General features: G+C 40.2%; 3 protein-coding genes, 1 long non-coding RNA gene and 1 pseudogene across 4 annotated transcripts in view; 1 reads left to right on the forward strand and 4 right to left on the reverse strand.

The window, feature by feature from the left end:
* The window catches only part of LOC137050704 (uncharacterized), a 1,576-nt gene extending 533 nt beyond the window's left edge, over positions 1 to 1,043 (forward strand). The window contains exons 1-2 of the long non-coding RNA XR_010899908.1: positions 1 to 23; positions 143 to 1,043. The exon at positions 1 to 23 is cut by the window's left edge and continues 533 nt beyond it. This is a non-coding gene — a long non-coding RNA (uncharacterized lncRNA). The remainder of the gene's footprint in view (positions 24 to 142) is intronic.
* Positions 1,044 to 2,058: 1,015 nt separating this feature from the next.
* LOC137089443 (cytochrome P450 2K6-like) lies at positions 2,059 to 4,990 on the reverse strand (annotated as a pseudogene).
* An 11,284-nt stretch (positions 4,991 to 16,274) lies between these two features.
* Positions 16,275 to 24,296, reverse strand: LOC137092232 (cytochrome P450 2K6-like). The gene is made up of 9 exons (XM_067456498.1): positions 24,053 to 24,296; positions 23,522 to 23,684; positions 20,460 to 20,609; positions 19,029 to 19,189; positions 18,670 to 18,849; positions 18,438 to 18,579; positions 16,829 to 17,013; positions 16,604 to 16,745; positions 16,275 to 16,519 (listed from the first exon to the last, which is right to left on the reverse strand). The coding sequence occupies exons 1-9, from the start codon at positions 24,254 to 24,256 to the stop codon at positions 16,332 to 16,334; spliced, it is 1,515 nt and encodes a 504-aa protein (XP_067312599.1). The 5' UTR covers positions 24,257 to 24,296; the 3' UTR covers positions 16,275 to 16,331.
* Positions 24,297 to 48,342: 24,046 nt separating this feature from the next.
* Positions 48,343 to 70,324, reverse strand: LOC137092213 (cytochrome P450 2K6-like). The gene is made up of 9 exons (XM_067456477.1): positions 69,925 to 70,324; positions 67,826 to 67,988; positions 65,988 to 66,137; positions 65,745 to 65,905; positions 65,455 to 65,634; positions 65,226 to 65,367; positions 49,281 to 49,465; positions 49,056 to 49,197; positions 48,343 to 48,974 (listed from the first exon to the last, which is right to left on the reverse strand). Exons 1-9 carry the CDS (start codon positions 70,132 to 70,134, stop codon positions 48,787 to 48,789), a joined length of 1,521 nt encoding a protein of 506 aa, XP_067312578.1. The 5' UTR covers positions 70,135 to 70,324; the 3' UTR covers positions 48,343 to 48,786.
* A 5,836-nt stretch (positions 70,325 to 76,160) lies between these two features.
* LOC137092239 (cytochrome P450 2K6-like) lies at positions 76,161 to 93,922 on the reverse strand. Its single transcript, XM_067456509.1, has 9 exons — positions 93,669 to 93,922; positions 92,900 to 93,062; positions 92,535 to 92,684; positions 92,289 to 92,449; positions 91,999 to 92,178; positions 88,625 to 88,766; positions 76,957 to 77,141; positions 76,732 to 76,873; positions 76,161 to 76,650 (listed from the first exon to the last, which is right to left on the reverse strand). Exons 1-9 carry the CDS (start codon positions 93,864 to 93,866, stop codon positions 76,463 to 76,465), a joined length of 1,509 nt encoding a protein of 502 aa, XP_067312610.1. The 5' UTR covers positions 93,867 to 93,922; the 3' UTR covers positions 76,161 to 76,462.
* Positions 93,923 to 123,683: the final 29,761 nt, after the last annotated feature.

A 123,683-nucleotide genomic window follows, 5' to 3' on the forward strand; every position in this document is an offset into this window, starting at 1 on the left:
GCAAGCATGAAAACACTAGCCAGGTAAGCCCTGTCATGTTTTTGCACTTGAGGTCATCTTCTTTTACTGCTTTGACACTAAGGCGTTGTCTTGAAAAAATTTCCTGAGCAGTGTCTCTCTTGTCGTTCTCTCTCCTTAACAGATCAATCTCTGCCATCATCTGAGCCATTTCACTCTCCTAAGGGTCTTTCAAATCCAACCGGCAAGGCATCAGGCTGACCTGCAGAGTTCTCTTCATCATCACTGCTAGACTGTTCACATAATGCCGTTGGCGCATCACACTCTGTTGAATGTAATGCTTGTTTTATTGTACTATGAAAGCGACTTGATTGTATTGCAACTGACACAGCCTGTCTTCGGTGGGGGAAACTCAGCTAACAGAAACCCTTCAAATCCCAACAGAACATTAAACATGTCAGCAAGGGTGCAGACATACAAAAAGAGGAACGAAGACGATGATGATTTAAAACAGAGTTTAACAAAAATCACAGTAATTTCCACAGAATGTTTAGAAATTAAGCAATTTACACATGCTTATCCCTCTGTTATGGTACTATTTGAAAGAGGTTGGAAAAAGTGACAGGTAAGAAGTTTGCACAATATACGTTGTGCACATGTAGGATTTACTCTGTATTAGACACACTAGTTTAGGAGCGAGTTCCACTCTTTGTATTTATGCGTTTGAGTAGTTACTAGGCGTCTGAGATGCAAATTTGTTTTATACTTCCTTTTGGTAGTTAGGTTTGAGACTGGGCCATATGTTAGTGTAGAGTTTTCTTTTGTTTATTTCTATCATTTTGAAGCTGGAAGCTACCCACATTCCTTCTCCTAATTACTCGTTGTATCTTTTTGTGATTTTTCTTGGTTGCCAATTGTTCCTTTGTTTTGTTTCCTCTTCTGTATATGTATATTATTATTCTCAGTATTATTATTGTTATTTGTATTATTATAATTATTATTATTATTATTATTATTATTATTATTATTGTAAGAATTATTACGTAACTTCATTTCTTTTGTAAATAAACACTTTTGGCAATTTCGCTTAGTGTTGTCTCCGTGCCTTTACACCTCATTTAGCTTCGTTATGCCTGCAGACATGGAACTCTCTTATGTTAATGTTACTCCCCTTTACCTTTTTATTTGACCACCTTAACAATAAACACTGGACAAACACTGAGTGAAGATGAGAAACTACTAGATTAACTAAAGTTCCGAAAAGTTCCCGAAAGTTCCTTAACTTTGAAAAAGTGCTACCTTGTGAGCAGGGCCGTTCTGAGGGGGAAATGTTTACCCAGAACTTCATTTAGACCTTGGTTTCTGCAGTCAAAACAACAGAGTACACCACCCCCAAGTTCCTAGTTCCTGGGGAAAGGAAACGTGGAAATGTGGCTTAATGGAAACCGATGAGTAGCAAGAAACTGAAACGAAGGACCACTTTCTGAAAACAATCTAAAAGTCCATGAAAATGAAACTAACAATTGCAACTGATTTAGTGTAACAACACTAACAGATTTCTTCTATATCCATATGTGGAAAAAATACACTTAATTTTTAGCATAAATAAAACTTAATTTCAGCATTTACTGTTGTTTTATTGAGTTCACATAACTTTGTTTGTACTAAGTGCAATATCAGAGTGAAATTAACTTAAATCTGACTTTTTGGTTTCATGGTACATTGCTTTTTTTACGGTAAAATGCTGGTTACAGTGTTTTTCTACAATTTGCTTGCTGTGAATTTTGCAGGTGTATATTTTTATCTTACACTTGTAAACCTTTCAACCCCACATGAAAACCTGTAGTGTCCATACTACAAATAGTAAAAAAATAAACATTGATTATGTTTCTATCTATGTGAATGTATGAATATCTTTACATACTACACATATTCTTATATATTCTTCTTACATAAGAAGAGCAAAGGTACTATGCTATCTAAAAGGAAGCATCTAATAAACATTGAATGTGACACACACACACACACACACACACACACACACACACACACACACACACACACACACACACACACACACTGACAGTGTCAGTCCAATAAAAGTTAATATGTAACAGTGCATATTACTTCAAGACCACTTTACTGAACAAAGTTTGTGGGGGGTCGGGTTCAGGGTGAAGCCCACAACTGGTGTGAGATCCAGATCATCTTCAGACACTCCAGGAGGAGGAGTGAAGCGGAAATGCTGAAGGAGGGAAGTGAAGAACAGGAAGAGCTCCATCCTGGCCAAACTCTCTCCAGGACAAACCCTGCGGCCTGAAAAAATAAAATAATAATAATAATAATAATAAGCAAAGGATTAACAAACATCACCTCTTAGGGCATAATATAATTGGTGATATTGAAGTCCACTGCACCTGCAGAGAAGGGCATGAAGGCGTCATTTTTGACAAACTCTCCCCGCTTATTTAGGAAGTGTCTTGGGTTGAAGCTGTCAGGAGTTTCCCACTCACTTTCATCCCTCAGTACAGATACCAGTAGTGCGATCACACTGGTTCCCTGCACAAAACAACACAACTGATCAATAATAAATGGTGCAAACACATAATCAAGAACACAGCATGCTCTTATTGGAGCCAGACCTTCTTGATGAGGTATCCGTTCAGGTGAACGTCACAGGTGGTCTGATGGGGGGTACCAAGGGGTACTATGTTTGCAAATCTCTGTTTCGTGGATCACAGCATCTGTTTATGGTAAGTTCTTTCTGTCTTCTGCCACTGGCTGACGTCCACCGATCATGTGGTCAATCAAGTCTTGGACCTCGTTTTAAATTCACAAGAAAGACCACTGTATGAAAGTTTGTAACAGCATTACTGAATACTTGACGATGGTTATAGTTTGCTTGTAATAATAAATAGTTTTATTTCAGCATTTTTTCAGCATGAAGATTGATCAATATCTTTAAATTCAAATACATATCTACGTGTAGATTGAACTCCTGAGATTTATCTTTGAAAGCTGTGACATAAGATGAGTGATGTAAGATGAGTGATCTGTACGAACATAAATACTCTTATCTCGCTGAAATCTTGACAGATTTACAAATGGTTTGGTTTGTTTCGATAAACAACTTAATCGTGCAGCTTGTGTATCGCGGCTAACTTACATGCACGTTATCAAGGGGGCTGAGACCACAATCGAGCTGTTCTATTATATAGGTTTTATTGACACCAATAACGATTTTATGACAACCAATCTTTTGTCTAGTTAAAATAAACTTAGTTTGCATGTTTTTTTTAATTTATTATAATTAATATTTTATTATAACAATAGTGATATTCTTATTATAACAGTGTGTATGTATGTATATATATATATATATATATATATATATATATATATATATATATATATATATATATATATATATATATATATATATTAACTATAGCTAGCTCTGGAAAAAAAATTAGAGCTGTATATGTGTATAAATATATATAATTTCTCATGTTGCCATTCGGGACACAGTTTTACTGGTCTATATATTGATTTAACATAAATACCTTGTGTGTATGTATATTCATTGCACATATCTGTTCTGTTCAATGTTACTTTCATATTGAAGTCCATGCTTATAATTTTTTATAAGTATGTAGTGTCATAACTACACCGGTGGGTTACGGCCAATCCTGGACCTTCGCGTCCTGAACCGATCCCTTCACAGGCTTCCGTTCAGAATGTTGACTGTGAAACGCCTTTTCGAAAGCGTTCGTCCATGTGATTGGTTTGCAGCGATCGACCTGAAGGATGCGTACTTCCATGTGTCCATCCTTCCGCGACACAGACCGTTCCTGCTGTTTGCGTTCGAAGGAAGGGCATAATAGTATGCTGTACTCCCATTTGAGCTAGCTCTGTCCCCTCGCGTCTTCACGAAGATTGTCGAGGCAGCCCTTGCGCCACTCAGGCAGCAAGGGGTTCGCGTCCTGAACTATCTTGACGACTGGCTCATACTGGGCCACTCTCGGGAGTGGGTGTGCGAACACAGAGACAGAACACAGATGATTCCACTATGGGTTGGGGTGCCATGTGCAATGGACATCCGGCCGCGGGCTCCTGGATGTCAATTGCCTCGAATTGCTGGCAGTACGGTTCGCCCTGCAATGCTTTCTAGCGTTGCTGAAGGGTCAACATGTACGAGTCAGGTCGGACAACACGGTCGTTGTAGCATACATCAACCACCAGGGTGGTCTACGCTCCCGCTGCATGTCTCAACTCGCCCGCCATCTTGTGTTATGGAGTCAGAAGCGCCTGAGGTCCCTTCGTCCTGTCTATATCCCGGGGATCCTGAACCGTGCAGCCGACGAGCTCTCACGGATTCAGGGGTGCGAGGAGACTACATTCTCCTCGTGCTCCTCTCGTACCCTCTTGGGACATTTCAGTAGTTCTAAGTGAACTGCAGAGGGCCCCATTTGAGCCTTTGCGGTGAGTAGATGTTAAGTTCTTGTCGATGAATACAGCACTCCTGACCGTACTGGCCTCCATCAGGAGGGTAGGGGACCTGCAGGCATTTTCTGTTGACGTGATCCTGAGACCCCGGCCTGGATATGTGCCCAAGGTTCCCACCACTCCGTTCAGAGACCAGGTGGTGAACCTGCAAGCGCTGCCTTTGGAGGAGCCAGACCCAGCCTTGGCACTGCTCTGTCCAGTATGCGCCCTCCGCGCTTACGTAGACAGGATGCAGTGTTTCAGGACCTCAGACCAGCTCTTTGTCTGTTATGGTGGGAAGCTGAAAGGGAAGGCTCTCTCAAAGCAAAGGTTGTCTCACTGGGTAGTGGACACCATTGTTTTGGCTTACCAGCAGCAGGGGCGCCCATGCCCCCTTGGGGTCAGGGCACACTCCACTCTGAGTATTTCCACCGTAAGCCTCCCTGAGCGGGTGTCTTCCCTTGGCATGCTTGCGACCCCCTGGGGTTAAAAATCCACCTGCGGCTTGTACCCCAGTGTCCTTCCGTATGCAGCCCCCTCGGGTCATACGTGTATTCTTAAATCCTCCCTACGGGTAGGCATTTTGGCGCATATCTCCACCTGGAAATACCTCCCAGTGTACCTTGGTACTCCTGCGTTAAGTGGAGGCCTTTGACCGTCCTATCTTGCATCAGGGCACTCACGCTTGCGCAGGGCACTGGAAGACAGCCGAGTGGCATGATTACATTGGGACCCCCATTCGTCAGTCACTGACATTGCGTCGGAGTGACTGAACGAAAGGGAATGTCTCGGTTACGTATGTAACCCTCGTTCCCTGAGGAGGGAACGGAGACGTGTCCTGCTGCCACATCTGCTGTACCGCTGGAACGGAGTTCAACTTGGCTCCTCAGCTGGTAAAACATAATGTGACTATGACAGCTACTTCCTTATATACCCACGTGGGTAGGCGGAGTTACGCATGCAAACCACGCATGCCCATGGCATTGGCACTGCCACTGGGCGTTTCCTAGTCCCGGAGATGATAGGCCTCTAAGAGAAACCCCCATTCGTCAATCACTGACGTTACGTCTCCGTTCCCTTCTCAGGGAACAAGGGTTACATACGTAACAGAGACATTTTTTAACAGCATTTGCCAAGAAAAGCATTCTTCCACAATGCACTTTGGACACCAACCTACATTTCTAGGACAATGACAAGATAGTTTAGATATTAACAGCGCTACGTGCATCGAATTTGTTATGACAGTATATATGTTTCAATAGAACAAGTTGTCCATCATGTCCTACATTTTGAAACCGCTTTTGTATGACCTGCTTATCTTAGAATACATGTTAATTATGAAGTCCCTGCTGAAGAAAAAAATGCATATTTGATTTGCTGTGTGCAGAAGTATCACCTTTGATCTGATCTGTTATTGTGGTTTAAACTTATGCAATATGATCAGTCCAACAAAAAAAAAAAAAATCCTCTTATCTCAGTCTGGTCTGGTGAGTGTTTTGGATACTTTTCAGCTGGTCAGGGGTGCTTTTTCCATACAATGGCCTAACATACTGCTTAATGGGTATCATCGTACGATGCATTGTTGATGAAATCAACTATCACAACTGTATCAAGACCGTATTCGCTTTCGCAAATTTGTCGTTTAATCACGTTTGTTAATGATGTCACGCCGGTGGTAGATTAATAACTTATTTTAATGAATCCGTTTGACATTGAATTAATGCTAGATTTGTTTTCCCCTATAAATATACAAGCGTAACAGCGGGTACAATTGACCACAATTGATCACAATAGGAAAGTTGGTTTCTTAAAAGTGTTTAACCGGACATTACACTAATGATATGCACGAACAGGAAAGTGGGCGGGACATGCATCATGGATCATGCGGGCCTTTCCCACCTGCACGCAGCATCCTCCAAGCTACCCAGAGCTCTTTATTATTGCCGTTGTAATGGGTAATATCCCGATTCAAGATTGATAATGTACTCTAATTTTAACGCATCATTGGACGAATAGTTGATAAAGTGTTAAATATTAATTTTGAATAATTTAATATGTATTACGGTTCCTTTCACTTTAATTCAATACCCTTTTGTTATTTGATCGAATCAATTCCTTACATCAGATATGAATGACAATATGTAGTGATTTCATTGACATTGTTTCGAAAGAAATTAATTCTAATGATTTCAAAACCTTTAAGAGAAAAGTTAGGAACAGTAACTATGGGACAAGCTACAACATTTTCCCACGTTCCAAGGATATTCTATATAACAGCGAACACAACCTTTTTTATTTAAAAATAGTTGTCATTCTAAATTTTAAAAGGATGTACCAATAATGTTGTTCTAAGAACATATTTGTGCTAACCTTTTGAGATCATTATTAAAGACCAGATAACATTGAACAAACACTATTAATATTACTGGAATAATGTTTTGTTCATAACTTTAAGAGAACTTTGGCAGAAAGTTACCTAAACTTATGAGAACATTCCCTGTTAGATGGTTAACCATTTTAGAAATAGTATGATTTGGTGTATCGCAATAGCATGATATATAAAACAAATACAGTATCGTATGTCAAAAACATTGCTTTTGTGTATTTCTCATGCTGAGACTGAAAAAGTGAGGTGTTGACCTAAATATAATAACCTTCAGCATTGTCAGGAGCCAGCAGGTTTTGTTGCACTATTTTTGTTTTTGTCATAAAGTCTCCTGTTACACCTTGCCTTGCCTTGCCTTGCCTTGCCTTGCCTTGCCTTGCCTTGCCTTGCCTTGCCACTTACCAACACTGGGTTACACATTCAATTAATATCAGACAAAGACTATGGTAACATGAGGGCTTAAATACACAAGTGCTAATGACAAGACAAGGAACACCTGTGAACAATGATCAATCCATAAACCATGTAGTGTGTTCGACATCGGCTGGATGCATGCGATCGGCAAGATTAGCTGCGTGCAGGCGGGGAGGAGCTGCAAACGGAGACGTGAAGTCGGACACTTTCTGCTTCCCGCAGTGACGCTTGTGCTGTGTTTGCAAACATTATCACAGCTGAAGTTAAATAAATGCAATATTTCTAAAATGTACAGATGTTTGAGATGACATTTTCATTCAATACGTGATGTCCTGTTTAATAAAGCGTCTGTTTGGACAAGAATAAAGTTCAACAAATAAACCTATAACATCGAGTATGTACTCTTTTTGTGAAGAAAAAGTACATACTTTTGAGTGTGTAGCAGAAAAGTATGCAAGCTTTGGGACGTACTACTTCTTTAACCGTCTCTGTCGCTTAGTTTTGTGCATTGCCCTATACAATCATCATCAGATCCGTCGCAGTTCAAATTCTCCACATTCAGTTTAAATTCCTACCGTATCGGCCACACGTTGATTTGCCATGTGTGGGTCTTTAATGCAGAGACTCTCCTTGTGTGTTTGCAGTTTAAATATAATGATGCTTTTAAAAGTTAATGTCCAAACGTGTCATTACAAAAGTTGCACCCATGTTGTTTTGACAGCTGCAAGAGAGAAAAGATCAAGACAAGCCATAAATGGCTATTGCATCAATCAATCAATTAACCAACCAATTTGGAATCAGCTTATCTGTTGACTCTCTTTTTGTGCATTTGCCCTCTAGCATGATTTCCCGGGCAAACATTAGTGTGTGTGAGAACTAGGTGACCTACTTTTGTCAACTTTAAACATAATAAGCTTGCCAGTGAATAGTGATGGCCAAATGAGGCTTCCTGAACCACTGAGGCTTTCCAGCCCATTGCTTCACCAAAAGGTTCATTTTCCTGAAGCCTCGTGAAACAGTGTGCTCCCTAGTGACACCTGCTGTGCAAAGCAATGCATCGCACACAAATCTATTCATCCTCAGCAACCAAATTGTCATAGTGTGGGCACACCCTTTTTCTATTGCCTGTGTATTAATAAAGTATTTTACTCTGCTTATAACCTATGCACACACAACTCACACAAACACACAACTTTGTGTTCAACTATTCAGTAGTTCTTTGGGTTAGTGATGACAGTGAATGCCCAGAATGATTGTAAATAAATTATTGTGAGTGCAGTGCTTATGGGACTGGAATTGTGGAACAGCAAACTGCAACAGGGATGGGAAAAGCTTTCCCTAATACAGTCTAGTCGTATAATGATATTATTAATAATAATGATAATAATAATAGCAATAATATATATAATAATAACACTAGGCCTACTACTAATATATATGAGGGGCCGTACAAGCCATAATTCATCCTGGTACTCTCACACACATACATTCTCCTTTCACATACATAAATATACAGTCTGCTCTCACACACATACAATATAGGCTATATATATATATATATATATATATATATATATATATATATATATATATATATATATATATTATAATTACGTAGTATAGGTACTACAACTAGATATATGCTAATTTACTCTAATAATCTACTAAACTAAGTATAATGTAATATAATATATAATACAAGCTATGATATATAATGATATCGCTACTACATACAACCAACACCTCAACACCAATGCAAACGCCTACTGCAAACCTCCACAAGAGGCGCGAGGTTTCGAACCACTTTTATCCGAAAGCAATACTCCGAATGAAGCAACGACGTATTCAACAGAAAACGAGGCCTCGTTTGTCATTGTCACGTGATTTTCACGGAAACGATACAAGCCTCGAATCGGGGCTTCATCTGGAACGCCCCTTTTTGCTCGACACAAGCTCCAGAGCCTCGCTTTAGATGTCCCATCACTACCAGTGAATGTCTTCTTGGCACATCTATCTATCTATGATGCCAACTTGATCACATAAATTATAGTTGATGAAAGTGTTTTTAAAACACCTGCTATAAAACAGAAATTGAAGAAAAAAGACAATTGTAGGGGAAAAAAATAACTAGGAAATTTACTGGAGATGAAATGCTAGGAAAAGGTGTTAAATCCTGGGATTCAGATCGAATCAGATATGAGCAATATTGACGAGACTTCCCCAGAAAGTGGAAGTGAATCGTACAGGTCCGTGAAATCAGTCACAAAAAAATAAATAGATCTGTTTAAGGTGCTTATACACTTGATAAAATCAGAAAATTCAAAGTGAATGAAAGGGGTGAAAGCGGAAGATTATTTCCCAGATTTAGAATTGTATATTGATTCAGATAGAATGTCGATGAATGAGGACGGTGGACATAGTTTTCAATGTTTCAATTTACAGATTTAAGAAAATTGTCTAAACCTGAAATTTAATATATTGAATTTGATATATTTGAAACAGAATGAAATCTTATTTTTTCTTGTGTGGTATTTGTGATTGGTTTGCCTATGCAAATTATACAGTGTATTTAAAAAATTGTTGTAAAGTATGTAAAATTCACTGAACTTTATGCTTAAACAAAAATAATAATAATGATTTGGTGTTGTGGCAGCATACAGCAGGAGTAAAAAAAAAAAATATTTTCCAAAAACAGTTTATTTACAAGCATTATCCAAAGGTCTTAGTCCATACCAGGCAGAGGGTCAAGCACATATAATCAGTCCAAATACACGACATACACTCCATGGAGGGCCCACAGGAACAGGGATTCAAAGACTCAGGCAGAAATCAAACACAAGAAAAACAAGAACTGCTCGAAATGCCAACAGAGAATGTAAACCAAAACCAACCAACAAACAAGATTTCATCCAAAACACAGGGCAAAGACATCGATAAAAGTCCATCTCAATACAGTGGCTCTACAATAATTTTATGAAGTGACGAGAATATATATTTTTTTGTGCACAAAAACTAAATAACGACTTATATAATGATGGGCCGATTTCAAAACAGCTTTGAACCGTTGTGAATCGGTGTATCAAATCAGCGGCTCAGGTCACCAAAGTCACATGATTTCAGCAGTTTGGCGGTTTGACGCGCGATCCAAAACATGAAACGATAGACTGATAGCAGTGAATTGAGTTTGTGGTATACAGCTCTTTTTATGGTGTTATCGGGCATATCATACTTTTTATTTGGTCATTCATCCATCTTAAGTAATCAATTCGCCCTGGTCCTGGGCACTCAGGTGAGAGATTCATTTTCGCTTTTACAAAGACCACACACTGTGCATGCACCACAACTGTCTCCTCATGAAAACAAAGCATGACAGCTTTTAATTAATCAATTTGAAAAGATTAATTTGTGGTGAAATGAAAAATTATGCAGGATCGCAGAAAATGCGACATTTTGCTGATTTTGCGTCTTAGGCCATGTCCACACTAATACGTTTTCATTTGAAAACGTATATTTTTCTCTCCGTTTTGGCCTTCCGTCCACACTGAGACAGCATTTTAAGTCAATGAAAACGTATCGTTTTGAAAAAGCTCTCCAAAGTGGATAAATTTGAAAACGCCGTCTTTGCGTCGTATTGTGGACTGTAAAAAACGGAGGCTTTTTAATACGATGACGCATTTTTAGCCATGTGATGCAGTCATATGACCAATTCACGCCGTATTTATTTTGGCACATCTCCCACTCTACATTTTCACTTGCTTTTAGCACTTTAAATTCATGTGTTACTCGAAGCAACAACTCAGGTTTTTACTCAATCTCACGATACGTGGCCCCATACATTCTTTCCTTTACTTGGCTCAGTCGTCCTGGACCCTTCGCAGAAAAACAGCCCCAAAGCATGATGTTTCCACCCCCATGCTTCACAGTAGGTATGGTGCAACTCGGCATTCTTTCTCCTCCAAACATGACAAGTTAAATTTTTTAACAAAAAGATCTCTTTTGGTTTCATCTGACATTCTCCCAATCCTCTTCTGGATCATCCAAATGCTCTCTAGCAAACTTCAGACGGGCCCGGACATGCACTGGCTTAAGCAGGGAGACACATCTGGCACTGCAGGATTTGAGTCCCTGTCGGCGTTGTGTGTTACTGATGATAGCCTTTGTTACTTTGGTCCCAGCTCTCTACGGGTCATTCACTAGTTTCCCCTGTGTGGTTCTGCTCACTGTTCTTGTGATCATTTTGACCCCATGGTGTGAGATCTTGTATGGAGCTCAAGGGAGATTATCAGTGGTCTTGCATGTCTTCCATGTTCTAATAATTGCTCCCACAGTTGATTTCTTACCTATTGCAGATTCAGTCTTCCCAGCCTGGTGCTGTCTACATATGTTTCTGGTGTCCTTTGACAGCTCTTTGGTCTTTTGGTTGAAAAGCAGAGAACAACATGGACTTTCTGTTCTTCAAAAACACCTTGAGGTGAGTATTTCTGTGTGCATGCTTTCATATTCACTGATGATGTGGTCGTGGAAGATAATAGAAAGTACACAAACATAGCTTGTCATGCAAGGTTGTGCAAGGTTGTAACGTCGTTTTTATATTTAAACCAGTTTAATTGCTGGATAGTCTATATGTGCTGTATTTGTTTTCATCATTTGTTTTGTATTTGTTTTCATCAGTAATAAATGGACTTAACTTATTCTACAGATGAATGATATGACAGGCTTCAGGGAGATGTTATGAGATTTGACTTCAACATTCATGTTTGTTGCCCCTTAAATGCCTTTGCTAATGTTTTAAAAAAATGTGATAAACTCTTTTGGCCTTAACCAATGTATAAACAGGCCAACAAATAATCTAGGCCATACCTGGGATCTTATTATTTCCCTTGGTCTTTCAGTTTCAGTCACAGAAATATTAGAATCAGGTTTTTCAGATCACTTTCCCATTAAATTTGAGATCACTGTTCCACAACCTCCTAAACTTGCACTTTCAGTTTTTAAGCGTTGCTGTTTCACACCCTCTTCAGCAGGAGAGTTTGTTTCGATGTTCTTGGGCTCTCAGTTTTATGCCAAGAATGGTATGGTTCTTCCATCGTCCTCAGATAACAATCTCTCTGCTTTCTATTCAACAGCTGTAGAAATTCTAGACACAGTTGCCCCTTACCGGCTTAAGTCTATTAAACCTAAACCGGACCCCTGGTTAAATGACAATACAAGAGCCAGTAGGCAACATTGCAGACAAGCTGAAAGGAAGTGGAAGAAGGACAAATTGAGAGTTTCTCTGGGAATGTTAAGGGATAGTCTTGTAGAGTATCAGAGGGCAGTAAAGGTGGCAAAGATGGATTATCTTTCATCTGTCATATCTAACAGCTGTCATGTACCTAAGGTCTTATTTAACACTATAAACTCTGTTTTAAATCCACGTACGTTAGCTTTGACAGAGGCTTCAAGTAGTATGTTTGAAAAGTGTTAATGTTACTTTGTTGATAAAATAGCTTTAGTTAGGCAAAATGCCAGTGTTGATCTTAGTGAGTTTGTGCCTGATGATCCTTTGCACTCAGCTGTCTTTGGGGAATTTACACCTATCTCTTTGTTGTTGCTCTCTCGGGTTGTACAACATATGAAACCTACCAGTTGTAGTTTAGATATTGTTCCTGCCTGGTTGCTCAAGGAAGTTTTTAGCACTCTTGGGCCGAGTTTACTCACGTTTTTAAATTTTTGTCTCAGTCCTGGCTCAGTCCCGGATGCATTTAAAACATGCCGTGGTTAGACCCCTGCTTAAAAAAACAAATCTTGATCCTAATGTTTTGTCGAATTTTAGACCAGTCTCACATCTCTCTCTCATTTAGAAGGTGTTAGAAAAGCTTGTTTTTAATCAGCTACAAGCTTTTCTACAACATAATTCTGTGTTTGAGAAGTTTCAATCTGGTTTTGGATCACGTCATAGCACCGAATCGGCACTGCTAAGGGTTCAAAACGATATAGCACTCTCTGTAGATTCAGGGGACCCTACTGTATTAGTGCTCCTGGATTTAACGGCAGCATTTGATACAGTGGACCATTCAATTCTTCTTGCACGTCTTGAGCATTGTGTAGGCATTAAAGGCTCCGCACTTAAATGGTTGAGGTCATATTTAACAAATAGGAGTTTCGCTGTTACAATGGGAGGTTGCTCATCATCGTCCGCCCCCCTCAATTGTGGTGTGCCCCAAGGTTCAATTCTGGGCCCCACCTTGTTTTCTTTATGTTGCCACTAGGGGCTATAATTAACAAGCATAATCTGTCATTTCATTGTTATGCAGTTGATCTGCAGATTTACCTGCCTTTAAAATCAAATGACAGTGTTGCATGAAACCGCTTGCAAAACTGCATTAATCAAATATTCTTCCAACTTCGTCTGCTTAGTAAAGTTAAGCCTTTTCTTACAAGGCACGATTTGGAAAGAGCTTTACATGCCTTTATTAGTTCAAGGCTTTATTATTGCAATGCTCTTTATGTCGGTTTGAGTCAAACATCTCTTTCCCGTCTGCAACTTGTACAAAATGCTGCTGCTCGCTTTTTAACCAGTACTCCTAGAAGAGCACACATTACTCCGGTTTTAGCTACTCTCCACTGGCTTCCAGTGCGATTTAGGATTGATTTTATTGTTTGTTTTTAAAGCTCTAAATGGGCTAGCCCCTGAGTACCTGTCTGAGCTTTTAACTCTGGGTGGACAAAATCTGCGTTTGTCTTCTGATCAATGCACTTTACAGGTCCCAAAGTCGAGGCATAAATAGTGGAGCGATAGGGCCTTCGCTGTTGCTGGCCTTAAGATTTGGAACAAGCTCCCCCCTGATATGTGTACTGAAACAGATTTTGTACTTTTCAAAACCAAACTTAAAACTTATTTGTTTAAATTTGGCATTTGATAAGCAGTAGCGGTGTAACATTATAACATTGTATTTTCTCTAATTTTATTCGAATATTGTATTCAAATGATGTGTTATTTATATCTGATGTGAAGAACTTTGGACACCTTGTGGCTGCTGTAAAGGGCTATAGAAATAAGGTTTGATTTTATCTGATCAATGGAATACAATGAAATTACTGACTGTCAATAAATAAAAAAAACAATTGAACTGGTTTCTGGGTTCTCCTTTTCTTTCTTAGTTATTTGTTCCTTTTTAATTTCTTGTTTTAAAGCTTGATGTATAGTATTACTTCAAGTTTGACACCTAGTTTAATTTCTTTTTTCACCTATTTATCTTTTAGTTTTCTAATTATTTTAACAAATTTTAGGTATTCGGTTTCTTAATTAAAATCTACACTGGTTTAATAACTCTTTTATATTCAGTACTTTGAATAATGATCTTCAAATTCACAATTCAACTCACAGAAATTAAACAAAACAAAAATCACATTTCAATTATTCCACACAATAACCCCTTATCTTCAAAAATAAACCAGTACAGGGCAATAACAATGAATAAATGATAAAGAAATAATTCAAAAGTTCAATGATGAAAAGCTTCAGAAGTGTATTTTCAAATACCAGTCTATGTTTCTGAAGTCAAGGGGGAAAACAATCGTCCATACCAGTGAGACATTAGATGGAATAGTTCAGGCCTACCGTTGGGTTGAACGGAAAAGAACAGAAAATTGTTGAGTGACGCCCGTTTCACACATACTCCGTCTGCAGTGCGTGTGCGTTGCGTTTTTTTTTTCCAGTACCCATGTTAACGGATAAATGCTTTCACACTGCACGCGGATGCTGTCCGTCAGTCCGTTCCAGGAGCGTTGCGTCTGCAGCAGTGCACGGATCGTTTTCGTACCGAGTCTATTTTTTGCTGCGCTGCGTTGCTCCCTTAAAGTGATAGAACATTGTTTGCATTAAAATAAACATGTATTGACGCGAAAATCTAGTAATTTCACCACAGATGCATATAATTTAAAATATACTCTTGTTTCAAAGTCAACACATGGCTTTTTTTTCTCAAGTAAAGCAACAAAACAACACCTTACCTGGCATTTAGGGGGAAAAAAGTGCCATAATGGATAGCATTCATACTTTCTTGGAGGTGAAAAGCAAAGTTCTTTTTGACACGCACTGCAGACGGAGTATGTGTGAAACGGGCATGAGAAGGGAACAGAGTGTGATGTCAGTTCACTCTGCAATCCAGCACAGGCATTTTTCTCCATCCGGGGAAAAATGAGCAGTGAATTTAGGGGAAATCCGTTTCATTTTAATCAAGGTTCGTTGGGAGGCTCGCCATTTTGATCAACACGGTGAAGAATTCAGTCTGCGTCGTCGCCGTGTTCATGATGAAAACACTCAAAAATAACTCAAAATCACTTGTGTCAACAAAATATAGTTAAGTCTAAACAAAATAAAGATCTTTCCAGACGTGCTGTCTAATTAAACTCATAATCACTGTTGTTTTCACTCTAAAAATATCGCTGCCGATCTCTGTGCTTGCATCTCCGTCTCTCCTTCCCCACTTGCTGCTGACATCATCCCCTTCCTTTGTGTTCCCTTTGCCTGATAGGTCGACAGTGAACTCTAACTCACACTCTCTTAAAGGGAACACAACACTCAAATACAGTATACATGTTACATTCACAATATAAGAAAAATAACAGCAAAAAGGAAAACACTTTTTATATAAAATAAAAGTTTTAACTCTGCATTTCCAAATTCAGTTATTTTACTTGTCTCTTCTTTTTAGTAACATCTCTGGCTTACAATATTTTTTCAATCTGGGTTACACTTCCACACGGCCATTAGAGTCCGTCCTTGGGCTGACAGATTGACCGTACACTCATATTTACCCATCTGTGTACAACTATTTCCAAAGTGCTTCCATAGGAGCAATTTAAGTTTTAACTTTTTCCTTGGGTTTAAACATTAATAGCAACATTTGATTCTAATTATTTTAATGTGATAAATACATTTACATATTTAAATTTTTATATATTTTTCTTACATAAGATGAGCAAAGGAACTAAGCTATTTACAATAGAAACCAAAGATAATACATGCAACACACACACACACACACACATTAAATGGCCGTGTCAGTCCAATAAAAGGTAATATTTTACATTGTATATAACTTTAAGACCGCTTTATTGCACACAGTTTGTATGGTTTCGGGTTCAAGGTGAAGCCCACGACTGGAGTGAGATCCAGATCATCTTCAGACACTCCAGGAGGAGGAGTGAAGCGGAAATGCTGAAGGAGGGAAGTGAAGAACAGGAAGAGCTCCACCCGGGCCAAACTCTCTCCAGGACAAAGCCTACGGCCTGAAAAAAAAAACATAAGGAGAGTATTAACAAAAATCACCTCTGATGGCATAATATAATTGGTGATTTAGAAGTCCACTGCACCTGCAGAGAAGGGCATGAAGGCATCATTTTTGACAAACTGTCCCTGCTTATTTAGGAAGTGTCCTGGGTTGAAGCTGTCAGGAGTTTCCCACTCATTTTCATCCTTCAATACAGATACCAGTAGTGCAAACACACTGGTTCCCTGCACAAAACAACACAACTGATCAATGATAAATGGTGCAAACACATAATCAAGAACACAGCATGCTCTTATTAGAGCCAGACCTTCTTGATGAGGTATCCGTTCAGGTGAACGTCACAGGTGGTCTGATGGGGGGCACCAAGGGGTACTATGTTTGCAAATCTCTGTGTTTCATGGATCACAGCGTCTGTGTATGGTAAGTTCTTTCTGTCTTCTGCCACTGGCTGACGTCCACCGATCACTCGCTCAATCTCGCCTTGGACCTCATCTTAGTTAAATTCACAAGAAAGTCCACAGTATGTAAGTATACAGCATTACTGAATACTTGACTGTGGTTGACACTTTTCATGGTTAATAATTATATTTTCAGACTTGTGCAATTCATATAATTGATTTATGACAATTAATGATTTAAAAAAATAGCACAATAATTCTAGTGGCTAGGGAGGTAGGAAATAAAAAATAAAAAAAGATTATGGGAGTATTCTTTATTTCTGTCTGTGGTGTGACAAGCAGTGGGGCGAGGGACCGCGAGAGCAGGCCGGTGATGAGTGTTAATGAGTACCAGCTGCATGACACACCGGTCTCGTCTCGCGGCCATGTGACGGGAGCATAAAAGGAGGAGCAAGGACAGCGGAAGACGAGAGAGGACCAGGCCTGGATTTTATGTTGAGTTTTGTTTAAAGTTTTATTATGTTTGTGTGGGCAGTCGTCTGTGAGGGGCTGCCCATGTTTTATTTTGTGGGTATTTGCGGGCAGTCTAAAAAAAAGTTTTGAAACATTCGCCGGTTCCCGCCTCCTTCCTTCCCATCTACGAACATCGTTACACTGGTGCCAAAACCCGGGAGGAAGGAGGGACATGCTGTCGAAGAGCCCTCGCTGCTGAGGGGGATCGCGGTGCTGAGGAGGTCGGGCAGCGCGGATGAATGAGGACCGCGAGGACTGCCCGAGGCGATGGTGCTGGAGCGAGGAAGGTGGGACAGAGACCTCGCTGCCGTGCCCCTGGGTTGAGGTTGGGTGGCTGCCGTCCGAGAGGGAACGGAGTAGTCGCCGCGCTTGCCGTGCGCTGGAGCCTGCTGCCATCTGCCTGATAGGGGAGGAGCAGAGAGCGCGGGGCTCACTGCCGGGTCCCTCAGAAGGAGGAGTCACCGCCGGCCGCCAGGGAGTGGAGAAGGATCGAGCTGTCCACCAAGCGTCCAAAGCGCAGTCTCGGGAGTACCCCCCGGCCTGCGATGGGGGTATGTGGTGTGACCAGCAGCGGGGCGAGGGACCGCGAAAGCAGGCCGGTAATGAGTGTTAATGAGTGCCAGCTGCATGACACACCGGTCTCGTCTCACAGCCATGTGACGGGAGCATAAAAGAAGGAGCAAGGGCAGCGGAAGATGAGAGAGGACCAGGCCTGGATTTTATATTGAGTTTTGTTCAAGTTTTATTATGTTTGTGTGGGCAGTCGTCCGTGAGGGGCTGCCCGCGGTTTTACTTTCGTTTTGTTTATTTATTTTGAATTAAAGTTTTGAAGCGTTCGCCGGTTCCCGCCTCCTTCCTTCCCATCTACGAACATCGTTACACTTTCCTTGAACTTAAAAAAGTTATGTTCAATTACATGTTTTTTTTATAGCCATTTTTTGTAATTATTTGTGAAATTAAAGTTGTTGCATTGATATGCTTTCAGATGGGCATTTGCAGCCATACCTTGTATTTCAGGATATCTGGCCATGAGCAGAAGACTCCAGCGAAGTGTTGTGGCTGTAGTGTCAGTGCCAGCAGCAAACAGGTTGTTGATTGTGTAATGTAAATTCATTGAATGGTACAAAGAGTCTGTTTTGCCAGATTCCTGCAGAAATCATGACAATGAAAGCCAAAATATTTAAGATGTCAGAATATTAAAAAAGTTTGCCATTTGATTTAAAACTATAAACAGTACCTCGTCCTTCTGCTGTCGTATCAGGAAACAGTCAGCAATTCCTCTGGGCTCCTGAGGGTTCAGAGTCTTCTTCAGACCATTGATTACTTCCTCACTTTGTTTGACTGCTTCTCTGAAGTTATTCACGATACGTTTATGATTCGGCACAAAAGGACGAAGCCAGGGAAACATGTTGTAGAGCTGCAAACGAGCAGAATTGTAAATAATCATAATGTAATAATTGAACACTGTACATACAGCATGACTAACACTCAAAATCATGCATTAAAAATAATAAATATTTATTGTGTTTTGAATAATCAAAAAAATAGCAATCCTTGTATGAATTATTGGTGGATTGTACAGCAATGTCTGGGTACCTGAATGGAAGCTGATCCAGTCATCTTCATATTTTCATAAGTTCGTTTGATCATGTGATGTAACTTAATGTTGGTGTACTCATATCTGGTGCCGAAGGCAATGGCTGAGATGACGTTTGAAACAGCCATGGCAACTGATAGAGTTGTATCAAATGGTTTTCCTGCACATGGGTGAACAAGATGTTAATACTCAAATCAGTTTCAGCAGAGCCAGCCCTAGACCTTTGGGGGCCCTAAGCAAAATTTGGTTGGAGGCCCCTTTGACCTTTTTAAGTAAGGCCTAAAAAAAGCAATGACTACCTTATAACTATATAACTAAAAATGTAGTCTATTAAATTATGCTTTAATTATCTTTAAGAAGACATTGATGACGTGCTTTTCATTTATTTGGCAAAAAAAAGGAAAATGTTTATTGCTATCTCTACAGGAGCTTGTGCCTTTTTAGCACACAGAGATTGAACTGAAAAATTAAGTTGCATTTATCAAACAGCCAACTTCAGTATAGCTTTATGAAGCCTTGTTTATACTCGATGTTGCGTATGTACGAGCGTCAGGGCGCGCGCGGCAAAAATGACGTCAACACGGAGTGCTGATGCTCACGCCTCAGTCTGAGCATCGAGTATAAACGAGGCATGCGCGCAGTCAGCGAGAGAGACATGGAAAACACAAGCATGCAAATGGAAATGATTGCGGCCTGAAAAAATATCCAGAACATTTTTTTTTTTATCGTGCGATTAATTGATTTATTGACTATCGCGACAGACCTAGCAATATATCGGTTTTAAATCAATAAACTCCTTTTTAAATCAGTATTTTGATTCAAATTATTTATTTATTTGGTAGTATCCATGTAATAAGCGGGATAATCTGTGTGGCGGTTGTTATTCGCTATAATTCGGTATATATTATCCTGACACTTACGTAAACAACTGTAGCATAATAAAAGGCAATACAAGCACGATTTAAGCTAATGTTAATATAAGACGTACCTTTATCTTCTTGCTTCTTTTCTTCTTCCAGCCTCTTCTTTTGTCTTTTTTCATGGCCAGAAAGATATTTTTGTTTATTGTCAGACATCGTCGATGTCGGAGTCACTGACTGACTGACAGTCTGACAGACACTGCCCAGGTGACGAGTGACATCATCGGGTCAGTCAGGGTCAAGATTAGTGGGGAACTCGCCATAATAAAGAGCTAAATTAATAACAACTGTGCTTATCATGATGCCTGATAATGAGCGCTGTAGGCCCATTTCTTTTTATTTATTTTATGTTACTTTTGATGATTTTTTTTCACCCACTAGTTAGCAGTGACTCTAGGGGGCCCTCTGCTGGCCACGGGGCCCATTGCAATTGCAAAGGTCGCTTAGTGGCTTGGCCGGCTCTGAGTTTCAGTCACATTATTATCTTGTCCTTGTGGTTTACAATCTTACCTTCAAACTTCTCAAATTCCTCTTTTAAATGTTGTGTTTCTTCAATGATAATCTCTTCACTTCTTTTCTTGCCCATTCCAAAATCTCGCAGGTTCGAGAGAGCAAAGCGTCTCATTTCTCTCCAGTTTTCACCATTGGAAAACAGAATCCCTATAGAGGAATAATGTATCCATTACTCAAATGTGGACCTCACATTTCTAACTAGAATAATGATTAGCAACTATATACAAGACAATTCTCTTTACATCTACAAAAAATAAAAGTTCCTCTAGATTGGATTACTTTATCTTTCTGTACATTGGCCTAGCTCAATCTATGCTGTCTCAGTTACAGATGGTCCAAAATTCAGCAGCCAGGTTTTTAACAGTTATCGCCCTTGTCCTTGTCTCTTTTCGTTGGCTACCATTACAATCAAGAGTCGACTTTAAAATCCTTGATTTCACATAAATGGCACTGCACACTTCGGCCCTGGATTATATTTGTGTGATCTTATTACACCATACATAGCCTCTAAATCCCTCATTCCCGTTGTAAAAAAAGATGTGATGGAGCTGTCTCTGTAGTCAAAGTTTACCTTTGAATATCAGGACCTCTCTATCAGTAGATGCTTTTAAGTCCAGTTTATACCCTCATTGGTAACACTTTACAATAAGGTTGCGTTAGTTAACATTAGTTAATGAATTAGTTAACATGAACTAACCATGGACAACATCTCTGTTCTAATGCTCTGTTCAGCATTAGTTAATATTTGTTAATGCATTAGTTAAAGGGTTAGTTCACCCAAAAATGAAAATTATTTCATTAATTACTCACCCTCATTTTGTTGGACACCCATAACACCTTCGTTCATCTGGAACACAAATGAAGATATTTTTTGTTGAAAGCTGACGGCTGAGAAAGGCTTCAGAAAGGCCTCCATTGGCATTCAGTATATTTCCACTGACCCACTCACAAGACCCATAAAAGGCACTGAAGACGTCGTTACAAAGTCCATCTCACTACAGTGGCTGTACAATAATTTTACGAAGCGACGAGAACAGTTTTTGTGCGCAAAAAAAAATCTAAATAATGACTTTATCCATCAATTTATTGTCTTCCGTGTATGTCTCGGACGTGAACTCACGCGAAACTCGACGCACGCAGGCGTCGAGTTCACTTCAATAACTTAGTGGATAAAGCCGTTATTTTGATTTTTGTGCACATAATAACTATTTCCGTCGCATTGTAAAATTATTGTACAGCCACTGTAGTGAGATGGACTTTGTAACGACGTCTTTAGTGCCTTTTATGGGTCTTGTGAGTGGGTCAGTGGAAATGTACTGAATGCCAATTTGGGCCTTTCTGAAGCCTTTCTCAGCCATCAGCTTTCAACAAAAATATCTTCTTTTGTGTTCCGAAGATGAACGAAGGTCTTACGGGTGTCCAACGACATGAGGGTGAGTAATTAATGAAATCATTTTCATTTTTGGGTGAACTAACCCTTTAACATAAACTAACCATGAACTTACCTCGTTTTAAAAAATGACTGCATTTATATAGCGCTTTCAACAGACCCTATGGCCATCCAAAGCGCTTTACATATCACCTCACATTCACCCATTCATACACCGACGGCGATGTCAGCCATGTAAGGCACCATCCAGCTCGTCGGGAGCAGTTGGGGTTAGGTGTCTTGCTCATGGACACCTCGACACTTGGTCAGATGGAACCGGGGATCGAACCACCAACCTTCTGGTTTGTAGACAATCTACATGAACCACTGAGCCACTGCCGCCCCAATGAGTTTTTAGCATGAGTTAATCTTGTCACATATTTTCATGCATCTATTCACATTAACAGTGGAATTAGTTAACATCAGTTAATGCATTAGTTAACATGAACTAACCATGAACAATGCCTGTAGCTTTATTTTACTGTACATATTTACATTAGCAAATTAGTAGTAGCAGTTAACACACACTAAGGATGAACATTTTTAACTCACCATTTGACTCTAAGGTCATTTGACCATTTGCTTTTGTGTAGCTTATTAACATTATTTAATAAGCCATTGATTTGGGACTGTCGGTAAACAATTATACAGTGGAAACCATCTGAACATAAACAGATAGGTTGTTAACTTCAACATAACCTGATGTGTAACTAACATTTGTAGACTCTTTATTATAATGACTTACCATTAACAAAGGATTTATTAAATGTATTAGTGGTTTTTGAGAACCTTATTGAACCTTATTGTAAAGTTTACACTATTTCACAATTACCTGACCACATCAGTTATTGTTGAAATAGTGTACACTTGATAATAAGGTTTTCAAAAACCATTAATACATGCTTTGTATAATAATGCTGATAAGCTACACAAACACATTTTTACTTTTAGAGTCAGATGTTGAGTTAGAAATGTTCGTCATTCGTGTGTGTCAACTGCTACATAAACTAATGTAAAAAGTTACGGTTAGACAGTGGTGGGCTGTCAGGGCCATCAGGGCCTTCTCTGCTAGCCCTGTCAAAATCATATATATATATATATATATATATATATATATATATATATATATATATATATATATATATATATATATATATATATATATATATATATATAAAATGTTACAATTATATTTCCAGAAAGAATGTATTTATTTTTTGTGAGGCTGAGCTGTATTTTCCATATGTTATAATAAGACACCCGTCCATCATATGCAGCGTCTTTTACTATACAGAAGCCTAACCCTTTAAGAATCTGAAATCGGATTGGAAAAGTAGTGCAAGTAAACATATCTATTGAGATGCATTTCTTAGTGGGCTGCATATGTTGGACAAGTGTCTTATTTAACACAGCTGTATTAACTCATCAGCTGATTAGTTTAGTACTCCATGACCTGAGCTGGGTGTGTCCAATAAGGGAGATATCCAAAATGTGCATTGCTGGGGAGGCTCCAGGAATGATTTGAAACCCCCTGTTGTAAAGCACTGTGGATCAACTTTGGTTGTGGTAAATTTGTGCTCTATAAATAAAACTTGACTAAACTTGACGACAAAATATGTAAAACAATTACCATATCCCTGGTTGAAATCATGGAATATGGGTGTAATATCTCTGTCTCCAAACTCCTCTGAAAGGTTCACCAGTGCCTGTTTGACGGTCTTGTATCCTGATAATATTACCACTTTTTTGGGGCCCAAGTGCACTGTGTAAACTGAACCATATCTTTTTGACAGCTGCAAGAAATAAAAGATTAAGAAAAGCCATTAATGACTATTATATCTATCTATCTATCTATCTATCTTAGAACATAACAATCATGAAGTCAAAGGAAATTCAACAGATTTGATTAACTATAAATACTCAGAAAAGCACTGAATATATGCAAATCAAACAATACATTAACAAGAACAGACCGAGAACTGAACAGAATACATATGCGGTAAGAAAATAGTTCATTTAGACACATGTAATGATAATGAAACAAACTGGAACTCACTAGGAAACTAGGTCAACCTACAATTTCAGGGAACAGAACTAAAACACAATGAATCTAAACCCAAAAAGAAGCAATTCAATAGTTAAAATAGTTTGATTTGCTCACCTCCCACAAGCTCATGTAGGATTTCTTGAGGTCGAGCGTGTGCAGGTTTCCCAGCAGAGGCAGTGGTTTGGGTCCTGGAGGATATTTTCCCTCATCCTGGGAGCTGGAGTTGATGAAGAAGAGAAAAATAACCAAAAACAACAGCAGGACAAGTATGGCACCTGTGCTGGAGCTCTGTGAGAGTAACGCATCTATTAAAGCCATAGTCAGAGAGATCTTTAAGTTATGTTGGCTATAGTCTTGCTCTTATGTACCCTGGAGGTAAAGTATAGGAGGGGCCAGAAGAGATGGTAACCTTTACTCAAAACCAAAGGAATCTGAGATCAGAGTCAAATGAGGGAAACATACATTAAAGTCTCAGATAAGATCATTAACAAATAAGCTAACCCTAATTGTAATTGCAAATAGTGCTGCTTTCTTGAATTTGTATCAATGAATCCAGACCCAGAAAAGGTTGTTTTACCAGTCTTTCTACCAGTCACTTATGACAATAAGTTGTTTAGCAGCATTTGTCAAGAAAAGCATTCTTCCAGAATGCACTTTGAACTCCAAACTGCATTTCTGGGGCAACTACAAGATACAAGAGAGTTTAGATATTAACAGCGCTACATGCATTGAATTTCTGTTATGGCAGTATATATGTAACATATATGTTTCAATAGAACAACTTGTCCGTCATGTCCTACATTTTGACACCGCTTTTGCATTACCTGTTTATCTCAGTATAAAGTCCCTGCTCAAAAAATGCCTAATTTGATTTGCTGTGTGCAGAAGTATCACCTTTGATCTTATGTGTTATTGTTGTTCAAACTCATGCAACCAGATCAGCCCAACTGAAAAAAAGCTTGTTTGGCTGGCCTCTTATCTCAGTCTGGACTGCTGAGTGTTTTGGGCACTTTTCAGCTGATCAGGGGTGCTTTTTCCATACAATGGTGTAATCTATTGCTTAACGTGTGCCAATGACATTTTGCAATCAAAGCTGACGTAATGACGCAATTGGTCATGAGACACATGACACCCAATGCTGTCAAAGCTGACGTGACGTTTCATCCGGTGGCAAATTCTGAAATATGTTGATCTTCGGCCGGTGGATGGACTCGACGCTGCTGGTCGCTTTTGGGGATTTACTTCACACAAACCAATCATTTGGCCTCGGGACACTTGGAATGTTACACAAACGGTTATGTTTAGGGAAGGGATTGGGTTATGTGACAAATAGGAGGTAAATGCTTACAGTAATTAGATGAATTAACGTTACACGAGGCCAAAGTTTGCTATAGGCGATCTAGGTGGTTGGTTGCCTAGGGCGGCAATTGTGTTTGGGGCGCAGGCACCCTCTTGTGTCGCCCTTAGGCACACGTTCCATTAATCATAGAATTAGAAAAAGATATATAAAACATAATGTTATTAAATATGATCATCCTAGGGTGCCCTACTCACCTGATTATTAGATTGAATTGATGGTGATTATTTCAGGCGTTAGGTCAGGCAAGTGCTCATCACTGGCATGTTCATCAAAAAAAAAAAAAGAAAGAAAAAAAAAGGGCTGCGGAAGCCACATCATGGAGCAAACCTCACCTCACTCACATTCTCATGTTGGCTCGCTGTTCAACAGGACCAAATTTGCATCACACTTCTAAACCTTCCTCACCATGTTTGGAGTATGATTTACACATAGCCACAGCTAAATGCACACACAAAGTCAAATCTACCTCTGCCTCACATAAATTCTTTACATCTAGACTGTATTGTAACTGTCAATTTCTTCCAGTTATTGTTTGTTTTGTTTTTCTTTAGATTTACTAATTCAGTTAGATATTATTTGTCCCACCAAGTTAAATATCAACATTTACATTAGTATTTCTCATTCTCATTCTAAGTGCAAACATTTATTTTATCATTGTATTGTAACAATGCATTATTTTAATTTCTGATTATTTGTAATTTTGTCCATTTGACTTGGAACAATGTTTTAGGACATCCATTCAATTGAATCTCTGTATTTGGTTACATGGAATACTTTGTTGATATTCTTCATGAAAAGGGGGACTTAAAACCTGCAGTGATTGCTGTTTTGTTATAATGCAATTTATTTTCAATGTTTCCAGGTGTTCTTTTATTCTCAACCTTGACCACTTTATTAAGTACATTGATTTAAGAGCTTATTGCCATAGACCATTTTAATCTGACCATATCAAACTTCTGACCATTGACAAATGACTTATGCTTTTGCTCTTTGTGGTGCTATATGTTCTTTTATTCCCATCCTGTATCCAAGTTCCAAGACAAGTTCCCATCCTGTGTCCTCAGAAAGAGGGACAAGAGGTTGCTCTATCCTTCAGTGACTGTTTTGAGGTGTGAGGTATTCAGTGGACGTTTTGCATATCAAGGAATGATGCAACACCATTTGATAGAGCCTTCCCATGCAGGAATGCAATGAGAACAAAGACTGAACTGTCAAACTGCTTTTGCAACATTTCTGGACCACTAGTCTGAAGATGACATCAACTGGAAGAATGTCTTGGTGGACTGGGTCACCTCTGGACACTTTGATACTGACACTGAAATAATTGAAAATAATCAAAGATATTTGATTTTTTTTTTAATTGAACAAAGACATTGGTTTTACTGTTTCCAACCCCCTCTTTAGTACCAGCAAGACCATTTGGAATTACTAAATACAAAGAGATACTGTCGGCAAAATGGGTGCCACACCTGTAGTACAGTGGGGGAAGTTTGGTCTGATTGGTCAGTTTGAATGTATCAGGGTTTCAGTCACATGGTCGAGGAACAGAAGATTAGAACTGTTGCTCTGGCTCTCTTATTCTCTGGCTGTCTCTTCTAGGGGCATTCTCCTTGGCTCTTCTCGTTGCTCTCTTCTCTCTCTCTCTCTCTCTCTCTCTCTTTATCTCTCTCTCTCTTTATCTCTCTATCTATCAGGTAACATTCTATACATGCTGGGTACGATTAATGGTATAAGTTTTTATCATCACATTCATCTATTTTGTAAATATTTTAAGGGTAACCATGACCCGATTTTGTCATTATATTCTTTCAGTTATAAATTATTTGCTAACTAGTTATGATTTGGTATTGACTTTGAAGTGCTACCTATTGCAATACAATATAGTCACATTAAAGCAATGCTCTCCCACATATTTTGCTATTGTAACTGCGATTATTTCCGTTGGTATAAGTTGCAGTGGGTGGTTATAGACAAGAAATGTACAGTTTTCTAGCATCTTGCTGATAATATTTCTTTAGTCGTTCGACAACCCTGCAGTCAGAACCACTGTAGGCGATCCACCCTTACAAGAGCAAAGTGAAGTTTCATATATTTCTATGGCCCATTTAAGAAATTCTACTATAGTGCAATACACTAAAACTTTTTACTGTAAATTTGCAGCAGTTAACTGGCAGCAGCTTTATATGCAAAGTATTTTTAGTGTAAAGACTGTCCTGTAAATTAACTATAAAATATTGTCAGCACAGTTGCACTAAATATATATTTTTTAATTAACCCATATTTATAGTGGGCTATACAAAAGATAATGTGTTTGTTAAAAGACTATCTAAAGATGAAAGCTTATCTCTTTCTCCAAACCCCCTCTGAAAGGTTCACTAGTGCCTTTTTGAATGGTCTTGTATCCTGACAATTTTTGAGGGGCTCAAGTGCACCCATATTGTTTTGACAGCTGCAGGAGAGAAAAGATCAGGGTGAGCCATAAATGGCTATTGAATCAATTAAAAACCAATTTGGCATCAGCTTATCTGTTGACTCTCTTTTTGCCCTCTTGCATAATGTTTGTTTTCCCGGTCAAACATTACTAATGACTCTTACCCTAGTGTGTGTGAGAACTAGGTGACCTACTTTTGTCAACTTTAAACTCAATAAGCTTGCCAGTGAATAAACTTGTTCACAGAAATTATAGATGATGAAAGTGGTTTTAAAACACCTGCAATGAAACAGAAATTGAAGAAAAAAATGCAAATGGAAAAAAAAAAAAAAAAAGGAAAATGACTGGAGATGAAATGTCAGGAAAAGGTTTTGTAAATCCTGGGATTCAGATGGAATCAGATATGAGCTATAATTATGAGACTGTAACACGTTACAATACGGGTGCACTAATATGCATTAATTCATGCTTAATTAATGCACAGATAATCATGAGTTAATGTATTACTAATGGTAAACTAAATCATTTATTAATGATTACTGCATCAGCAACTAATGAAGATAAATTAATGCATATTAGTGCACCCGTATTGTAAAGTGTTACCAATGAGTCTGCCCCAGAAAGTGAATCTTCAGGGTCTGTAAAAATCGGTCAGAAAAAATAAAAAGATCTGTTCAAAAGTGCTTATATACTTGAGAAAATCAGAAAATTCAAACCGAATGAAAGGGGTGAAAGTGGAAGATTACTTCCCAGATCGAGAACTGTTTATTAAAGGGTCATGAAACTCCCTATTTCAGCAGCAGTCAGTTCTCACCACACTTTTGAAAAATGCTATAAAAGTGGGCGTGGTTTAATGTGGGAATGCTGGGGGGTGAGGGGAGACTGACATCACAGCAACGGCTTTTTCTGATTCAAACTGTTTTATTTCGCTCTCATTAAAAGCATCAAAGCTTCCTACAAATGCACGCTGCAAATGACCATTACGTTACAAGCAACACAATACACACAAGGATTTGTAAGCTCACCATTACACTGAAGGGGGGATTTTGAAATCCACTGCCGCTTCAATATACCTGTATATATTTATATCCTAATTAACTTCATAATCAAAACTTTAATCAATATTTATCCTATATTATTATAATGATTCTATCCAGTTATGATTTAGTTTTAGTTTCTTGTTTTCTAAAGTGTGTATTTGGTCTCTGAGGAGTGACTGAGGGTCTGGCCTAGAGATGTGTGATGTGTCACTAAACACTGGCAACAAGGTCATGTGTTTGGATTTTGGAGGTATCACACACCCCTAACATGTCAGGAGTGCAGTAACAGGGTTTACTCACTTAGCCCGGCTTCCAGAGATGAAATATGGATTTGTCTTTCATTTAATTTATTATATTTTCTTCCTTTTATATTTTCTTTTACTGCAACACTAAAGACTCAAGATGAATATTGCCTGTACTATTGTGTGTCCCTCTCACTGAAAGAAAGCACATGTTATCAGTATGTTTTGGTAAGAACTAGTTAGAACTGGAGCTTAATCAGCTCCAACCTTGGAGAGACTGTGTATCTGTGTATGTGCGCAATATTCTATGTTACAGATCAGAATGGTGTTCAATGGGCACCCTAAGAGATGGGTGGACTTGTTGTTCTGGGCAAGCTGGCGCCTGCTCCAGATCTGGAAGGTCACTACGGGCCTAATTCTGGGGGGAAAGCATCAACAAGTGACACGTCAGTGTAAACGTGCATCAGATTAACTGACTCGAGTGGAAATTTACCATGACTGTGCATTGTCTCTGAGCCAATCAGAAGCATCCACATCGCAGTAATGACGGGGATAAGACCTTGAAAACGGTATAACTGTTGGGACAATTGTATGTACGATAGGGCGAGGCAACGAGACGGTGAGAGAGGGAGCGCGGCCTACGAACTCCTTGTGAGACTTGAAGCTGGCTTCTGCTTTTGAAACTGCAAACTATTCTAAGTAAATTTTTCTTTTAATTAATTGCAATCCTGACTCTGTCTTCATTTCTTCACTACTGGTCCTGGGTCATAAGCTGTTAACCCCTAACAGTTTTGGTGGAGGATGCACGGGCAATCATTCCTTGGTGACACCCCTGGCAAAACAACAAATAAGGTAGTAGAAAGCTTTAATTATTTGGATAGGGTTATCTGAATGGAAGAGATGGTAAAGGGGAACGAGAGAGCTTCACTTCGATAGGAGTGAGGAGTTGATTATACTTGTGTGATAGTATAAAGTAAAGTCGCTGATGGCATCGTTACGGTTAACGGTAGAAGGCAGCGCATTGAAGCGTACTCAAGAAAGGGGGCCCCGGTGGGCATTTAGTGCGGTCACTACCCCTACAGGAGTACGTCCCTGGAACGGTGTGTGAGTCCAGTAGGCATCGCAAACCTGCGCTCTCTCTTCCATCTCAGATAAGGGGATCCCCGAACTTAGAGTTTAGAAATTAGTGAATCAGGCAGTCAGGGAATAAAATAAATTACTAGTTAAAACAAATTAGTTATTAGTTAAACAAAATAAAAATTGATTCAGGAGTTGTTTTGCCAGTGATGCATCTGGAACGATCCCGAGTAAAATAAAAATTGTGACCCAAATTGGCACGGACCAGTATGTGTGACGTTTTCGTACAAGTGTCCTTTGCAGTTTCATAACGCAGAAGCCACAGCTGTGTTGGGTAAAGATCGCCGCCTCCATCTCTTGCTGTTTCGGTGAGTATGAACTTTGACTAAAATATGGCTGATAAATTGTGACATGATCAGTAACTTGATCAGTCTTGATAATATGTTGAAATGAAAGAGAGCAAATGCTGTAACTAGCTTTGCTCTGAAGCCCTCACTTAAAAGAAATTTGCAGAACATATTTATAAAAAAAATTAAAACATGGCAGCAAGGTTTTAATTCTGATTGAAAAGTTAAATAGCATCCTGACTGGCTACAAACAAAGAGTATTAATGAATTTGTAGAATGGGTGGGGTTTAACCCCTGAAAGAAAAATCCCAGAAGATTACTGAGGGATGGTATAGTCTAATTGCCAAATGTAATAAATTGTCTGAAATTACTGGAATTGAGGTGTAGTCTGAAAAAGGGCTTGAGATTGTTTTTGAAAAAGCGAAAACACCAAGATGTGTGAGCAGCCAGTCTTATCTGCCCCCTCCCCTCTCGCGCGCTCTTCTCCTCTCTGACTGTCCGAGTGAGTGCCGCTTTTGGCACCGCCTTACAGACTGGGAACTAGACTGAAACATGCCAGTTGCTAAATGACAGAGAGTTTTAATTGTGGTCAGCAGGGCCATTTTGTATGTAACTGTAACTTCCCACCCATAAGGTGTAGAAATGGTGGCAAATCAGCCCATCAGATTCAATTTTGTAGATGAAACAAAGTAAGAAAGTAACAAAGTGAAATATGAATATAAGGTCTTAAGTAATTATTTTTGAAGGAAAGATCTATGATAATTAATTAAAATTATGAGGTAAAATTAAAGACAATGACCGAAAAACATGTGAGGCGAGAAAATATATAAATAGTGACATAGAGGTTTAAATGACAGATTTATGAAAAAGGTGGTTCCTGTTCCTCTAACTCTTGAAAAATTCTAATAATGTTAATTTGCCTCAATGTTGGTAAAAACAGTTTTTATAAGATAAATTGGTGTTAATATGTTAAAAACCCTAGATGCTGAGGTTTTGGTTTCAAAAGATAAGCTGGTGCAGAGCTGTAATAAAACAATTCGCTTATCTGAATCTGGCCCCCACCGTTTCTGGTGCTATGGCCAAAGTTGCTACAGTAACAGAGACCTAATCTGAGAAACGTAAAGTTTCTAAATTAATTGTATGGGCAAAAGACAAATATAAAATTAATTAATTGAAAATGTGATCTCTGTCTAAGGATAGAGTTTAAAGGAAATGTTTGATGTCTTATTTGAAAACAATTTTAATTTCTAGCCAGACCTTATGCTGAGCTAGTGTAAGTAGTATAAAGTTTATGAAAACACAGTGTACCATCCTGAATAACTCAGAGTCTCTCTCTCATTCAAAACCAGCTCAATGCTGTTATCTGAGCCTGTGTCATAGGTGATAAGAGATTTATAGTAAAAGCACAGTGCACCAGTTGAAAATCATAGAGACAGTGATTTGTTAAAAAGAGTGAAAGTGTCATTAGGAGGGCAATAATAAAGGTATCAAATGTTTTTAAATACAGAATTTTAATAAATTAAAATTTTTAAATAAATTATTCCATGACCAGTGACATCATTGTCTAATCTTAGCCGCCACCATGCACAGGACCAATGGATCAGGTCAGAGTCAACATGCAGGACATTAAATTGAGTGGACAGTGGTTATGGCTAAATTCACTGAGTATAATCTACGCATAATGTTGCGGTTTGGAAGATGTAATTGGTATCAGTGATTAAGTGTTATGATTAACCTGTCTCCATGTTCTACTTATAGTAAGCAGACTAAATGGCTCTGGTGACTCTTGAATGCACTTTCCCCAAGGCTCCAGAAAAACATCTGATCCATTTTAAGGGTCAAAGATCTCAAGCGATGACCAATGTGAATGAGGGTGATTCGCCTAAGACGGGTAAGATCCTCTTTTGGCCAGCAGGGGGACAACCTAAGACATGGGGGTCACCGCCATTGGGCACTTCCAAGAAGGGAGGTGTTTTATGTGAGGTGTGTATGAGAGTTGAACCGATGTCTGTGAGGCCAGCAGCATCAGTAAGGGGGGACGCTGTGGTTGTAGGGGCCGAGAGTCCAGACAGGACACAGCATGGCCTGCCCTAATAATGGCTCCTCCATACCGCTCACTCAAATACCGCATTGTTTGTGAATGCCAGGGAAGACCCTGAGTCAAAGTTATGATGGTAAAGGTCATTCAAGAGCCAGCTGAGACCATGAGGTGATTGTCAACAACTTTGTGGAGACCAGAACAAAAATGCATTAACTGAATCAGTAAAACTGTGATATTGAACTAATATTTCCATATCATGAGTTTAATCCTGCAGGTCATTAGATATGGCAGTGGAGAATTTGAAGGCATGGTGGTGTCTAAAGATAAGAACAGCTGTTGAAGTTTAAAGAGGAGGTCTGGAAAACAAAAGGTATTTAACTAAAGTAACTTGAAGAAAAGAATTCAAAGCATAACTTATTTTGAGATGATTATATATCTCTAATTGGAAAGTTAAACATTTAAATTTCTGATACAAATTTATTCTTTAAGGATAAACTTTGTGAAGGTTAAAGGTTAATGAATTTAATAAAAGAGAGAGAGAGAGAGAGAGAGAGAGAGAGAGAGACTGCTTGAGAAGCAGTGATGGTGCTCTGTCTGTTATCGTCCTGCTAAAGCTGAAACAAAACAAAAGCAATGATATCAGAGCCAAAACAACCCAGCTGACTTCTCTAAAAATGAAGGAATAATGAACAGACATGATTTGAAAATTGGTTAAGAAACCATGTAAGAACTGAGTTTAAATATTTTTTAGTTAAACACTAAAAGCAAATTTTGAGAATGAGCAATTCAAAATTATATGTTTAATGTGCGTATGTTTGTTGATGACTGCACTTTATGTTTTGTATGTGTTGGTTTGTGAAACTGTTCTGTCCTGATGGTGTGTATGGGGTCATTAACCCCTGGAATGAGTGTTTATCATTACAGATGGGTTAAGGCAAACGACAACTTTTAAAGAAACTGCTAATTCTGAAGGAATCTGGAAAAGATGATCCAAAACATGGGACGAGCTTTAAGTGGACTGGTATCCAGCTCTGTCTGTTACTGGTAATTATGACTAATTTTGTCATTTATGATGCTGATTTGAATTAATCTCTGGATTAGTTGAAGTGGAATTATAAAGTTAAAGATTGCCGTTTCTTAATGGGTTAAACACCCATCTCTAAATTTAACTGAGGGTTTAAATTGAAATAATGTCAATTGATTAGAAATGGTAAACATGTTAGAAACCTGACGGCAGAGACAAAGTGACAAATTGGCTGAAGTCACTATCTAAATTATCCAGAGATTCCCTCATATTTCTGAAGGCAGAAGGGCGGCCAAAAAGATAACTTCTAAAAGAAAAAGTTTTATTTTTATTTTTATTTTTCATCCCTTAAATGGATGCAGGACATTAGATGTCTAGTAATAATGTCTAATTAATGTTAAAGGAGCAAGTGACTTTAAGTTTTTCGGTGTGACTGGGATTGAAAGATGAATAAAATAATATTTTGGTTTCTGTAGAGCAGTAGAGATAAGACTGAAACAATAATGATCACATGGTGCATCAGCAGCCTGACTTTTTTTTTTTGGTAAAGAATAATGCGACAAGTTAAAACAAGAGAGAAATAGCCCTAAAGATTAATGTTGTGAAAATAAAACTTCTGACAGAATTTATTTTACCTGAAGGCAAATTAAATACATTGAATGATTTTCAAAATACAGATTGTTTTAAAACAGTTTTTAAAAAAATTGATGATGACTACACATTTTTAATACTTTATAAAGTAATATGGGAGATTATGAAAATGTAAAAAAAAAAAAAGTGTAAGTTCTTGGGGAAATTACAACAACTTTGGTGTGAGTGGCAAAGGAAGGCTAGTGAGGATTTGATGAGAAGTATCACTGCCAGATGACATAAATCAACAGGGTTAAGATTTTGGTCATTTGGAGCTTACGCCTAAAGAGTTTTAATGGACAAGACATTGAAAGAAAAATGTTACTTTAAAGGAAACCCTAATTAATAGATTTTGAATGGTTTACTAAATAACATGGGTTTGGAAATTTATTTGGAAAAATAATTGGTATTGAGTATGATTAAGCACAATGTCACAAGATAAAGATGTGAACAAGCTGAATGAATGTAATACAAATGGATAAATATGTCACTTTGATGAAGTTTTCAACATTAACAATTTTATGGTTATGTTAATTTTAAGTTTAAAAAAATGATGTGGGCTATTATGAGTGAAAACTGGATTTGATGGAAAAAGCAAGTGTAACAAAAAGGTTTGAGTATGTGGAAATCTATGTGGAAAAGAAAAAGATGTGTTATGAAAATGGGTTTAACAAGAAGGTTCTTGAGTAAAATCAGGGAAAAGCGATTGAAATGGATGTTATGAACATGTTTGGGAAAGAAATGAATAGGATGTGTAATTAAGATGGTACATGTATGTAGACTGTAAACTGAAGGATGTTTTATGCAGAGACTGAATGTAATTGGATGGATTATTATGCCTATTTATTTTGTTTATTTTTATTTCAGACCACTGTTGTTTTGAAGATGAAAAAGGTCTGTGTTTGAAAGAAGTGTATTTAAAATCCCTCTTTTTAGATGAGATATCTTGGTATTTATAATGGGGTGGTATTTAACATGGGGTGCTAATGTAGTATGTCCTCTTGAGGATATATGTGCTTATTGTAATCAATCAAGCCATTGATAAAACCAAATTGGATAAGATTAATAATGCTTGAAGTTAAATCCCTGAGGGGAAAAGAGATTTTCTTTTTTTCAAAGATTATAAACTAAAAAGTGGGGGGATGGAAGATTATGAAGCGGCCTAAATTGGTAGACCAACTTTAGGGGGTCATTGGGACCCCAAAATTGGCCTTTAGGAGGGAGTGAAGGGGGGATTTTGAAATCCACTGCCGCTTCAATATACCTGTATATATTTATATCCTAATTAACTTCATAATCAAAACTTTAATCAATATTTATCCTATATTATTATAATGATTCTATCCAGTTATGATTTAGTTTTAGTTTCTTGTTTTCTAAAGTGTGTATTTGGTCTCTGAGGAGTGACTGAGGGTCTGGCCTAGAGATGTGTGATGTGTCACTAAACACTGGCAACAAGGTCATGTGTTTGGATTTTGGAGGTATCACACACCCCTAACATGTCAGGAGTGCAGTAACAGGGTTTACTCACTTAGCCCGGCTTCCAGAGATGAAATATGGATTTGTCTTTCATTTAATTTATTATATTTTCTTCCTTTTATATTTTCTTTTACTGCAACACTAAAGACTCAAGATGAATATTGCCTGTACTATTGTGTGTCCCTCTCACTGAAAGAAAGCACATGTTATCAGTATGTTTTGGTAAGAACTAGTTAGAACTGGAGCTTAATCAGCTCCAACCTTGGAGAGACTGTGTATCTGTGTATGTGCGCAATATTCTATGTTACAGATCAGAATGGTGTTCAATGGGCACCCTAAGAGATGGGTGGACTTGTTGTTCTGGGCAAGCTGGCGCCTGCTCCAGATCTGGAAGGTCACTACGGGCCTAATTCTGGGGGGAAAGCATCAACAAGTGACACGTCAGTGTAAACGTGCATCAGATTAACTGACTCGAGTGGAAATTTACCATGACTGTGCATTGTCTCTGAGCCAATCAGAAGCATCCACATCGCAGTAATGACGGGGATAAGACCTTGAAAACGGTATAACTGTTGGGACAATTGTATGTACGATAGGGCGAGGCAACGAGACGGTGAGAGAGGGAGCGCGGCCTACGAACTCCTTGTGAGACTTGAAGCTGGCTTCTGCTTTTGAAACTGCAAACTATTCTAAGTAAATTTTTCTTTTAATTAATTGCAATCCTGACTCTGTCTTCATTTCTTCACTACTGGTCCTGGGTCATAAGCTGTTAACCCCTAACAACACAAATACATATATCATGTGACAACTATAATTCAGTGCACAATTTAATGCACAGCCATTCACAATTTGTTCTCTGCTTTGAAAATATATGTGACCACGCTGTTGTATAACTTTGATAACTTCTGAGGCTTATTTTGTGGAGTTATATGGGCCATTTGGTCAGATAAATATCCGTGAAGAGCAGTTACACTCACAGCGCGGACGAATCGTGTTTGTGTCGTAGACTCAGGATCTATTGAAGAGAACGCAGGCAACGCAGACACTCAATACAAATCGGGACCCACTCGTTTTTGATCCATTAATGCATCTCTCACTTACTGTATTCGATCTTACTGTTAGAAGCGCTGCTGCTTCAGTCAGTGGAAAATGCCTATCAGCGTGCTGTCATGAATAATTAAGGGCATACTGTCATTAATTTAGCAACGCGTCTTCTTATAAGATGAAGACATGCTGTCTCGTGAATAATTATGAGACTTATTATGCTTGTATTGTACCGAAGTTTAAGATATTATTGGGAGATGGTAATTATCCACCAATGTGGAGACAATTCCTTTTTTAGCCTGCCAGAGACGTGACTCCAGTCAAATTATTAACCTGATTGATGTAACATGAATAGGCTGAATCTATTCAACACCTAATCATTTACATTTCATTGATGTGCAACCCAGTGAGAAAGGGGAGGTACAAGTTTTCCATTGTAATAGAACCACAAACATAGTGGAACATTTTTTTGGAAACTCCTCTCTGAGAGTGTCAGATTGCATGGGACCTGATCAGGTTGCCGAAGGAGATTCTGATAAATAGGTTCTGAGGTTCTGCCATGTAGCTGTATAATAGGCCCAACTCCTGCTGCAGAAACATCCCCAAACCCATGCCACTTCCTCCTCCATCTTTCACCGACTTCTTTGGGCACTTTGGGTTCAATCTTTCCCCAGTTTGATGCCGAACATAATGTTTTCCATCAGACACAAATAAATTAAACTTGCATTTATCACTAAAATGAACTTCGGACCAGTTCTCCTCTGTTCACACAACATGCTCCTCAGCAAAGGTTAGTCTAGCCTGTTGATTCTTTCTGCTGAAGAGAGGCTTGGTTTAATTTGTATTTTGAATAATGGGGCTATTGAAAACCTGTGCTTGTCTTGTATTTGTGAGTATTCTAATGTACTAGTGTGCAAATGTATGGGCTAACACTATGCAAAGCAACCTCGAGCTTTGGAAAGGCACTATATAAATAAAACTTCTTCTTCTTGGGAATTTTTTTTGCAGCGCACCTGTCGAATCCGCCCGTTTTTGATTTCGGCTGTGTTGTGGGCGTGTTTGAGCGAGGGTATGGGAAGATGCCTGACGCCAAGGAGGCATTAGTGAGCTGTCTTCCGAGACGGCATCTTCCCTTAAAGCCCCGGTCCTGCCTACCAAGCTGTGCAGGGACACCTCGTCTCTAGTGGGCAGGGCTTATGTGACTTTTCAGAGGTGGTTAATACCGACATCGAAAGATTCCAGGAGATTAAAAAGTAGATGGCGGCCTTTCATCAGTATCTCCTTCGCCGCTCAGCCTCTTCAGGCAGGGCTGCCTTGAGTGGGCAGAACCAGCCTACAGGCAGGTGCAAAAAAAAAAAAAAACAGTGTCGCCACCAGTGCCCTTCCCAAGGGAGCTTGGCAACGAAGACGTGCTGGTGAAGGAGGCCATAGAACGTATCCCTCCACCAGACAGGGAGTCCGGCTTTTACAGCCACTTCTTCATTGTTCCCAAAAAGGATGGAGGGTTATGTCCCGTAATAGATCCGAGGTACTTCAACCGTTCTCTGAGGAGTTTCAGGTTCAAGATGCTCACTATCCCATCTACCGCGTGAAGATGGCCACAGCCACACTGTGAAGCAGGTCTAGAGACTGCTGGGTCTCATGGCAGCAGTGTCCAAAGTGATACCATTCGGCCTGCTTCACAAGAGGACCCTCCAGTTCCAGAGGACCATGGGGTTTTCCTCAAGTGGAAATCCATTCCGCATGATCAGATTATTGCGCAGGTGCCTTCGATCCCTCGTAATGTGGAAAGATCCTTGTAGTAGGGAGGTTAAGCCCAAAAAATAGGCCTTTGACTTCAAGTCATGATGCAAAGGTCCCCTTTGGTATGGAAGTACCTTAGGGTCATACAAATAAATTTATCCTAAGACACAAGTGAGATCACAATTTTTATCAAAAATAAACAGGTTTTTTCAAAAATGGCCGACAATGTGCCGAAAATACTCTAGAGCCCATATCTTTGCTTCTGTTATCGCTATAATGACAAATTTGGTGTCAAAGTGTACATTTTTGGGGTCAGGGAATCCAATAAAATTGGTTTCAGGTTTAAAAAAACAAAATATTTCCCCATACTATGACAACTGGAGGTAAAAATGCACATTTCACATAAAAATGATGTCATCAGAGTGACTTTTAAATTATATTTTCCTTCAAAAACTTTAATTTTGTATTTAAGCAGTGCAGCTACTTCTGTACATTACATTTGTCCTAAGTAGCATGAGATTTCAACCAGTCAGGAGTAGCCTATAGCAAATCAGTTCCTGCAACAACACATCCCATCTGCACCAGGAGCTGTCCCAGCTGTTAAAGGTCAGAGGTGACAGGTTAACACTTTGAGGTTCGAATGACTTTCTTATTAAATAGAAACATGTTTTTAATGTTAGATAACTAATAACTAGCTAGCTAGTAACTAGTTAGCTTCATCATAACTGTATTAATTTTTATTGAAGCAAGCCCATAGCCTACTAGTCCAGGCGTTTAAGGAAAAAAGGGTGAACAAATTGCAACAGAATCAAACTCAACTGATTTTGTATCCTCAATATGTCCTGAGTAAGAAAGAAAAAAAAGCCCAGAAGAATACCATTAGGGGAAATTTCAGAAAAGGACCCAAATATAATATATTCATACGCCTATTCATTATTTTTCTCACATGAATAGGGTAAAACGTTTAACCTTTAGATATCGTCATGAAAATTATTGAATTGATTACTTATATCAAGACAAACAAAAAATGTATTACAAGTTTTTTTTTAATTGTTTGTTAACATGGACAAACATGCATAATCTTATTAGCACATCCTCTAGTTGCTCTGGGGTCAGACAGATCAGACCACAACATCAGAAAGTTACTATGTCTAATTTCGAAGCAATTGACCGTACATTTTTAGAAGAAATGGTACAGCACCTTCAACCTTCAAAAAATCAACCTGCGCCCTTGACACACTCCCCACTTCTTTTTTCAAAAGTGTGTTTAACTGTTTAGAAGCAGATCTCCTAGAAGTGGTGAGCTCCTCACTTCCCTATGGGACTTTTCCAACCGCCCTTCAAACTGCAATAGTTAAGCCTCTTCTGAAAAAGAGAAATCTGGATAACTCCATACTGAGCAACTACAGACCAATCTCAAATCTCCCCTTCATAGGCAAGATCATTGAAAAAGTTGTTTTCAGTCAGCTGAACAAATTCTTAAACTCAAACGGATTCTTTGACAATTTTCAATCTGGTTTCCATCCGCATCACAGTACAGAGACAGCGCTCATAAAGATTATAAATGATATTCGCTTAAATACTGATACAGGCAAAACATCAATTCTGGTTCTACTGGACCTCAGTGCTGCATTCGACACTGTTGACCACAACATACTTCTTGATAGGCTGGAAAACTGGGTTGGGTTTTCTGGGATGGTCCTCAGATGGTTCAGATCATACTTAGAAGGGAGAGGTTATTATGTGAGTATAGGAGACCGTAAGTCTGAGTGGACATCCATGACATGCAGAGTCCAACAAGGGTCAATTCTTGCACCACTCCTGTTTAACCTGTATATGCTGCCACTAAGCCAAATAATAAAAAATAACAATATTGCTTACCACAGCTATGCTGATGACACCCAGCTCTACTTAGCACTATCACCTAATGACTACAGCCCCATTGACTCCCTGTGCAAATGCATTGATGAAGTTAACAACTGGATGTGCCAAAACTATCTTCAGTTAAACAAAGACAAAACCGAAATCACTACATTTGGAAAAAAAGATGAAATTCTCAAGGTGAATGCATATCTTGAGGCGAAAGGCCTGATAACAAAAAATCAAGTCAGGAATCTTGGAGTGATTTTGGAGTCAGACCTGAGTTTTAGTAGTCATGTCAAAGCAATAACTAAATCAGCAAAATATATAGATATAATCATACAGAACGCTGCTGCCAGAATTCTGAGCAGAACCAGAAAATATGACCATATCACACCAGTCCTCAGGTCTTTACACTGGCTTTGGCTTCCAGTTACATCTAGGATCGATTTTAAAGTACTACTACTTGTTTATAAATCACTCAAATGACCTAGGACATCAATACATCGCAGATATGCTGATTAAATACAAACCCAACAGATCACTCAGATCAGCAGGATCAAGTCAGTTAGAAATACCAAGAGTTCACTCAAAGCAAGGAGCGTCTGCCTTTAGCTATTATGCCAGCCGTAGTTGGAACCAGCTTCCTGAACAGATCAGATGTGCTCCAACAGTAGCCACATTCAAATCCAGACTCAAAACACATCTGTTCAGCTGAGCATTTACTGAATGAGCACTGTGCCACTGTACGTCCGACTGATTGCACCCTATCTATGCATCATTTTTTTATTCTTTTATAACTGTTTTAGTTTACCTTTGTTCTTATCTTTGGTCATTGTTATTTTATATATACACTACCCTAAAGGATTATTAGGAACACCTGTTCAATTTCTCATTAATGCAATTATCTAATCAGCCAATCACATGGCAGTTGCTTCAGTACATTTAGGGCTGTGGTGCGGGTCAAGACAATCTCCTGAACTCCAAACTGAATGTCAGAATGGGAAAGAAAGGTGATTTAAGCCGTTTTGAGCGTGGCATGGTTGTTGGTGCCAGACGGGCCGGTCTGAGTATTTCACAATCTGCTCAGTTACTGGGATTTTAAAGCAAAACCATTTCTAGGGTTTACAAAGAATGGTGTGAAAAGGGAAGAGCATCCAGTATGCAGCAGTCCTGTGGGAGAAAATGCCTTGTTGATGCTCGAGGTCAGAGGAGAATGGGCCGACTGATTCACGCTGATAGAAGAGCAACTTTGACTGAAATAACCACTCGTTACTATACTAAAATGGCAGCCACAGTCACCAGATCTTAACCCAATAGAGCATCTTTGGGATGGGGTGGAACGGGAGATTCGTGCCCTAGATGTGCATCCCACATGCTCTCCTATCAATATGGGCCAACATTTCTAAAGAATGCTTTCAGCAGCTTGTTGGCAACGTAGAATTAAGGCAGTTCTGAAGGCGAAAGGGGATCAAACACAGTATTCGTATGGTGTTCCTAATAATCCTTTAGGTGAGTGTATATATCATCATTTTATTCTTTTTAATTCTCTTTGCAACTGGATATTTCTATTTATGCATCGGTTGATTATTATTTTTGGTTAGGGCTGTCTAACTGGAAGAGATTGGAAAAGGAGAGCAGTGTGCTTCGCTTTTTCTGCTTGTGGTAGCAGAGCGTGTAAAGAATCAGACTCAAGAAAGGGGTGGCCCTGCGGGGCATCGGTAACGTCCCCTACAGGAGGCCATCTTGGACCAACTTGTAAGGTCCGGAGACATTGTGAACCTGCTCAATCTCTTCCATCTCAGACAGGGGAACCAGAATTTAGAATAAGGCAGATAGGGATCTGTTTCTCACCATTATATTTTAATTGTATTATTATTATTTTCTCTTTACAACCATATTAATTGTCCTTGTTTTTATTTTATTTTTTTACACATGGTATTCTTATTTCTTATGCATATGTTATCACTATTTTAATTAACTTCTATGTAAAGCACTTTGAATTGCCATTGTGTATGAAATGTGCTATACAAATAAAACTGCCTTGCCTTGTCTACAGATGTGCTAATTTGCATTAATACCCCAACAGATCTAAACATTGGGTACAGCGTTTTTAAAACATTCAAAAAAAAAAAAAAAAAAACTTGTAATACATTTTTTGTTTGTCTTGATATAAGTAATCAATTCAATCATTTTCATGACGATATCTAAAGGTTAAATGTTTTACCCTATTCATGTGAGAAAAATAATGAATAGGCGTATGAATATGTTATATTTGGGTCCTTTTCTGAAATTTCCCCTAATGGGATTCTTCTGGGCTTTTTTTTCTTTCTTACTCAGGACATATTGAGGATACAAAATCAGTTGAGTTTGATTCTGTTGCAATTTGTTCACCCTTTTTTCCTTAAACGCCTGGACTAGTAGGCTATGGGCTTGCTTCAATAAAAATTAATACAGATATGATGAAGCTAACTAGTTACTAGCTAGCTAGTTATTAGTTATCTAACATTAAAAACATGTTTCTATTTAATAAGAAAGTCATTCGAACCTCAAAGTGTTAACCTGTCACCTCTGACCTTTAACAGCTGGGACAGCTCCTGGTGCAGATGGGATGTGTTGTTGCAGGAACTGATTTGCTATAGTCTACTCCTAACTGGTCGAAATCTCATGCTACTTAGGACAAATGTAATGTACAGAAGTAGCTGCACTGCTTAAATACAAAATTAAAGTTTTTGAAGGAAAATATAATTAAAAAGTCACTCTGATGACATCTTTTTTATATGAAATGTGCATTTTTACCTCCAGTTGTCATAATATGGGGAAATATTTTGTTTTTGTAAACCTGAAACCAATTTTATTGGATTCCCTGACCCCAAAAATGTACACTTTGACACCAAATTTGTCATTATAGCGATAACAGAAGCAAAGATATGGGCTCTAGTGTATTTTCCGCACATTGTCGGCCATTTTTGAAAAAACCTGTTTATTTTTGATAAAAATTGTGATCTCACTTGTGTCTTAGGATAAATTTATTTGTATGACCCTAAGGTACTTCCATACCAAAGGGGACCTTTGCATCATGACTTGAAGTCAAAAGTCACTTAACCTCCCTACTATTGGTTCCTGTCTCAGGGTCCAGTGTTGGGATCGGCATGTTGCAGGAAAATCATTTCAACAGTCGTGGTCATGGAAGCCCAGTTCAGGTCTGTGGGAGCATTCTTCCTGGAAAATCAATTGCCTGGAAATGTTGGCAGTCTACAAAGCTCTGAGGAGCTTTTTCCCGGACCTCCGCGGCCACCATGTCCTTATATGATCCGACAATATGTCTGTGGTATTGTATCTGAATCATAAGGGGGGTCTTAGGTCACACCCTCTGGGCAAGTTGCCACATCAGATCCTCCTGTGGTCCCAGGGGAAACTGTCGTCTCTCAGGGCAATGTACGTCCCAGAGGACCAAAATCCACTGGTCACTGCCCGGTCTCGTTTGCCCAAAGCCATGCAACTGCTTACCTTAAGGACTCCCTCGCTATACTTACCTAGGAATCTATTGTGTCCCTGAAGTCCCCCAAAAATATAGTGCTAGATGTGCACTTCTTGGCACTGTTAATTTATTTATGTGTAACATGAAAATCATGTGAGTTTGTTTGTTTGTTTGTTTGTTTGTTTGTTTGTTTGTTTTATCCATACAATATTCAGCGGTAGCTTAACCAAAATGGTTTGGTTGCCAGCATACTTCAAAATATCATATTTTGTGTTTCAAGGGAAGAGAGAAAGTCATACAGGTATGGCACAGCGTGAGGGTGAGTAAATGATGACAGTATTTAAAGCAGTAAATTAACTGTATCCTAGCTTAAAATCAGTGTTTTACTGTCAAATGCATTCCTGTGTGAATACTGCAAAAGTGCAATATTAAGCTTTTTATCAACATTTGCAGTAAATTCGATAATATTCATCATTATTTTTCCATGTCCTACTATTGTTTTTACTCCAATTTAAGGCCCTAAACCCAGCAAAAACATTCACAGGGGACTCATTGGCTAGATGGGCTGGGTTTGTCCAGGGCTGAATTTTAGCCCCAGTCTAGCCCTGGTTGATCATCAGCATTAACTGCCAAGTTCCAACATAATCTAAACCTGCTATTCGGTCTCAGATTATTCTGCCAGAGTATACAAAGCTTTAGAAAACATGGTTAAAGCAGCCAGAGAATAAAACCAACAAAAAACACATTTGAAGTCACTGTTGTGGTAAATAGTTTGTTCCCCAGCACTACTTTAGTGTTAGTTTAACACTTGGTAGTGTGTACTCATATGAACACTGAGCAGTGTTAATGATTTTACTGTGTAACATCCAATCCTAAAGGGTTAGTTCACCCAAAAATGAAATTTATGTCATTAATGACTCATCTTCGGAACACAGTTTAAGATAATTTATATTTAGTCCGACAGCGCATCTAAGTGTATGCACACTATACTGTCCATGTCCAGAAAGGGAATAAAAACATCTTCAAAGCAGTCCATATATGACATCAGATAGTTAATTAGAATCTCTTGAAGCATCAAAAATACATTTTGGTCCAAAAATAACAAAAACTACGACTTTATTCAGCATTGTCTTCTCTTCCGTGTTTGTTTTCAAACCTCAAATAAAGATTCAAACAGTCATTAATCAGCGGATTGATTCATGATTCGGATCGCCAATGTCACGTGATTTCAGCAGTTTGGCAGTTTGACACACATTCCGAATCATGAATCAATAGGCTCATATTTCAGTTTCGGTTCTGCCACTGGCTCTCCAGAGTCCAGTGGTTCCCACATTCTCAATAGTAGGGCAATTTTCCCCCTCCCTCGGTCCCAAAAGGTTCAGGTCGTCAGTGTGTGACACCTCCGGGCCTTGCCACTCACCCACACTCTGCCCCAACCTAGAATACTCAGATAAAACTCCGGGGTGCCTCCGGGCCGGCTTTGAGTGTTCCACCTCCCTGCCTCCAGGCAGCAGAGTGGGCACCGAGGACCCCTTGTTTCTCTGGGCCAGAGTCTCCTTAGAACAGGTGTCCAGGCATGCTCTGTCTTCACGGATGCCTCATCCATGGGCTGGGGGGCCACGTACGAAGGGCACACAGTTTTGGGTCTGTGGACGGGGCCCCAACTGCATTGGCATATCAATTGCCTAGAGTTACTGGCAGTATATCTTGCCCTGGCCCGGTTCAAGAAGTCGATCTGGGGCAAGCACATACTGGTCTGTTCGGACAGCACTGCAGCCGTTGTGTACATCAACCGATAGAGTGGTATACACTCTCGTTGCATGCTCCAGCTCGCCTGCCATCTCCTCCTGTGGAGTCAGAAGTTTGTGAGGTCCCTTCATGCCATTCACATCCCAGGTGCACTGAACCAGACTGCTGACGAGCTCTCTCGTTAGTGTACACCTCCAGGCGAATGGCGACTCCACCCCTGGAGCGTTCAGCTTATATGGCACTGCTTCGGAGCTGTGAAGGTAGACCTGTTTGCCTCTCCGGACACAACCCATTGCCATTGCTACTTCTCCCTGACAGGAGGTACCTTAAGCATAGATGCACTGGTGCATGGCTGGCCCCGGGACCTGTGCAAATATGTGTTTCCCCCAGTGAGCCTTCTAGCACAGACTCTGTGCAAGGTCAGGGAGGAAGAGGAGTAGGTCTTGCTAGTTGCACCCTACTGGCTCAACCGGACCTGGTTCTCCAAACTCACACTCCTCGCAACAGCCCCTCCCTGGCCGATCCCCCTGAGGAAGGACCTGCTTTCTCAGGGGATAGGTACTTTATGGCACCCACGTCCAGACCTCTGGAAACTCCATGTCTTGTCATTGGACGAGACGCGTAGGTTCTAGTTGGCCTGCCACAAACAGTGGTAGACACCATCACTTCCGCTCAGAGCTCACCAGGGTCCTCCATTTGAGTCTTTGCAGTCTATTGAGTTAAAACATCATGTCCATGAAGACAGTCCTCCTGACTGCATTGGCCTCAATCAAGAGGGTAGGGGACCTGCATGCACTTTCGTACAACGAATCGTGCCTAGAATTAGGGCTGGCCAACTCTGGCGTAGTCCTGAGAACCCAGCATGGATACATGCCCAAGGTTCCTACCACTCCCTTTTGGGATCAGGTAGTGAACCTGCATGCGCTGCCTTCAGAAGAGGCAGACCCAGCCCTAGCTTTATGTCCCATCCACGCACATTATGCTTATGTTGACTGGGCTCAAAGCTTTAGGACCTCTTTGTCTGTTACGGAGGCCAGCAGAAGGGAAAGGCTGTCTCCAAGCTGAGGTTAGCCCACTGGATAGTGGATGCTATAGTCTTGGCCTACCAGTTCCAAGACGTGCCTTGCCCGTTCGGGTACAAGTACACTCAACAAGTATCCACCAAACATATATTGTCTCTCATTAGAAATCAAAAGTGTGGCAAAAAATGCTGCACAACGAGAAGAGGTAACTGGACCCTGAGGAAGATTGTGGGGAAGGACCGATTCCAGACTGAGTCTGGAATAGAAACATCCAGAACCACCGTGCACAGGCGTGCATGAAATGGGCTACAGGTGGCGCATTCCCCAGGTCAAGCCACTGTTGGGCTACAGAGAAGCAGCACTGGACTGTTGCTCAGTGGTCCAAAGTACTTTTTTCGGATGAAAGAAAATGTAGCATGTCATTCGGAAATCAAGGTGCCAGAGTCTGGAGGAAGACTGGGGAGAAGGAATGCCAAAATGCCTGAAGTCCAGTGTCAAGTACCCAAAGTCAGTGATGGTCTGGGGTGCCATGTCAGCTGCTGGTGTTGGTCCACTGTGTTTTATCAAGGGCAGGGTCAATGCAGCTAGCTATCAGGAGATTTTGGAGCACTTCATGCTTCCATCTGCTGAAAACCTTTATGGAGATTGTAGCAAAGTTCGTTATGGTCAGGAAGGAAGAAGACAGAGGTCGGCTTTGACTGGGACTCGCTCTCTTTATTCAGTCTTTCAAAAGAAAATAACAAACACACGTTCCGTGTGGTAACTCAGGTTCTCCACGATATGAATCGCTCCTTTGCACATTCAGTCTCTGTATATCACTCAGTTTCTCCAGTATGCGCACGCAAAGTCCCAATCTAACTCTCTCTCCCAACTCTCTCCCGGCCGCGGCTTAAATGCGCTCTCTCCACGCCAATCACTGCAATCAGAAACAGGTGTTCGTCATCTGTGCTTGACCTACTTACCTGCCGCTCCACTCTGAGCACTCTCTCTCCCGCTGCAGACCTCGCAGAACCACGCCCCCTTAGCCACAGAGATGAAGATTTAGTTTTTCAGCACAACCTGGCACCTGCTCACAGTGCCAAAACCACTGGTAAATGGTTTACTGACCATGGTATTACTGTGCTCAATTGGCCTACCACCTCTCCTGACCTGAACCCCATAGAGAATCTGTGGGATATTGTGAAGAGAAAGTTGAGAGACACAAGACCCAACACTTTGGATGAGCTCAAGGCCACTATCGGAGTATCCTGGGCCTCCATAACACCTCAGCAGTGCCACAGGCTGATTGCCTCCATGCCACGCCGCATTGAAGCAGTCATTTCTGCAAAAGGATTCCCGACCAAGTATTGAGTGCATAACAGAACATAATTATTTGAAGGTTGACTTTTTTTGTATTAAAAACACTTTTCTTTTATTGGTCGGATGAAATATGTGAGTATTTAAATACGCGAGTGTAGTTGCGATTACCTCAGCTCTCATCACAAGAGCTCATCAGCTCATTTATCTGACTCCTGTAGTTGTTGGAATTGTAGTCTTCCATCCCCATGAGATAAAATACATTTTCTGTCTTTTCTCAGTCTAGAAGGCACCAAATTCTTTGCCTACAAATTTATACTACATTGATGACCCAGTTTAAATACAGATTAATCTTCCCAGCGCTGAAGTACTCCTTTAAAACAATAAAAGACCTGAAATATTTCGGTTGGTGTGCAATGAATCTAAAATATATGAAAGTTTAATTTTTATCATTACATTATGGAAAATAATTAACTTCATCACAATATGCAAATTTTTTGAGAAGGACCTGTAATATTTCAACACATTCTAGGGCACCTTTAAATCAATGTATTGTTTTATGTGAATGAATGCACAGAGTAATTTTTGTCATTGTCTTGAAGCAATAATTCTAGCCTACGTGATCTAGTTTTCAAAAGTCTTGTGAACAAATTCAGTATGGGTTTTACGGCCTTATTTCAGTGACTTAAAATATTTTTCTTCACACACCACACATAAACATAATTTTCTCAAAACTATAAACTTTTACATACATATTACCACTCACATATTAATGTAGCAGAGTTTATGCTAAATACAGAGTAACCATACTTTAGCCATTAAAATGTTACAAGTAACAGAAATAAGAACAAATGTTAGGGCATGTCAAAACACTTCCAGGTCCCAGAACCAGCTCAGGGTTCAGAGGGTTAATTTTTTATTTTATTTTAATAAATGACATTGTCAGTCCAATAATGGCTAATATTTAATAGCATATCTAACTTTAAGACCGCTTTATTGCACAGAGTTTGTGTGGGGTCGGGTTCAGGGTGAAGCCCACAACTGGAGTGAGATCCAGATCATCTTCAGACACTCCAGGAGGAGGAGTGAAGCGGAAATGTTGAAGGAGAAAAGTGAAGAAAAGGAAGATCTCCATCCGGGCCAAACTCTCTCCAGGACAAAGCCTACGGCCTGAGAAAACAATAAGCAAAGTATTAAAAAAAATCATCTCTGATGGCAAAATATAATTGGTGATATTGAAGTCCACTGCACCTGCAGAGAAGGGCATGAAGGCGTCATTTTTAACAAACTGTCCCTGCTTATTTAGGAAGTGTCTTGGGTTGAAGCTGTCAGGAGTTTCCCACTCATTTTCATCCCTCAGTACAGATACCAGTAGTGTTATCACACTGGTTCCCTGCACAAAACAACACAATTGATCAATGATAAATGGTGCAAACACATAATCAAGAACACAGCATGCTCTTATTGGAGCCAGACCTTCTTGATGAGGTATCCGTTCAGGTGAACGTCACAGGTGGTCTGATGGGGGATGCCAAGGGGTAATACAGTTGTAAATCGCTGTGTTTCATGGATCACAGCATCGGTATATGGTAAGTTCTTTCTGTCTTCCACCACTGGCTGACGTCCACCGATAACTCGGTCAATCTCGCCTTGGACCTCGGCTTAAATTCAAAAGCATGAAACTATAATAGCATTACTGCATATTTGACTCTGGCTAACACTTTGCATCTTTAACAGGGTTAAAAATGTTTATTGTTAATTGTTTTTGTTCGACCTCTGGTATCGACATTAAGTGGGTTATTTGCCTTTAACCTGATATAACCACACCCCTTCCCCTGAGAGAAGGTAAAAATGTGCCCCAACAAAAATAAATTATTTTTGTAACATATGTTTATCTCACAAATAATGTTAAAATGGAAGTTCAGTGATGTTCATTGTGACTGTATATGACTAACTTTGTGAAATGTAGACGTAATTAGCTCACCATGTGACTGACGACAGATATTTTTGACTCACATGCAGGAGAATCCCTTATTTCTTTTTGTTATTTTAGATAGATTCATGTATGTCTAAATAGCCACGGTGTTGCCAGAGGCATTCTTTGTGTAACAGAAATTAAACCCAACGCATGATTGAAACGCAGTTCCTCGTGTACACCTGGTGATTTGAGTGGTTAATTAATAAGTAGATTTGCAGACCGGTAGAAATCAAATTGTTATAAAAGAAGGCAACAGTATTGGTTTTGACTTGATCAAGGACTCTTTATTCACTGTAAACAATATTTTTTTTTCAGTAAATAAAATAATGTTTTATTTAATGTGTTACTTATGGAAGCCCATTTCTGCCACAGATGAGTACAACAAAGTTTTTTTTTCATAATAATGAGAAACATTAGAGACTAATATAGTGTTTCGATTTAGGCCCTGTCCCAAATGGCACCCTAAACCTTCACTCTTCCTCTGAGTCAACACTATCATGATGTATTGCCGTTTTGATTACAGGGTAGAAGTCCTCTGTTTAGCTTGCGAACTTGTGGACTCAGCTGAATTGCGAATCAAGGGCAGATAGCAGCTGCAAATGGGTGCTCACGAGTACCCTTCTTTAAAGGGGTCATGTAATGGTACATGTACTTTTACAAGCTGATTGTATGGAAATGTGTGTTGGCAGTGCCTGTACACAACGACCCTATAAAAAAAAAAAATCCATCAAGTTTTTTTTTTTTTTTTTTAATCTCCTTATATGTTTTCCCCTGTCTCAAATTAAGCTGTTCGTCCATGTGACGTCACACACGCCCCTCCCAAGACAATCTTGTTGATTGACAAGAAGCGTTTCAACTCAGACCCACCCTGAGCGAGCTCTTACATCAGCACAGACCGCCATTGTATAAGTAGAGACGCTGGAGCAGAAGAGCGTCTAAGGGATTGTGGTGTTCTGTTCTTGGGTATAATAACGAACACAGCAGTCATTCTGATGTTCCTAAATCCGAAGCGCTGAATACGCAGTGGCTGAGTTTTGTTTTCATCGATGCTTTTAAGTCTGCACGAACCGCAAAGAATTTCTCACCAGACTGCTTTATAACCGAGGGTTAGTATGAAGCAGGTTTTGCTAAGAAGCTGCTCCTGAATAAATAATTCAGATCTGTACTAGCTATTTGTTTTCCTGCTGCATCCCCAGAAGAAGAGAGTGTAGTTTAAAATACTTGCACGCTTCACGATGAATGCAGCTGAAGTTTAAAGGGTAAGTTAAATTACGGCATTCTTTCTATGTATGAGGTTCTAAATATAATTCATAATCCCAGGTTTATAATGAACAGCGCGTTTTGTGTTATTACAAACTTTGTACCCTGGTTTTAAAGTTAAATTGGATGTGGTAACACTAAGCTTAATTATGTAGATGGTTTATAATGGTGTGTGTTACTGTAAAAAAAAATTATGTTGTTACATTTATTACAATGCATAGATAATGTTACGCATCACTGACAAACCGACATTAACAAAAAAAAAAGTTTTTATTGGCTTAGGTGTAACATCAATCTGTTAATTAACTAATGTATACATCAGTAAACACATAGCTTTCATGCTAAAGTTACCCTATCAGTACATAAAGATAGATTAAAGTGACATTACGTTAACCAACCATTCAGAAACGTCCTATTTAGCCTTAATTGTCGAATTTCTTTGGAGCTGTCGTCTTGTCCTGGTCCGACTCCGGTTCAAATTGATAGAGTTGCACAGATCTTTTTTTAAAGTCTATGATCAGTCCTCAGAGACTCACGTTTCGCCTCTACTTTTGTCAATGGCAACACTCCTCATGCCGCCGCATAGAACCGCATTTTGACATGGTTGAGTCTTCTTGCAATCGTAATGCAATTGACTACAGCCTACATTAAACTTTTAAATAAAAAGGGTTATTTAGCATTTACACAGTCCTAATGCCTACAATAAAAGAGTCTGTAGAACGGAAATAAAGTTAATTTAAAAAATACTGCCTAAGACTTTGTGTCCACCAAAGCGTTTTTAGCCAGCTGAAAACGTTAGGCGCTCAGCTGAAAACGCCTCGCTGTGAGCGCTTGAGAGCGTTTTGGCAGGCACCTTTTTTTTTCTCCTCAGGTGAGACTTGCTTGTTGTTATGATACGAAAATCCGCGGAGGTCTTTCTAATTTCACGGGTAGTTTGTTCCTGTATTGATTCTATATAAAATTGCAGATACAATGTAAAGTATTTGCTCTGGCATTTGTTTTAAATCATTTTGTTCTGTTATTATTGCTTATTGTCATTTGATGACGACACGCAGAATGTAGCGGTTGGTCTGTGTTGTGTTTGTCCCGCCCCTCCTCCACTGTGATTGGACGGGGTGAAAAGTGACAGTGATGAGCGCTGCGTTTTACTCAAAGTTAAACATTCTTCAACTCTCGGCGACCAGTAAAATTAAAAAAGTAATACTCGCTCAACACCTCGGTGCGCTCCAGGTGTTCTAAAAACGTGGCGCTCTCATTGAAAACAGCCAGCAGCTTGTAAAAAACACTTTTGTGGACACATGGCCTAACTCTCCAGAGCATGTACGGAGCTCCACTCATGAAGCGCTAACCAGTGAAACGGTGTCCGCTCAAATCCTGCTCTGACAGGAAGTTTATCTGTAGCCTACTACACTCACCTAAAGGATTATTAGGAACACCATACTAATACTGTGTTTGACCCCCTTTCGCCTTCAGAACTGCCTTAATTCTACGTGGCATTGATTTAACAAGGTGCTGAAAGCATTCTTTAGAAATGTTGGGCCATTTTGATTGGATAGCATCTTGCAGTTGATGGAAATTTGTGGGATGCACATCCAGACCACGAAGCTCCTGTTCCACCACATCCCAAAGATGCTCTATTGGGTAGAGATCTGGTGATTGTGGGGGCCATTTTAGTACAATTAACTCCTTTTCATGTTCAAGAAACCAATTTGAAATGATTCAAGCTTTGTGACATGGTGCATTATCCTGTTGGAAATACCCATCAGAGGATGTATACATGGTGGTCATAAAGGGATGGACATGGTCAGAAACAATGCTCAGGTAGGCCGTGACATTTAAACAATGCCCAATTGGCACTAAGGGGCCTAAAGTGTGCCAAGAAAACATCCCCCACACCATTACACCACCACCACCAGCCTGCACAGTGGTAACAAGGCATGATGTATCCATGTTCTCATTATGTTTTTGCCAAATTCTGACTCTATCATCTGAATGTCTTAACATAAATCAAGACTCATCAGACTTCAATGACTCATCATTCTTCAACCGTCCAATTTTGGTGAGCCTCGTGAAAATTGTAGCCTCTTTTTCCTATTTTTAGTAGAGATGTTGCTGTTGTAGCCCATCCGCCTTAAGGTTGTGCGTGTTGTGCCTTCACAAATGTTTTCCTTCATACCTCGGTTGTAAAGAGTGGTTATTTCAGTCAAAGTCGCTCTTCTATCAGTTTGAATCAGTCTGCCAATTCTCCTCTGACCTCTAGCATCAACAAGGCATTTTCATCCACAGGACAGCTCTATACTGGATGTTTTTTCCCTTTTCACACCACTCTTTGCAACTTGTCTCTTCAGTCCCCAGACGTTTGCAGTCTGTTATAAAAAGAAGAGGGGATGCCACACAGTGGTCTTGTGGCCTTGTAAACATGTAATGGCCTTGTCCCAATTTTTTTTAGATGTGTTGATGCCATGAAATTTAAAATAAACTTGTTCCGCTTTAAATTATACAAATTCTCAGTTTAAACATTTGATGTGCTGTTTTTATTCAAAATTTGTAGTGTCCCAACGTTTTTGGAATCAGGTTTGTAACACCTTCCTATGTGTCAGCTCTTTTAAATGTAAAGTGCTTGCGATCCTCAGACAGTAATACTCCTTCATATTCAAGATCAAGAGTTGCGAGGTGACCGTGCATTTTCAGTGGCCGGTCATAGGATATGGAATAGTCTTCCTTTATCTGTGATGTCTGATTTGTCCATACATGAATCAAAGTTACAGTCTTCTTTAGTCACATGATCTGAGGTGAAATCTGTGAGCGGAATTAATTCCTCTTACTAAATTATGCAATTTTGCACACTGAATTCACAGCTGAATTAGCCTCCAAGCAACACGATAAAGCTGCTGATAATACTGAATGGGCCTTTTATAGTGCATCCAGAAATTATTCACAACGCTTCACTTTTTACACATTTTGTTATGTTACAGCCTTATTCCAAATTGGATTAAATTCATTATTTTCTTTAAAATTCTACAAAAAATGACAACTTGAAATAAGTTGTTTAAAATCTTTGCACATTTCTTAAATAAAATAATAATAATAATAATAATAATAATAATAATAATAATAATAATAATAATAAACAGAAGTATTCAGAGCCTTTGCGCCAGTGTCTCAAGCCAAGAAGGCTGCCACCACACCAGAGCTGTCTGCCCAGATGGCCACCGCCATGCCAGAGCCTATCCCTGAGAGAGAATTTAACTATCCAAGGGGATATAACTATCTCTGGTCAGGACATTCCCTTCTCCACAACTGTCATTAATCTTGGTGTAAGATTTAACCCACAACTCAGCTTTGAAGCCCATATCAAAAACCTCTGCAAGACATCTTTCTATCATCTCAGAAATGTTGCAAAACTCTGTCCAACACTAACCTTAGCGACTATTCTTCTTCTTCTTAGGAATTTCCTTTCCCCGTTCCTGAACCTGACTCAGACCCTGTGTCTGCTCCTGTCAATAAAACACTGACTTTTTTATAGGAACAGGCTTGTTTGTGTGTGTGTTTGTGCGGCACACACCTCGGCTCCAGCCCCTCACCAGTGCCCAGTGATGGCTCCAGGCCATAACCTCATAGCTCAAACTTTTTGGGGGATAGTGGGCTATAGGTTCACTGATAAGGCTCCATGGCCCCGGTCTACCCATGCTTCCAGGCCCGCCATGCCATGATCCATGTCCTGTGCCCTTGCATGAGCCTGTCCTGCCATCCCTCCCCCAAAGAGGGGGAATCTGTAATGTCTAGTGTTTTGGTTTTGTTTCATTTCATGTTTGTTTCCTGGAGTCTGTTCTTTGTACGTCACTATCTCAGTTGATCAGCTTGATCTTGGCTTTTTTGGTTCTTTGAAGCTCATCCTGGACTTGCTGTCATAGTAACAGGTCTGTAAGCTTAAACTTGCTCAGGAGCAGGCTTACTTAATGCAAACAGAATTAGATTGCATCTGATACTTGTAATACAGGGGATACTTAAATATGTCCCAGCCACTGCTACTTTATTACAAGAGTTCATTACTGAACCAGGGGCAATAATAATTTAGAATAATAACAATAGTAATATAAAAGTGTGGTGGAGGGGTGTGGTTTAGTGAGGTCTGCACGACGAGAAGGAGAGTGAGGGTGACTAAGGGTGCGTTCACACTTGTCATGTTTGGTTCGATTAAAACGAACCCTGGTGCGGTTGCTCGTTTAGTGCGGTTCATTTGAACATATGTGAACGCTGCCATCCGAACCCTGGTGCGCACCAAACAAGCGGACCGAGACCGCTAAAATGATGGGTCTCGGTCCGCTTCCAAACGAACTCTGGTGCGGTTCGATTGATATATGAACGCAACACGGACCAAAGACATGTAAACGGACCAAAAACCGGACGTATAATGTCACAAGATGCGACGCATAATGCAGCTGATTTGACGACGCGGAAAGATCGGTGTATCCAAAATGAGTAACTTCGTTAGAGGGCAAACGTGGAGCAACGAGGAAGTGCCTAATCAATATTTGGTCAGACGAGCAAGTTTCGAAAATGCTAGAAAAAACACACAAAAAGCATACCTAGCTCTTGATCATCAAAGTTCCTGTGTTGCCCATTTTTAGCATATACAGACGACAGAACGGCCGTCTCTTTTCTGCACAACGGAGGAAATCCTGCTGCTGTTTTGAACATTTTATGAGCTCTTCATGAGTTCTCAGCGGGTAAAAATAATGCCACATGTACACGCATGAAATGATCGCGTTTAATCCAGCACACAGTGTTGTTTTGAATGTTTTGAGCATTTCATGAGCTCTTCATGAGTTCTCTGGTAAAAATGAATGCCATATGTACACGCATAAAATGCCCGCGCGTGTAATCCGCACACAGCATTGTTTTGAAGGTTCGGTAAGTGAGCTCCTATGTCAAATAAGCTGACCAATCAGGTTGTTACCGTCTCCCTATGCCTTTGGTTCGGTAACTTTAGGTTCGCTGTTAAAAATGCCCATGTGAATGCTAAGCGGACCAGGACTATTATGTTTTGTTTTTGTTTTTTGGTCCGGACCAAACGAACCAAACTAACCGAACTACAAGTGTGAACTTATAACTAAGTAGGTCAAGTGCATAATGATGAACACCTGTATCTGATTGCAGTGATTGGCATGGAGAGCCGGTATTTAAGCCAGCAGTGAACAGGCAGTGGGGAGAGAGAGACAAGCACTACCCTGGGACTCGGAGTGAGGCAGAGATGCAGAGAGGACCTGCTTAAACCGTTGACGAAACTTTTGAGAGTGATATGATTTATGTTTTGTGCGATGTACACACAGTTTTTGCATTTTTTCAAGAAGAACAAAACTGTGCTAACGATTCCCAGACCGCCAACCCCTTGCCTTCTTCCTCTTTGCTAACAAGAACATTTACTACAAAAAAGTTTAATTGAAAATAATTTTATTTTGTCACGTAAAAGGTGTATAATACTATAAATAATTGGGAATCATGTAAAAAAAAAAAAAAAAAAAACCTGGGATCTGTCAAATTATCTCAGATGTATTAAGCGAGGTACGAAGAACGGACCCCTGGTTTGCCATGTGCTGCCATTGTTTGTCATGTGATCCTGCCATGTGCTCCCTTGTTGTATGTCGTTATGTTCCTTTTGGTTCATTGTTTGATTGTTGACAGGTGTCCCTTGTCTCCTTAGTAGTGTGTGTATTTAAGCCCTCATGTTTGCCATGTGTCTTTGTCTAGCTTTGGTTGTGTATACCGCTGTTGGTGAGTTTGTATCTGCTCAAGTCTTTTGTTTATTTTGTATCTGCCCACGTTTTCAAATTAACTACACATGGGTTCACCTTCAAACTTGCCATCAGAGAATCTCTACATTACAGAGAATTAAAATCTCATTATACTTCCTATACTCATAATGAGAAACTTTCTCGTAATTGTCATAATATCTTATTACAATGAGTTATTAATTATGAGAAAATTTATCTTAAAAATGAATTATTGTCTTGTAATAACTTTTTTCATAATGATAAGAAACTTTCTTGTAATATGCACAAAGCAGCAGAGCAGAAGGGTGACCCGCTAGCGACATCTGCTGGTCAAAGAAGTTTAAATGCAAGAACAATATGAGATACTAAGTCATAATTACAAGTAAGTTTCTCATCATTATGACATACTAAGTCATTATTATGAGAAACCTTAAAAATGTAATTATCAGGAGCCAGATGGCAGAGATTAGCCTTGCTGTGCATACAGCCTTGGATGAATACAGGATGGATGGCAGGATGATGTTTTACATTGCTTTGAAGAAAGAAATCTAGACTACAAGATTCATTTCTCAAAAGTATTGTGAAAAAATATTCAGTCTGGGTATATTTCAGTGACTTTTTCCACATCACGCATTTAATGTAATTTTCTCAAAACGTCAACTTTTACATACATGCTGCTTGCATATTACTGTTGAATTAGCCTCTGACCAATGCGACAAAGCTGCTGATAATTCTGAATTGACCTTATATGGTGCATCCAGAAAGCATTCAAAGCACTTCCCTTTTTTACACATTACAGCCTTATCCCAAAATAGATTAAACTCATTATTTTCCTCAAAAAAAAAAAAAAAAAAAAAAAAAAAAAAAACTTTAATGACAATGTGAAAGATCTGCTTATTTCTCAACTCTTTTAGAAGAAAACAAACACAACCCTAAGTATTTATTCGACACAATGGCTAAATTAACAAAAAATAAAGCTTCAACTTCTGACGTTTGTCTGTATGAACTTCTTTACTAGTAAGATTGATAATATTAGGAATAAAATTATAACCATGCAGCCATCTACTACAGTATCACTTCAGACAGAGCATTGTAGTGTCACTGAGGAGAAATTACAGTCATTCACTGCTATAGGAGGAGAAGAATTGGCTAAACTTGTTAAATCATCAAAATCAACAACATGTATGCTTGACCCTATACCGACTAGGCTATTAAAAGAGATGCTTCCAGAGGTCATAGATCCTCTGCTTAATCTTATTAATTCGTCCTTGACATTAGGATATGTACCGAAAACTTTTAAGTTGGCTATAATTAAACCCCTTATTAAAAAAACGCAACTTGATCCTAAAGAATTAGTCATTTACAGGTCAATCTCAAATCTACCGTTTCTATCAAAAATACTTGAAAAGGCCGTGTCTTCACAATTATGTTCCTATTTAGAAAGAAATGGTATATGTGAGGATTTCCAGTGATTTCCAGAAAAGCTCCAAAAGTATTAACCTAGAATACTGTCTAACACTTGATGACTGCTCAGTCAAGCCCTCGTCGTCAGTGAGAAACCTGGGTGTGCTCTTTGATACCAATCTCTCATTTGAAAGCCACGTTTCTAGCATCTATAAAACTGCACTCTACCATCTTACAAATATATCTAAAGGGATGCGCATGCGCAGCGGATGGTGATGGCTGCTTAAAATTGACGCTCTAACTCAGTTGTCTATTTTTCGATTTTATCTATCCCTACTACGTTTTTTGGCCGTATTTCATGTAAATCCCTTGTTTAAGTGGCAATACAGATGACATCCAAACGAGAATTAATCCACTCCCCGGTGAAGAAAAAGCATAAAGACGAAGAGGGTCTTCACGACGCCATTGCTGAAATGCTCGATAAGCAATTGAGCGAATTAAAGCTAAGCATGACGATGATTGTCCGTGAGGATTACAGCACGATTGGATTCGCTGGAAAAGGATGTCAAATCTAATGGCAATAGATGTGACAGCATGCAGGCCACGGTGAAGGATGTTAAAAGGGACTCAATTGCTAACAAGTCCTGCCTAGAGGAGCTCCAGGAGAAACTATCCCTTTATGAAGATAAGTCCAGACAAAATAACCTAAGGTTGGTGGGCCTACGGGAAGGAGCTGAAGGAGGGAATGCAGTTCAGTTTTTGCAGACCCATATTCCCAAGTGGAGTCCGGCTCTACAAGAAAAGACGATCGACATCGAGTGGGCGCCCCGGCTGTACGTGAATGAGGATTCCTCCAGGAATAGAGCGCGCACTTTGATTATCAAGCTTCTTCGCTAGAATGACCGACAGGCGATCCTGCAAGGAGCCAGGAGCACATCACCTCTGAGCAACGAGGGGGGTAATTTGGTTTTTTTTTTTTTCCTGACTTCAGCAAGGGAATGTCCCAAAAAAAGGAAAGCCATGGCTGAAGGGAGGAAACGTCTCCAACTAATATCAAGTCATTTCTGCTTTACCCTGCGTCGGTTAAAGTGTGTAACGGCCAGGAGCACTTGCTTTTCAAAACCCCTGGAGATCTGGAGCGTTTCATCTCGTCTCTGAGCGTCACTACAGAGGTGGACACCGCCGCGCCTACATGGATGTCTGAAGAGTAAACTCCGCCTTCTTGGTTTTGTATTATAGCACTTGAATAAGGATATAGGTTTCATTTTCGCAGTGATGGACACTCAGGTGAGAGATGCTCATGTCTGAGTAACTGTTACCCCTCTGTTAAATTATTATTCATGTGTTCCATGGGGGTGAATTTCTCATTGCATTTGGTTACTATGGTTACCTTTGCCTAACGTTTAATTATAGACTATTATTACAGAATGAGGGACTTTAATGTGATATCGTGGAATGTGAATGGTCTAAACTCTCCCATTAAAAGATCCAAATGTCTAGACTACTGTGGCAGGGGAGGCATGGTTTTGCGGGTTTGGCAGAGGGAGAGAGAATGCGGAGCCGAGCGGGGCGTAAGTGGGTCAAGTGCAAATGAATAACACCTGTCTCATTGCAGTAATTAGCGTGCGTGTTTTGTTTGTGTGTGCGAAAGCAATAAAAGTTACGAGTCCCAGTCACGCCGACCCCGCCTTCTTCCTTTCACCCACGAACCTAACCACACTGGTGCCGAAACCCGGGAGGAAGAAGGGTGCATGCCGCCATGGAAACTCCGTCACGCCACCCACTTGCGGACCTTGTGCAATCGCTCGCGGGCCTCCACCAGGAAACCCACCAGGATCTGTGGGCCGTCGGGGAGGAGCAGCAAAAGAGGTTTGAGGCGCTCCTCCAGGCCCAGCATGAGGACCGCGAGCTGTTCCGTAGCTGGATGGACCGGGAGGTTCAGGCCAGTCTCAGACCCGCCAGCGACTCGGCTGCCACCATCGAGCTCTCGAAGATGAGACCGATGGACGACCCGGAGGCATTCATCGACCTCTTCGAGAGGTCCGCTGCCACTCGGGACTGGCCCAAGGATGACTGGCCAATGCGGCTCCTGCCCCTACTATCGGGAGAAGCACAGGTAGCCGCCCACCAACTGCCAGTCAAGAACCTCCTGGTCTACGACGACCTCAAGCGTGCCATTCTGCAGCGGGTCGGCCGGACACCGGAACAGCACCGCCAGCGGTTCCGGACTCTGGCGCTTGAAGAGTCCGGCCGGCCCTTCATCTTCGCGCACCAGCTCCGGGACTCGTGCCGCAAGGGGCTGATGGCCGGAGATTGTGACGCCGAGGGAATCATCGATTGTATGGTGCTGGAGCAGTTCGTCGCGCGGCTTCCGAGGAAGACCGCGCAGTGGGTCCTGTGCCACCGCCTGGCGTCGCTGGACCAGGCCATCCAGTTGGCGGAGGACCAGATGGTGGCGTGCCACGGGGTCGGCGATCCCTTGCCAGCGGCTTCTCTCTCTCTCTCTTCTCTCTCTCCTCCTTCCCCCGCCCCGTCTCTCTCTAAACCTGTCCCCGCTCCCGCTTACAATGGCATACACATAGAACATTTTTAACTTTCATTATTCAAATCAATTGACTGATTGCTAGGCTGCATTATCTAGGTCAGCCGAAACCCTCAGCGGAAGCAGGTAAGTGCTGCCATGCGCACGCAGACCCCACCACGGGCCGCCTCTGCGCTGTCCGGGTTGGGTCCCTGCATGCCGCTACGCTGCCCCATTGCGGGTACGTCTGTGGTGCCGTTGGTCCCGCTGGTGCAGTCGATGGGGGCCTGGTTAGCACTCCCCAGCCTGTCCCGCTGGCTCATCCGCACCATTAGACTCAGCTATGCGATTCAGTTCGCCTGGCGTCCCCCCAAGTACAGGGGCGTTCACTTCACCTCTGTGTCGAAGGAGGGCGCCCCGGTGCTTCAGGCAGAGATCACAGTCCTACTGGCAAAGGACGATCGAGCCAGTCCCTCCAGCCGATATGAAGATCGGCTTCTACAGCCTGTACTTCATTGTACCCAAGAAGAGCGGCGGTTTACCGCCGATCTTGAATCTGCGGTTCTTGAACCGGTCCCTTTACAGGCTACCGTTCAGAATGCTAACACAGAAACGCATCTTCAGGTGCATCCGTCCCGAAGATTGGTTTGCAGAGATCGACCTGAAGGACGCGTACTTTCATGTCTCGATTCTCCCTCGACACAGGCCGTTTCTACGCTTTGCTTTTGACGGACGAGCATATCAGTACAAGGTTCTACCCTTTGGGCTCTCCCTGTCGCCCCATGTCTTCACGAAAGTCGCGGAGGCAGCCATTGCTCCCATGAGAGAGCGTTGTGTCCGCATTCTCAACTACCTCGACGACTGGCTGATTCTAGCTCAGTCGCAAGAGCAGTTGTGCGAACACAGGGATATGGTGCTCCAGCACCTCAGCCAGTTGGGGCTTCGGGTCAACTGGGAGAAGAGCAAACTCTGCCCAACGCAGAGGATCTCTTTTCTCAGTATGGAGCTGGATTTGGTCACCCTGACAGCATGCCTCACCGAGGAGCGCATCCAGTCGGCGTTGAACTGCTTGAATTCGTTCAATCGCAGGACAGTGGTCCCACTGAAACAATTTCAGAGGCTCCTGGGGCATAAGGCATCTGTAGCTGCGGTTACGTCACTCGGGTCTCTCCATATGAGACCGCTTCAACGCCGGCTACATGACCAAGTTCAGAGGTGGGCGTGGCACAGCGTATCCCTCCATGTCTTAGTCACACCGAGTTGCTGTCAAACCTTCAGCCCGTGGTCGGAACCTGGGTTTCTACGGGCGGGGTTGCCCCTAGAACAGGTCTCCAGCATTGCAATTGTCTCCACAGATGCCTCATCCACCAGCTGGGGTGCCACGTACAATGGGCTTGCAGTTTCAGTTCTGTGTATGGGGCCTCAACTGCAAAGGCACATCAACTGCTAATCTGGGATTGCTTCGGGGCCACACAGGTAGACCTGTTTGCCACCCCGGACACGGCCCACTGCCAGTTGTTTTATTCCCTGACCGAGGGGACCCTCGGCACGGATGCGCTGGCACACAGCTGGCCCTGGGGCCTACGCAAATATGCATTTCCCCCAGTGAGCTTTCTTGCACAGACTCTGTGCAAGGTCAGGGAGGAGGAGCAGGTCCTGTTGGTGGCACTGTACTGGCCCAACATGATGTAGTAAAGGAGAAAGAGAAGGAATTTAAAAATAAGGTTTTTACAGCAAAAATAGATTTTAAGAATAAGGTCGAACAAAGATTCTGTACAGGCAATGCAAGACAAGCATGGGAGGGATTAAACACAATAATGGGCAGGAAAGGAAAAAAAACAACGTGTAAACGTGGCAGATTGTGGTAAATTTGTTAATGATTTAAACATCTTCTATGGAAGATATGATGTGAGTGACCCAAAAATAGGCTGCAGTATTATCTGTGATCAGGTTGGTCGCTATGAACATATACAGCTTTCTGAAGAAGAAGTAGCCAGATGTCTCTCTAAAATTAGACCAAATAAAGCCCAAGGGCCTGATGGCCTCCAAGGAAGTGTGTTAAAGGTATGTTCTCAGCAGCTTAAAGGGGTTCTCACTCAGCTGTTTCAAATTTTGCTGAATTGTGGTGTTTTTCCAAATTCATGGAAGAAATCCACAATAATACCTGTGCCTAAAGTCTCTAGGGCTATAGCCCTTGGAGACTTTAGACCAGTGGCACTCACTCCACTCTTAGCTAAGTGTATGGAAAGAGTGGTCAGCACCCATCTTATGTCTTCTGTTGGGAATCAACTTGACCCCCTTCAATTTGCCTATAGGTCACACTTGTGTTGTATGCAGTGTGGAACTTGTGTTAGGCTGGGTTCCATATGTAGTGACCCCCACGGCGGTCCCATATGTGTATTCTCCACGGTACGGCTCCCTACGGCGAGCCCGTGTCTTTCCCTTGGCAGAGCCGCTCTGCTGTCCCAGTGCGGTGACTGTCCCCCGCCCAACAGGGCCGGGGCCACCCCTGGGACTCCCGTATGTAGCACTGCCTACGGCCAGTCCATACGTGTAATTTCCACATGGAATCCCCTTTCGGGGTAGTGTGGCTTCCGCAGCGGCCTCCAGGGGCACGCTTTCCCAGCGTTATCAAACTGTTTGGGACTTGTGGGATGGCAGTGTGACTCTCCCTGCAGGAAATTCCCCGCCCGCTGAGACGGGGTCCGAGGGACTCTGGCAGGGCGCTGGAAGTGGTAGTAACTGTGGCGTTTTCCATAGGGATCCCAATTCGTCGGTCTAGTCCAACGTACGTCGAATGTGACCGACTGAAAGGGAATGTCTCGGTTACGTATCGTAACCCTCGTTCCTTGAAGGAGGGAACAGAGACGTACGTCCCGTCGCCACAGTAGCTGTACCATCATTGCAGTTCCAGCCACGGGTTCGGCTCCTCACTGAAAAACAACAGTGTGTGGTGATCGCTTCCGCGTTATATCCGCGCAGCGGAGCGGGTTGCGATATGCAAAGCACGCACGCCAATGTATATTGGTCCGTTTTCTATATCTCAAAGATACTGAATGTTTTTTTTGTAAAATGTCATCAAAATATTACTTCTCTGGATCGTCGAGTATATCCTTTTTGGAAGTTAAGCAGCTCCATTTCACTTTCTCACGCTCCAACTCTCGCTCTTTGAGCCGCACTGCTGCTTTAGGCGTCCAGTTATCTCCATGTCGAAAACATGCCAAAGTAGGCTTGAATGTTGATTTTTTTTTCATGTTTAAATATATATATTTTTTTTTTTCATGTGGCTCTGTTCTGCATGCATTTAAATCTGTCCGTTTTTGGTGCATGAAGTTACATCTACGATAGTGTGTGTCTTAATTTATTTATTTATTTATTTAGCAGTATTTCTACTTTAGAATTGTTTTGACTGTACTGTGAATTGTTTCTTTCTTTTCATATGGGTTATTTAATTTGGTACATTTACTTTTAATGTGTTTCTTTGTTTATCTTTATTTAAATATGTTTGGTCATTTACTTTATTTGACTTTCTCTTTAGAAACTGAGGGCTTCCTGGAGCAGGCTGGTTCTCTATAGCACTATAGGCTTTCCCACCATAAAGGGTGTCACTATTGCTGTCATTTTTGCCGTGTCACTGGTTTTGTGTCTTTTGCAGTGAACTTGGTGGGTGTGATTCTGATTTCTGAGGTTTCCATTGCAGACCTGTTACAAAAAATTACTGCAGTTTTTTTAAAGTAATACTGCAGTTTTTGTTACATGTAGAAAAATGCAGTTTTTTGGACACGAAAAAACTGCAATATTGCAGTATACTGCAGTATTACTGCAATACATATGAAGTATTACTACAATAATACTGCAGTATTACTGCAATTACTGCAACACTGCAGTATTACTGCAATACATATGAAGTATTACTGCAATACATATGAAGTATTACTACAATAATACTGCAGTATTACTTCAATGTACTGCAGTTTTACTTCAATGTACTGCAGTTTTACTTCAATATACTGCAGTTTTACTTCAATGTACTGCAGTTTTACTTCAATGTACTGCAGTTTTACTTCAATATACTGCAGTTATCCACGTCTGGTTTTAGATAATTGGTGGCCAACTTTCTTAGCTTTAAATAAAATATGTTCTGCACGGAAAACCCATGGCTCTTGCCATTTCTAAGTGTAACTCACTTGTGTGCTATATGTTTGTTTTTTCCTGTTAATCCAAGGTGGCATAGTCAATACAATTAAGCCATTTGCTACACACGCTTGATTGACTTGACCTGCTAGCAGAGTTGCCAGATCTGTCCAAAAAAAGTAGCCCAATGGTCAGTCAAATGTAGCCTAAAAATACCCCAATGTGATTTTGTGATCAGGCGGCCGACTTCTCCATTGAACTTCTATGTCTGGAGGGTGTTAGGGCACAGGAATCAAATGTACGGGGTGGAAATCTACCTGCAGAATTTTTTTTTTTTTTTCCAGCCATACCTTGTATTTCAGGATATTTGGCCATGAGCAGTAGACTCCAGCGTAGTGTTGAGGTTGTAGTGTCAGTGCCAGCAGCAAACAGGTTGTTGATTGTACAATGTAAATTCACCGAATGGTACAAAGAGTCTGTTTTGCCAGATTCCTGCAGAAATCATGACAATGAAAGCCAAAAAAGTAAGATGGCAGACAGTAATATAAATTTGATTTGATTTAAAACTATAAACAGTACCTCGTCCTTCTGCTGTTGTATCAGGAAACAGTCAGCGATTCCTCTGGGCTCCTGTGGGTTCAGAGTCTTCTTCAGACCATTTATTAGTTCCTCGCTTTGTTTGAATGCTTCTCTGACGTTATTCACGATACGTTTCTGATTCGGCACAAAAGGACGAAGCCAGGGAAACATGTTGTAGAGCTGCAAACAAACAGAATTGCAAATAATTATAAAGTACCATCGAAACACTACATACACGTGACAATTGTTCTGTACAATTACTGGTGTATTGTAAAGAAATATCTGGGTACTTGAACTGAAGCTGATCCAGTCATTGTCATGGTTTCGTAAGCTCGTTTGATCATGTGATGTAACTTAGTGTTGCTGTACTCAAATCTGGTTTTGTAGACTATGGCTAAGATGATGTTCGAAACAGCCATGGCAATTGGCAGAGACGTATCAACTGGTTTTCCTGCACATGGGCGAACAAGATGTTAATACTTCAATCAGTTTCAGTCACATTATTACCTTGTCCTTGTGGTTTACGATCTTACCTTCAAACTTCTCAAATTCCTCTTTTAAATGTTGTGTTTCTTCAATGATAATCTCTTCACTTCTTTTCTTGCCCATTCCAAATTCTCGCAGGTTTGAGAGAGCAAAGCGTCTCATTTCTCTCCAGTTTTCACCATTGGAAAACAGAATCCCTACACAGGAATAATTTGTCCATCATTCCAAAGTGGGCCTCATATTTCGGTATCACTTTATAATAACTACACAAATTGAAGCATTAGTTAAGCATTAGTAAATAGTTTGTTCATAATTTATAAAGCATTAATAGACATTGATAGACAGTTTATAAATACAGATATAAATGCTTTGTTCTTGATTTATAAATATATCTATAATGTGTTTAATAATTGTATTTTCCTACTTTATATATTATCAATTTATCATTCCTAAATTAAGTATTACATTATTTACAGAGCAGTTATTTAGTTGTCAGCAGTGGTTCATATGATCATTTAGAAAGTGTAAGTAAAGGGTTAATAAACTATTTAAATGTACATTTATACATCCTTTTATTTAGACATTTAGTAATAGTTACTCAGTGTGTTAATAAATGCTTTATTAACATGTATTCCTACTGTAGTTCATGATTAATTCAGGTAGTTATAAAACATTTAGTAGTTGTCAGTTAACTATTTCTGTGAACTCTAAAGTGAGGACTATTTATGCCTCGTAAGGCTTTTACAAAGGCTCAGTTCTCTTCTAAACAGAAAAAGGAAACTAACACAACAGAGGAATATAGCACATAGACATTTATTTCAAAATGCAAAAATGGAGACTCTACAACTAGTAACTTAATATCAAATTTAAATTAAACCTCTTCAATATCATAGAAAATATTATTCCTGTAGACACCACTGCAGTCAAATGAAACTAACATCTGCAATCTGATATAAAATACATTTATGTAAAGTGTAAACATTGCTGAATAAAAATGTACCAGTTAATTACACTTGATAACAGGAATGGCAAATACAACAATTATTATAATGAAATAATACAATATTTTGCAGTGTTAAAACAGTACTGACTTAAAAAAATTAGAGAACAGCAGCGCAGAAGAGAACTGAGCCGTTATAAAAGCTTTACGGGGCATAAATACCCCTTACTTTAGATGAGCTCACGGAAATAGTTAACTGACAACTACTAAATGTTTTATAACTACCTGAATTAATCATGAACTACAGTAGGAATACATGTTAATAAAGCATTTTTTTTAACACACTGAGTAACTATTACTATATTTCTAAATAGTAAGATGTATAAATGTACATTTAAATAGATTATTAACCCTTTACTTACACTTTCTAAATGATCATATGAACCTCTGATAACTCATAAATAACGGGTTTGTAAATAATGTAATACTTAATTTTATAAAGTATGAAAATACAATTATTAAACACACACACACACACACACACACACACACACACACACACACACACACACACACACACACACACACATATATATATACACTTATAGATCAATATTTATAAACTGTATTTATATTGTATTTATAAACTGCCTAGTATGTCTATTAATGCTTTATAAATTATGAACTAACTATTTACTAATGCTTTATTAATACTTCATAGCATTAGTTATTATAAAATGTTACCCACATTTCTTACTAGAATACAAACAGGTGATTTTTTTCTTTTCTTTACAAAGCAAATTTATGCACAAATGCTGAAGTAATTTGGCATTTACATCTACTAAATAAATAAATAAATAAATAAATAAATAAATAAATAAATAAATAAATAAATAAATAAATAAATAAATAAATAAATAAATAAATGATGAAGTGAAGCCTTACCATATCCCTGGTTGAAATCATATAATATGGGTGTAATATATCTGTCTCCAAACTCCTCTGAAAGGTTCACCAGTGCCTGTTTGACGGTCTTGTATCCTGATAATATTACCACTTTTTTGGGGCCCAAGTGCACCGTGTAAACTGACCCATATTTTTTTGACAGCTGCAAGAGAGAAAAGGTCAAGAAAAGCTATAAAAGCTTATTTTAAGCGGTTTACAACAAGCGTAAATATCCATCATTATTTTCACTTATTGTAAACTATTTTATTTACTTGGTTTAAAGAGCATCTACCACTATTTTCTTTAAATTATTATTGTAAATTTAAATTAAATGTTTAAAGTCTCTTTATTTTAAAACAAACAATTACATTTGTTTAAACTTGTTATTCATTATTCATTGTAAATAATGTCTTGGTTACATATGTAATCCTCGTTCCCCGAAGGAGGGAACAGAGACGTATGTCGAACGTGACTAATGCTTATGTTATACTACAAGTATAATCCACATAAATTATTCAACTCTTAAACACGCATATATTTGCATTATATTAAAACAAAACATGTAATGCATAATAACTTGGCTATTATTTAAATTTTTTAACAGTTGTAGTTTTTGTTTAATAAAAAAAATATTGTTAAGAATGTGCAAAATATGAAAAAAAAAAAAAAAAAAAAAAAAACGGTAACACTTTATTTTAAGGGTCCAGAATAATGCACTAGTTAAGCATTAATTAATGATTAACTTGTTCACAATTAAGCATTAGTTAAGCACGAACACACAAAAATAGATATATTATTTTTGTGTAGTGATGTAATTATATTTCTGTGCCATTCTGTTAAGTTAACTGAACAATAAACTAGTAGTTATGTTTAATTACTGCTGATCTTGCCATTATAAATGGCTAAAATAGTGTAATAAAGCAAATTTGACCCCCTATTCTAAAGTGAAAGTTTTATCCTCCTCATATATGGCACTTATTGAGTGATATTCAAGTTTACTAATAAATAGAATAAGCCAATAATTAAGCCCAACTACCATTAATACAGTACTAATAAAGGCAATTTGACCCCTTATTCTAAAGTGAAAATTACCTTTATTAGTACTGTATTAATGGTAGTTGGGCTTAATTATTGGCTTATTCTAGTTAGTAAACGTAAATATCTCTCAATAAGTGCCATAATTGAGGAGGATAAAGCTTTCACTTTAGAATAGGGGGTCAAATTGCCTTTATTAGTACTGCATTAATGGTAGTTAGGCATAATTATTGACTTATTCTGGTTAGTAAACTTGAATATCACTCAATAACTGCCATAATTGAGGAGGATAAAGCTTTCACTTTAGTATAGGGGGTCAAATTGCCTTTATTAGTATTGTATTAATGGTAGTTAGGCTTAATTAGTGGTTTATTCTGGTTAGTAAACTTGAATATAACTCAATAAGTGCCATAATTAAGGAGGATACAACTTTCACTTTAGAATATATTCTAAATATATATATCTTATAGGGGGTCAAATTTGCTTTATTACACTATTTTAGCCATTTATAATGGCAAAATCAGCAGTAATTAAATAGAACTACTATCTAATTGTTCAGTTAACTTAACAGAGTGGCACAGAATCATAATTACATCACTACACAAAAATAATATATGGCTTATTAAGTTGTAAATAATGGCTAATATGCCCTTTCTATTATGTTAATTTAATCATTAATTACTATTGTGTCCATGCTTAACTAGTGCATAATTGTGAACAAACAAATAATTAATTACTAGTTTAACTAATGCATAATTAATGTTAAATTAATCATTAATTACGTGTGTGTTCGTGCTTAACAAATGCTTAATTGTGAACAAGTTAATCATTAATTAATGCTTAACTAGTACATTATTCTGGACCCTTAAAATAAAGTGTTACCCAAAAAACATACAAAGAATTTTGATGAAAGCAAATTCCGCTGTGTATCTCAAAGGGGGCAAAAATGTGAATGTTTTCTGATTTTATATAAACGTTAAATATTCCTCTTTGTTCTGTTAGAAATTAGTGCATTTTTACTTCTACTGTGGTGTCTCTAATCATCTGTTTGCTAAAGAGCTCACCTTACAGAGGCTCATGTAGGTTTTCTTTAAGTCAAACATGAGCAGGTTCCCCAGCAGTGGCAGTGGTTTGGGTCCTGGAGGATCTCCTGGAGAGCTGGAGCTGATGGAGAATAGATAGACAGCCAAAAACAACAGCAAAGCAGCAAGTAAAGCTTCCGTGGTGGACACGTGCATGAGAATTGATTCCATTAAAGCCATAGTCAGAGACATTCTCTCCACAACAATCAGCGATCAATCATTAGGTTTGCCATGGGTCGTATAGTTTTGTTCTTAAGTACTTTGCAAGTAGCAGGAGGAGCCATCAGGTAAAGCAGAAAAGCCTTTAGCAAAAATAAGGTCCTCCAGGCTTAGTTACAAAATGTATAAAATGTCAACATGCTTGTTACTAGTTAGACTTTTTAGTACTAGCCAGTACTAAATTAAAATTTCTAATTGTCTAGATGTTTTTTATTTTTTTAATATGGTTAGTACCAACAACACAGTGCCTAGACCCTGGCCACATCTGGGACGTGGATTCCACTTGTACCAGATATAGGCCAGATCTGGGCTGACACTATATTGCAATAATTTATGCATTGCTAAAGAAAGAAAATGTAGAAAAAGCAAAGCAGCACTGCTTTAATAATAGCCAGATTACTTTATTTTAGTGGTTTAAATTACTGCTTGTTCTGATTTGTGATAGAAAGTTCACTGTAATTCATTAACTCTGAGGTCTGAAAAGATGCCAGCAACTTAACCTCACTTTTTTTCTTATCAGTGCGACATAAAATACTTAGTATTTTTTTATATATATATTTAAGTACTTTAATGTAAATAGATAAATACATAGATAGGTAAATAAATAAATAAAAGCTATATATATATATATATATATATATATATATATATATATATATATTTCCATATTCGTCACAGGGTGTTTTGGTATTGGGTTCATGTTTCATGTTTTAAGGTTTTCATGTTCACTGGCCCTGTCCCAAATGGTACCCTAAACCCTCGCGGTCTTCCTCTGAGTCCGCACTTTCACAACGTAATGCCGCTTTGACTGCCAGGTAGAAGTCCTCTGCGTAGCTCGCAAACTTGCGGGCTCAGCTGAATTGATTAATCAGAGATTTTGATCGTACCTTTCAGGAGAACATTCTGGTAACAAAAACACATCACAAGAACATAACATTATGTTCTAAGAACATTATTTGTACACTAACATTTCTAGCTAGGGTGACCTCATATTTGGCCATAGTATGAGCACATAGTGAGTGTGCTGTGAGGTTATACTTTTAGATCACTGTAAACTCACATTGAGACCACATGGTGAGATCACCGTGAGTTCAAAAAGTTGAGAGGTTAGTTTGCTAAGTGCTCCAGTTTCTCAACATTCCTAGCCTGGATGCCAGCCGAACTTAGCCCGAATTAAAAAATTTTGGTCGGGCAATTTGGTCTGGCCTTGCTCCATAGAGGAGTGATTATCCCCGAAAAGAAACTGTTCGAACCAATGAAATCATCAGGGCGGGCTTTAGACGTAACGTAATCATGCACGTCATCAAAGGGGCTTGGATTATATTTGTTTGAATCCTAAACGGAGAGCTTGTTTGTATATGCATTCACCATCACAATTTCTCTCAGAAATGATGATCATGTTGGGTAAGTACTCTGTGTATCATTAAATTATTTTACAACACTGGCAAAGATCGTGTATTCCAGCCTGATTTCAGTGCGCGTGCAGACAGGGTTGCCAAGTCTTTACAAAAAAACGCGGCAACTAATAGGGGGGTTCTCCGGTGAAAAAATGGAGTTTGGGGGGTAAAATCTGTTATTTTGGCAAGGTTGCCTGCTAAAATTCGCACTCCAGGGTCTATATATCACATAATAGTTGCTTCAACCCGCAGACATAGAAAAGAACCAGCGGAAAAAACGCGGACTTGGCAACACAGTGCAGTTGAGCTCTGTTGACATTTGACAAGTAACGTTATGCGTCCCTTCGTTGATCTGATTGATTGTAGGTCTGTCCAATTGATGTCTTTCCTAGTTCGGTTGAAACACGCCTCATCGGTTGAAACACGCCTCACACGCCACAGCACAACGGAGCAGTTTCAGACTCATATTCTGACTAGAATTGAGTATGACCACGTCAGGCTAGAACATTCCCTTAGTAAATGTACGTTTACACAACAACAATTGAGTAAAATTGGAAAAGTTTTCCTTTGCACTGAAACACACTCAAAGTGTTATTTTCCTTCCAAGAAACAAATAAAACAAAATAGTAGAAATAAAAGAAGATTAAAGGAAAATGTCAGAAAGTTCTCCTGGGTTCTTCTCAAAGTCTGCGTGTAGTGTAAAATGTATAAAGGCCTTTTTTTCCTACTACCCGGGTAGTGTGTGTATAAAGTAACAGCTTAGCTGAAATCAAACGAACCCCAAGATGCAAACAGGTCTGAGTTGAAGTCCACAGGACTTCATTTCAGCAACTGAATGGACATGCGGTTGACATATCCCACTAGGACAATGATAAGACCACAGAGCCACAACAACAATTGCTCACGGACACACTCCCAGCTGAGCCCTGCCCACAGAGCTCACCACAGACAGACTGTGAAGGATTAGAACTGCTCCAAGATTCAGCACCCTAGGATGACTTTCTGGAAAATGGACAGCGAAGCCAGGACAATATATTTCAGCTTCCAATAACACCAGAGCACCCCCCCCCCAACCAGACATGTTATTCCTCTCTCCAGCATTCCTGCATCTGAGCTTCTCAGAGAAAAATCATCACAATGACCAAAGCCGATGGGCCCAGCTCGCCCTCCCCCTCCTCCAGTGAGTCTTCTACAGTCACAACGCCAGGCCACACCTTCCTCCATCTGTTGTGGGTGAACCAAAAACAACTGATTCCAGCTATCAGTGATGTGTTTTGTGTTCCTGCTATGATAACAGTGACTTTATCAAATGTTTACAGAACAAGTGGGAACCCAGTGTGCCTGTCTCTGTCCCTGTTCTGTTACATAAAAGAAAGTCTAAGGCCTTTTCAGGCCATTTAACAAATCAATATAATCTGCTGCCAGTTACTTGTCAAACTAGGATTAATGTGGAGAAAATGTATACTGTTAAGTTAACGCTTTTAATCCTACTGGCAGTTTTAGTATCTTATTTCTTAGTAAAAGAAACCTACTGGCAGTTTTATTTTCTTATTTCTTAGTATAATTTCATTAAAATAAACTTTCTAGCCTACGTGATCCAGTTTTCAAGTCTTTTTTATGGCCTTATTTAGTGACTTAATTAATTAACTAATTAATTAATTAATTAATTAATTCTCACAAACTTTGCATAAATATTTTTTTATTTTTTTCTCAAAACGTCTCGGTTACATATGGTAACCCTTTTGGAGACGTACGTCGGACGTCACAGATGAATCAGGATCACTTTTGGGAGCCCCTATCAGCTTCGAGATTAAAGAGAACAGGTAAATGGCCATTGGCGTGCATGTTTTGCATACCCCGCCCCGCAGGTATAAAACGGAAGAGATCCCACGCACCATTGTTTTTCACTGAGGAGCCGAACTAGCGACTCGTTCTGCAGTGATGGTACAGCAACTGTGGCGACGGGACATACATCTCCGTTCCCTCCTTCAGGGAATGAGGGTTACCGTATGTAAACGAGACATTCCCTTTCAGTCAGTCACGTTCGACGGAAATGCATACTTGCATAGATCCCGGGGCCAGCTGAGCTCCAGAGCGTCCGTGCTGAAGGTCCGCATAGTCAGGGAGTAGAACAACTGGCAAAGGGCCGAGTCCGGGGCGGCAAACAGGTATACCTGTGTGGTCCCGAAGATGCTCCATATTAGCTGGACCACCTGGGGATGGAGTCTCCACTCTCCCGGGAGCACCTGCTAACATGAGAGCTCGTCTGCTGCACGATTAATCAGGCCCGAAATGTGAGTGGTGTAAAGCGACCTCAGATGCTTCTGACTCCACAGAAAAAGATGGCAGGTGAGTTGTGAAATGCGACAGGTTGTTGTTGTAGTTTTTGATGTACGCAGCGGCCCCTGGAAGTGGCTGAGTGCAAGACGAACTGCTAAGAACTCGAGGTAATTGATGTGCCATTGCAGTTGGGGTCCCATCCACAGACCCGAAACTGCAAGCCCGTTGTATGTGGCACCCCAGCCGGTGGATGAGGCATACGTGGAGACAACAGCATGCCTGGACACTTGTTCTAGGGGCACTCCTGCCCGTAGAAATGAAGGGTCCAACCATGGGCTGAAGGTTTAGCGACAACTCAGTGTCACTTGGACACAGAGGGAACCGCTGTGCCATGCCCATCTCGGGACTCGATTGCGTAGCCAGTGAAGTGGTCTCATATGAAGCAATCCAAGCAGCATTACCGCGGCTGAAGATGCTATATGCTCCAGGAGCCCCTGAAATTGTTTCAGTGGTACCGCTGTTCAGCGTTTGAGCGAATTCAAGCAGTTCAACACCGACTGGACGCGCTCCTCGGTGAGGCGCGCTGTCTGAGAGACCGAGTCCAGCTCCATCCCGAGAAAAGAGATCCTCTGCATGGGGCAGATTTTGCTCTTCTCCCTGTTGACCCAAAGCCCCAACTGGCTGAGGCACCTGAGCACCATATCACTGTGTTCGCACAACTGCCCTCGCGACTGAGCCAGAATCAGCCAGTCGTCGAGAAGACTCGTGAAGTCTCGGGCGACAGAGCTAGCCCAAAGGTTAAGACCCTCTACTGATATGCTCGTCCGTCTAACGCAAAGCGAATAAAGGGCCTGTTTCGAGGGATAATCGAGACATAGGACCGCAATCTCCACCTGTCGCACCTGGGCATTCTCCTTCGATACGGAGGTGAAGTGAATGCTCCTGAACTTGGGGCGACGCCGGGTGAACTGAATCGCTTAGCCGAGTCTGATGGTGCAAATGAGTCAGCGGGACGGTTTGGGCAGCACTAGCCAGGCTCCCAGGGACCGTACCAGCGGGACTATCGGCACCAAAGTGGTGACGGAATGGGTGCGTTCGATGGCCGCCGGGGCAGGATGTGTTTGATGGCCTCCATCTGCTTCTGGACCACATATGTGACCAGTCACGGAAAGTGGGGACACAAGTCGGTCTGGGGCATTTTGAGTTATTCACATATTCTGAAAGTGTAGTCTCCAAGCTTTCCAACGATGTGTAACACATGGAAATCTGATAATATTTGGAGAAGTTGTGGCAATCTGAATATATGCCTTTAGAAAAGTGTAAACGAGAGAAAACAGCCTCTAAAGTTTTGCAGTTCTCACCTGTTCTCCCCTGATGGGAGTGGCAATAGGGCTCATTTACATCTCATTTAGATAAGCCATACCCCCTGTAAAGCCACACCCCCTGTAAGAATGTTTGGCGAAAAAGTCATGCATTTAAGGGTTAAATATAACTCTGATTGTATTTGTCTGAAAGAAGAATGTCATATACACCTATAATGACTTGAGGGTGAGTAAATCATAGGCTTGGTTTCATTTTTGGGTGAACTAACCCTTTCAGCATTCATTTTCAACATTTAGCAGCAATAGATAAAGGCTTAAAGCAGTTTGGAACTGTTTTTCTTTGTACATTATCCCTTACTTATTATGTCGCTTTCATCCTCGCTTAGATCATCTCTACAGCCGTCCAGAGCGCTGCATAAATTATTAGCCACGCGTCCCTTCAACCTCAAAATATACACTTTTAAATATACAATTAATGCCATCTCAAACACGGAGAGGCTTCTTCATGATTTCAAATAACAGATTCTGCAAAAAAAGCGAAAACTGCATAATTTGAAAAAAAAAACAAAAACGCTTCTTTCTAATTTTGCTCATTAGTAGAGCTGCCGACTTGTGTCCCTGGTTTCTGTGACGGGTCACATATACTATCCGGTGTTTTACCTAAACATGTACAATCTGGCAACCATATACACGCAAGCTCTCTCGCGTGGCGTGGATGATCTGAAAGCACCAATAAACAAGTAAGCTCCATTTTAGCAATCTCCAATTCAGATGTTATGCTTAAAGTGTCTTTCAGTCGGTCTGTGTTCTGTCAGGACTCACAAGCTGCTTCACTGAACAACTGAACTGCTGTGTGCTGTGAGTGGGTAAATAAGCCAATCAGAGCAGAGCTCAACATTAATATTAATGACTCTTCCAAATAAGGAAAAAACAGAGCATTACATCCTGGGGACAATTTATAGGGTTGTAAATGGACCTGTAAAACTGTATCAGTGACTTAAAATATTTTTCTTAACACACCACACATAAACATAATTTTCTCAAAACTATAAACTTTTACATACATGCTGCTCACATTTTATTGTAGCAGAGTTTATGCTGAATACAGAGTAATCATACTTTAGCCATTAAAATGTTACAAGTAACAGAAATAAGAACAAATTTTAGGGCATGTCAAAACACCTCCAGGTCCCAGAACCACCTCAGGGTTCAGAGGGTTAATTTTTATTTTTTATTTATTATTTTTTAAATAAATGACATTGTCAGTCCAATAATGGCTAATATTTAACAGCATATATAACTTTAAGACCGCTTTATTGCACAGAGTTTGTGTGGGTTCGGGTTCAGGGTGAAGCCCACGACTGGAGTGATATCCAGATCATCTTCAGACACTCCAGGAGGAGGAGTGAAGCGGAAATGTTGAAGGAGGGAAGTGAAGAACAGGAAGAGCTCCATCCTGGCCAAACTCTCTCCAGGACAAACCCTGCGGCCTGAGAAAACAATAAGCAAAGTATTAACAAAAATCACCTTTGATGGCATAATATAATTGGTGATTTAGAAGTCCACTGCACCTGCAGAGAAGGGCATGAAGGCGTCATTTTTAACAAACTGTCCCTGCTTATTTAGGAAGTGTCTTGGGTTGAAGCTGTCAGGAGTTTCCCACTCATTTTCATCCCTCAATACAGATACCAGTAGTGCGATCACACTGGTTCCCTGCACAAAACAACACAATTGATCAATGATAAATGGTGCAAACACATAATCAAGAACACAGCATGCTCTTATTGGAGCCAGACCTTCTTGATGAGGTATCCGTTCAGGTGAACGTCAGAGGTGGTCTGATGGGGGACACCAAGGGGTAATAAAGTTGTAAATCGCTGTGTTTCATGGATCACAGCATCGGTATATGGTAAGTTCTTTCTGTCTTCCACCACTGGCTGACGTCCACCGATAACTCGGTCAATCTCGTCTTGGACCTCGGCTTAAATTCACAAGCATTAAAGCATAACAGCATTACTGAATATTTGACTCTGGCTAACACTTTGCATCTATAACAGGGTTAAAAATGTTCCAGTAAATATTATTACTTTCATCAAAATTACAGTTTTGTTTTTGTTTTTTTGTTAATTGTTTTTGCGCGACCTCTGGTATCGAGATTAAGTGGGTTATTTGCCTTTAACCTGTTAAAACCACAACCCTTCCCCTGAGAGAAGGTAAAAATGTGCCCCAGCAAAATTACATTATTTTTGTAACATATGTTTATCTCACAAATAATGTTACAAAATTACATTATTTTTGTAACATGTTTATCTCACAAATAATGTTAAATTGGAAGTTCAGTGATGTTGATTGTGAAGTATATGACTAACTTTGTGAAATGTAGATGTAATTAGCTCACCATGTGACTGACGACATATATTTTTGACTCGCATGCAGGAGAATCCCTTATTTCTTTTTGTTCTTTTGGATAGATTCATGTATGTCTAAATAGCCACTGTGTTGCCAGTGGCATTCTGTGTGTAACAGAAATTAAACCCAACGCATGATTGAAACGCAGTTCCTCATGTACACCTGGTGATTTGATTGGTGATTTGAGTGGTTAATTAATAAGTAGATTTGCAGACCGGTAGAAATCAAATTGTTATAAAATAAGGTAATAATATTGGTTTTGACTTGATCAAGGACTAGTCACCTCCTGATCTACACTCTAAACAACCGACCTCCTGGTCACTCTAAACGACCTCCTGGTCACTCTAAACTATTTTTTTTTTCAGTAAATAAAATAATGTTTTATTTAATGTGTTACTTATGGAAGTTGATTTCTGCTAAATATGAGTTTTTTTTATTTTAAGTCATAATAATGAGAAACATTAGAGACTAATGTAGTGTTTCAATTTAGGTCCTGTCCCAAATGGCACCCTAATCCTTCTCCAGCCCCGTAGATACGTTGTTACTTAGATCCTTCTAGCAAAGCCCCGTACCAGAGTCCAGTGATGGCTCCAGCCCATAACCTCATAGCTCGAACCAAGGACATTTGGGGGATAGTGGGCTATAGGTACACTGATAAGGCTCCACGGCCCCGGTCCACCCATACTCCCAGGCCCGCCATGCCATGATCCATGTCCTGTGCCCTTGCATGAGCATGGCCTGCCATCCCTCCCCCAAAGAGGGGGAATCTGTAATGTCTAGTGTTTTGGTTTTGTTTCATGTCATGTTTGTTTCCTGGAGTCTGTTCTTCGTACCTTGCTATCTCAGTTGGATGGATTTGATTGTCAACAATTTGGCTTGATCTTGGCTTGTTTGGTTCTTTGAAGCTCATCCTAGACTTGCTGTCATAGCAACAGGTCCGTAAGCTTAAACCTGCTCAGGAGCAGGCTTACTTAATGCAAACAGGATTAGATTGCATCTGATACTTGTAATACAGGGGATACTTAAATATGTCTCAGCCACTGCTACTTTATTAAAAGAGTTCATTACTGAACCAGGAGCAATAATAATTTTAAATAATAACTATAGTAATATAAAAGTGTGGTGGAGGGAGTGTGGTTTAGCGAGGTCTGCACGGAGAGAAGGCCTGCGTCCGAAAACCTAGGCAGCTGACTCGTTGCCTCGCTGCCTTGTCAGGCAATGACTTGTAAGGCAGCGTTTTGTGCATGAAGGCACCTCACGAAACTGATTTCGGACAGACTTCTAAGGCAGTGTAACACGTTAATGATCGACAGCAATATAGAGAGAACTTTGGTGAGGACTAAACACATATTTAATTACTACATTAGTCATTTCTCGCTAGAGACAAAAAAACATTTTTTTTCGGACGCCATCTATTTTCCAAGCTCAACTGTCACTGAATGGAAAGCACAGGATTGTGGGATATCACAGGAAGCGAAGGATACATGTATGATGACTTCAAAAATCGATCAGATGAAGGTCTCTCAGCAGACAGGAAGTGAAGCTAACATTAGATTCGGGCATTGCTTGACGCCTTCCTGCCTTCATATGTGTCCTCCGAAGGCAGCATTTTCTAGGTTTCGGACGCAGCCAAGGAGTTCGGGAGAGTGACGTAAGTAAGCCTGCTCAAAACCGTTGATAAAACTTTTGAGAGTGATATGATTTATGTTTTGTGTGATGTACACACCGTTTTTGTATTTATTCAAGAAGAATAAACTGTGCTCACGAGTCCCAGAACGCCGACCCCTTGCCTTCTTCCTCCTTGCTAACAAGAACATTTACTACAAAAAGTTTAATTGAAAATAATATTATATTGTCATGTAAAAGGTGTATAATACTATAAATAATTGGGAATCATGTAAGAAAGAAAAAAAATCTGGGATCTGTCAAATCATCTCAATCATGTATTAAGTGAGGTACGAAGAACGAACCCCTGGTTTGCCATGTGCTACCCTTGTTTGTCATGTGATCCTGCCATGTGCTCCCTTGTTGTATGTCGTAATGTTCCTTTTGGTTCATTGTTTGATTGTTGACAGGGGTCCATTGTCTCCTCAGTAGTGTGTGTATTTAAGCCCTCATGTTTGCCATGTGTCTTTGTATAGCTTTGGTTGTGTATACCGTTGTTGGTGAGTTTGTTTCTGCATCAAGTCTTTTGTTTATTTTGTATCCGCCCGCGTTGTCAAATTAACTGCACATGACTTCACCTTCAAACTTGCCATCAGAGGATCTCTACGTTACAGAGACTTACAATCTCATTATACTTCCTATACTCATAATGAGAAACTTTCTCATAATTGTCATATCGTATTACAATGAGTTATTATTAATTATGAGAAACTTTCTCTTAAAAATGAATTATTTTCTTGTAATAACTTTTTTCATAATAATAAGTAACTTTCTTATGCACAATCACGTAATATGCACAAAGCAGCAGAGCAGAAGGGTGACCCGCTAGCGACATCTGCTGGTCAAAGAAGTTTAAATGCAAGAACAATATGAGATACTAAGTCATAATTACAAGTAAGTTTCTCATCATTATGAAATACTAAGTCATTATTATGAGAAACCTAAAAAATGTAATTATCAGGAGCCAGATGGCAGAGATTAGCCTTGCTGTGCATACAGCCTTGGATGAATACAGGATTGATGGCAGGATGATTTTTTACATTGCTTTGAAGAAAGAAATCTAGACTACAAGATTCAGTACTTGAAAGTATTGTAAAAAAATATGTAACCTGTAAGGTTGCCAGAATAATAATCATACATGGTGTGTTAATAGGCCAGAGGAGAACTGGCACCCCAAGTGAGTCTGGTTTCTCCCAAGGTTTATTTTTCTCCATCACGCCCTGATGGAGTTTTGGTTCCTTGCCACTGTCGCCTTTGGCTTGGATTGCTCAGTTCCGGACACTAAAATTATGATTCAAGTTATTCCACTAAATATACAAATACAATTTATTTATGAGGTCTTATTTAATTCTATAAACTATAATACTGATCTTCCAACATTGTCGCTATATGATAAATTAAAATAAGGTGATAGCATCACTGTTTTCTCCAGAATGACTTTACAGCCAAATCTAATTTTGTTGCAATATTGTCCTGTTTGATACTGTGAGGCTGCTTTGACACATTTGTGATTGTAAAAGCGCTATACAAATAAAGTTGATTGATTAAATGATTGATTGAAAGAAGTTTGTTTGAAATCTACAAACATGATGGATGTGCGAGTCCGACGGTTAAGTAGAACGGTTTAGATAAAGGTTTGAGTGATCAACTATCAATATTTAACCTGACAAAAATATATTTATTCAGTGCTATTCACATTATATTTCACCTGCAGTAGCATTGGGAACTTTTGTAATGACGTTTGGCCATTAACTTTTAAATGCATCTTTTATTTAAACTGCAAACACATGAGGAGAGTCTCTGCATTAAAGACCCACACATGGCAGATCAACATGCGGCTACATTTCTCTCCGATACGGTAGGAAATGAAACTGAATGTGGAGGATTTGAACTGTGAAGATGATTGACAGAGCAGTTTAAACGGTGATGGGATGCACATTACTAAGCGACAGATTCTGTTAAAGATGACGAAGTAGTATGTACCAAAGCTTACATAGTTTTTTGCAACACACTCAAAAATATGTACTTTTTTTCACATAAAGAGTGCATACTTTAAGGATGTAGTATAAGTAGGGAAATCGGGACGCAGCAAAGAACATTCATAGAGTTGTTCTTCTTCTTTTGGTGTTTTATGTAGTTGGCAAACCAGCTAAGTTAAGGTGCATTTACTGCCACCAGCTGGACAATCACAAAGTCGACTCCAATCAAGTTTCAAGTATTAAGGATGATCAGTGGAAAGCTCAATTTTGAGTGTTATAGCAAAGGCTGTGAATACTTATGTACATGTTTTTTTTTTCTAGCTTTTTTTTTAAATAAATTTGCAAAGATTGCATACAAACGTATAAGTAAACATGGATCAGCTGAGAGTCAGCTCACGCAAGTGTAGCAAGGCTTGGTGATGTTTTAGACAAGTACTATCACTTAATACGTAGCCAATGAGCGATTGCTCTATTGGAGTATATAAACCTGTTTATGCCTTTTGGAGTGCGTCATGGTCGAAAGCCTGTCCCTTTGAGTTGTTGCTACAGACTACGGAGTGTGACGTTGGGTAATCATAAAGCTGAGTGTGTGGGGTGGTGTGCTGCTTGCTTTCAGTGTGGTGTAGCCTGACAAGCCAGACCCACATCAAGATGTTTGGTCTGGAAACTCACCATTGGCAGCTCAATCTGAGGGGCGGGATAAACGGTTGACTTTCAAACTCCCTCTGCACGCAATAAGATAGCGCTACAACCAACCAGAGCAATGAAGGTGAAACGGAGCTCATTGATAGATTAAACATTTGCCGTATCCGGTCGGCTAAACTCCGAACACATCTTCCCTTTTTAAAAATGACTTCAGTGCCATTCTTTTCTCAGAGAAAAGCTTAACTCCAAGTCTTGCAGAGTCACGTCTAGATTTCTAGGCTAAGTGCGGTGTGCTTTCAGAGCATAACTTTAATCGGAGCGCCAGCTGTTGCTGTTAACAAAGATATTGAATTATTTTTTTGTAAAATGTCGTCAAAATATTACTTCTCTGGATCATCGAGTATATCCTTTTTTAGAAGTTGAGCAGCTCCCTTTCACTTTCTCACTCTCCAACTCTCGCTCTTTGAGCGCTGCTGCTTTTGGCGTGCAGTTATGTCCATGTCAAAACATGCCTAAGTGGGCTTGAATGTTGATTTTTGTTTTTTCATATATATATTTAAATATCTTATTTATTTATTACTTTTTCTTTTTCGAGTGGCTCTGTTCTGGATGCATTTAAATCTGTCCGTCTTTGGTGCATGAAGTAACATCTAAGACAGTGTGTGTGTATTTTTTAGGGCTGTCCTCGACTAAGGATTTAGATAAAAGAATAAAAGATAAAAGAACATTTTGATAAATAAACCTAAAAAAATACCTGCCTAGAGAGGAAAAGAACACTTTGAGTGCGTTTGTGCCTTGTGCCTAAAGCGGGTGAAGACGTACGCGAAGCTCAGCCCCGCGCCTCAGGATCTCACTCACACCGCCACCTGACGCGCACATTATATACACGCGAGCTCAATTTTGAATTGACTGACAGATGAGCTGCACGAAAGCGCTCTGTGGTGCAGCAGGATTTTAAACAACTTCCTGAGTGGCCGCGGCTGCTTGCGTGATGTAATGAAGCACATGTTAAATCATACCAATAAGGTACGGAGACGTCAGAGGTGGGTGACGTCATGGACCAGGAAGCTATAAAGCCTGCCCATACAAAGCAGCGCTAGCTTCTGTGTCTTTAGTAGCACTCTATGTGTGGTCTGTTCAAAGCGATTTTCAGTGTTTTTTCCTAGTTCAGTAAAATGAATCTAAAAACAAACACTGGCGAATATGCAACGGTTTAAGAGATGTGTGCACCCCTGCCCTCATTTCATTACGGGAGGGGACACACATGTTCTTTTTGTGGCATGTTTGGGAAAGGAGCATGCACAGTCAGCGCTCGAGGGCGCTGGCTGTGGGCACTGCGAAGTGCTTCCCATGCGGACACTCCGATCCCGCCTGGCGTCTTTTTGCGAGGGCACTCAGGCTTGTGTTCCTCAGGGCTCTGGTCCGGCTGCTGCCGAGGCACAGTGGCGATTGCAGTCCTGGGGTTCACAAATGGATCTATCAGCAGGGTTAGAGACGGGCGCTGCCCTATCTCTGCCTTCACCTGATAGATCCAGTGCCTTTTCTCGGGGCTATGAAGCACATGATGCGGTTACTTCTGTCCCAATTGAGGCACCTCTGATGCGGCTCTCTAGTTCTTAGGAGCTGGAGAGTGTCAGTGTCAGAGAAAGTTAGGATTCGCCACCTCTTTCTCATGCATATGATGAACTGGTTGAGGTTGTGACACGGGCTGTTGAATGTTTAAATATTGAGTGGCCAGCAGATCAGCAGTACGTTCGTTCTAAGAGTAAATTAGACAAACGTTTTCTGCCATCCCGATCACGACCTCAGTGCAGGGGCTTACCTTTTTTCCCCGATCTCCACACAGAGGTCGCGAGATCGTGGGAAAAACCGGTTTCATATAAAGTTTACAATGCACAAAAATCCCAGTATTCCTCTATAATGAATTATAAAGACCATGGTTATGAGGAGATGCCTAAGATTGAAGATACACTAGCCAGTTATCTTTCCCCTGAGTCTAAATCTTCCCTAAAATCCCCTGCATTACCCACTAAACCTGTTAGAACCACTTCAGCTTTGGTGGGTAAGGCTTATCCAGCGGCTGGTCAGGTTGCGGCATGTCTCCACACCATGTCGCTGTTATAAGCCTATCAGGCCGAGCTGTTAAGAGATTTTGAAGAGGGCAGGGCTATTTAAAACGAAGAGGTTTGCGAACTGCGTAAGGCCACAGATTTGTCTCTCAAGGCTGCTAAGGAGATGGCTAAACCCATCGGCTGTTCTATGGCAGCCTTGGTAGCCACTGAGAGGCATCTCTGGCTTAATTTGAGTTCAATTAAGGAAAAAGATTAAACAAATTCTTATGAATGCCCCCCTGTCTCCCTTGGGCCTTTTTGGCGACGCCGTTAATTCGGACGTTGATAGGTAACAGGAGGCATCTAAGCAAGCGGTGGCATTCCAGATGCTCCTCCCCTGCCGCTCACATTTCTCCGGGGCTGCTGCTACTGAGCAGCCCCAAACTTCTAAAAATAAAGTGCTCCCCCACAAAAGGGCTGGGGACAGGGGAAGCACAATCTGCTGCAGCCTTCGAGGGGTAAAACGGATCTGAGGACCGTTATTATCTCCAAGAAGGCTGCGGGGAAAAGGTCATGACGGCCGAGGGGTCAGACCTTTGAGGGCATGCCCCCCCAAAGAGAAGCATTACACACCACATTTGTTGGTGCCTGCCTCTCCTCAATGCCCTCAAGGGGCCGTTCTGCCATCCCTGCCACCTCTGGTGTTACAGGCCGCTACAGTGGTGGCTCAGGACCAAAGGGTTTTCCCCGAGGGGCAGCCCTTTTCGCATGATCAGAGTCACGTGGCGTTGCCTACGTGCTATGAATATGTGGAAGAAACCTTGGTTCCTGTCCCAGGGTCCCGTATTGGGGATGTTTGGTTGTCGCAAGATGTTAATGACAGACGCTTCCCTCACGGGCTGGGGAGCAGTCCTAAACGGTCACTCGGCTCAAGGTCTGTGGAGGGACCATCATCTCGTATGGCACATCAATCGCCTGGAGATGATGGCAGTATTTCTGGCCCTCTAGTACTTCCTCACAGACCTCAAGGGACATCATGTGTTAGTCCGGTCAGACAACACATCGGTGGTTGCTTATCTCTCAGAGCAGCCTTTATCCCTGGGACCCAGAATACGGGAGCAGACATGCTGTCAAGACAGGGGTTGAGGCCAGGAGAATGGAGGCTCCACCGCGAGGTGGTGGAACAGATTTGGAGAGTGTTCGGACGGGCACAAGTGGATCTGTTTGCGTCTCAAGAGACAACGCGCTGTCCACTCTGGTTCTCCCTCTCACATCAAGCCCCGTTAGGGTTGGATGCTATGGTACAGATATGGCCGAGGCTACATCTGTATGCGTTTCCTCCTGTGGCTTTGCTCCCAGGAGTTTTGGATATAGTTTGGAGGAACCAAGTGCAACTCGTTCTAATAGCCCTGCGCTGGCCGGGCAGAGTATGGTTCCCAGACTTAGTGTCTCTCCTTGTGGGTTTGCCACTACAGTTACCTGTCAGGAGGGACCTTCTTTGTCTCAAGCGGGGGGTGCCATTTTACACCCCTGGCCCGAGTTGTGGAACCTGTGGGCTTGGCCTCTGATGGGGCCCAGCTCGTGAGTTCAGGTCTCTCAACTGATGTTGTACAGACCATTCTGCATTCCAGAGCTCCGTCGACTAGGAAACTTTACAACCTGAAGTGGAAGGTTTTCACATCATGGTGTCATAGTCGCCAGCAGGATCCGGTAGACTGCCCGGTTAGTACAGTGCTGGACTTCCTGCAGGATCGGTTCACTGCAGGGTTATCCCCGTCGACCCTTAAGGTTTATGTGGCAGCCATTGGTGACTACCACAGCCCGCTGGGTGGTATGACTGTGGGTAAAGACCCCCTGGTGTCTCGTTTACTTCGTGGTACTTTGAGGCTTAGGCCTGTAGTTTGCACTAGAGTGCCGTCGTGGGACTTGGCCACGGTCCTCCAGAGCTTGTGCCAGGTCCCATTCGAGCCCCTTGAGGAGGTTCCTGACAAGTTTTTAACCTTAAAAGCTTTGTTCCTCCTTCCTATCTCATCTTTAAAGAGAATTGGAGATCTGCAGGCTCTTTCTGTGGCTCCCTCGTGCTTGGAGAATGCATCGGGTATGGTTAAGGCCTACCTTCCCCCTTGGCCGGGTTACATCCCTAAGGTTCCTACTAACATAGCTAGATCCATTGTGCTGCAGGCCTTCTGTCCTCCACCTTTCATCAACTCGGATCAGGAGAAAAATAATTTGCTCTGCCCGGTTAGGGCGTTAAGCCCCGTTTCCACCACAGGAACTTTACCCAGGAACTAGGAACTTTGGGTGGTACTTCGTGTGTTTAGACCGCAGGAACCAGGGTCTAAATGAAGTTCCGGGTAAATATTTCCCCCTCCAAACGGCCCTGCTCGCGAGGTAGTACTTTTTCAAAGTTCAGAAACTTTCGAGGGCGGGACTTGGGCGCTGAACATGCTGATTGGTTGAGCTCACGCAGCATTTTAGTTCAACGGGCATTTTTAAAAGTCTTTTGCGAGGTTCGTTCTGCGTTCAGTAAATATCAGTCTTGCTCTCTGTCTGGTGGCGCGCGGTCGTCTCAGCCATCTCACGTTCAATGACCATAATAGCTGATAATAATATACATTGTCATTTTAAATCTAGCTTTACAAACTTTCTGAATATGCTGCTGAATCTGCATATTAGTGCTCTTTTCTGTCGTTGTTAATTACCTCTTAAGTAAACCTATACATAACCAGCAAAAGCGGCACAGCTTGAATCTCTTCCATACTCGTTATTAATTTTTTTTCACCATGTAAACGGCCTGACCGATTACTTTTAAGTGTGTGTCCTTACATGACGTGACGGCGTGCGCCGCGCTCATGTTGACAAGGGGGAAAGTAAATTTTTCTGAGGGGTAAACTTTTTATTTCGTGAGTTATGAAGATAATGTTGGAGTAATGACACAGCGTATATTGCCCCGGGCAGTTTTTACTTTAACTGCGCCTGACAGAAGATTTTTTTTTTCTGAGATGATTATTACACAACAAATAGCTATAAATAATACAGTATTAGTCCTGGTGGCGGTTAAGAGTTGATTGCGATTGAAAGTCATCACATGTAAACACCAGATCGGTTTAGATAACGTCTCATGTAAACAGTCCACTAAATCTTTCAATTGGTACACTTAAAAATGATTACTGTCCTTCACTGATTTGGAGGAGCAGTCGCGCGCAGTCCTACATCACCGGACTAATTTGCCTAATCTGAACTTTATCGCGGTCGAAACGCAGACAGCTGCAGGTCTGGGGGGGAGAAAAGTTCCTGTAAAAAAGTTCCTGGTACAAATTGTTCCAGGTAATTTTGGTGGAAACGGGGCTTTAGATGCTAATGTCCACAGAGCTGCCCTGTGGCGTAAGTCTGAGCAATTGTTTGTGTACTTTGGGGCACCTAGCAAAGGGGCCTCAGCTTCAAAGCAAAGGATGAGCAAGTGGGTGGTTGAAACCATTTCACTTGCTTATGTGTCGGTCGGACAGCCATCTCCTTTGGCGGTCCGGTCACATTCTGCTATGAATATGGCGGCATCTAAGGCCTTTATGTCAGGGGTGGCCCTGCAAGATATTTGTGAAGCGGCAGGCTGGTCCTCACCGCACATATTTGTGAGGTTCTACTCTTTGGACACAGGGCCTACCCCAGGGTCGTCAGTGCTTTCATCCTAGTGTGCTTTTTTTCACATTGGACAGGCACTTCTCGTTATGGTGGCATTGGTATAGGGGTGGTGCCCTTTGAAAGGCAACGCCTAGGTTACAACTGTAACCTCGGTTCCCTGAGGAGGGAACGAGCGTTGCATCGCCTTGCCGTACCTCCTACTTGTCTGTCAGAGCGGCTACTTCAGACTTTCAAAGCTAGCGCGGCTTTGTTTGGGCAGGCTTTATAGCTTCCTGGTCCATGACGTCACCCGCCTCTGACGTCTCCGTACCTTATTGGATTGATTTCACATGTGCTTCATGACATCATCACGCAAGCGTTCCCCATAGAGTCATTTGATGCAATGCTCTTTCCCTCCTCAGGGAACCGAGGTTACAGTCGTAACGTTGGCGTTCTCTATGGCACTATAGGCTTTACCTCAAAAAAGGGTGTCACTATTGCTGTGTCATTTTTGCCGTGTCACTAGTTTTGTGTCTTTTGCAGTGAACTTGGTGGGAGTGATTCTGACTGCTGTGGTTTCCATTGCAGACCTGTTGCTGACACACTAGCCCATTCAAGATTTAAGTCAATTGATTAATTTTGTTTTCCCTATTTTCGATCCATGACACTTGTCCATGTCTGGTTTTAGATAATTGGTGGCCAACTTTCTTAGCTTTAAATAAAATATTTTTGTACGGAAACCCATGGCTCTTGCCATTTCTAAGTGTAACGCACCACTTGTTTGCTATATTGGTTTGTTTTTTTCTGGTAATCCAGGGTGGCATAGTCACTACAATTAAGCGACTTGCTACACAAGCTTGATTGACTTGACCTGCTAGCAGAGTTGCCAGATCTGTCCAACAAAAGTAGCCCAATGGTCAGTCAAATGTAGCCTAAAAATACCCCAATGTGATTTTGTGATCAAACGGCTGACTTCTCCATTGAACTTCTATGTCTGGAGGGTGTTTTGAGGGTGTTAGGGCACAGGAATCAAATGTACAGGGTGGAAATCAACCTGCAGATTTTTTTTTTTTTTTTTTTTTTTTTTGCAGCCATACCTTGTATTTCAGGATATTTGGATATGAGCAGAAGACTCCAGCGTAGTGTTGAGGTTGTAGTGTCAGTGCCAGCATTAAACAGATTGTTGATTGTATAATGTAAATTCACTGAATGGTACAAAGAGTCTGTTTTGCGAGATTCCTGCAGAAATCATGACAATGAAAGCCAAAAAAGTAAGGGTAACACTTTATAATAACGTTCAGTTGTAAGTCATTTATAAGTGGTTAGTTAATGATGAACTTATCATTTACAAAATGTTCATAAAGGATTATCAAGTGATATGCTAACATTTTATGAATGTTTTGTAAATTCCGTTACAAGTCATTTACAAGTGATTAGTAAATGATTAACTAATGATTTATGAAACATGACTACGTGTTCATTAATGATTAATGAGTGATTTGTTAATTATTTTACTTATATTTAGTAAATTCAGTTTTAAGTAATTTACAATTGATTAGTTAATAATGAACTAATGATTTACAAAACATGACAATGCATTTCATAAATGTTACTTTTTTGTATGTTTTGTAGATTCAGTTATAAATGATTTAAAAGTTATTAGATAATGATAAACTAATAATTTACAAATCATAATTATACACTCATAAATGATTAATATGCTAACGATTTACAAATCTGTCATAAGTTAGGCCTATCTTTAAAAAAAAAAAAAATTCATAAAATAATCAAACAGATCCTTAGTAAATGGTTTAGTTACTAGTTAATATATTATTAATCACCGAAATGTCAATATACCATTATCTCAATAAATTGTTAATCATGAAAAAATGATGATCAAACCATTAGTAAATGATGAGTAGCCTATATAATGTATTGATGCATATCCCAATGCATCAGATCAAGACGCATTTAATTCTTTGCATTTGTAAAAGTAGACATGATTTTATAAATATAAATAGGCTACTTTTTATTGCAAAAACTGACCAAAAGCAGTATAAAAGTATTAGCTCATGTTGCATTCAAAGTTTTCTGAAGTCATTGGATATCTTTATGTGAAGAACAGAGTTGATCTTAATGTTTTAATCATTGAAATGATGATCCCTTTATGAACGCATATTTCTCATATATATCATTCAAATAATACTCCAATAAGACTCTTTAGCAGGACGCAATCGGTCACATGACACATGAGAGCCAATGGCATTTTACAATTAAAGCTGACGTAATGACGCAATTGGTCACGAGACACACTGCAGCCAATGCTGTCAAAGCTGATGTGACGTTTCTTCCGGAAGTTCCGGGCGGCACATTTTGAAATGTGTTAATCATTAATCATCGGCCGGTTGATGGACTCCGACCCTGCTGATCGCTTTTGGGGATTTACTTCACACAAACCAATCGTTTGGCCTCGGGACACTTGGAATATTTGTACTTTTTGAATAATTTGTTCCTGCAGTTGTATCTGCCTGTTTATATATATATATATATATATATATATATATATATATATATATATATATATATATATATATATATATATATATATATATGAAACACAAACGGGGAGGTTTAGGGAAGGGATTGGTTATGTAAATAGGAATTAAATGCTTACAGTAATTAGATGAATTACCTATTTACACATTTCTATTGCAACAGGTGAGGAATAGCAGAATTTAATTTTCACATTTAATGTTACATTTGTTGTAGCAATCAATGGATGCATTTGTAACGTTAACGGGTAAGAAATATATACAAATGATGTGTAAAACATTTACAAGTAATGAACAGTCTACACTTTAGATTAGGGGACGCAGAAAGCGTTGTAAATGCATTGTATACATGTACAGATCACTTGTAAAGGGTGATAAAGATTTGTAAATGATTTATTCATGCTGTAACGAGGCAGCAGACTCGGTCGAATCCATTTGCAGCTTTATTATAAACAAACGTAGTCGTACAGGCAGGGGTCAACAACAACAACAGTAGTATACAAGGCAAAGAAGAGTCGTAAACGAGAGCAGGCAAAGGGTCAGGGCAGGCAGCAGACGAGACAGAGTAATACAGGAAATAGGCAGGTAGGTCACAGGGCAGGCAGCAAAACAAACTCGAGGGTACAAAACAGTCCAAGGTCAAACACAGGAATACCGATCACAGATGAAACGCACAGAAATGTCAGCCGTGGCAAAACAAGTCTTCACAACGAGTGTATGCGAGAGTGAAGCTTAAATAGTCTGGGTGATGAGAGGCAGGTGTGAGTGTAATCAATCCAGTTAAGGGGTTATGGGAAATGTAGTGCAGGAAAGGCTAATACTCGGGTGAAGGAGCCCTCTGGTGGCGATCGGAGGGAGCCACAGAGGCCAAGTTTGAGACACATGCGTTTACAACATCATCTCTAACAGGTGATGGACACTTTGTAGTGTGTACTCTAATGTAAATGCTGACTGGTGAGGGTATAGACAGCTGTCTTCTCTGACACATGCACCTGATGCTTCACTGGAGGGTAAACCAGTTCACATTATCACTAGACCCCTCACAGAACACAAGTCTGCACCACTGAGTGAAAGGATTTAACTTAACACTGCAATCCCCTGACTTTAAGTCATTCTGCAATGTTTATCAATTTGACAACTAGTAATTTAGCATTCTTTAAAAAAGCTTTAGCATAAATGCATTTTGTGGGTTTTAACAGACTAGCTTAAAAATTGAATGATGCATCAATAAATTATATATTCATTATTTACTAATGGTTTGATCATCATTTGATCATGACTTGAGATAATGGTACACTGACATTTCAGTGATTAATAATATATTAACTAGTAACTTAACCATATACTAAGGATCTGTTTGTTTATTTTATGATATGCTATTTTTTAAAGATAACTTACAGATTTGCAAATTGTTAGCATATTATACTTAATCATTTATGAATGTATAATCATGATTTGTAAATTATTTGTTTATCATTATCTAATAACTTATAATGTATAACTGAATCTACAAAATATACAAAAAAGTAACATTTCTGAAATGCATTGTCATGTTTTGTAAATCATTAGTTCATTATTAACTAATAAACTGTAAAATACTTATAACTGAATCTACTAAATATATGTAAAATAATTAACAAATCACTCATTAATCATTAATGAACACGTAGTCATGTTTCATAAATCATTAGTTAATCATTTACTAATCACTTGTAAATGACTTGTAACGGAATTTACAAAACATTCATAAATTGTTAGCAAATCACTTGATAATCCTTTGAATGTTTTGTAAATGATAAGTTCATCATTAACTAACCACTTATAAATGACTTACGACTGAACGTTATTATAAAGTGTTACCAAAGTGAGATGTCAGTCAGTAATTTAAATTTGATTTGATTTAAAGCTATAAACAGTACCTCGTCCTTCTGCTGTCGTATCAGGAAACAGTCAGCGATTCCTCTGGGCTCCTGAGGGTTCAGAGTCTTCTTCAGACCATTTATTATTTCCTTGCTTTGTTTGACTGTTTCTCTGACGTTATTCACGATACGTTTCTGATTCGGCACAAAAGGGCGAAGCCAGGGAAACATGTTGTAGAGCTGCAAACAAGCAGAATTGCAAATAATTATAAAGTACCATCGAAACACTACATACACGTGACAATTGTACTGTACAATTACTGGTGTATTGTAAAGAAATATCTGGGTACTTGAACTGAAGCTGATCCAATCATCGTCATGGTTTCGTGAGCTCGTTTGATCATGTGATGTAACTTAGTGTTGCTGTACTCAAATCTGGTGCCGAAGACAATGGCTGAGATGACGTTTGAAATAGCCATTGCAATTGGCAGAGACGTATCAACTGGTTTTCCTGCACATGGGTGAACAAGATGTTAATACTCAAATCAGTTTCAGTCACATTATTACCTTGTCCTTGTGGTTTACAATCTTCAAACCTTCAAACTTCTCAAATTCCTCTTTTAAATGTTGTGTTTCTTCAATGATAATCTTTTCACTTCTTTTCTTGCCCATTCCAAAATCTCGCAGGTTCGAGAGAGCAAAGCGTCTCATTTCCCTCCAGTTTTCACCATTGGAAAACAGAATCCCTACACAGGAATAATTTATCCATCATTCCAAAGTGAGCCCAAGATCTCTTACTAGAATAGAAACTGGTGTTTTTTCTTTTTTTCTTTTTTTTTTTTTTACTTAAAAAAGCATATATACACAAGTGCTGAATTAATTTGACATTTACATCTACTAAATAAATAAAATAAAAAATAAATAAATAAATAAATAAATAAATGATGAAGTGAAGCCTTACCATATCCCTGGTTGAAATCACGTGATATGGGTGTAATATCTCTGTCTCCAAACTCCTCTGAAAGGTTCACCAGTGCCTGTTTGACGGTCTTGTATCCTGATAATATTACCACTTTTTTGGGGCCCAAGTGCACCGTGTAAACTGACCCATATTTTTTTGACAGCTGCAAGAGAGAAAAGATCAAGAAAAGCTGTAAAAGTCTGTCAATGCTTTGCAGATGCATCAAACTCTTCATCAATGTTGTCCACATCAAAATATAACAAGTCCAATACCTGTTATCAAACATTCACATAATATTTTAAGCTGTTTACAACAAGCATGAATATCCATCTATCATTATTTTCATTTTAATTACATTTGTTTAAACTCGTTATTCATTATTCAGTGTAAATAACGTCTTGGTTACATATGTAACCCTCGTTCTCGGAAGGAGGGAACAGAGAGGTACGTTGAACGTGACTAGTGCTTATGTTATACTACAAGTATAATCCACATAAATTATTCAACTCTTAAACACGCATATATTTGCATTATATTAAAACAAAACGTAATGCATGAATAAAAATAACTTGGCTATTATTTTACTCTTTTAACAGTTGTAGTTTTTGTTTAATAATTAAAAAAAAATTGTATAGAATGTGCAAAATATGCAAAAAAAAAAAAACAAAGTATACAGGTCCTTCTCAAAAAAATAGAAATGAGAATGCCTTTTTACTTCTACTGTGATGTCTCTAATCATCTGATTTTAATTGTTTGTTAAAGAGCTCACCTTACAGAGGCTCATGTAGGTTTTCTTTAAGTCAAACATGAGCAGGTTCCCCAGCAGTGGCAGTGGTTTGGGTCCTGGAGGATCTCCTGGAGAGCTGGAGCTGATGGAGAATAGATAGACAACCAAAAACAACAGCAAAGCAGCAAGTAAAGCTCCTGTGGTGGACACATGCATGAGAATTGATTCCATTAAAGCCATACTCAGAGTCAGAGATCTCTCCACAGCAATCAGAGATCAATCATTAGGTTTGCCATGGGTCGTATAGTTTTGTTCTTAAGTACTTTGCAAGTAGCAGGAGGAGCCATCAGGTAAAGCAGAAAAGCCTTTAGGCCAAAAATAAGGTCCTCCAGGCTTAGTTACAAATTTAATAAAATTTCAACTTGCTTGTTACTAGTTAGACTTTTTAGTACTAGCCAGCTAACAGTTGTTTTGGTTGTTCACTGTAATCCATTAACTCTAATGTCTGAAAAGATGCCAGCAACTTAACCTCACTTTTTTTTTCAGTGCGAGACATAAAATACTTAGAATTTGTTTAAATAATTAAGTACTTTAATGTAAATAAATAAATATTGAAAAGCAAAAAAAAAAAAAAAAAAAAAGATATATACATTTATTTCCATATTTGTCACAGGGTGTTTTGGTGTTGGGTTCATGTTTCATGTTTTACGGTTTTCATGTTTACTGGCCCTGCCCCGAAATGGCACCCTAAACCCTCGTGGACTGCCGGGAAGAAGTCCTCTGCGTAGCTTGCAAACTTGCAGGTTCAGCTGAAGTGTGCATTGAGGGCGCATAGCAGCCGCAAAGGGGGCGCTCACAAGTACCATTCTTTAAGCTATAATGACAAATGGGACACCCTACGGTCTTGTGGACTTAACGGACATGCACACGACCACAAGTCCGAAAGTGCACATGAAGTGTGCTATTTGGGACGGCCACTGCCATGTTTTGTCATGCACTACCTGGTTTCATCATGTGGTCTATTGTCATGTGATTCCATGCCCCCATGTGTTCCTGCCTCGTGTTCCTGTCTCATGTTGTCATTAGCTGTGTCTCATTTCAGAAGGCTGCGTCCTCCGGAGGTTGCATTCGAAGGGTGCATACTAGAGGTGGTGCATTGATTGACTGATAGACAACTACTGTGTAAGTGTTTGTAACTTTTCTCATTTTTGATTGTTTGTTCATTTGTTGTTGGATAAGTGTGTCTGTGTGGTGCAGTGGTGTGTATTAGTAGTTTTGGTGTATTCTGGTGGTGTGTGTGGGAGTTAGCATTTGTTGAGTTAGCATTTGTTTGGTCTTTGCCACGTTGGGAGTCAGTTTGTTGGGGGCGTGGCCAGCGAGGTATTAAAAGCCTCGTGTGTTTGTTAGCAGCTGGCTAGAGGTGAAGCATTGATTGACTGATAGACAACTACTGTGTAAGTGTTTGTAACTTTTCTCATTTTTGATTGTTTGTTCATTTGTTGTTGGATAAGTGTGTCTGTGTGGTGCAGTGGTGTGTATTAGTAGTTTTGGTGTATTCTGGTGGTGTGTGTGGGAGTTAGCATTTGTTGAGTTAGCATTTGTTTGGTCTTTGCCACGTTGGGAGTCAGTTTGTTGGGGGCGTGGCCAGCGAGGTATTAAAAGCCTCGTGTGTTTGTTAGCAGCTGGCTAGAGGTGAAGCATTGATTGACTGATAGACAACTACTGTGTAAGTGTTTGTAACTTTTCTCATTTTTGATTGTTTGTTCATTTGTTGTTGGATAAGTGTGTCTGTGTGGTGCAGTGGTGTGTATTAGTAGTTTTGGTGTATTCTGGTGGTGTGTGTGGGAGTTAGCATTTGTTGAGTTAGCATTTGTTTGGTCTTTGCCACGTTGGGAGTCAGTTTGTTGGGGGCGTGGCCAGCGAGGTATTAAAAGCCTCGTGTGTTTGTTAGCAGCTGGCTAGAGGTGAAGCATTGATTGACTGATAGACAACTACTGTGTAAGTGTTTGTAACTTTTCTCATTTTTGATTGTTTGTTCATTTGTTGTTGGATAAGTGTGTCTGTGTGGTGCAGTGGTGTGTATTAGTAGTTTTGGTGTATTCTGGTGGTGTGTGTGGGAGTTAGCATTTGTTGAGTTAGCATTTGTTTGGTCTTTGCCACGTTGGGAGTCAGTTTGTTGGGGGCGTTCCCAGCTGCTTTCAATAACGATACTCAAGTGAGTATAAATAGCGTGATAGTCCGCGGCAGTGGAAGCGGCAGTGTGAAGACCGACGAGTGTAAAGACTTCAACTCTTCCCTGTGCAACTCCTCTCGAGCAAGGACCTCGACAAGCCACTTGAGTATCATCTTCCTTTCATTATTTGTGTTCGGCTCTTTTCTAATTCCGATCTGGCCTTTTCTCTGATCTGTATTCACCATGTGCTTTCAAATCTCAACTATAACTACTAGCACTCATAATTCACGCTCTGAACGCACGAGACGCCGCAATCCTAATAATTTGCGCTATATCCTAACATCCTCTGCTACTTTACTCTCTATTCCAATTGGTCTCTGGAATTGTCAGTCTGCTGTAAACAAAGCAGACTTCATTTCATCTATTGGGACTCATTCTCAGCTCAGCCTCATGGCCCTAACTGAGACCTGGATCAAACCAGAGGACACTGCCACTCCTGCAGCCCTTTCAACCAATTTAACTTTTTCACACACTCCTCGGCCTATTGGGAGGGGTGGGGGTACTGGTTTGCTTATCTCAAATGATTGGAAATTTGATCCATTACCATCTCTACGGGCCAGTTCATTTGAATCGCACTCAATCACTGTTACTCACCCTGTTAAAATCCATGTGGTAGTGGTCTATCGTCCTCCAGGTCACCTCGGTAACTTTGTGGAGGAGTTGGATGTGTTACTTTCTAGCTTCCCTGAGGATGGCACTCCACTGATTCTGCTTGGTGACTTCAACATCCATCTTGATAAACACCTAGCTGCAGACTTCAGCACTCTACTGACTTCATTTGACCTTAAGTTAGTATCTACTACGGCTACTCACAGATCAGGTAACCAATTAGACCTTGTATACACACGCAACTGCTCCACGGACAACACTTTAGTTACTCCATTACACACCTCAGACCACTTTCTCATCACTCTTAACCTCATACTGACTCCTGATACAACACGCACTCCTACACAGATTACCTTTCGGCGTAATCTACGCTCCCTCTCTCCCTCTCGCCTAGCCACTATGGTTTCATCTTCACTCCCTCCACCTGCTCAGTTCTCAGCACTGGACACTAACAGTGCTACCAACACTCTTTGCTCCACTCTAACATCCTCCTTAGACAGTTTTTGCCCCCTCTCATCCAGACCAGCCCGCCCCACCCCATCTGCCCCCTGGCTGTCTGATGTTCTCCGTGAACATCGCTCTGGACTCAGGGCGGCAGAGAGGAAATGGCGGAAATCTAAAAACTATACTGACCTTACCTTGTATCAGTCGCTTCTCTCTTCTTTCTCTACAAATGTCTCCACTGCTAAAACAACATACTACCACAACAAAATCAACAAATGCTCTGACTCTCGCAAACTCTTTAAAACATTCTCCTCTCTCCTTTGTCCACCTCCTCCCCCTCCTTCATCAACTCTTACAGCTGATGACTTTGCATCATTTTTTACAAACAAAACATCCCTCATCAGCAAACAGTTCTCCTCATCACAAACTGACAAGCACATCTCAACAACTAACACGAACACGCTTCCATCCTTCTCTCCGCTCTCCGAGGCAGATATTTCTAAACTCATCCTTTCAAATCACCCTACTACCTGTCCTCTTGATCCTATACCCACTCACCTCCTTCAGGCCATTTCTTCTTCAATCACTCCTGCACTCACTCACATTGTCAACACTTCTCTTCATACGGGAACCTTTCCCACAGCATTTAAGCAGGCTCGGGTAACCCCACTGCTTAAGAAACCCTCTCTGAATCCAGCACTTTTAGAAAACTACCGACCGGTATCCCTTCTGCCTTTCATTGCAAAGACCCTTGAGCGAGTTGTGTTCAATCAACTCTCTATGTTTCTTGAAAGGGACAACCTCCTAGACAACAACCAATCCGGCTTCAAAAGCGGCCATTCGACTGAGACTGCCTTGCTCTCTGTAACTGAGGCACTGAGACTGGCAAAAGCAGCTTCCAAATCCTCAGTGCTCATTCTGCTGGATCTGTCTGCTGCTTTTGACACAGTTAACCACCAGATCCTCCTGTCAACACTTAAGACGATGGGTATCTCAGGAACTGCCCTCCAGTGGTTCAGGTCTTACCTCTCTGGTAGGTCCTACAGGGTGTCATGGAGAGGTGTAGTGTCTAAGTCACATCATCTAGCTACTGGGGTTCCCCAGGGCTCAGTCCTTGGACCACTTCTCTTCTCCATCTACATGTCATCATTAGGTTCCGTCATTCAGAAACATGGCTTTTCCTATCACTGCTATGCTGATGACACTCAACTCTACTTCTCATTTCAACCAGATGATCCTACAGTCAGTGTTCGTATCGCTGCCTGTCTGACAGACATTTCTGACTGGATGAAAGAGCATCATCTTAAACTCAATCTTGCAAAGACAGAATTACTTGTTTTCTCAACCAACCCAGCACTTCATCAAAATTTCTCCATTCAGCTTGGTTCATCGACCATAACTCCATCAAGGACAGCCAGGAACCTTGGAGTTGTGATTGATGACCAGTTAAACTTCACTGACCACATTACTGCAACAGCCCGGTCCTGCAGATTTGCTTTATACAACATTAGAAAGATTAGACCCTTCCTATCAGAACAGGCTGCACAACTCCTGGTTCAAGCTCTTGTTCTCTCCAGACTGGATTATTGTAATGCTCTTCTGGCTGGGCTTCCAGCATGCACTATCAAACCCTTGCAGCTGATCCAGAATGCAGCGGCGAGAGTGGTCTTTAATGAGCCGAAGAGAACGCATGTTACGCCTCTCTTCATCAAACTGCACTGGTTGCCAATGGCTGCTCGCATCAAATTCAAGGCTCTAGTTCTCGCCTACAAAACAACCACTGGTTCTGCACCATTATACCTAAACTCAATTGTTCAGACTTACACACCCTCCAGAAGCTTGCGTTCTGCGAATGAGCGGCGCCTCGTGGTTCCTTCCCAAAGAGGCATGAAATCGCTCTCACGGACATTTTCCTGGACCGTTCCCACCTGGTGGAATGACCTGCCGATCTCAATTCGTGCTGCCGAGTCTGTAGCCATTTTTAAAAAACATCTTAAGACACATCTTTTCCAATTGCACTTTTCCTATTGCACTTGACCAATACAGAATAGCACTTACTGATCATATCTACGTCTCTCATCCGGATTTGTGTCTTCAGGCGGGTATGTTACATAGTTATCATAGCTACCAAAATCCAGTGTTCTGTATTTTGCGTACGTGAGTTTTTGCTGTCGATGGCTATTGCTGCGCGTTTAGCTAGAATGCCATACAAAACCAACCCATTGGGCCACTGAATCCGCATTAACGACAACAGTTGGGGCATCAGCCTTAGTCCTAATGGGTTGTTATCATAGCTATCCAAATCCAGTGTTCTGTATTTTCCGTACGTGAGTATTTGTTGTAGCTGGCTATAGAAAAAAAAAAAAAAAAAAAAAAAAACAGGTTGTTGGCTTTGTTTGTTTCGTTGCTTCTATTGCTCTACCCTTTTTTGTAAGTCGCTTTGGATAAAAGCGTCTGCTAAATGATTAAATGTAAATGTAAATGTAATGCATACGTCATAAGGCCGTCTCATTTCAAAAAAGTGAGTAGGACTCTCCAAATGCGACCTTCGAATGCGTCCGTCTTTCACAGTAATTCGGAGTGTGCATGAGGTGCAGCCTTCACGGCTGGAGATAACCCACAATTCTTTGCATCTCCGTTAACAACCGTCATTTTTTTAAAATATATTATATGAAAAAACGGCACCACCACCAGATATACATGCAAGCGTAGGTGTGGTGTTTAAATGAAGTAGTTCAAGCTTTTTTTTATTTTTTTAAGGTCTATTACCTCAAACAGATAGTTGTGGTAAACAGGATTACAACTGTTTAGTGCATTTTAAATGTTTAGAACAGTACATTGCTGTCAAGACAAGAAACATTTCATAGTCATTTTCAAGTTATAAATAATTTTCATTCATATAACTGCCGTGAGAGCGCAACGTGGCTGAACTTGTTGGCATAGCAACGTGATACTTCCTGCCTGTGTGTCCTACGAAGGATGTCTTGTTTAATTCTGATTGAGGACACTCCTAATACTGCATCCTACAAATGACGTGTCCTCTGGAGGATGCTGCCTTCGAAATTTAACGAAATGAGACACAGCTATTGGTTTATGGGTTGATCATTGTTAACAGGTGCCCCTTGTCCTGCCATTAGCCCTTTTGTATAGATGGTATGCATCGACGTCACTTTCCCGCCAGAACACGCCCCCTCAGCCAGGGCTGAGTGGCAGAAGAGCTGCTGCATGACTGGAGTTAATAGAGGAAACCGCGAGTATAGAGCAAACGATAATCAGTTTAAACTATAGGTTGGGCTTGTTCCTTACAACTTACCAAAGATTCAGAGATCCATGAATAATGACATACAGCCAGGAATTGTGTTTTACTTACATTTTTATGAGCCTGATTTATAATCTATGTACATAGATATGTATCTTTATATACATATCTATAGCAACAGCAATGTCCATGGAGTCCGTGGACAAGCCTCCCCCAAGAGGAGCCTCACAGTACCGGAGCAGCTCACAAGCCAGCTCCAGGCCATTAGCCCGCGACGGCTCCAGTCCACATCCAGGCTTCAGCCCGCTCCGGCTTCAGCCCATGAGCCGGCTCCAGCTCCAGCTCCAGCTCCAGCCCCATTCAAGCTCCAGCCCATGTTCAGGCTCCAGCCCATGAGTCCATTCCAGTCCTCCAAGAGCCCGCTCCAGCTTCGGCCCACAAGGGGCTCATCGAGGCCACGAAGGCCACGCCGCCCTTGAACTGGCGTTACCGCCATGGCCCCTTGAACTGGCATTACCGCCATGGCCACCCATGCCTTCACCTGATGGTCCAGGTCCCCCCACGCCACGGAGTCTAGGTCTGCGCGAGCCAGGGGGTCCAGGCCCGGCCACGCTCCTAGGCCCGTCCCTGCCATGCCAGGGTCACGAGCCCACTCCGGCTCCAAATGTTTTGGTTATGTATGGGCGGCTCCTGACACCTCCAGTGGACATTTGTTACAATATTTATGTATGTATTTATTTCCATATATTTGTATTTATTATTTTATTTATTTATACATTTATTTCTTCCTACATTTATTTGTGCGTAGGGTAATGAGGAGGGTGGGGTTTACCTCAAACATCGAGGTCGAGTAGGTGGGAGTGATGCGCTGAGGTCACAGTAGCCGCGTTTCCATTACCCTTCGAATTGCGCAAATTGAAATTGCGTTTTGAAAATACGCCCAATGGAAACGCGGCAATTTTGCAAAAACTCCCATTTATCGCAAAAAAGTTTTTACGCTCTCATGAGGTGGTTTTTCAGGCAAATATAATATTACAGGCTAATGTTTAGGCCTAAACGTAGCCTATTTAGTTTTGTAGTTAGGCTATGTTTTCTTTAACCCACGGCCGATTAAAGCGCCAACGTTCTAATTTTTTCCTTCTTCCTTTAAGAGAGATTAAACAATTTATAATACTCTTGTCATTTTTAGCTATACAGATAAGTTCAAGACATAATTATAAACTATAAACTATCTATTTTTATTTGTGAACTCAGGGAACTAATTATTTTGCATGCACTCACTCCAAACGCTGTCTTCATTTAAAAAAAAATATTTTGTTTATTAAATGCCATTTTTTCTTTTCCAAAGCATTTCTAAATTCAGTTCATATGCCCATCAAACGAAATATCTAGTCAAAATAACTAAAGTGGTAAAAATAAAAAATAAAAAAAACATTTGAGTTAACATGCAAATTCACCACGCGTAAAAGTCGATCATTCTTTACAGATGACGGTTCGGTTTGGAGAGAAGACGAGACGGAGTTCTTTATTAAACTCATAAAAGACAATATAGGATTACAGTAATACTGGATGCTAAACACAGAAATGCTACATTATCATGAAGACCTTGAAGCAGATCTGACACGCACACACACACACACACACACACACACACACACACACACACACACACACCTCATATCCGTGCTGCTTAAGTAACCTAAGGAGCTTTCCTTGCCATTAATGCTTGGATAACACACACATCTCCTTCCAATAAAAATAATGGCTAGTGTGGTGGATGGGATATACAAACCTACCAAGTGCCATCATTTTGGAATGACCTATCGCGAGAGGAAAGTAATATGCTTTAGTCGCATAAATGCAGCTATGGAAATGCTGTCATTTCGCAACAGTTTTTTATCGACATTTAAGAAATATCGCAAAAGTTTTCCGCAAATCTGTAATGGAAACACAGCTAGTGACACCTTGCGGTGTTTGCTTTTCTATGTATATTTACTGGGATGCAAGCAGATCACATAAAAATGTTTGAATGAGATCATACTGATTTATATGAATTGACCATCGGCAATCCATAAAATATTTAAAATATTTTAGCGGAAAGACACTTGATTACATTTTCTTAACATGTTTAAATGTTTTATTATATTAGGCCTTGATATATTTTGTGATTAAAATCATGAATAAAGGGGCTGAATCTGCATTCAATTTTTAATCAAAAGTTAATCAATACTGCATTGTACTCTTGCTGCTTGTTAATTTCTGCCAAAAGTCAAGATCCAAGATGAGACTGACCGAGTGATCGATGGAAGTCATCCAGTGCAGTGGTGGAAGACAGGAAAAACTTGCCATACACAGACACTGTGATTCATGAAATGCAGAGACTGGCCAACATATTTCCCAAAAATCTACCCCATAAGACCAGCTGTGACATTCACTGTAATTTAAAAACATCATCAAGAAGGTCTGTTTAAGATAAGAGAATGAAATAAAAACCTAATTCCAAAAAAGTTGGGAGGCTATACAAATTGTGACTAAAAACAGATTGCAATGATGTAAAAGTTTCAAATTCCAATATAATGTATTCAGAATACAGGGAGTGCAGAATTATTAGGCAAATGAGTATTTTGACCACATCATCCTCGTTATGCATGTTGTCTTACTCCAAGCTGTATAGGCTGGAAAGCCTACTACCAATTAAGCATATTTGGTGATGTGCATCTCTGTAATGAGAAGGGGTGTGGTCTAATGACATCCACATCCTATATTAGGTGTGCATAATTATTAGGCAACTTCCTTTCCTTTGGCAAAATGGGTCAAAAGAAGGACTTGACAGGCTCAGAAAAGTCAAAAATAGTGAGATATATTGCAGAGGGATGCAGCAGTCTTAAAATAGCCAAGCTTCTGAAGCGTGATCATCGAACAATCAAGCGTTTCATTCAAAATAGTCAACAGGGTCGCAAGAAGCGTGTGGAAAAACCAAGATGCAAAATAACTGCCAGTGAACTGAGAAAAGTCAAGTGTGCAGCTGCCAAGATGCCACTTGCCACCAGTTTGGCCATATTTCAGAGCTGCAACATCACTGGAGTGCTCAAAAGCACAAGGTGTGCGATACTCAGAGACATGGCCAAGGTAAGAAAGGCAGAAAGTCGACCACCACTGAACAAGACACACAAGCTGAAACGTCAAGGCTGGGCCAAGAAATATCTCAAGACTGATTTTTCTAAGGTTTTATGGACTGATGAAATGAGAGTGAGTCTTGATGGGCCAGATGGATGGGCCCGTGGCTGGATTGGTAAAGGGCAGAGAGCTCCAGTCCGACTCAGACGGCAGCAAGGTGGAGGTGGAGTACTGGTTTGGGCTGGTTTCATCAAAGACGAGCTTGTAGGGCCTTTTCGGGTTGAGGATGGAGTCAAGCTCAACTCCCAGTTCTACTGCCAGTTTCTGGAAGACACCTTCTTCAAGCAGTGGTACAGGAAGAAGTCTGCATCCTTCAAGAAAAACATGATTTTCATGCAGGACAATGCTCCATCACACGCGTCCAAGTACTCCACAGCGTGGCTGGCAAGAAAGGGTATAAAAGAAGAAAATCTAATGATATGGCCTCCTTGTTCACCTGATCTGAACCCCATTGAGAACCTGTGGTCCATCATCAAATGTGCGATTTACAAGGAGAGAAAACAGTACACCTCTCTGAACAGTGTCTGGGAGGCTGTGGTTGCTGCTGCACGCAATGTTGATGTGAACAGATCAAAACACTGACAGAATCCATGGATGGCAGGCTTTTGAGTGTCCTTGCAAAGAAAGGTGGCTATATTGGTCACTGATTTGTTTTTGTTTGGTTTTTGAATGTCAGAAATGTATATTTGTGAATGTTGAGATGTTATATTGGTTTCACTGGTAAAAATAAATAATTGAAATGGGTATAAATTTGTTTTTTGTTAAGTTGCTTAATAATTATGGACAGTAATAGTCACCTGCACACACAGATATCCCCCTAAAATAGCTAAAACTAAAAACTAAAACTTCCAAAAATATTCAGCTTTGATATTAATGAGTTTTTTGTGTTCATTGAGAACATGGTTGTTGTTCAATAATAAAATTAATCCTCAAAAATACAACTTACCTAATAATTCTGCACTCCCTGCACAACATAGAAGACATATCAAATGTTTAAAATTAGAAAATGTATCATTTTAAAGGGCCCTAGAATGATTTGAAACAATATGCCAAATTGTTCCCTGATATCTACATATAGGGTATGTGGCTTATTTAAGGGCAAAAATTGTCCAGATATGTTTTTTTTTTTTTTTTCAGGTCCATTTAAAACCCTATAAATTGTCCCTAGGATGTAATGCTCTGTTTTTGCCTTATTTCGAAGAGTCATGAATATTAATGTTGAGGTTTAGCGAGGTCTGTGACGGGAGAGAGAGTCAGGAGACAGCGCCCTTGGAGGGCGGGGCAATAACAAAAGCCAGTATGGAAATACACACAGACAAAACAAGGCGATTTCAACCTCAAAATGTATGCCATTAATGCCATCTCAAACACGGAGATGCTTCTTCCTGATTTCAACTAACAGGTTCAGCAAAAACGCGAAAATCACATAATTAGAAAAAAAAAAAACCCTGCTTCTTTCTCATTTTGCTCGAAAGTAGAGCTGCCGACTTGTGTCCCTGGTTTCCGTGACGGGTCACATATTTGCGCACCCTCATCAGGATCCTAGCAGAACTGTTCTGAATATACTGCAGCTTCTGGAGATTTTTACCAGGGATCCCGATAAGGAGCGCATTGGGGTAGTTCAGCCTGGAGGAGACAAAGGCATGGACAAGCTTTTCCACATCTCCCAGTGTTAGTATGTGACAAATTTTGGCATATTTCTGAGGTGGAAGAAGGAGTTCTTACACAGATGTTTGATATGAGCTTCAAAAGTAAGTTGCAATTCCATTCTGACCCCCAGGTTGGTGACTGATGTGGAAAGTGGAATGTCCTGATCAGAGAAAGCAATGCTGGTGATAATGGATTTCCGTATCTAAAGTGGAGTACCGACTAGGATTGCTTCAGTCTTGGAGCTGTTTAGCTGCAGAAAGTTTTACTTCATCCACGTCTTTATCTTATGGATGGTGTGTTGTCAGCAGAAGGGGAAGAACTTGTCCTAAGGTAAAGTTGAGTATCCAGGAGGATGAGAAAGGATGGAACCAGCATCTGCCACCATTAAAAGGTCATATGTGACCTTGACCAAAGCATTTTTGTGTTGTGTCTGTTGCAAAAACCAGACTGAAATTTCTCATATAAATTGTTTAGATTTAAATGGACCTGAAACTGTGCAGCAACAACTTTTTCCAGCACCTTAGAGAGGTATGGAAGGTTCGAGATGGGTCTGTAGTTGTCAATAACATCTGGGTCTAAAGCGGGTTTTTTAAGAAGTGGCCTGATGATGGATTTTTTTAGAGATGAAGGAACATTGCCAATCTAGAGGGAATGATTAATGATCTTGCAGTTCTTGCCAATAGTTTGGTCACCATTATGGTGATCAATATTTGTTTAGATTTGTCTCTTTAGCCTTGACTTTTCAATTATAGTCTTTCTCTGGCTGCTGTTGCTGTTGAGAAAAACTATCATTGAAAAGCCAAGGTTAAAGAGTAAAATTAAAGCAAAAACTAATCACCATAATGGTGACCAAACTATTGCATCCTAACAAACTTCTTTTTTAATCTCAATAATAACTTCTGTACAAATATGCCATAAATAAAGTAAGCCAATGTTGTTTTGTGAGTTGTTTATTGTTTGGGGTTAATTATCTATAAATTTTATCACTAAACAGGTTTAGAATTTTTTTCTATTCCTACCTTTCAGGAGAACATTCTGGTAACAAAACACATTCCAAGAACATAACATAATGTTCTCAGAACATTCTTGGAACAGTAACATTTTGGCCCCAGGACCCACTTTATATTAGGTGGCCTTTATAAACTTTATAAAAAATATATACTACTATGTACTAACATTTTAATTAATCATTTGATACAATACTCTTATTGTGTAATTACATGTTTTTACATTGTACTTACATTTTAAAAATGCCAGCATGTAATTACGTCTGTAATCAATTTCTGTAGTTACATTTGTAATTAAACAGATGGCACTTCCCTGTCACCTAACCCTACACTTAAACTTACTCACACCACCACACCACTCCCTAACTCTACCGTATCCCACCTCAATATCAGCAAAGGTATTTTGCAATACAGTTTGAACACAGTAAGTACTTATTTTTTGATGTAAGTACATAATACTTAAGTACTACAGAAATTAATCACAGACGTAATTACATGCAGGCATTTTTTCAAATGTAAGTACAATGCAACAACATGTATGTACACAATAAGTGCATTTTATCAAATGATTAATTACAATGTTAGAACATAGTAGTTAAGGCCACCTAATATAAAGTGGGTCCAACATTTCTAGCTAGTAGTTTGCCCTTTAGCAAAGTGCTCCAGTTTCCCAATATTCCCTTACTAAGGGTTTATTTACATGACAATGATTTAGCCAATTAGAAAATGTTCCTTTGCATTTTCCACGTACAGACTTTAACAAAGATCAAGAATATAATATATAAATATATTAGGCCTTTTTATATTTTGTTAATAAAATCATGAAAAGGGGCTGAATCTGCATTTCATTTTTAAAGTTAATCAACAATGCATTATACTCTTGCTGCTTGTTAATTTCAGCCAAAAGTCGAGATCCAAGACAAGCTTGACCAAGTGATCAATGGAAGTCAGCCAGTGTTGGAAAACAGGGAGAACTTAAACAGACACTGTATTCCATGAAATGCAGAGACTACCCCATAAGACCAGCTGTGACATTGTTTTTTTTTAATGAAAAACCTCATCAAGAAGATCTGTTTAAGATAAGAGAATGAAATACAAACCCGATTCCAAAGAAGTTGGGACACTGTACAAATTGTACATAACATTTACATTTACATTTAATCATTTAGCAGACGCTTTTATCCAAAGCGACTTACTAAAAAGGGTAGAGCAATAGAAGCAACGAAACAAACAAGGCCAACAACCTGTAAGAGCTGTAAGAAATCTCAATTAATTAGCACAGTGCACAACTTATTTTTTTTTTATTTATTTTTTTTTTTATAGCCAGCTACAACAAATACTCACGTACGGAAAATACAGAACACTGGATTTTGATAGCTATGATAACATAAAAACAGAATGCAATGATGTTGATTTTTTGAGAGAGTTGCTAGGCAACGTGGGGGAGAGGACGCTGGCGTCGTCTGTTCGCCGCTTCTCCACCCACAACAAATCATGTTAATGTACTATTAGATTTACATTTTATTTTATTTCCTTATGTTTGTGACTAGTCTAACAGTCAGAGCTACAATTGGGACTGTTGCTGATTGCTGGCAGCCACTGAGAAGTCGTTGTTCGTCGTTTCGCCGTTTTCAACCGCTTCTCTAATGTTTACGTTTGAATTGCTGCGGTTGATTTCTGGTTTGGAGGACATTTGATGTTTCTCGCCGCGGGTGCTCACTGGTGGTCTCCCTTGGGCTTAAGCTGCATGGTGGCTGAAGTTTGCACCGGGCTAGCGTCATCCGGGCTCTCGTCGTCGGCGTCCGGCATGATGTTGGGATGTTCTGCTTCTCGGCTGCGCCGCTGTTCCGTCCTGCATTGCGACCGTGGAGTGACATCTGCGCCGGCCCCGGTGTGTCCACAGAAGTGCCCGGAGGAATGTTCTGCCTCCTGCATGGTGCTGCAGCGATCCCCATCGTTTGAATCATCATGAAGAAGACCCATCATCTGGTCTTCAGCTGTCGTGCCTCGGCGATGTCATCGGGACACTGCCGCTGGGAGAAATCTGAAACATGGAGTGGACCACAGTGTGCTGCGGAGCTAACAGAGACTTCCACCATCAGCTGTTTTCTGTCCACCGTCAGCTCTGTTTCTGTTCACCATCAGCTCTGTTTCTGTTCACCATCAGCTCTGTTTCTGTTCACCATCAGCTCTGTTTCTGTTCACCATCAGCTCTGTTTCTGTTCACCATCAGCTCTGTTTCTGTTCACCATCAGCTCTGTTTCTGTTCACCATCAGCTCTGTTTCTGTTCACCATCAGCTCTGTTTCTGTTCACCATCAGCTCTGTTTCTGTTCACCATCAGCTCTGTTTCTGTTCACCATCAGCTGTTTTCTGTTCACCATCAGCTCTGTTTCTGTTCACCATCAGCTCTTTTTCTGTTCTGTTTTCTGTGTTGGTTGATTGTTTGTAGTATTCTATATTTTTACTTGTTATTCATTTTTTGTTGTTATCCCCCCCCCCCCCCCCCCCTTGTTGCACTTTGAGATTCTTCGGAATGAAAAGTGCATTATAAATAAAATCTATTATTATTATTATTATTATTATTATTATGTGAAAGTTTCAAATTTCAATATCATTTATTCAGAATACAACATAGAAGACGGAAAAATTTATAATTTTAAGGAACAAATAAGTTGATTTTAAATTTCATGACATAACACTGCCTCCACCAGCTTGCCTTCTTCCAATATTGCAAAAGGGCACTTTCACTTTCAAAGGGGCAACAAGGTCTTTATTTTTATTTACATATTTAGCATCAAAAACTATATTTATAAAATTATTAAAGAGAGATTTAAAAAAAGATTACGAAGCCGCCTACTAGGTGGTGGTTGTCAGTCAGTTTCTAATCACTGGTGCGGTTCAAACTCAGTCAGCAATTTGAACTCACAGTGATCTTACCACGTGGTCACACTGTGAACAATGGGAGTACACAGTGATCTAAAAGTATAATCTCACAGCACATTCACTGTGTGCTCATACTATGGCCAAATGTGAGGTCAACTCAGCCAGAAATATTATTGTTATAAGAAAGTTCTAGGAACATTGTTATTGTAACGTTTTCAGTATATGGTTTTATTTTGTTACCAAAATGTTCTACTAAAAGGTAGGATCACATTCTCTAAAACATTCTAAATCAGTTTATTTGATAAGATTTATAAAAAAATATCCCCAAACTTTCTTGTAAAGTTTTAACATAAAGTTTCCCAGCAGGCATGGAACTCCAACGTCATTCAGATGTCAAATTTTGGCTCCATTCCCAAACAATAACAAAGAAAATTTAGGGTTTGTTCACCCAAAAATTAAATTACTCACCCTCATGTCGTTAGACACCCGTAAGACCAACGTTCATCTTCGGAACACAAAAGAAGATATTTTTGTTGAAAGCTGATGGTGAGAAAGGCTTCAGATAGACCTTCATTGACATTCAGAACATTTCCACTCACAAGACCCATAAAGGCACTAAAAACGTCGTTACAAAGTCCATCTCACTGCAGTGGCTGTACAGTTATGTTACTAAGCGAAGAGAATAGTTTTTGTGCGCAAAAAAATTTAAATAACAACTTTATCCACTAAGTAATTGTCTTCCGCGTATGCCTCGGACGTGAACTCACGAAGCACCACGACGCATGCACGAGAATATGACGCAGTCCGCTGTTCGGACACCTGACCCAGAAGCAAAGAAGTTTGTTTACAAGCAGAGGAAGGGAAGACGCGCCGTATCTAAAATCCAAGATGGCGGCGACATTGATTTCTACGTTTGTTTGAGTAGTGTCTGTTTCTGTTTTTTAAGCTTAACGGTTTACCAAATTAGGAAAACTTATATCTTGACAATATGATTCACATCGAAGGGTATAATCTCTTTAGGACGGATCGTGTGGGTAAAGGAGGTGGAGTAGCCATATATACCAAGGCGTCGTTGGAATGTTGTTGCTTTGAAACAATAACAAAGCCTAAATTCTTTGAACTATGTGCCATCAAATTAAATCTCACAAATGGCACTTATTTGACTGTGGTAGGATGCTACCGCCCACCTTCAGCTGCAACTGGAGCTACTGCTCTGCTGTCTGACTTTTTGTATAAGCTGCCCAACGAGTATATTGTCCTAGGAGACCTGAATTGGGACTGGCTATCGACTTCATCACCGTTAAGAGATCTATGTGATGAGCTACATTTGACGCAACTAGTACAGTCACCTACACGCCTAAATCCTAAACGAATGGACAAATCTACTTTAATCGACGTCATTCTGACTAATGCTTCACATAAATATTCGGCTTCAGGAGTTTTCTGTAATGATGTCAGTGATCATTGTATGATTGTCTGTGTAAGAAATTGCAAATTGACTAAAATAAGGCCACGGTTTATTTTTAAACGAAATTATAAATGTTTTAATGAACAAGCCTTCCTTCATGAAATTTATCAGAGTGATTTTAACTTGGTTTGTGAGATGGATGATGTTGAGTTGGCCTGGAACTATTTTAAAAAGACCTTTTTGGCTATAGTTGACAAACACGCCCCTATTAGAAGATATAGAGTGAGGGGCAGAGATAATCCTTGGTTTAATGATTATATTGCAACTGCTATTTGAGAACGGAATGAGGCATGGATCAAAGCAAAACAAAATAATAATGATAAATGTTGGTTAAATTATAGGGTATTAAGAAACAGATGCACAAGACTAATAAAAAGTGCAAAAAGTGAACATTATCTGAATTTAATAAATGAAAACCTTAATGACCCCCAAAAAATTTGGAAAGCAATTAAATCATCTTCAGGTGATGTGCCACCACCCATTATACCTGAAGTTATAAAAGCAAGCAATGGTGATGTAAGGGGTAAACAAAATATAGTAGATACTTTCAATGAGTACTTTATTAATGCTGGAATAGCTACTCAGTCAACACTCACTAACTCCACAGATAGTGTCACCCATATCACAAACGTGTCTTGTGCAAGTTTAAATAATTTTAATTTTATTCCTATATCGGTCTCGGAACTACGAGAGGCACTGTTAGGCTTGGACTGTAAAAAGTCTGCTGGCCCAGACCAAATTGAGCCATATTTCCTCAAAATTGCTGCAAACTTGATTGCTGATCCTATCTCTTCACTTTTTAATCTTAGTTTATATAGTGGTTCTATCCCCAAATCATGGAAATCTGCAATTGTCTTCCCACTATTAAAAAGTGGAGACCCATCAGTCTTAGACAATTATCGGCCAATCTCTAGATTATCTGTCTTGGCAAAGCTTTTTGAATCTCTTATAAATAAACAACTAAAACATTTTTTAGCTGACAACTGTATTTTAAGTCCCACCCAGTCTGGCTTTCGGCAAGGGCATAGTACGATTACGACTGTCACCTCTGTCACGAATGATATTGTTAATGCTTTGGATGATAAAAAGTCTTGTGCTGCTTTATTTATTGACTTATCTAAAGCATTTGACACTGTTGACCATCATATTCTGCTGCAAAGATTGCATAATATAGGTTTTAGTAACACTGTGCTAAATTGGTTTTTAAATTACCTGAGTGGTCGAACTCAGTGTGTGGCATTAGATAACTCTACCTCATCATTGCTAGAAGTAAAAATGGGTGTACCCCAAGGATCAGTTTTGGGTCCTGTTTTATTTTCTATTTATATAAATAATTTAGGTGTGAATCTAAATCAAGCAAAGGCTCATTTGTATGCAGATGATACTATTTTGTACACCACTGCTTTGTCATTGAAGAAAGCAATTTATAATTTACAGTCTGCTTTTAGTGAGGTACAAAAAGTGTTGGTAGGATTAAAGTTGGTATTAAATGCAACAAAAAAACTAAATTAATGGTGTTTTCACGTTCACATTCTATTATCGATTTCACTATTTTAACACAAAGTGGTACTCCAATAGAGAGAGTAACTTCCTACAAATACCTAGGTATTTGGTTGGATGACAAATTATCTTTTGCGGTCCATATTGAGAGCCTTTTAAAAAAACTCAGACCAAAATTAGGTTTTTATTTTAGATTAAAGAAGTGCTTTCCTTATTCCGCAAGGAAAAGGTTGGTGCAGAGCACATTTCTATCAGTTTTAGATTATGGTGACCTAATTTATATGCACTCTACCTCATTTTTATTAAAAAAACTCGATGTATTATACCACTCAGCCTTACGTTTCATTACAGGTGCTGCAGCTAGGACTCACCACTGCATTCTGTATGAAACTGTACAGTGGTCCTCCCTCTCCCTTAGAAGGAAATTCCATGTATTGCTAAAGCATTAATGGGTAAATTACCCATCTATATTTCTAATTTGCTGATTTACCAAAATAGTGTTTACAGGACAAGGTCATCAAAGAAAATATTATTAACTATTCCATCTACAAGAACAGACCTTGGTCAAAAAAATCTAGAATCACTTCCATCTATAAATATTTTTAAACATCTTTTAAAGTCATCTCTGACTGAACAGTGCACTTGTTTTAGTTAGGTGCCTCTTAACAACACTTGTATGTTTGTATTCCTTAAAGGTTAAGTACAATGACTTGTTGTGTAGTGCATGAGATCAGTGATGTATTGTGTATTATGTACTGTGTATTGTGTAATTTATGTCTTGTCTTTTTTGTTTATTTTATTTTCTGGAAACTTTTGGCCGCTAGCCTTGGCCAGGACTCCCTGGGAGAAGAGTTATTGTAACTCAATGGGACTTTCCTGGTAAAATAAAGGTAAAAAAAAAAAAAAAAAAAACTAAGCTAGCAGTATCTGAGCAGTTCTTGTTCACTTTACATTAAGGTTCACTTTCACAGGTTATTAATGTTTTTAACTCATTAATACATGTTTCACAGGTGTTCATTTTAAATTAAGGTTCACTTTCACAGGTTATTAATGTTTGTAACTCATTAATAAATGGTTCACATGTGATCACTACATTAAGGTTCACTTTCACAGGTTATTAATGTTTGTAACTCATTAATAAATGTTTCCCAGGTGTTCATTTTACATTAAGGTTTACTTTGACAGGTTATTAATGTTTATAACTCATTAATAAATGTTTCACAGGGGTTCACTTTACAGTAAGGTTCACTTTCACAGGTTATTAATGTTTATAACTCATTAATAAATGGTTCATTTGTTCACTTTACATTAAGGTTCACTTTCACAGGTTATTCATGTTTGCAACTCATTAATAAATGGTTCATGTGTTCACTTTGCATTAAGGTTCACTTTCACAGGTTATTATTTGTAACTCATTAATAAATGTTTCACAGGTGTTCACTTTACAGTAAGGTTCAACTGAGACCTGGATCAAACTAGAGGACACTGCCACTCCTGCAGCCCTCTCAACCAATTTAACTTTTTCACACACCCCTTGGCCTTTTGGGAGGGGTGGGGGTACTGGTTTGCTTATCTCAAATGATTCGAAATTTGATCCTTTACCATCTCTATCGGCCAGTTCATTTGAATCACACTCAATCAATATTGCTCACCCTGTTAAAATCCATGTGGTAGTGGTCTATCGTCCTCCAGGAGTTGAGTTGGATGTGTTACTTTCTAGCTTCCCTGAGGATGGTACTCCTCTGATTTTGCTTGGTGACTTCAACATCCATCTTGATAAACACCTAGCCACAGATTTCAGCACTCTACTGACTTCATTTGACCTTAAGTTAGTATCTACTACGGCTACTCACAAATCAGGTAACCAATTAGACCTCGTCTACACACTCAACTGCTCCATGGACAACACTTTAGTTACTCCATGTGGCACGGGAGGCGTGGTTTTGCGGGATCGGCAGAGGGAGAGAGAATGCGGAGCCGAGCGGGGCGTAAGTGGGTCAAGTGCAAATGAATAACACCTGTGTCTCATTGCAGTAATTGGCGTGGAGAGACGGCTTAAAAGCCACGGCCGAGAGAGACGAGGGAGAGAGAGTTGGACTGGGACTATGCATGGATGCTGAGTGATGAGAGAGAACAGAGCTGTTGTTGAAAAGTCTTCGAGAGAAAGAGTTTAAGCGTTTTGAGCATAACGCACACGTGCGTACTTTGTGTTTGATAAAGAGAAATAAAACCACAAGTCCCAGTCACGCCGACCCCGCCTTCTTCCTTACCCACACACACACACACGAACCTAACCACACTCCATTACACACCTCAGACCACTTTCTCATCAATCTTAACCTCATACTGACTCCTGATACAACACGCACTCCTACACAGATTAGCTTTCGCCGTAATCTACGCTCACTCTCTCCCTCTCGCCTATCCACTATGGTTTCATCTTAACTCCCTCCACCTGCTCAGTTCTCAGCACTGGACACTAACAGTGCTACTGACACTCTTTGCTCCACTCTAACATCCTCCTTAGACAGTTTTTGCCCCCTTTCATCCAGACCAGCCCGCCCTACCCCATCTGCCCCCTGGCTGTCTGATGTTCTCCGTGAATATCGCTCTGTCTGGACTCAGGGCAGCAGAGAGGAAATGGCGGAAATCTAAAAACTATACTGACCTTACCTTGTATCAGTCTCTTCTCTTCTTTCTCTACAAATGTCTCCACTGCTAAAACAACATACTACCATAACAAAATCAACAATTGCTCTGACTCTCGCACACTCTTTAAAACATTCTCCTCTCTCCTTTGTCCTCCTCCTCCCCCTCCTTCATCAACTCTTACAGCTGATGACTTTGCATCATTTTTCACAAACAAAACATCTATCATCAGCAACCAGTTCTCCTCACCACAAACTGACACGCGCATCTCAACAATTAATACGAACACGCTTCCATCCTTTTCTCCGCTCTCCAAGGCAGATATTTCTAAACTCATCCTTTCCAATCACCCTACTAGCTGTCCACTTGATCCTATACCCACTCTGCCCTACAAAGGCAAAAGACCTTAACTCACTGGAGTGTGGAACTGAGAAAAATGACTTTAAAGATTTTTTGTTGTCCAGCCAAATTAGTTATAGGTAGGACACTGGAAATCTGGCATTTAGATGTTTTAGTAATGACAATTATCTACATACACTTTTTTTTTACTCAAACTTGACTTTTGACCCCTATTTTGAAGTTACGGCACTCTGCCTTTGTATTGTCTGCAAAAAATGTGGAGTCATGCCAAGGCAAAAGGCAGTAACTTCCATATTATCAATATTTGGTTGCTGATCACCATTTGCAAAATCAATATAGTAACACCTTTATAAAATCTAATGATCATGGCATTTATTTTGGATGATTTACAATTAATTATAGCCATCTTATTATTATTAAGGACACAATACCTCTAGTAAAGAGAATCTTCATTGGTGTGCAGCAAAACTTACAGGTTGATAGGTGACACTGAATTATATGAACAAGATAAGATTATTTCTAATGAGTAAACATTAGCATATATAATGCAAAGATATAAAAAATAGAACAAATAAAAAATCTTGTAAAAATGCATGTGATAAATAAGACAAATAGCAAACAGTGCCGCTGGTTAATCAAGGGTTAAGTTTGGCTATCACGCTATTATATTTTGGCTAATGACAGCGCTGACTGGATCGGATTGCCCATTCATAGGCTAAACAGAGTAATTATTTATTGCAATATGTTTTTAATGTTTTTATCTAGTAAAAAAAGATACAATAGGCTACATAGCTTATACTTTTACATCTTTGAATGAAAATCGCCAAGCCTAAAAGGACAACTTTTAGATTGATGTGAACGACAGGAATAATTCTCAGAATGCTTGTGGATTAAACATCTCCGATGACGTTCATTGGCATGGATTTTATCGGGTTTACAAGAAAAGGTAGGATATATGCATATAATTGCGAACTGTTACTAGCCTACTGATTGTATGCGTGGTCGCACGCTGTCACTGCATTCGAGTAGCCTACACACACTCGTGCAGTGGGCAGCCCCATACTGCCTGACAGCGCGCTGAGAGAATATTCTGCATTATGAAAACATGTATGACAGTACACAGGCTACACCGTAACTCAAACGCGGCAAACTTTAATAGACATTAATACAAAGGCGGGACACCATAACTGCATGTCGGTACCGTAACTTAATTTAGACGCATGGCTAAACAAAGGCAGAGTACCGTAACTCAGTTTGAGCGGTCTAAAACCAAGGCAAAGAGCGTAACTGCTGTTACGGTGTTCTGCCTTGGTTTCTCCTGGGCTTTTGGAAGTTACTGTTCAGACAATCCATAATTTTCTCGAAAAAACAACATAATTGACTAACGATATTTATCCACATGATAAAGGAGGTCTTGAAAGTCCCAAAAATGTCAATAACTAATTTTCGACCAAAAACGAAGTTACGGCCTTTTGCCTTTGCACGGCAGTACTCACCTCCTTCAGGCCATTTCTTCTTCAATCACTCCTGCACTCACTCACATTGTCAACACTTCTCTTCACACGGGAACCTTTCCCACAGCATTTAAGCAGGCTCGGGTAACCCCACTGCTTAAGAAATCCTCTCTGAATCCAGCACTTTTAGAAAACTACCGACCGGTATCCCTTCTGCCTTTCATTGCAAAGACACTTGAGCGAGTTGTGTTCAATCAACTATCTATGTTTCTTGAACAGAAAAACCTCCTGGACAACAACCAATCCGGCTTCAAAAGCGGCCATTCGACTGAGACTGCCTTGCTCTCGGTAACTGAGGCACGGAGCAAAAGCAGCTTCCAAATCCTCAGTGCTCATTCTGCTGGATCTATCTGCTGCTTTTGACACAGTTAACCACCAGATCCTCCTGTCAACACTTAAGACGATGGGTATCTCAGGAACTGCTCTCCAGTGGTTCAGGTCTTACCTCTCTGGTAGGTCCTACAGGGTGTCATGGAGAGGTGAAGTGTCTAAGTCACATCATCTAGCTACTGGGGTTCCCCAGGGCTCAGTGCTTGGACCACTTCTCTTCTCCATCTACATGTCATCATTAGGCTCTGTCATTCAGAAACACGGTTCTACTATCACTGCTATGCTGATGATACTCAACTCTACTTCTCATTTCAACCAGATGATCCTACAGTCAGTGTTCGTATCGCTGCCTGTCTGACAGACATTTCTGACTGGATGAAGGAGCATCACCTTCAACTCAATCTTGCAAAGACAGAATTACTTGTTTTCTCAATCAACTCAGCACTTCATCAATATTTCTCCATTCAGCTTGGTTCATCAAACATAACTCCATCCAGGACAGCGAGGAACATTGGAGTTGTGATTGATGATCAGTTAAACTTCACTGACCACATTACTGCAACAGCCCGGTCCTGCAGATTTGCTTTATACAACATTAGAAAGAATAGACCCTTCCTATCAGAACAGGCTGCACAACTCCTGGTTCAAGCTCTTGTTCTCTCTAGACTGGACTATTGTAATGCTCTTCTGGCTGGGCTTCCAGCATGCACTATCAAACCCTTGCAGCTGATCCAGAATGCAGCGGCAAGAGTGGTCTTTAATGAGCCGAAGAGAGCGCATGTTATGCCTCTCTTCATCAGACTGCACTGGTTGCCAATGGCCGCTCGCATCAAATTCAAGGCACTAGTTCTCGCCTACAAAACAACCACTGGCTCTGCACCAATATACCTAAATTCGCTTGTTCAGACTTACACACCCTCCAGAAGCTTGCGTTCTGCGAGCGAGCGACGCCTCGTGGTTCCATCCCAAAGAGGCATGAAATTGCTCTCACAGACATTTTCCTGGACCGTTCCCACCTGGTGGAATGACCTGCCAATCTCAATTCGTGCTGCCCGAGTCTGTAGCCATTTTTAAAAAACATCTTAAGACACATATTTTCCAATTGCACCTGACCAATAAAGAATAGCACTTAACTTAACTATTTTGTTTGTTTGTCCGAAGAAAAAAAAAAAAAAGTGTGTACTGTGCTTAATTAACTGAGATTTCTTACAGCTCTTACAGGTTGTTGGCCTTGTATTTCGTTGCTTCTATTGCTCTCCCCTTTTTTGTAAGTCGCTTTGGATAAAAGCGTCTGCTAAATGATTAAATGTAAATGTAAATGTAAGAAATTCTTATTAATATCTCATCAGATTATGATTATGCACTTGTTTTTTTTTCCCACCCAAAATAAAGTCTTTATTTTCATAAACAAGAAATCAGTTTTCCACCTTTTGTGGAATATCATGGTAAGACTGTAATTTTAGGACGGAAGATTGTAAGGAACATTTAAAATAAAGTGGCAGTCATGAGATATACATACTGTAATATTAGATAATAAAAGTGGCAGTCATGAGATATACATACTGTAATATTAGACAATAAAAGTGGCCATCATAAGATATACATACTGTAATATTAGATAATAAAAGTGGCCGTCATGAGATATACACTGTAATATTAGATAATTAAAGTGGCCGTCATGAGATATACATACTGTAATATTAGATTATAAAAGTGGCAGTCATGAGATATACATAATGTAATATTAGATCATAAAAGTGGCAGTCATGAGATATTAATGAGAGAACCACATACAACACCTGTCAGTCTAACTATGAAAGTCTATTTTGCTGCATCATTAAATAAATCAGGAATATGGTTTTGAGTTAAATAAGTGTTAACAAATACATTTATTAAGCATTTATAACGTGAGTTAAAATAGTGCTATTTGGCAGGCATTGCGTTAAAGTCACCCTTTTTATTCATGCAGTTATAACTGCTTATAAATGATTAACACATTTGTAAATTAGTTATTAGTCAGTAACAAACCCCTTTATAAACCCTTTACAAAGGGAATCTTAATGTAAAGTGTTACCCAATTGTTAGCAACAAAAATATTTTTTTAAAGGGTTACTTCAGAGATTACCATATGGCTTTGTATCAGTAGAAACCCTGGAGTATATTCAATTGATTGTGCGCCCCCCTCATATCCCCCTGAGACAAGAGATTTATGCATTTTATTTCTGTAAAATTCCCCCGATGACGCAAATTGACGATATTCGCGTCATCGGAGGAATTTTTGGCCAAAGGCTAAAGACCACAGCCAGCTGAGGAAGCTATTTACACGTTTTCAACCCGTGCATAGGGGGAAGGTTCGCACTCACAGCTCAGCTTGCAGCTGCAGGCATTCATGTAAATTTAAAAAGGCACCATGAAGAAACTCAACAGCAGTTCAAATAATGAAAAGACAATGCAGAAAATCTTAATGAAAGTGGCGGAAGACAAAAATTGTAGTCCATTATAACATCTATAAAGACAGCCTTCATGCTTTCAATGTTGAACTAGGCAAAGCTAGACAGACCTTCTTCTCAAATATTATAAATAGACACATAAACAACATGCGCACTCTTTTTGCTACTGTAGACAGACTAACAAACCAAACCTAACAACAACAAACCTAAATCAGCATACTATCATCTGAAAAATATTGCAAGTATTAGATTATTTGTTTCCAGGCAAGACTTCATGCAAGAAACTGGTTCATGCTTTCATCACCAGTAGGGTGGACTATTGTAATGGCCTTCTCACCGGCCTTCCCAAAAAGACCATTAGACAGCTGCAGCTCATACAGAACGCTGCTGCCAGGATTTTGAGCAGAACCAGAAAATATGACCATATCACACCAGTCCTAAGGTCTTTACACTGGCTTCCAGTTACATCTAGGATCAATTTTAAAGTAATACTACTTGTTTATAAATCTCTCAATGAGCTAGGACCTAAATACATTGCAGATATGCTGATTAAATACAAACCCAACAGATCACTCAGATCAGCAGGATCAAAGCAGTTAGAAATAAAAAGAGTTAACTCAAAGCAAGGAGAGTCTGCTTTTAGCTATTATGCCAGCCACAGTTGGAATCCGCTTCCTGAACAGATCAGATGTGCTCCAACAGTCGCCACTGTTATGTCCGTTCAGGATAGATTAATCTGTGTTCATTTGGTAATGCCTTGCTGCATGTTTAGGATTCAGCTCTTTTTGGTCTGAAATATGATATTCCGGTTTTGAGAAAGTAAAGTGAGTTGTGTGCATAAACCTCTTGTCCAGCGTCCTTCTTATATACAACAGCCACATTCAAATCCAGACTCAAAACACATCTGTTTAGCTGTGCATTTACTGAATGAGCACTGTGCCATTGTACGTCCGACTGATTGCACCTTATCTATGCATCATTTTTTAATTATTTTTATAACTGTGTAACCAAGTGAAAAGTTTAATCACAAAACTGGTTTTTAGAGTCCTGCTTCTAGTAAATAACACTTCTCTTATGTTGAATTAATCTGGTGCTGGCCCTTTAAGAAAACGTGACATTGGCCCTCTGGAAGTGCCGCGAGAGTAGTATGAGAGCAGTGTTTTTTTCAATGCGGTTTTGGACTGTGGGCATGTGGCCAGGAATTAGTGCTAATAATGCTCACTAAACGGAAAATATTGAGAAATATATACTTTCTGAGTTAAACACAGTTTCTCAGTGTTTTGTTGTCTTAAATGGCCGTGTACTTGTCCGGTTGACACCGATTTCTGTTGGGACGCATCGTGTTGTCGTATAAAAACAACATTGTCTTTCAAAGATGCGTAAGTGTAGAGATATGAACAATTTATTATAATATTGAATCTGTTTATATTTGTGTGTATTTCCATGTGAAACCGTGTTACTCAGAATCACGTTGTTTATTCAAGAGGGGAGAAAAGTGCTCCGTAGGCCCTCTGGGTGTGTTTCTGGTGTGAGCCTTGAACATCAGTGAGTGTTATTTAATCTTATTGTTTCTAAAATGTGTAACTGTTATCAATCGACATGCACATGTGTTACATTGAAAAGAGCAGAATGAATGTGGTGTTATATTGTCATATTCAAAATGTTAATGCAAAGTGTAAAATGTTTCCTTTTACTGTATGCAGAGGAAAATCAAGCTCATCAGATGCCTCATTAATGTGTACATGAGCTAGAGTGGTAATAAACAGTAAGTTTGAATTCTTTAATCTGTTTTTGGAGTTGTAAGAGTGTTTATTTACTGATGTTGGGTTGATTGAATGCTAAATTGTGTAACGACTTTTGAAAGGTGTCAGTATAATATTCAAAAGTAACCTCTTATTTCATTTGAATGCATTTTTCATGTAACTTATGCAGCCTTGTTTGGTTTCCATACAGGAAAACGCTGTAATAATGTTTGCATTTGTTTTCCAGAATGTGGCTGCTACCGTTGTCTATGTTGGCAAATTTTGTGATTAATATTTTATGATGACTGAGCACCAAAGAAACAAAGTTGTGGGGGTTGAGAAACAAACTTTATTGATTTCAACAACTGTTCACTTGCTTGAGCTGTTGTCTACTCTACTCTTCCCCATATTTGCATAATTAATGCTGCACTATTACAAGTGCAGTCTGAAATAAAAAAAACCCGTTTATATTATTCATCCTGTGATCCGCAGGTATAAAACGGAAGAGATCCCACGCACCATTGTTTTTCACTGAGGAGCCGAACTAGCGACTCGTTCTGCAGTGATGGTACAGCAACTGTGGCGACGGGATGTACGTCTCCGTTCCCTCCTTCAGGGAACGAGGGTTACCGTACGTAACCGAGACATTCCCTTTCAGTCAGTCACGTTCGACGGAAACGCATACTTGCATAGATCCCGGGGCCAGCTGAGCTCCAGAGCGTCTGTGCTGAGGGTCCGCATGGTCAGGGAGTAGAACAACTGGCAAAGGGCCGAGTCCGTGGCGGCAAACAGGTCTACCTGTGTGGTCCCGAAGATGCTCCATATTAGCTGGACCACCTGGGGATGGAGTCTCCACTCTCCCGGGAGCACCTGCTAACATGAGAGCTAGTCGGCTGCACGATTAATCAGGCCCGAAATGTGAGTGGTGTAAAGCGACCTCAGATGCTTCTGACTCCACAGAAAAAGATGGCGGGTGAGTTGTGAAATGCGACAGGTTGTTGTTGTGGTTTTTGATGTACGCAGCGGCCCCTTGAAGCGGCTGAGTGCAAGACGGACTGCTAAGAACTCGAGGTAATTGATGTGCCATTGCAGTTGGGGTCCCATCCACAGACCCGAAACTGCAAGCCCGTTGTATGTGGCACCCCAGCCGGTGGATGAGGCATACGTGGAGACAACAGCATGCCTTGACACTTGTTCTAGGGGCACTCCTGCCCGTAGAAATGAAGGGTCCAACCATGGGCTGAAGGTTTAGCGACAACTCGGTGTCACTTGGACACAGAGGGAACCGCTGTGCCATGCCCATCTCGGGACTCGATCGCGTAGCCAGTGAAGCGGTCTCATATGAAGCAATCCAAGCAGCGTTACCGCAGCTGAAGATGCTATATGCCCCAGGAGCCCCTGAAATTGTTTCAGTGGTACTGCTGTTGTGCGTTTGAGCCAATTCAAGCAGTTCAACACCGACTGGACGCGCTCCTCGGTGAGGCGCGCTGTCTGAGTGACCGAGTCCAGCTCCATCCCGAGAAAAGAGATCCTCTGCATGAGGCAGATTTTGCTCTTCTTCCTGTTGACCCGAAGCCCCAACTGGCTGAGGCACCTGAGCACCATATCACTGTGTTCGCACAACTGCCCTCGCGACTGAGCCAGAATCAGCCAGTCGTCGAGAAGACTTGTGAAGTCTCGGGCGACAGAGCTAGCCCAAAGGTTAAGACCCTCTACTGATATGCTCGTCCATCTAACGCAAAGCGAATAAAGGGCCTGTTTCGAGGGATAATCGAGACATAGGACCGCAATCTCCACCTGTCACACCGGGGCATTCTCCTTCGATACGGAGGTGAAGTTAATGCTCCTGAACTTGGGGCGACGCCAGGTGAACTGAATCGCTTAGCCGAGTCTGATGGTGCAAATGAGTCAGCGGGACGGTTTGGGCAGCACTAGCCAGGCTCCCAGGGACCGTACCAGCGGGACTATCGGCACCAAAGTGGTGACGGAGTGGGTGCGTTCGATGGCCGCTGGGGCAAGATGTGTTTGATGGCCTCCATCTGCTTCTGGACCACATATGTGGCCAGTCACGGAAATTGGGGACACAAGTCGGTTCTGGGGCATTTTGAGTTATTCACATATTCTGAAAGTGTAGTCTCCAAGCTTTCCAACGATGTGTAACACAAGGGAAATCTGATAATATTTGGAGAAGTTGTGGCAATCTGAATATATGCCTTTAGAAAAGTGTAAACGAGAGAAAACAGCCTCTAAAGTTTTGCAGTTCTCACCTGTTCTCCCCTGCTGGGAGTGACAATAGGGCTCATTTACATCTCATTTAGATAAGCCATACCCCCTGTAAAGCCACACCCCCTGTAAGAATGTTTGGCGAAACAGTCATGCATTTAAGGGTTAAATATAACTCTGATTGTATTTGTCTGAAAGAAGAATGTCATATACACCTATAATGACTTGAGGGTGAGTAAATCATAGGCTTGGTTTCATTTTTGGGTGAACTAACCCTTTCAGCATTCATTTTCAACATTTAGCAGCAATAGATAAAGGCTTAAAGCAGTTTGGAACTGTTTTTCTTTGTACATTATCCCTTACTTATTATGCCGCTTTCATCGTCGCTTAGATCATCTCAACAGCCGTCCAGAGCGCTGCATAAATAATTAGCCACGCGTCCCTTCAACCTCAAAATATACACTTTTAAATATACAATTAATGCCATCTCAAACACGGAGAGGCTTCTTCATGATTTCAAATCAACTGCAAACTGCATAATTTGAAAAAAAAAAAAA

Source organism: Pseudorasbora parva, chromosome 2, assembly GCF_024679245.1.
Source record: "Pseudorasbora parva isolate DD20220531a chromosome 2, ASM2467924v1, whole genome shotgun sequence".
Lineage (NCBI taxonomy): Eukaryota > Metazoa > Chordata > Actinopteri > Cypriniformes > Gobionidae > Pseudorasbora > Pseudorasbora parva.

Bases quoted from the DNA above. Each gene is read 5' to 3' on its own strand.
- LOC137092232 (XM_067456498.1), bottom strand. From the start codon at position 24,256: ATGGCTTTAATAGATGCGTTACTCTCACAGAGCTCCAGCACAGGTGCC. The intron at 19,190-20,459 runs GTAAGATTGTAA...ACCCATGTGCAG, and splicing joins GGAATTTGAGAAGTTTGAAG to GAAAACCATTTGATACAACT. The intron at 18,850-19,028 runs GTACCCAGACAT...GCTCGTTTGCAG, and splicing joins CTGGATCAGCTTCCATTCAG to CTCTACAACATGTTTCCCTG.
- LOC137092213 (XM_067456477.1), bottom strand. From the start codon at position 70,134: ATGTCTCTGACTATGGCTTTAATGGAATCAATTCTCATGCACGTGTCC. The intron at 67,989-69,924 runs GTGAGCTCTTTA...TCTCTCTTGCAG, and splicing joins CCTACATGAGCCTCTGTAAG to CTGTCAAAAAAATATGGGTC. The intron at 49,466-65,225 runs GTATGGCTGGAA...TTTGAATTTAAG, and splicing joins CAAATATCCTGAAATACAAG to CCGAGGTCCAAGGCGAGATT.
- LOC137092239 (XM_067456509.1), bottom strand. From the start codon at position 93,866: ATGGCTTTAATGGAATCAATTCTCATGCATGTGTCCACCACAGGAGCT. The intron at 93,063-93,668 runs GTGAGCTCTTTA...TCTCTCTTGCAG, and splicing joins CCTACATGAGCCTCTGTAAG to CTGTCAAAAAAATATGGGTC. The intron at 92,179-92,288 runs GTACCCAGATAT...GCTTGTTTGCAG, and splicing joins TTGGATCAGCTTCAGTTCAA to CTCTACAACATGTTTCCCTG.